This window comes from Monodon monoceros, unplaced genomic scaffold, assembly GCF_005190385.1.
Source record: "Monodon monoceros isolate NGI ecotype Baffin Bay Population unplaced genomic scaffold, NGI_Narwhal_1 Super_Scaffold_13, whole genome shotgun sequence".
In the NCBI taxonomy this organism is placed as follows: Eukaryota; Metazoa; Chordata; class Mammalia; order Artiodactyla; family Monodontidae; genus Monodon; species Monodon monoceros.
Genome location: NW_021703769.1, coordinates 25500819 through 25641376, shown reverse-complemented (window position 1 = coordinate 25641376; position 140558 = coordinate 25500819). Strand labels below are relative to the sequence as shown.

At 48.3% G+C, this 140558-nt stretch overlaps 5 protein-coding genes across 17 annotated transcripts in view; 3 read left to right on the top strand and 2 right to left on the bottom strand.

Annotated features, from left to right (window-relative positions):
• Window positions 1–4672, bottom strand: part of COMMD7 (COMM domain containing 7) — a 19775-nt gene extending 15103 nt beyond the window's left edge. Inside the window, exon 1 of one of the 2 annotated variants that reach the window (XM_029220646.1) lies at window positions 4404–4672. In XM_029220646.1, the coding sequence (XP_029076479.1) occupies window positions 4404–4487 (84 nt within the window). In that variant the 5' untranslated portion in view covers window positions 4488–4672. The remainder of the gene's footprint in view (window positions 1–4403) is intronic. The other variant, XM_029220647.1, reaches the window with a different exon arrangement.
• A 17493-nt stretch (window positions 4673–22165) lies between these two features.
• Window positions 22166–60260, top strand: DNMT3B (DNA methyltransferase 3 beta). 9 transcript variants are annotated; one of them, XM_029220601.1, is made up of 22 exons: window positions 22166–22326; window positions 35932–36094; window positions 37022–37083; window positions 38572–38679; window positions 39815–39940; window positions 40588–40797; window positions 42153–42311; window positions 44582–44689; window positions 45588–45732; window positions 47608–47733; window positions 47869–47913; window positions 49329–49408; window positions 49711–49823; window positions 50186–50369; window positions 50909–50993; window positions 51918–52063; window positions 52393–52483; window positions 52804–52952; window positions 53786–53871; window positions 56418–56487; window positions 57227–57345; window positions 58708–60260. In XM_029220601.1, exons 2-22 carry the CDS (start codon window positions 35938–35940, stop codon window positions 58847–58849), a joined length of 2511 nt encoding a protein of 836 aa, XP_029076434.1. In that variant the 5' UTR covers window positions 22166–22326; window positions 35932–35937; the 3' UTR covers window positions 58850–60260. The 9 variants fall into 9 exon arrangements, with proteins under 9 accessions (XP_029076434.1, XP_029076429.1, XP_029076428.1 ...); XM_029220596.1 differs by having other exon boundaries at window positions 22188–22326; window positions 35932–36112; XM_029220595.1 differs by lacking the exon at window positions 22166–22326 and adding an exon at window positions 22500–22618.
• On the top strand, window positions 53827–100245 carry MAPRE1 (microtubule associated protein RP/EB family member 1). Of its 4 annotated transcripts, none has more exons than XM_029220604.1 (7): window positions 53827–53871; window positions 70370–70493; window positions 81012–81157; window positions 82859–83066; window positions 86956–87077; window positions 91648–91800; window positions 93453–100245. In XM_029220604.1, the coding sequence occupies exons 2-7, from the start codon at window positions 70373–70375 to the stop codon at window positions 93507–93509; spliced, it is 807 nt and encodes a 268-aa protein (XP_029076437.1). In that variant the 5' UTR covers window positions 53827–53871; window positions 70370–70372; the 3' UTR covers window positions 93510–100245. The 4 variants fall into 4 exon arrangements, with proteins under 4 accessions (XP_029076437.1, XP_029076435.1, XP_029076438.1 ...); XM_029220602.1 differs by lacking the exon at window positions 53827–53871 and adding an exon at window positions 65354–65420; XM_029220605.1 differs by lacking the exon at window positions 53827–53871 and adding an exon at window positions 65379–65386.
• A 6816-nt stretch (window positions 100246–107061) lies between these two features.
• EFCAB8 (EF-hand calcium binding domain 8) lies at window positions 107062–138706 on the top strand. Its single transcript, XM_029220810.1, is given in 18 exon segments — window positions 107062–107071; window positions 107603–107758; window positions 114024–114142; window positions 116319–116422; window positions 118869–119004; window positions 121709–121814; window positions 122035–122119; window positions 122654–122778; window positions 124774–124847; window positions 126855–126985; window positions 130664–130731; window positions 131057–131205; window positions 132567–132704; window positions 134094–134207; window positions 135362–135589; window positions 136356–136426; window positions 137256–137460; window positions 138659–138706. Coding segments are annotated over 18 exon segments (2067 nt in total).
• A 1637-nt stretch (window positions 138707–140343) lies between these two features.
• The window catches only part of SUN5 (Sad1 and UNC84 domain containing 5), a 20182-nt gene continuing 19967 nt past the window's right edge, over window positions 140344–140558 (bottom strand). The window contains exon 13 of the mRNA XM_029222054.1: window positions 140344–140517. Within this exon, the coding sequence (XP_029077887.1) occupies window positions 140386–140517 (132 nt within the window). The 3' untranslated portion in view covers window positions 140344–140385. The remainder of the gene's footprint in view (window positions 140518–140558) is intronic.

Here is a 140558-nt window from a genome sequence, read left to right as displayed (position 1 = left end):
CTAAGATCCTACAAACCTCGCGGTGCGGTAAAAAAGAAAAAAAGATATATTCTTAAAATGCATCCTAGGTCAAAAGGATATATGCATTTTTTATGTTGAGGTGTAGTTCAACATTATATAAGTTCCAGGTGTACAACACAGTAATTCATAATTTTTAAAGGTTAGATTCCATTTATAGTTTTTATAAAATATTGGCTATATTTCCTGTGTTGTACAATATATCCTTATAGCTTATTTATTTATTTATTTAATTTATTTTTATTTTTGGCTGTGTTGGGTCTTCATTGCTGTGCGCAGGCTTTCTCTAGTTGTGATGAGCGGAGGCCACTCTTCGTTGCGTTGCGCGGGCTTCTCATTGTCGTGGCTTCTCTTATTGCAGAGCACGGGCTCTAGGCGCGCAGGCTTCAGTAGTTGTGGCATGTGGGCTCAGTAGTTGTGGCTTGCGGGCTCTAGAGCTCAGGCTCAGTAGTTGTGGTGCACAGGCTCGAACCCGTGTCCCTTGCATTGGCAGGCAGATTCTTAACCACTGCGCCACCAGGGAAGCCCTTTATAGTTTATTAATTTTTTACATAAAGTTTGTACCTCTTAATCCCCTACCCCTATCTTGCCCCTCCCCCCTCCCCACTGGGAACCACTAGTTTATTCTCTAAGATATATGCATTTTAAATTCTGAGAAAATATTGCCAAATTGCCTTGCAAAGAAGTTGCACAGATTTACACTCCCACTACCCAATGGCATAGAGGTGTCTGCTTTCTCAAAACTTCATGGATATTCCATGGGAACACTTTAACCAATGCTGGTCCAGGGGCTGTTTTTCTGCAGTATTTGTGATATTGGGTATCAGCCTTGCCCAAATGCTGATATAGTGAAAACAAGAATAGTCAAGACTGGCTTGAGAATGTGTCCTCAAACTGTGTTTTCCTCTATTTCTTTCATTTTTATTTTATTTTATTTATTTTTTTGCTGCAGATCTGTGGAACTGTCAGATCTTTGGCAAACCGTGTTTGCTATGCCACCTGGGGCCTTTTAAAAAATGGGGTGATTGAGAAGGCCTCCAGTTGCTTTTCCATTTCCAGGCCTCAGCCTAGCACTCAGGCTCGGGCTCCTTGTGTGGTCTCATCCCTGCCTCTCAAGAGGGGCCTCAAGCTACTGTGGTCTGTAGGCTGTTACCGACCCCCATCCCTATCTCCACTCTTCCAAAACCTCCTTATCCTCAAAGCCCTGCCAAGATACCAGGACACTCCCAACAAGAAAGGGACCTACCCAAATTCTTAAGTTCTGAGGCTCCCTCTTGGAACCTCACCTGGGGGCACTTAGAATTTTCAATCTTGATAAGGAACACAAACCTGTCTTAACAGAGAAGGTTCCTCCTCCAGCTTTGTATGGTAAACTGCACCTTAATTATTGTAAGTGCACAGTAAGTATTTGTTGAATAAATCTTCCCTAAACACTTTCCCCATTCTTTGCCTTTGTACCTGCATAGCTGTCTCTCCTTGGAATGCTCACCTGCTCATGAATATCCATGAAATCAAAATCTTAACTACTCTTACCAGTTAAACATATGAAAAGATTCTCAAGATCATTCCAGATGAGAAATGCAAATCAGCAAAACAAGGAGATACCAATTTTTCACTTATCAGATCTTCAAACTAATAGTCTGATGACACCAGTGTTGGTGAAAGTAACAGACATGCTTGCACACTGTTGAGAAGATAAACTGGGGCAACCTTTCTGGACTGTAACTTAGCAAAATCCATATCTACTTTTTTAAACAATCAGATCCTTTGACCTAGTAATTCCACTGCAAGAAGTATACCCTTCAGAGATGTTCTAAAAAGTAAACCCAGACACACACAAAGCAGTTTGTTGACAGCATTGTTCTTAAAAGTAAAAAACTGAAAGCAACTTACGTGTCTATTAATAGGGGACCGGTTAAATTATGTTAGATCTGTTTCAAGGAATATCACACTCCCTTTTGTGTAAAAAAAAGTTTTGAAAGGATACCCATACATACGATGGCAGATTGCAGACTTGTTTTTCTATAAAGATACATGAGAAACTATCAAAATGATTTCTATTTCCAGAGAAATAGGTGTTTTTTAATTTTATACCTTTGAATACTGTCTGAATTTTCTGTGTGTGTTGCTAGGTGAGAGACTGTAGACCATTTGTTTTCTTCTTTATATTTTTCTGAATATCCTCTCATAACCACTCTAACAGTGATTTTTTTTTTTTTTAGTGATTACGTTACCTAGGACTGTCCACGGCATCAGAGAGCACATGCAGATCCACTCAGTGCTGTACCATGTCTCCATTTTCTGACCTGCCCCAGCAGATCACAACTTCCCCAGCACAAGAGGCCTCATTCATCAACCTTTATAAATCTCACTGGGTTTAGTGGCTATTTGGTGCACAGTAGGCATTCAGATAAATACCCACCGAATAAGCAATAAATGGTGATGCCAGCATTAATACAATGATTCTTTTTCTCCTTGAGGCCTGGGCCTCCGACTTCAGAGTAAGTTCAGCTAACAGAGTGGCTACTCAGAGAAGTTTGATCACCCAAGTAAAGGGGGAAAAATGGCCCAAAGGACTCTGATAAGTTGCTCATCAGGAAAAAGCTTTCTGTATTAAAAACAAAGGTAAAGGTTTAAAGTGCGTTTCAAGGTTAGAAAATGAGTCCAGCTCTGACCTTAAAGGAGGTGGATTATCTTTAGAATACCAAGTTGGAGGTAACCTTAGAGATCATACAATCCAGAAGCTTTAAAAAAAGTTTTTTAGCAGCAGAATCTTTTTTATTCTCCAAATGGAAGTCTTTCAGAAAGCCCCAATACATAAACAAGTAAAAGCTAAACTACCTGATTGGGGAGATCACCTACAAAGCTCTATTCTAGTGTGTTTAATTCCCCAGGATCTGAAGTCAGGTGTCCGGTCCTGAATTCCTGGCTCCACCACTTCCTGGCTGACTGCCCTTAAACAGGTCAATTGATTTCCCTGAACCATCTTTTTTATCTGTGAAATGGGAATGGTAATAGTACCTGACTCCTAGGGTGGTTGCAAGAACTCGGTGACTTAATACACATAAAAGCACTTAGAACTGGGCTGTAAAATACAGTGGCTGCCAGCCATGTGTGGCTACTGAGCACTTGAAAAAGGTTTGCTCAGTGTGGCTCAGTGTGGCTACTGAGCACTTGAAAAAGGTAATTTCAGATGCGCTTTAAAGTACACACTAGAATCAGAAACCTCAGTACCAAAAAGTGAAATATCTCACTGATATACTTTATGTGGGTTACACATTGAAATGATAATATTCTGATATAGTGGATTACAGAAAACACATTATATTCATTTCCTGTTTCTTTTGAATTTTTAAATGTGGCTGCTAGAAAATGTAAAAGTAGACCTGAGGCTTGCAGTTCATTTTTCTTGGACACTGAAGCCGTAGAACACGACTGGCATTACAATTAGTGTTACTTCATGAGAAAACAATAAGTTGTGAGGATGCTGAGATGAAAGACAGGGGCCCCACCTCCTGGGAAGTTACAACCCAGTGGGGGAAATAAATGCACCTTTGCTGTGGTGGTGAGAAGTGACATTTTAACTTGCTTAATTTGTCTGACTTAGTGGTATGAAAGGGGCATCCCAACCAGCACAGGAGCAGGAAGACGTCAAGGTTGACTGGAGGGCACCTGCAGCCTGAATAGTGAGAAAAAGCCTTTGCCAGCTCCACTACCATCAAGGACCCGCCCTCTACTGTGTAGGGTACATGGTTTCTTTCCTTGGGGACTACCAGTATCTCCCTTAATTGGGGCGGATGGGAGTGGCGACGAGGACAGGATGTCATCGCTTGCCCACAGAGCCATTCTGGCCTGGCCATTACCTACACACACATCCCACCCCCTGATGACCTGCCCCCACTCCAGGCTCCTTCAGCCTCCTCGAGATGCTAAGACCCCCCTGGCTAAGTCTCCCTAAGATCCCCGGCCTTCCTACAAAATGTCTCAGTCCCTCGCCTGGCCCACCAAATTCCACGGCTCCCCCAAACTCCATCAGCCTCCCAAGGCCCTTAGTCTGTTACTTCGGTTCTCCCAACTCCCTTCGGCCTCATCAAGACTCCCCTCAGCCCCACTTCCAGGACCCTGCAAACTCTCCTGGTTCCCAGGACCCTCAGAAGTCCCCCAGTCCCATTTCTGGGTCCCCGAGATCCTCCTGGGATCCCTCAGCTTGGCCTTAGGCCTCCCGAGATCTTTCGGCCCTCAAAACTGGCCTGAGACCCCAATTCCCCTCAGCCCCTCCCCGAATCCCCCCCTACCGCCACAACGCACAGCGGGCGGCTGCGGCCTAAACCGCCATCCCCTCCGGGGCCCCCGCCCGGATCCCGCGCCGCGGTCGCCCGGCCCACCTGCGCGCCCAGCTGGTTCAGCTGCTGCATGTCGCCGCCCACGGCCTCGGGCACGGGGTCCTGCGTGCAGTGCAGGCGGCCCATGGCGTCCGCTCGGCGCCGCAGACCCCCAGCTCCCGCGCCTCCTCGGACTTCCTCCTTCACGCCGCCGGCCTCGCCGCGCTTCCGCAGCCGCACTTTCGCCACGGGCCGCCGCCGCCGCCGCCGAGCTCCTCTCGGACCGGTTCCGGGTGCGCTCTCACGAGCCGCTGACGCGCGCGGACCCCGGGTGGGGCGGGGCAGGGGCGCCCTCGCGGAGCCCTGGATACCCGCGACCGCTATGCCCCGTCCAGGGCGCTGAGCAGCCAGCGGTGAAACGCGGGATTCCCTGCGTGATCTCCCCCGGGGCTCAGAGGTTGGCCTCTCGGAACCGGCTTCACTATCCGTAAAATGATCCCGGGGGTGGCGCTTTAAGTGCGCTCACCCTCTTAAAATGTTTAGAAGATAGCCTGGCACACTGGAGGTCCTCAACCAATGGCTAGCTGCTATCATTAACATCGTTACTATGCATCAGAATATATTTAGGGCATGCCTCCTAGATGCCAGGCACTGGGGATAGAAAAGTGAACAGGCAGGCCAAGTGTCTCTGGGAGAGCTTGGGTCAGAGCAGAGCAATGAAAGCTCAAACTTGGGCTTGCACCAGCATCATCTGGAGGGCATGCCAATTTCTGGGCCCCACCCCCAGAGTCTCTGATTAGAAAAGCCTGGGATGGAAGCTGAGAATTTTGCATTTCCAACAACTTCCCAAAGACCAGAGTTGGAGAAACTCTGGAGTGAAGGAAACACTGACCCAAAGAAGTGCAAGGAGTGTGATAGTGCCAGGCAGGAAGGTGGTCAGGTTGGTGGGGGAGATTATTGAGACAGTGATAATCACTGCAGCCCCTGAAACACGTTAACCCCCATGCTCTCTTCCCAAGGACCCCTTGCAGCCCGAGATAAGTATTAATTACCCTGATCCCCACTGGACAGATGAGAAAACCAAGACATGCTCCTTGGAATCTAAGACCTGAGCCCTGCAAGCCCCAAAGCATCTTCACCTACCCCTGAGCCCAGCCTTGAGGGTAGGGAGAGGGTTCCTAGATACCTGGGGTGGGGGAGTGTGGGGAGGATTGGCTGGCTTTCTCCACCAGGCTTTTTTCTCTACGCTTTCCTAAAAATCCCTTCGGAAAGGGTATGAACAAATTCCTTCATACATTCATTCAACAGATAATCCTGAGTACCACCTGTGGGGCAGTTGCCCTGACAGGTGCTGGGACACCACAGTGACAAAACCAGATGCAGATGGGAGAAGTCAGAGTTTAGTCAGGGAGGTAGACACACACATGTGAAAAATCACGCGTGGGTGAAATTATGAAATGATGCCAAAAAGTACAAAGTGCTTTGAGAATGCATACAGGGCACCTGTCCAAGTCCAAGGTACCTGGAAGAAAGTAAACCTTCGGGTGACTGACAGACAGGGACTGAACTCAGACCCCCTGACTCACTGTCCAGGAATTTAATTTAAAAATAGTTTTAACCTATTAAAAAAGATCCCTATCAGGGACTTATATTTCTTCATATCTTTAAGTATTAAATCAACTTTGTTCAGGTATAAATTATATACAGTGAAATGCACCCATTTTAAGTGTGTTTATTTTTAACTTAAAAAAAATAATAACTTTGAGGAAACCACTGGATTTCCTTCATTTCTGCTCCCACAGTGACTGGTGCTGAGGCACTCAATAGATATGTGTGGAATTGAATGTGACAGAAAATAGAGGAAGGGAAAGAAATTCACTTGAAACTGCAGCCCAACACCGCAGTAGGACAGTAACTGTATTGTTTTCCAGTCTTTTTCCACATCACAGATCATTGGGGCCGCTGTGATTTGTTTGGTTTTTACATATTCAGGGCTCTCCCACTTTGCCAAGCTATTTATTTATTTATTATTTACTTATTTATTTTTCTGCCAAGCTATTTAATCTCTGGTACTCAAAGTGTGGTCCTTGGACCAGCAGCATGGACATTACCCAGGAGGTTGGAGGAAATGCAGACTCCCAGACTTACCCTAGACCAGCACTTTAAACAAGATCCCCGGGTGATTCATGATCACATTCAAGTCTGAGGTACAAATAATCACCGTTTTAAAATGCCTACCACATGCTGGGCTTTATTTTATGCACCCAAAGACACCCTGTGTATAATGTTAATACTTTGCATTGTCTACCTCTTGTCTCTCATATTATTTCTATTTTAATGTTTATCACATTGTGTTTTTGTTGTCATTTACACGTGTCTCCTCTGCTTACTAATTATGTTGTCTTGGGCAAATTACTAACCTTTCTGTGCTTCCATTTCTTTTTTCATTTGTAAAAATGGAGACAATAATACAACCTACTAGAAAAGATGAAATGAGATAATGCTTGTAAAACACTTAGCACAGCAACTGGCCCACGCTAAGTGCTCAATAAATGCTTGTTACTAATAGTATTCCAATTTTTCAATCTTATAAAAAGAAGATGGCAATAAGAACCCTGGTACACAATTCATTTTCCACATCTGATTATTTCTTTAGGAGAAATTCCTAGAAGGGTTAAGGGATATCATGTTCTGACTTTCAGGGTTCAAAATAGCACTAGGATGAGAAACTTTCAAGTTAGGGAGAGACTAGACCATGATTGATCTGAGAACACCCAGAAAATTAGCATTTCAGCCTGAACAGGAACCCGGTGGCAGGTTCATTTCCCTGATGAGGACCCTGCTCTCCTAACCCACATTCCTCAGCCCTGAGAAGAATTCCAAGTCCTCTAAGAGAAACTTCAAAGTCTCACACAACAGCATTCTTGGTTTCAATTATAAATGCTACAAAAACCTCATCATAAAATGCGGCATAATATTCTACTAAGCAAGAATATAATAATGCTCATAAGGAATCCCCATTGGTTGCCTATTCAGGTCTTTACAGTTTTTCAATTTTATTATTAAGAAGTTGGCAACTAGCAAGGACAGTAGATAAAAATTATCTTTCCAATGTTGTCCTTCACAATCCACTCTCAGATAGAAAGCAGTGGTGATTACTGTTAATGAGATAACTTTGTAGCAGGAAATGCAGACCTGGGGCCAAGCCTCCTTCTAGAGAACCCCCGCCCCCAGCAGCTCCCATTTCAGCCTTAATGAGGGACCTTGCTCCCTTCATTCACTTTAAAATGTCCCTGCAGAGGGCAAAGGAGGCCCCCTCCCCCAACCCCTGCAAGTGAAAGGAGTTCATTAAGAAGTCCTTTCTCAGGCTGGAGGATTCCCACTGGGAATTTCACCAAGGGGCTAGGTTCTCCCTGGGAGAATTGTTGACACTTCAGGCTCTGAAATGCCAAAGGGCATCTTTTAAAAAATTAAACTTTTAATGCTGAGACAATTGTAGATTTACACTTACACTTTTAAGAAATCATACAGAGAGGCGCCTGTACCCTTTTCCCAGTTTCTCTCTGTGCACAGATCCCATCTTGCAAAGCTAGAGTGCAATCTCCCAACCAGGATATTGACTTTGATACAGAGATACAGAACATCTCCATCACCACTGGGATCCTGCATTTTAGCAGGAGGGACAAACTCCAGATACTCTTTCTACCAAAAACTAGGGGGAAAAGTACTGTGGATATTTTTATGTTTCCATTTGTGATTATCCTCATCATACCTTCAATATTATCTCCTTTATTATAAAAGATAACAAAAGCCACAAAATTACAGTTAGCCTAGACTCTTCAAAACACCTATGTCATGAAAGTCATTAACAAAGGAAGGCTAAGGAATTTTTCCAGGTTAAAAGAAACTGAAAGGATAAGGTGACCACGTAAATGTAATGTGTGATCCTAGATGGAGGCAAACAATTGCTATAAAAGATACTATCGGCACAGCAATGTGAATATCCTTAACACTACTGAACTGTACACCGTACACTTAGGCAAAGGGAATTCCCTGGCTGTCTAGTGGTTAGGACTCCGCACTTTCACTGCCTAGGGCCCGGATTCAATCCCTGGTTGGGGAAATAAGATCCCACAAGCTGTACAGCATGGCAAAAAAAAAATGAAAGGAAGGAAGGAAGGAAGAAAGAAAGAAAGAAAGAAAGAAAGAAAGGGCTAAGATGGTAAATTTTATGTGATATATATATTTTTTAACCACAATTTTAAAAAAAGACATTATTGGGACAATTGATGAAATTTGAACATGACTTTAGATTGGATATAATATTGTATCAATGTTTAATTTCCTGAATTTTATCATTGTACTTGATTTATGTAAGAGAATGTCTTTTTTCTTAAGAAATATATGCTGAACATATAAGGTAAAGAGGGATAAAATGGTTCAAGAAAAAAATGAGGAGGGGGTAGTGCAAATACGGCCAATGTTAACAATTGGTAACTCTGGGTAAAGAATATACAGGGATTCTTTGTATTATTCTTGCAACTCTTTTGTAAATTTTGATTTATTTGCAGAATACATTTTAAAGGTTTTCTTTTAAAAAGTTAAATGATCTTTGTTCCCATCCTATGATGAGAGAAATGATTTTCTATTTTAACTCATATATCTTTGAGTGCTCACTCTGAGAGAGGTGCCTGACATTTATATGCATTTTCTTCCTTAATCCTCTCAGTAACTCCACCAGGAGGTCATAACTCATCCTTGTTTTTATAGAAGGGGGGATGGGCTTAGAGAGGAAAGGTGCTAATCAAGGTCACTTGCTGGTTAGGGGCAGGACTGAGGTCGGAACCTCCCAAATGTGCTCTCAGGATCACTCCGGAATGGCCTATTAGACTTCTTTCTCCATGTTATTTATTTATTTATTTTGAACCATGGACTCATATATACACTGTTTACACTATTTAGCATCTTGCCTTTTCACTTAGAAGCATGTCTTGTAGCTCTCTCCACATCAGCAGTTATAGACTTGCTATTTCCTTTTCAATAGCTGTATAGTCTGGATGAATTCTATCTGATTTAACCAGGCCCCTATTGATGCACACTGAGGGTTTTCCCATGCTCGCACTGTTACAAACAATGTTAGAGGAAACATTCCTCCCTGTACAGACACTTGCACTCTTATGAATGGAGTTGCTGGCCTTAGAATGGAATTGCTGGGTCAGTACCTTTTTCTCTCTCTTTTTTTTTTTGGCCACGCCACGGGGCTTGCGGGATCTTAGATCACTGACCAGGGATCAAACTCGGACCCTGGCAGTGAAAGCGCCGAATCCTAATCCACCGGACCGCCAGGGAATTCTCCCTGGGTCAGTACCTTTCATCTGGGGAGGATTTGCTTAACGCCCAAGAAGATTTGAAGTCAGCTTTGTGGAGACATTTGTCCGTTCATGGGACACGTCTTTATTGAACACTTATTATGCACCCATCATCGTGCTAGATGCCGGTACAGAGCAGTGAACTAGAGACAAAAACTCCTCTGTTGGGAGGCTGTTAAGGGCAGAGGAAATGAGATGCTTAAAATAGGAAGATTAAAAAAAAAGAAAGATAGTAAATCAGGACCGGGTCGGAAGCAAATTCACCAACACATGGGGCAGTGGAGAGATTACTGATTAGTTTTCAAATTGGCTCTGAGCTTGTTTGCAGCCAGGGGAAAGGAGTCAATTCCACTTTTAGTTTTTAATCCTTATACATGTAAATGAATGTAAACAATCCTCTATTGTTAGACTCCTAGGACAGTTCCTATTCTCTGATTTTTGTATGGGATGTGGTGATGTACTAGCTTGTCTGTTCAAAAATATTTCTCCAGATCTCAAGATTTTTCCTTGAGACAAATTTGAGAAGTGGAATTCCTGGGGTAAAGTTTAAGATCTGTTTAAGATCCTTGGCCTAAGCTCCAATGGACATTTACACCGTCCCCTCTAGAAATTTGCTTTTTAAAGGGCCCTTTGGCAGTTCCTAGTTTTGAGGGTGGGGGTGATAATGCCTCCACCTTTTGGGAATCTCACCCCTTATTTCAAATTCAAGGTGGGATTCACTTTGCCTGAGAAAATGAGGGCTTGGATCCCTATTGTCTGCTTTGTTTTTCTCCTCAGGACTATTATAAAGTGAATGCCTGCTCTGGGCCCTGATTTAGGACTGCAATGCAAATTGCTGCTGGGTGTTTGTGAACACAACCTGGGTGTAACCTTGGAGGAGTTCCCCGGGGGAACTTTCTCTTCTAGACCATTTTGATTATCTGAAGGCTGGAGGAGTCCATTGACTCCTTCAGACAGCAGATACTTATTGAGCACCTACTATGTGCCAGGCCCTGTGCTAGGTGCCGGGGACACAACAGTGAACAAGACAGGCTACTGTTCCACCCCTGTGCAGCTCCCAATCTGATGGAGGAGATGCGCCGTATCTGAAGAGTCACTCAAAGACATTACAAAGCGATAAATGGTACGAAGAGAGTGGGGGCTTGTGAGCAGGTTCAGTGGGGGTAGGGGTAGAGGAAGCCAGGCATGAGTAGAGCTGAGAGATGAATGGAGGTTAAGCCGATCGTCAGGCCTTGAACATATGAACTAAACAACCCAGGGGGAAAGCCCTGGGGTCTTAAGCATGTCACCCAGCCTTCTCCCACTACTCCCCAGGTCAGCACAACTCACAGTCATTTTCCAAAGCCCAGCCCGCAGGCAGAGTTATTGGCATGCTGTGTATATGGACTTCCTGCAGCTTGGAGGGAGAGGGCCTGCCCAGAAGAGATCAGGCAAGGTCTGGACATGGGGGAATCCATCCCCTCTATGCTTATCCTGAAACAAAAGAGGAGGCGGAGTCCAGATGCAGAGCAAACTCAGGAAGTAGAATCCTTCCTTTCCAGTCCCTCAGCAGCAATAACAGTTGTTATTATTACTACATATCAGGCACTGTGTTAAACACTTTCCACATGGCTTCTTGTTTAACCCTCAATAAACTTCTGAAGCAGAGATCAGCAGGGCCAGGGAACTTGAGTGGCCTGCCCGAGGTCACACAGGTGTCTGAAGCCAGTGCCCTAAGCCACAGGACCTCTCCCTCTTCAACCTGTGGGCAGTACTCTATAACAGGCGTCCATGTACCATCTCACTTCCACAATGAGGAAAACATTGGGACCTCCGCCCTTTTTTTTTTTTTTTTTAATAAATCTATTTATTTATTTATTTTTGGCTGCATTGGGTCTTTGTTGTTGCACGCGGGCTTTCTCTTGTTTCGGTGCATGGGCTTCACATTGCGGTGGCTTCTCTTGTTGTGGAGCATGGGCTCTAGGTGAGCGGGCTTCAGTAGTTGTGGCTCACTGGCTCAGTAGTTGTGGCATGCGGTCTCTGGAGGGCAGGCTCAGTAGGTGTGGTGCATGGGCTTAGTTGCTCCGTGGCATGTGGGATCTTCCTGGACCAGGGCTCGAACCCGTGTCCCCTGCATTGGCAGGCTGATTCTTAACCACTGCACCACCAGGGAAGTCCCGGGACCCCTTTTAAGGGAGGAGTCCAAGCCTTAGACATTTTTTTAAGGAGAAGGAAAAAAAAATACTACCTGTACACTCACATATTTTTTTTCTCCGTATTTTAGTGGGACATAGAGGTATGTCCCAAACCCCTGTTCCTGACTTAACCAAGAAATATTTCCTGAGCACGTACTAGGAGCTAGGCCCTGTTCTAGGTGCATCAGGAACAAAATATAGCAGTAGTCAAGCAGACAAATAAGCTGTCCCTCATGGAGCTTACACCCTAGTCGGGTAGACAGACAATAATAAGTAGGTGAATACATAGCAGATTGGATGATGGCAGGTGGAAGGGAGGTGCGGAGTGCTTGTGGAGGAAGGTGGAGGTTTGCTCTGTTAATGGTGGCAGTGAAGGAAGGCATCTTTAATAAAGTGACATTTGAGCAAAGACCTGAAAAAAAATGAAAAAATAAGCCACGCAACTGTCTGGGGGAAGAATTCCAGGCATGGGGAGAGAAACTGCAAAGGCCCTGAGGTCAGAGTATGCTTGGTGTGTTCCAGGAAAGCCATGAGGCCAGTGTGGTGAGAGCTGCGAGGACGATGCAAGGTGAAGTCAAGGTTGGATTGGGTCAAGATCATGGGGGCCCTTGTGGGCCATCAGAAGCACTTTGGTTTTTGCCCTGAGATGGGGAGTCATGGGAGAGCTTTGAACAGAGACGGAGGGTGGTCTGCCCTAAGTGTTGCAGAGACCCTTCTGGCTGCTTCAGAGGAGAGCACAGGGGGCAAGTTGGGAGCCAGGAGCCTAGGAAGGAGCCTGGTGTAGTCTTCTAGTGAGGAGGACGGTAGCTTGCTAGCTTGTACCAAGGTGGTGGCAATGCAAGAATGGTGAGGGTCAGGTTTTGGATCTGATTTGAGGGAAGAACTGTCAGATTTCCTGCTACATCCAGTGTGGAAGCATGAGACAAAGTAGGCAAGAATGACACTAAAGTTTTTGGCCCCATTCCACGCTCTACCATCTGCCTTCAGTGGAGGAAGCAAGTGCCCAGAGAGGGGAAGACCCTTGCACGAGGTCACTCGGTGGGTTAATGGGAGACTAAGACCAGAGCCCCAGGCTGCCGACCTTCTTACCCCACCTCAGGAGTCAAGCCTGAGCTTCCAAACATAAGGGGAAGCCCCGGGGTACTTGCTGGTCTGTCTGAGAGTGGGAGAAAGATAATAATGAGTCAGAGCACCTACTGTGGGTAAATAGGGTCCTCGCTCTCAGGGAGCTCAAGGCCTAAATATGTGTATCCCAGAGAATGAGCAGTTAATTGTTTATTGGAACTCAGAGAAGGAATGGAACTCATCTGGCCAGGAAGAAATAAATTCCTTTAGGCATTGGAGAGGAGGTAGGATATTTTTTTCTCCCACTAAAATACGGAGAAAAAAAATATGTGAGTGTACAGGTAGTATTTTTTTTTCCTTCTCCTTAAAAAAATATAAAGCTCGAAGGGACACCAGAGAACTTTCTCGGGTGATGGTGATGTTCTATATCTTGATAGGGGTTTGGGTTACACAGGCGTGTGTGTATATGTGCGTGTGTGTGTGAAGGTTTAACAAAGGTACATCTAAGATTTGTGTGTACCTTTGTATGTAAAATTTACCTTGAAGACAAAAAAACTGTAAACAAACATTAAACTTTAGTCATATGCATGTTGAAATGTCTAAAGGGAAGTGTATTGATGTCTGCAATTTACTTTGAAATGTTTCAAAAAATAAGATGGATGGATGGATGAATAAATGGATAGATGTGTAACTTGGGTGGTGGGTATAAGAGTGTTCCTCATAATTTCTTTCAACTTTGCTGAATGTTTTCATAATAAAATGTTGGAAAATTATAAAAATAATTAATTGTTATATAGTCATCTGGGACAATTTAACAGTAACTCTTAAAACTGAAAATATCTGGGAGTTCCCTGGTGGCCTAGCAGTTAGGATTCTGGGCTTTCACTGCTGGGGCCCAGGTTCAGTCCCTGGTTGAAGAACTGAGGTCCTGCAAGCAGTGCAGCTCAGCCAAAAAAAAAAAAAAAAAAATTGTAATGGATTATAATGGGGAAAAGCTGCAAACGCACTCATTGTCCACTAACAGGATAAACTGTTAAATAACTTGCAGTTCATTCATACTGTGGAATTCTGTGAAACAGTTTCAAAAGAATGACAAAGAGTCATAAGTGCTGACATAGCCATTTTCCCTTGGGTTGACCAAGGAAAGGGCAAAATGTGATACACACACAACATAACATGGCCTTCACCCTACCTCCGGGACTTTGGTTTTTGCTCTGAGGGCAACCTGTGTGCGAGTTCTAAGCAGAGGCTTGAGGGTAGTGGGGTAGGGACTAACGCTTTGTAACTCAACAGGACCCCTAGGCATCTGTCTGGTAGTAGCAAACAAATGGGAACTTCAGCTGGCAACCCCGGAACCTGGACAGTGGATGGGGGAGGACGGACATCTCCTGGAGGCCCCAGAATGCAGCTGGAATGGGCACTAAGGCCTGGAACTTGCAAACAGTGAACATGGCCTTGTTCCTTGGCACCTGTATTCCCTGTCCCCATCACTACTACCGTCTCAGTTGACGTTTCTTCAGGGAGGACTCGAGGCTGAAGTCTGTGCTGCTGTGTGTAAGGACGTATGTGAGGCTGTACATCATCCCCTTCAATCCTCACCAGCCCCTGTTTTATAGACGGAGGGAGTGAAGCTCAGACAGGTAAGCTCGTCAGGCCAGGTAACAAGCGGCCGAAACAAGACTTTTACAAAGAGCTTCCTAACACTAGAAACCTATCAACTGTGGATGAATCAAAATCAATGTTACCTCATTTCATGATCATCACAAAACTTGGAGTGGCCGTGGGGCACTCTCTAAAGAGTAAGGCACCGGATCTGTTTTTCTTTTTTTTTTAAAGATTTATCTATTTCATTTTTATTTTTGGCTGCATCAGGTCTTAGTTGAGGCTTGCAGGCTCTCTGGTCGTGGTGCGTGGGTTTAGTTGCTCCACGGCATGTGGGATCCTAGTTCCCCGACCAGGGATCGAACCCGTGTCCTTGCATTGTAAGGCGAATTCTTTACCACTGGACCACCGGGGAAGTCCCCCGATCTGTTTTAAGGCTCAGGATGGAGAAAGCCATCAGTGGTTTAGGCCTGGGCTCCCAGTCAAAAGCCACAAAGACCAATTACGGACAATTCTGCGGGAGTTTCTTTTCACAAGGGCCACTATGAGGGGTGTGTTTCAGGGCAGTGGACAGTAGGGCTACGTTTCCTAAATCACATCTATACCTTTTAAAAATCATCATCTTGGGTAATTCAGAGGAGGCAAGTTAGGAGTAATGTTACCATTGCTACTACTACTACTAATGAATAACTTGAACATTCATTCATTTGATGTCTGGCGAAATGGGGATAAAATGTTATCTGGATCCAAAGACTATTGCAGAATGAAGGGAAGTAAAAATTAAAATTTTTATTGAAGTATAGTTGATTTACAGTGTTGTATTAGTTTTAGGTGTACAGCAAAGTGAGTCAGTTATACATATACCCACTCTTTGTTTTTTTTTAGATTCTTTTCCCATGTAGGCCATTACAGAGTATTGAGTGGAGTTCCCTGTGCTATACAGCAGGTTCTTATTAAGTTATCTATTTTACATATAGTAGTGTGTATATGTCAGTCCCAATCTCCCAGTTTATCCCTCCCCTACCAAGGGAAGGCTTTCTTGCTTTCTGCTAGCTCCCACTGTGCCAGACACCATGCAAAATGCTTCATTCATATATGATCACATTACTAACCTGCCTGCTGAAAACCTTCCAATGACACCGCATGACCTGGCCCTGCTTTCTTCACCAGATTCCAGCCTCCTCTCCACTGCTCCAGCCACGTGGGCATCCCCTCAGTTCCTTGTGTGGACCAGGTTCCCTGTGCTCTAGGACATTAGCAAGCGCTGGTCTCACTCCCCCAAACACTTTCCTCTCCTGTAGCCTCCTAACTGCTGTGTTCCCTCAGATCGCTGCTTGGCCACCACTTTCCCAGGGCGGTTTTCTCAGGCCCCGTCACTGAAAATCCTTCCTCTTATTATACCCTGTGCCTGTCTTCTTAGCATTTAACACAACTGTAATCTCATAATTTCTCATGAGATAAATTTAATTAATGTCTGTTTCTCTTACTCACTCAATTGTAAGCTCCAGGAGGGCAGGACCAGGAAGGAGTCTGTTTTTGTTCTCTGTTTTATCCCCAGTCCTACTACAATAGATTCAATAAATATCCACACCCCTCCTCCTCCAAGGCATCCTATTCAGTGAGGGTAACAAGGAAAGAATTTCTAAGCTGGCTTTGCAGGGGATGGAGAGGGTGGGCTGTCAGGACAAGGAGGCAGGGTATCCCCCACTTCTTATCCCAACCCCCATCCCCACTCCAGGGCACTTCCCTTTTTTGGAGGAGGACAAGGAGGGAGAGAAGGGAGATGTCAGCAGCAAAGCCGCAGGATATTTTCCTGGCTCAGAAGATGGGGCAGATTCACCTCCCCAGGCAAAGGAAAGTCCTGGAGCTGTGCATTGAGCAAAGGGCTCTAGGACCTAAGGAGACTCAGGATCCAACCTCCTGCCAACCAGCGACTTGCTGTGTAACCTTGGGCAAGTTACTGCTTCTTTCTGAGCCTCATTTTCCTAAGTAAAGGGCCTCCTACTCAGTAATAAGAATACTAACAATAGCTAATATTTAAGGAGCACTTACCAGGCACCGTGCTAAGCCTTTTATGGGGTAGCAAAGTGGTTAAGACCATAGCTTGGCATTTAATACGAGTTTGCAACACACTTCCTGGAAGTATGACTTTGGACAATCGCTCTACCTGTGAACCTCAGTTTCCCCATGTGTAAAATGCAGATACCACTCCTTCCTACTTCATAAGACTGCTATGAAACTCCATGTGTAATACGTGTAAAACCCCCAGCTCAGCGTCTGGCACCCGGTTATTTTCTCGATACAATAGCTACTGTTAATGTGATTATTTATTTATTTATTATTTTTTTTGCCACACCACGCGGCTTGTGGGATCTTAGTTCCCCGACCAGGGATTGAGTCCAGGCCCTTGGCAGTGAAAGCGCACAGCCCTAACCACTGAACCGCTAGGGAACTCCCCCTAAGACGCTTATTTAATAATTATTATTATAAAGAATAATACCTGGCCAGATGCTGTGTACTCATCTAAGCAGGTATATTTAAAGCAACTATTTCAATGGCCCATTTGGGGATTTAAAAAAGCAGAAAAGAATTCCTTCCATCGTCAACTGGGGCAGAAAGGAGTCTGGGTGTTCCTGTTGAAAATGAAAGGTGAGGAACCCACTTTGCAAATGAACGTGGCCTATAATGACACTGCAATTAAGACTGAGTACCTTACAATGGGGTTCTTTCACATACATGGGCTCTGCGAATCCCTGCAGTCACTCCGGGAAGTAGGCATCACTATTATTATTATTATTCCAATTAGAAGGGGAAGACGACAGAGGATCAAACTCCTTAGCATAGTATACGTGGAGTGGGGGGGGTCACAGGTAGTGGGGGTAGAGCCAGGAGTCTAGTCCCTGAGCTGCCACCAACCAGCTGTGGCTCAGACAAACCGCCTCACCGTGCAGAGCCTCAGTCTCCTTGACTGTAAAATGGAGCTCGTTATGCTAGACATGGCTTGTTGAGGTGAACTGGGCAGGCCTCAGCAGCTGGAAACCTAAGGGACAGGGTTATGTCCCTGAGAAGGCAGGGAGAATGCTCATCTCTGCACCTGCCGTGAGCTGGGACGGACAGGAGCGCGGTGAAATAAGTACTCGTTACCAATAACAATGTATTTTTTTAACTTAACAAGCACTTTTATGGTGGTTTCCATGTGCCAGGCACTGTTCAAAATGCCTCACATTTATTTTTTCTTTTTAAAAAAATTTTTTGGCTGCATTGGGTCTTCATAGCTGCGCGCGGGCTTTCTTTAGTTGCGAGGAGGGGGGGTACTCTTATTTGCGGCGGGCTTCTCATTGTGGTGGCTTCTGTTGTTGCGGAGCATGGGCTCTAGGCGTGCGGGCTCAGTAGTTGTGACATGTGGGCTCAGTAGTTGGCCTCACATGTATTAACTCATATAATTCTCACAACAACCCTACAACGTGGTACTATTACTACCTTCATTTTACAGGTGAAGAAATTGAGGCACAGAGAGGTGAAGTCACTTGCTCATAAAAATACTGACCATATATGGAGAAGTTAACTGCTCATCAGGCACTTTTCAAGTGTTATTAAAAACCTGTAGCTGCTCTAAAAGCTGAAAAGACGATGGTATAATTCTATACAAATATAATATTTAATCATAACACAGGCAAAAGTCCATCAATGTGTTGATTTATTAGCACGAGGGCATCAAGGATGTCTGTATGTATGTGTTTTTTCTTTTTAATGCTAATCTTTTTGGGGGGAGATAATCTTTTTATTTGAGATAATCTCTAATTTACAGAGGAGTTGTAAGACTAGCACAAGGAGCTAGCTCATGAATGTCTTTTTAACCAGATTCTCCATTTGCTTACATTTTTGCCCCATTTGCTTTCCATTCTCCCTCTCCCATATACATGCATATTATTGTTTCTGAACCATAGAAGGGCAAATTGGTGACATTGTGCCCCTTTATGCCTCAATACTTTCATGTTTACTTCCTAAGAGCAAGAACATGCTCTTGTCTATGGTTTTTTGACGACAGAGCAAATGTCCTTTAAGCACAGAATTTTTGTCATTTCCTTAATAAATATTGATTGCCATCACATCATGACTGTGATCTGTTACAATAAATTTTTAAGTAAGCACTGTTGCACCTGTATGCAACCAGAGGAAAATATGAAATCTAGAAAAAAAAAGTTTGTGTGCATGTAGTAACATCTATATATATTTTTTAAATATCAAAAAGCAAAATCTTGGGGGTCTGGGGGAATAAAAAGCAAAATCTTTCTTAAAAATATTTCACTGGGGACCAAAGCCTTGTCTGCCTAACTGGGTAATCCAGTATCAATGTGTTCATTTAAATGCATTCAATGGTCCCAGCAGCAATCCCCTGAAGTCTTCTCTCTCTGTGGCTGCGGAAAACTGAGGTTCGGAGAGACCAAGTGACATTCATCAGATTCACATGATCTTAGAGGCTGGATTCAAATCACAGTATCTGATGAAAGGTCCCCCTCTTGGACATGGGGCCAGTCCCTCTGAGAATGGATGCTGGGGGTGAGGGTGTGGTGTGGGAGATGTATATGGCACACCCTACCACAGAGACAGTGTGAAGAGCACTGGACAGAGAGTTGGGGGACCTGGGTGCCAACCCAGCCCATGCTGTGACTCCACATTCACACGGCCAAGGCAGACCCACTGTGCTCCCCTCCAAATCCACAGTCTGCAAGCCCTCCTCATTTAGGTAAATATACCACCCTTCGCGCTGGTGCTCAGGCTAAAACCCCAGGGGTCATCCTTGATGTCACTCTTCCCTTTACCCACTGGAGCCAGCAATACCACTTGGCTCATCCTCTACAATCTATCCCAAATCCAGTCACTTCTCTCCACCTCCTCTGCTCCCACCACCATCCATAGTCTTCCAGATCAGGCACCAGACTTCTCCCCATCCACCTCCCTACTCAGGTCTGTTTGAAACATCTGAGTCAGAACATGGCTCACATGGTGACATCCCCGCCATGGCTTGCCAGGTCTCACAGGACATGGCCACCCTGTTATTTTTTCCCTCCTTACTTCCTGTGCTCTGGCCACACTGGCCCCCTGCCTGTCCCTCCCACATGCCAGGCTGGATCCTGACCTGGGTCTTCCCCTGGCTGTCTTTCCAGTCTCCATTTTACAATATCTTCTTCCCAGATTTATCCACACCCGACTTTCTCTTGTTTGTTTATTTGTGTTTCTTGCCTGACACTCCCTAACCAGCGTGTAAGCTCTGAAGCTTCCTGTCTGAATTCCTAGCCAGGTAGCTGCCACATAGCAGATGCTCAATCAGAGTCAGGCTGCATGGCTGACTCGCTTTGCACAAGCCCTTCTCTTCTGTGGGCCTCAGTCCCCTCATCTGAAATGGGGTCCCCAATTCTCCTTGCCCTGGCTCCTCGTGGAGTGGCTGAGAGGCTCAAATGAGGTGGTAAATATGACCAAGGAACTTTGCAAACTATAACGTCCTGTGCCATGGGGAAACATGCCATTTTTCTTTCACCTCCTTTCCAAATGACAGGACAGAGAACATTTGCTTATTCAGACCTTATATGTTTTTCTTCCTGGAGTTAGGTGGTCTGCTGTCCCTAGAAATGCCTGCCATGTCCCCCCAAACCCTACTCTTTGGCATCTTAACTACACCTTCCAGGCATTCCTGGTGGTACACAGACATCCTTTGCCATGTGGCAGGTCTTAGCTTATGGATCAGAAAACAGAGACCCAGCAGCCCTCTCCACAGGCCCACGAACTTCATATAATTTCTTTCCTCTGAAGACTTACCACAGATGGTGGGCACAAGCCACAGGCCCTCTTGAGAGATCTTCTTCCTGCACCAACTGACTGGAACCCAATTTTGGATGTTTGTGCCAGAAGGTCAAGGAGTTCCTGCCACTCATTCACATGAGGCTTTCCTGGTTGCTGAGCCCATTTCACTTTCGAATCTCCTTAGCCTCTCTCTGGGTTCCTAGGTAGAACAAGATCCAGTAAGTTTAGAAACGTTTGCCGCTTCCAGAGAATTTACCATTTACTTATTTGCAAATACCTGGTAAGAGACGAAGGGAAAAAGCTGTGGTTTTCGGAGCCCAGGAGTCAGGAAACCCGTGTTCATTCATTCAACAAACTTGTATTGAACTCCTCCTTGTAGGCACTAGAAACAGAGCTTGGAACAGGACAGACAGATGCGGTTTCTGCCCTCATGGAGTAGAGTTCACAGTGTGTGTGTGTGTGTGTGTGTGTGTGTGTGTGTGTGTGTGTAAAACAAGAATAAGAAAGATGTAAACAAGGAAATATGCAAAGCAATTTCAAATGGCTATACGTGCTACAAAGCGAATGAAATAGGAGTGAAGGAGGGGAGACTGTTCAGGCAGGTTGGTCAGAAAAATCTTTCCAGAAGGTGACATTTTGGGAGAAAACTGAATGGTGCAGAGATCTGGGCAAAGAACATCCAGAAACATGCTTGATGTATTTGAGGAAGAGCAAGGAGGTGAGATTAGATGAAGTGAGGGAGGGGCGAGGCTAGGAGCCGCCTGGGAAGGCAGGCTGGAGCCTGCTCACCTAGGGTCTTTGTGGGCCATCTTGTCATCATTCATTTGTTCTTTCATTCATTCAACGTTTATTCAGCATCTAACTGTGTGCTGAGACACACTGAGACCTTGCCCTCACAGTCTCATACCTGGAGACACACAATATGCAGGTAAACAAATAAATACTGTCAGCGTAAATACCAGGTATGAGAAATATCAGGAAGTGCTGTTTTCCAATAGTTCAATGCCCCTTTAAGGGCAGAGGCCGTCGAGACCTCTAACAGACTGGGGCTTCTCCTTCGGGTGATGCCAGCTGTACCCCAGAACCCAGCCAGGGACCTGTCTTCGCTCCTCTGCTCTCCCTCCCCTCCCCTCAAGATGGCCGACAAAGGGCCAGCGGGGTAGGAGGGAGGGAGGAAGGACTAGTCCGAGGGTCCAGAGCGGGGTGACTGACCCGCGGGGACACCGCAGGGCCCAGGTGGCACTGTGGCTGGCATGGGGGTAAAGGGGAGACCCGGCTGCTGTGTGACTCCGGTGGGGGCTCTTCCTTCTCTGGGCCCCCACATCCAGACCTGCGCGTCTGTGTCCGTGGTCGGAGTGGGGGGCGGGGAAGACGGGCCCTGGGAGGAGTCTTGAGGGTTGGGGGACGTCTGCGGGGTCCCCTTGAAGACCTGTTATCCCGGGGGTGATTTAACCTGCCGGGGGGCCGGGAGGCGGCGCCTGTGGAGGAGGAGCGGAGGGGTGGCTCCGGAGTGATTTCAAATTTCCCTCGTCCCCGCCCCCCGCCCTCCGCGCCCGAGGTCCGGCTCTGAGTGGCTGCGGCGGGGGCGCCCCCGGGCGGGGGCGGGGCGAGTATCGGGCCGGGGTTACAAGGGGACTCGGCACCGCCCCCTCCCCACCCACTCCAGCTGCCCGGTCCTGCCCGCGCCGCTTCCTCGCAGCAGCCGCCCCCCCCCCGGCCCGGCGGCCGCAGCCCGCGTGGACGCCCCGAGCGCCCCCCGACGGACGCCACCGGCCCACCGGCAGGCGGGCGAGCGGGCGGCCGCCGCGCCCGGCCGGCAGCGCGGGGGTTAAGTGGCCAAGTAAACGTAGCTCGGCGATCGGCGCCGGAGATTCGCTAGCCGAGCGCCCTGCGCGGCCGCCCGCCGGCCTCCCGCCAGCCTGTCCGGATCCGCGGCTCGACCGCGGAGCCGCGCCCGAGCCAGGCTCTCGGCAGGTGAGCGGCCCGTGGCCCCGGGGAGGCTCGCCAGCCCGAGGATTCCGTGGGCTGGTGGGGGAGGGCATAGCGGCGGGGTCCCGGGACTGCAGGGAGGGAATCCCGTTCCGGGACCTCCTGGGGAGGCGGCTCCCATCCGGCTGGAGACCAGGCATGCTTTGGGAGGAGAAGTCCCTGATCCTACTTGGGGGAAACGGGCAAGGAGGATAAAATGGGCGGGGAGCATGTGTCTTACAGCGATACGAGTGGAAGGGATACTTGCTGTGTTCCCGAGACGCAGAGGAGCAAAGAGGTTCGTCCCCAGGGAGGGCGATGGGCGGCCTTCCTGGGGTCTACAGCCGAGGGGAGGAGGTCTCCCATTGGAGAGAAGTGGAGTTAATGGGGAGGGGTATTCTTACCTGGCCTCGGCTTGAGAGGGAGCCTCCTTGGGGAGGGGCACGGAATAGAAGAGAGTTCGGCCAAGGAGGTGAGCGTCCGTCCTTTATGACTTGTACCTGGGGGTTCTTCTGAGGGACTTTTTTTTTTTTTCTTTTTCTTTTCCGTCCCAGGGCTAGGAGAGAGCTTGTGGATGGGTGCGGGCGAACAGGTGGGCCGGGGTGTGCGCGCTTCTCGGGGGCGTGTGCCAGAGGGGCGGGCTCGCGGGGTACTCCCTAGATGAGCTACGGAGAGCGAGGCGCTGCGGGGCTGCCGGGATGCCCTCGGGAGAGGCTGCCTTCTCCCTGTGCACACCTGGCCCGGGAGGCGCCGGTCCGGGGCGGCGCTTCCCTGCCCCGGCCACGCTGCCTGCCCTGGGGGCTCACTTTCTATTTTCCCCTCTTCCAGAGTCAGGCTGGTCCCACTTCCCAGACTTGCAAACTGAGCCTGAAAACTTCCAGCAGTACCTCCGTGCCCGTGTGATTGTTCGGCGAGGGAGGGTGGGTGTTGAGCCCCACTTCACAGGGGAGAAAGTGGAAATTGGGAAAGAGCCGGCCGACTTAGCAAGTTAGCAACAGAGAGTTGCTCTTGGGCCTGGGTTTTCCCCGTTGGAGTCACGCACCTGTGGCAGGGAAGGGCTGCAGGAGTTCTGGGCCCAGCCCCAGGCCTGGGCCTCCACTTGGCCTCCTTCCCTTATCTGGGCTGAAAGAGGCTGGCTGGGCCGTTGTGCTTCCCCATCCCCTCAAGCTGAGATGTGTATGAATTAAAGAGAATTAAGGACAAGACTATGATTTCTGACTTTCCGCCTCCTGACTTCTGGATGCTGTGAGTTTTGGTGAACTGGTGGTAACTGTTTTGGGGATCCCTGGTGGGGCCCTTGCTTCCAGGGCCCAGGACGCCGACCTGCCTCTGCCCTCCGCCTCCAGGACTGCTGTGACTTCTTGCACCCCAGCCATTGGAATCCCCAGGTGCAGACTTAATTCTTCCAGCGTTGAGATGACGCTGCCTATTTTATAGGGCTGGCATACAGTAATCACTCAATAAAGGCTTGGCATCATTATCTAGTGTGTGGTCTAAGCAGGCTGCCCTCTTCTAGGGGAATGCATAGGTCTTTGGCATGTGTTTAAATCTGTCCCTGTAAATCTGTTGCCCTGTGTTCCTTAGTTATTACATCTGTGAAATAGGAACAATCGTGCTGATAACCCCAATTTGTGTAAGAGCGAAACTAGTTTTTACATGATTTAACCTCTAACCCTCAGTGTTTCCTCAGATGTCTGACAGGGGTAATAGCCCCTATCACGTTAGGCTTGGGTTAGGACTCAATGCGATAGTGCTTGGCATATAGCAGGTGGTGAATGTTGACATTGTACTAATTAACCGCTAGCCCCTCTTTTTAGGGTGGCCATTAATGAGAATTGGGGATGAAAGGAGGCACCTCCACTGGCCCCTCCTTTCCTGCCTTCCTCCACCAAGGTATTCCTCTGAGCTGTGAAAGCTTTTCCAAATCATTGTCTTCAATTTGGGAGTTGGCAGGAAGGAGTGCCTTTGTTCCTTTTTGAAAGGAACATGTTTTTGTTTTATGGGTTGGGGCCATTTTTACACCCCCGCCCAAGTTTGGGGCCTACCTTGAAGGTGTAGAGCTAAGTGAGATCCTTTCCCTTTCCCCATTGGGGTGGAGAAGGCTGAGACAAAGGGCCCAGGGCTGGGGCTGGCTGCATCCCGCTCCTTAAAGCCATAAGCAATACCTCCACCCCTTGCAATGTTGGCTACGAGGGGAGGAGGGTATCTGGGAGCTGCAGGGGGCGAAGGGGAGGAGCAAGGGAGGTGGGGCTGGGAGAAGCTGCTTCCCCTCCTTCCTCTCCTCCAGCCACGTGGGGCCTGCAACCCAGAGGGGCCTGTCGCGCTTTCTTACTGCAGCCCCAAGCTTCCTGATTGGGGGGTGGGGGGTGGTTTGGGGCAAGTTCTCCTTCCCAGAAAACTTGCCGTGGGACTGACTTCTTTGTCTCAGACCAGCACTCCTGCCAGCTGTCCCACCTCCAGGCTCAGATACTTGGAAATTTCACCTGAGATGGTCCTCACTAAATCTGAAACTCCTCTTGGTCCAACAGCATAGCAAGTGCCTCCACCTCAGCCTTTGAGAGGTACAGGATCTCAGGTTAGGCACACTCTTGGTGTTGAGTGAGTTTTAAAATCATGAATTTAGGGTGATTTTTCAGTTTCATGATGGACCAGGGCTGGAGGACTACAGAATTCCTCGTGTGGTCGGCACCCTCTTTGTAAAGTGATGGGCTGATGTTCTCACTGGGCCGAAAATCTGCAGCTGATAGAACTCTTCGGCAGCTTGGTGGTTAGTGCTTTCCAGAACTTTCATATCTGCCAGTATCCCAGGACAAGAGTTTGTCCTTCCAGAAGGGAACAAGCCCAGTCCAGGTGTTCAGATGTGTCTGGCTGTGGCTGGAGGGAAGTGGCCTGGTAAATGCAGAGGGAGCCCACACATGGGGCTGCCGTGCTGGATTACCTTTCTGTGTAGTGGGTACAAGTACACACACACCCAGTAGAGTTGGTAGGAGGACGAAATGGAATCCAGGGACCTTTTAGCTTAGCAAGCCTTAGGGTGCTCTTTCACAAAATGAGTTAGGTGGGGGCCCTAAGTATTGTAAAAAGCCTGTTGTGCTCTAGGTCATGTTAGTCATTGGAGTCAGTATACTCATAGGGCCTGGGCTTTGGAATCAAATCTGGATTGGTATTCCTGTTCACTCAGTTTATAAGCTGGTGGTGAGCCCCAGTTGCTCCATCTGTAAAATAGGGATGCGTTGTTGGCCAGTTCCAGGGGATGTTGAAGTCAGTTGAGATGCTATAGATTAAAAAGTGCACATACTGAGGATTCAATAAATGTCGTATTATGTGGTAAATACTGAAATATTAGCAAGTGGTCATTATTTACGTCTTGAGAGAAACAATCCTGGTTAGCATTCCTGAGATTTTCCTCAGAATAAGCAAAAAGTGAGGAGGACCTGTTTTGTGTAGGGAATTGGAATATTTCAAAAAATGACTTTTATTGTGTTAGATACAAATGAAAATCAAATGTACCATCTTCAGATGCCAAGAAAAAAACGGGTCACGGCCTATAATCTCACAGTCCCAACGTAATGAATGTTTTGCTTTCATTGGGGGAGAGGGTCCTCAATTTCTTCTAGAAGTGGAGAAAAGCGTAGAGGACCAGCAGCCCTTCCTTAGTGAAGGGATGAGAACGCAAGGAAAGTACAGAGTGGTGAGGAAAGGTGCTCAATTGGGGAAGGTGCCCACTGTGGTCACCTTTGGGGCCGGCTTCCCAAGCAAATGGAATTAGCCATTGAAAGATTATGATGAGCGGGAAGTTAGAAGTGCATTTTCAGAAACGACTGATAATTGATGGGTGTGAGGGATCCGTGGGGAAATGTTCTTGACTAACAAATTTCCTTTTGGGGACAGTTTGATGCTGACCAGGTGTGTGGGAGGAGGAGATAACGGGAGAAGTGGGCCCAGCAGCTTTGGGGACTCTTCTCCTGAAGTTGAGGGAATAAATTCCCTTGAGCCATTATATGCCTTGTTTTTTTCTACTCTTTCTATAACTCTTATTTATCAGATGTGGTGCCTCCTGGCCTGGTAGAATTTTGGCCATTTGTGTTTAAGTTCTGCTTTCTGGTGCCCTCAGCTTTTATGTTTTGAAGGGTTCTTGTCCTACAAATTCCATTTGTAATGATGTCTTCATCTTGTTTTTTGGACACATCCCTTATCTCCCTGAGAATCTTTGTTTAGCTTTCAGTGCTCCCTCCAATGTTTCTGAGTATGTCTTTTTGTTTGTTTTCACCGTTTTCATTTCTCATATTTAAGTTTTGAAACTTATCTCCATATTTGAGAGAGACCGAAATTATCTGTGGGACTTAAACTGGAGGGTTTCTTTGTGGGATAGGGACTTGAACATGTCTTTGGGTCTCCCAAAATCTGAAGGAAGTTCTCTGATATATTGGTTTGTCTTATTCCCTGGAGCAGAGGAATCTTTAGTGCCCTGCCCAAGAGAGATGTACAGGCCTGGCTGTGAGAGAAAGGTACCGGGGAGTTCACAGTTTGGTGTTAATCTCTCCCCCTGATCAGGTCTCCTGTGTTGCAGCCCGGGTGGAGAAGTGGTTGCCTACCTGTTTCTTTTCCATCCCTCCCTGCAGCCCCACCTTCTGAGGTTAACTGGGCTTCCTAAGCAGCATTTATTTCCCACTGCGTTTGCTTCCTGTAGCAAATGGTGGCATGCTGGGGCCAGAGCCAGGGCCTTCCATTGCACTTCAGCTCCTGGGAAGGGATGATGCCTTCTTGGTCAGTGTTCCCATTCCTCAGCACAGTGCTGGGGCCCCTGACGTCCTGGCTCCATGAATGTGTGCTGTGTAACTTGAGTAAAGCAACAAAAGCTGGCCTCAGTCAAGCCTGAGTGTCCTGTAGCTGCGGCACTGAAACCCAGAGGGGACACCGCAGGTGAGCAGGAGACCTCACCTGGGACACGGTGAGAAATGCAGTGGTAGGCGAGATGCCTGAACAGGCAGGTGCTGTCCGCAGGGATTTTATGGGTTGTTCTGGGTTATATGGGAGGCAGGATGATAGGATTTGGAAAATTCTGAGCAAATGTACATAGAGGTGTGGGTGAAATCTTGTCCTCTGTAGTGTAAGAGAAGAACAGGTTTTGGGGGTGAGCCTACCTTGTTGTTATCTCCACTGTCCCCTGGCCCTCCCTACCCCCCAATTCCTAACCTCAACCCCATGAGGGCAGGGGCTGGCTGGCCCTTGCCTGCCTTTGATGCTCCTGCTGAATGAACATGGTTCCTGAAGCATAGCAGGAACTCCTACCTGAATGGATAAAGAGTGGCCTTTTCCAGGGTCCTGATCTGCCCTAGGATGTTATGTGTGTTGGGCTGGAAGCACAGTACAGAGTAACTGCTCAATATTAAAATTGTCGCCCTTACCTAAGGCCACACGGCTAGCAGGGAGTGGACTCTGCATTGAAATGCTGTGAAATTTCTGAGCCCTTTGCCTCCTCCACCTGGCTTAGACCCACAGAGCTGGCAGGATAGGATGCAGTTGGGTTAAGATGCTCTGGAGTTACCTGTCTGCTGACTGCTTTGTCTGCAGGCCTGATTCACCACTGCATTGAGATGGGCGGGCCCAAACCCCTACTAGGTAATTGTGGCTGGTTTTTCCAAAAGCCGTTTATGTGAGATATCATGGGCTTTTATAAAAAAGCCAATTTAGTATGCAATTCCATTTTAACCTCATATAGTTACAACTTCTTTTCTTGTGAAAAAGGACCTTTTTTTTTTTTTTTTTGCCTCGCTGTGTGGCTTGCAGGATCTTGGTTCCCCAACCAGGGATTGAACCCGGGCCCCCACAGTGAAAGCCCCGAGTCCTAACCACTGGACCGCCAGGGAATTCCCAGGATGGGAACTTTTAAGATCTACTCTCAACAACTTTCAAAGATACAGTACAATTTTGTTAACCACAGCCACCGTGCTGTATGTTACATCCCATAGTAACATACATAGGGACTTAGTTACATACATAGTAACATACATAGGGACATAACATAGGGACTTAGTTATAACTGGAAGTTCATACCTTTTCATCACTTTCCCTACTTCCCTCATACATTGTACCTAGTTTTTCTTTTTTGTCTTTTTTAAAAATAAGTAATGCTCAAGGACTAATTTTCTTTTTTTTTTTTTTTAAACATCTTTATTGGGGTATAATTGCTTTACAATGGTGTATTAGTTTCTGCTTTATAACAAAGTGAATCAGTTATACATATACATATGTTCCCATATGTCTTCCCTCTTGCGTCTCCCTCCCTCCCACTCTCCCTATCCCACCCCTCCAGGCTGTCACAAAGCACCGAGCTAATATCCCTGTGCCTTGCGGCTGCTTCCCCCTAGCTATCTACCTTACTACGTTTGTTAGTGTGTATATGTCCATGACTCTCTCTCGCCCTGTCAAAGCTCACCCTTCCCCCTCCCCATATCCTCAAGTCCGTTCTCCAGTAGGTCTGCGTCTTTATTCCTGAAGGACTAATTTTCTGATTAATCTGTAAGTCCTCTCACGGAAGCAACTAGGAATGATGTCTAACGTGCATGCTAAGCTCCCTAGAAAAGAAATCTAAGGGCCAGAAGAGGGAACTAGAAACAAGAAAACCCAAACTGGGGCTTCCCTGGTGGCGCAGTGGTTGAGAGTCCGCCTGCCAATGCAGGGGACACGGGTTCGTGCCCCGGTCCGGGAGGATCCCACATGCCACGGAGTGGCTAGGCCCGTGAGCCATGGCCGCTGAGCCTGCGCGTCCGGAGCCTGTGCTCTGCAACGGGAGAGGCCACAACAGTGAGAGGCCCGTGTACAGCAAAAAAAAAAGAAAAGAAAACCCAAACTAAGGGATGTTCAAGACCTTTAAGGAGAAAATCAATGAAACTTCTCAATAAGGTTGGCAGGCTTGTCCTAGTAGGTATGAGCATTTATTATAAAGCTACCACGATTAAAAGAAGTTGCAAGGGGTAAATACCAAAAAGAGAAGTGAACCTAGAGACATCCCATTTATATAAAGGAACTTTATAAAAGAGGTGGAGTTGGGACATACTAGTTATATGTATCTGGCTTTCCTTACAGGGAAAATTGAGATCCCTACCTCAAACCATATACAAATAACTTCAGGTTAGCTAAACTTGAACATTTTCGAAGGAAAAAATGTTTCTTGGACAGTGACATTTTAAAGTTGACTTTCTGATTGTGAAAGTAACATGGGGATATGGTTGTCCGTTCCCCCACAAGCTACCTTCCTGAGATACCTAACTTTTTACAGTTAGAGGAAAAATGCTGGAGGAACTTTGCTTAATGTACACGGTAATGAATTAACAAATGGGATTGTATTGGGGCAGACTTTCACTTTACATGGCTTCATCTAGCAACAGTTGCCCCATTCTTTGCTTCTCAGTGGCCTCCCCGGTGTGGCTGCATATAATTTAGTCAGTCTCCTATTGATCATTTGTTTGCAGCTTTTGCTACAGCAAAGAAAGGCAGTGCCAATCCTGCCCACAGGTTTTGGTGAGAGCTTTGCGCTGAGTCAATTCCTCGCAGTAGAATCCTGTGTAACAGGATGCAGACACTTGGCGTGTGAGATCATACAGTCAGATTGCCATTTTCAAGGCTGAATCAATATCCCCATGGCATTGGTATGTGGATGGGCTGAGATTTAAGGCATAGGCTGAAGCAACGGGTGCAGCCTGCTGTGAGGGGCAGAACTGAGGGGGTAGCTTTTCAGAATAGTGATCTCCTTTCTTCCCTTACCCCTTGGGAAGAGGGCAGAGGGCGCTTTGGCTCTGGTTTTGCCAAGGAGGACAAGGTCACAGGAGTGGGCATGGCGGTTCCCAGAATCCTCTGCCTCTCATCATGCCCCACCTGTCATTCTGGGTGACCTGTGGCTTCCTTGTCCACATCTGCACGTCCTTCCTAGGGCTTCCCAAATAACTTGTAGGGGAAGGGGGCTGTTTGCTTGCATTTTGTTTACATAGGGTAAAAAGTTTGACTCCAAACTCCAGTTTAAGCTGCCATAACTTTCGGATCTTTCTGTACGTTCCTAGGTTTTCCTGTGAATTATCTAAAAGGTAATGATATATGATTTTACCACAATCCATTGGCAAACATCCAGGTATTTGTTAGTATTTTGCTATTAATGAGCAATGCTGCAAGGAACATCCTCATAGTCAACTTTTTTACTTGTCCAATTTGACCCCTGCTGGGATCAATTCTTATGATGATTCTGATAAATATGCCAAGGACCAGCTATCACTGTACAATGACAGTGGTGCATGTAGCCATGACCCAGAGGCACTGAGCAATTCTCCAGACTTCGGAATCATCGTGGATGAAGGGATGCTTCCCTTTGTGAGGCAGAACTGGGATGTCTGGCAAGACAGCACACGAGAAAGCGTAATCTCCAGGGGTTTTTTGTTGTTGTTGTTTTTTCTCTTTTTTTGCAGTACGCGGGCCTCTCACTGTTGTGGCCTCTCCCGTTGCGGAGCACAGGCTCCGGACGCGCAGGCTCAGCAGCCATGGCTCACGGGCCCAGCCGCTCCACGGCATGGGGGATCTTCCCAGACTGGGGCACGAACCCGTGTCCCCTGCATCGGCAGGCGGACTCTCAACCACTGCGCCACCAGGGAAGCCCAATCTCCAGGTTTTAAGGTTTTGTCATCTACTTTGGGATCTGTAGCACCAATCACCTAGGAATTAGGTGGCGTCACTTCATTTCACAGACTATAAAACTGGGGCTTGAGGAAGACAGGACTTTTTCTTCCCGCTTTCCTGTGAATCTGATCTCTTAGGAATTTAGTGGAGATCCCTGATCAGGCAAAGGCACTGAACTGGGACCCTGTGCTCTGTGTGCAGCCAGGTGGGCAGCCTATTTCTGGCCTCCTTGACTTGGTACTGTCCCTGCTGCCTGGCTGCCTCCCTCTCCACTCACCTGGGTGAGCTGTCCCTCCTGGGCTTACCTTTTATAACTATGCTTACTGCATCGTTTTAAGATGTCTTTAAGATCTGACTTCTGGACTAAGGCCTCAATCTCCATCACTTAGTCACTCTGGAAGCCTCAGCAAGGAATCTGCTGATCTGTTTCCTCTGAGCTTGTTTACGCATCTGAAAAATGGGGATCATAAGAGTAGCTCTTTTTGTGAGGTACATATTGATTGCTCCATCTCAGCTATTTCTGGGGAACAGCTAAGAAAGGCTTGAGTAGTTCAAGGGCAGGAGGCAGGAGTCAAGATATCCCTCCCACAGGCTGAGAAGGAGTTTGGTTTTTTTTTTTTTTGAGAAGGAATTTTTTAAACAGGGGAGGTGGGATTATCTTTCAGCCTCTCCCTTTTTACTTCACCAAATCTCTAAGCCCTGGGTGGACTAACCATGGGTAGGGATGCCCAAGTGGCCTCCCCGCTTCCACCACTTCACCATCGTGCCCACCTTCCCCCACTTCCTGCACTGTGAGTTTAATTAATGCAATTAACATTTACAAGGTGCCAGTGAAATAGTTCTGCTGCTGGTGCCAGCCTGGAAGAAGTGAGTGACATCACTTCTCAGCTTTATAGCTGGGTTGGGGAGTCCCTGAGCCTCCTCCCTGAGTCTAATTAGGGGTGCCACCCACCCTTCTGTCTGCCACATTGCATTTGGATACGTCTGACCTGGTTCAGTCGGGACACAAGCACCCTGCACTAATGAGGCAGGGCCTTGCAGGGGAGCCTTGTTGGTGAGCCCACCCGGCACTGCTGCCCACCCCCAAGTCACGTGCTGGACCCCAGCCTCTGGGAAAGGGTCAGAGTTCACCTGCATCACGAGGACGGACCACTACCTCCTGTGAAGGTGAACGCTCAGCTGGTGTATCATGTCCCTCAGCCATAGGGCTCCCGTAGCCCCTGGAGTAGATGGTGCATTGTTCATAACTTGTCTCAGGCACAGCAGTTACAGGCACGTGCCCAGGACTGCCTGGACATGAGTTTGGTGCTTCCACTTTGCTGGGTGACTTAATTCATCTGAGCCTGTTGACAGCCGGTTGATGAGAGGACTTGCCTCAGGATGGGGTAGGGGTTAGAGGTTTGTGCTGCCTTTAGCTTACAGTAGGGGCCTGGGAACTGTTAGAACAGCCAAGCGGCAAGGCTGTCCTGAAGCTGGTATGTGAGTCCCTCTGAAAAATCCCTTAGGAAGGCGCCACCTCTGTCAGGGAGGTAGTCCGGCCAGTTTATCCTCCAGCGCTGGAACCATCAGTCTAGATGAAGCAGCTAACTTGTGTTGGCCATGCTATCTGGGAAATGCCAATTCTGACTCATTACAAGCCAAACAGCTTCATGAGGGAGATTTGTATCTACCATTAGAAACCAATGGCCGGTGCTAATTTCTTCCTGTTGCCAAGAGCATGTAGCTAAAATTCGTGTGTTCTTATTTAATTTCCCTGGACTCTTTGAGCACCTTTAAACAAATCTCACTGGTCAAGTATATGTTATGTTGCCTAACCTCAGTTTGCCCATCTGTTATACAGGGATAATAATATGTACCTCATGTAAGGATTGCATGAACTAATACAGGTAAAGCACAAAAAGGTGCCTGGCATATAGTAGTAAACGCTGAAAAAAATGATCAGGTGAGAGGATTTGTATATCTACACGGAGAGGGCCAGATCATCACTTTTTGAAGCAGAGACCTATGAGAGAACCCTTCCTGGCTTTTGAACTGCGGTTTTTGAAACCTGAGTATGTGATAGGGAGAGATGGGGAGGGCTTCCAGGCCCAGGCCCAGTAGCAGCACACGCCTGGAGCTGGATCTCTTTGACCTTGTGTGTAACCTGGACGGGAGAGAAACCGAGCTGGGCATCTTTCAATCATGCCGGTTCTGGACGCTGGTGCGTGTGGTGAAGCTAATGTCATTGCAAATCCAGGGTAATGAAAACTACAGGGAAGGAATTTTTAATGAAATCACACTGAATTATGCCACTAGAAGTAATTATTTTACACGCCCAGCTCACCCCAGGGCACCCAGGTAGCTGGTGACACAGCTGGTTGGTTTCCTTTCCTGAGTCTTCCTCCAGTGCCCATGTGTTTGGTTCTAGGGGCAGGATTTTTCCTGAATGTTGAGATCTGGCTTTGGGAAGGAGCTCTGCTCACTTGTCCATCCCTCTTGGCAGGCTGGTGGACAAGTTAGCACTGCTGAGGCCCTGGGGAAGCCTGAGGGTGGTTAGTCATAGTTAATCATTGTCAGCTCCAGGCTGCAGGCCCCAAATGCGCCTGTCTAAGAGGGAGACTCCCATTGATCCAGTTGGGGGCTGTCTGAGGGAATCCTGGGTCCCAGATGAGAGAGAAGTCTTGTCCCTTGATTTCAGCCTCTGACCTGATACCAGCTCCTCACTTGAAGCCCTGTCTGCCCCTCCCCCCTCTACAGAGCTCCCCTTGGACCCTCCTGGTATCTTGTACCCCATGGCCCAGCCTCCCACCCCCTGCCAGGCCACCCAAGTTATTTAGTTCACTGGTTTGGCCTGAGGCGAAACGCTGGAAATTAATCATTACTTTGAACCACACTCCAGCAGTTTTCCTGGGATACTGGCCACTTGGACTCACAGGAACTGGCCATAGGTCAGACAACCTGTTCTTCCGGGTCAGGGCTTGAGAGTGAAAGGGGCCTACAAGTAGCTGGGTCAGGTGCTCTTCCTTTTCCCTGGGGCTGGTGAGAGTCCTTAACATGGGTTGAGAGAAAACACCAGGAACTGTGAACCTGCATACATACCCTGGACCACATGGGGTGGTTAAACTATATCAGTGTATACATTTGTGACCCAGGCAGTGTTTCTTTTCTTTTCTTTTCTTTTTTTTTTTTTTTTGCCGCTCCGAGTGGCTTGCGGGATCTTAGTTCCCCCACAAGGGATCGAACCCAGGGTCCTGCAGTGAAAGCGCTGAGTCCTGACCACTGGACTGCCAGGGAATTCCCAAGGCAGTGTTTCTTTAACGTGCATATTGATCACCCAGGGATCCTGTGAAAATGTTGATCATGATTTAGTAGGTGCGTGATATTCTGCAGTTCTAACCAGCTCCGGGGTGGTTCCCTGGTCCTTGGTCCATATGGGGACTAGCAGAGGTCTAGTTGTCCCACACCCACACCTGGGGGATGGACCGGTGCAGAAGACTGAATTGAGAACCCACGTGACATCGCAAATCCTCAGTGGGACACTGCAGGCCTCATCAGTGAGCCCCACAGCGCCCCCTGGTGGGTATGGTGCCAGTGTCACCACTGCAGCTTGCAGCCTAGACGGTATTTCTGGAAGGTACCCTGGAGGCTAGCTTGGTCATCAGGCACCATGTGGTGAGTCTCCAAGATGGGGAATAGGGGCTGGCAGTGATCAGGCCCCATAGGCAGCCGGTTGCTGGGGAAACTTTTCCCAAGCAGGGGTCCAGGACAGGACAGTGTGGCACCAAATACTGGAGCTGTTTGGGGGAAACAAAGGAACGGGAGCCTGGGGGCCTCACCCTTCCGATTACATGTGGTTTCTTAAAAAAATTTTATTTTATATTGGAGTATAGTTGATTAACAATGTTTCAGGTCTATTACTGTGATTTTTTGACTTTGGAGACTAATCAGGTCTGTGTGTCAGTTTTCCTTTTCTATAAAATGGGCCCACAGTCACATTAGGAGGAATAAATGAGAGCAAGGTGCAGGTTCTTGAGGCCAACATGTCCCAGGCAGTGGGCCAGGTCGCAGGTCACACAGCCCTCCAACGCATCCCTGAAGACCTGGCCCATCCCTGAAGACCTGGCCCATCCCTGAAGACCTGGCCCAAGCTGGTCGTAGCTGAATTAGCCTAGTGATGTTGCGGATACCAGGGTGGGCAGCAGTGGGGAGGCAAAGGCCCAGAGGTGGGGTGTGGCTGGAGCAGATGGGGAGCATGCCCCTTGTTAAATGCCCCAGTCCTTCCTGCTGTGTCTCCTCCATCCCTTCCCTTCTTGGGAACTTGGGACTCTGAGCCCCAGCTGGTAAGGGAGGAGGAGAGTGAGCGACAGGCCAGCAGACCAATGGGCCCCTGAGGTTGGGGTGGGGCGGGGCTTGTGCTGCCATGGAGAGGAGAGAAGCTGTTCTGTGGGGGAGGAGGGGGCGGGTGGGAAGAGGACCTGGAGATTGAGGGGAAGGGAGAGAGCAAACAAAGGGGTCAGGAGGGAAAATAATGCACTGGCTTCCTGAGGCCCTGCAGAGGCTGGGCAGGGAGAGAGGGCCAGGGGCAGAGGGGACCAAGGCTGGCGGCAGGCAGGCCGGGGCAGGCGGGCCCTAGATGGCATTGTTTGAAGTGGCCGGCTAATTGCACAGAGCAGCCTGAGCCTCATACCACGGCCCAGCCCCCTCCTCTGTCTTGGGTGCTGGCTTCTGAGCCTTCAGGTCGAGTGGCCACATGGAACCAAGTCCCGATCCTCCGAGTTTGGTGAGGGGGCCAGGCTATGGGGGGCAGCCTGGGCGGGGTCCTTGGGCGGGAGTATCACCCTGAGGACAAGTCATGGGGCCTCTCTTGGCCTGAGGACCTGGAGCCACTGGCGGGAGGTTTGGGGGCATGCTGCCCCCTTGTGCCCTTGCTTCCCTGCTACCCTCCTCATTCTGGCCCTCCTGCAGGAAACAATGAAGGGAGACACCAGACAGCTCAACGGAGAGGAGGACGCCAGCAGGAGGGAAGACTCCATCCTCACCAACGGGGGCTGCAGTGACCAGTCTTCCGACTCCAAGGACGCGCCCTCGCCCCCAATCCTGGAGGCTATCAGCAGCCCGGACATCAGAGGTGGCAGAGGTGGAAGAGGTGGCCTGGCCTGTGGGGAGGACGGGTGGGCAGGCACTGGGGACCACAGCTGGCACACGAGCCTCCGAGCAGACTCAAGGCAGGTTGTGGGGCAAGAGCCTCATACCACGGCTCTGGGGAAGCTCCAGGGAAGGGAAGAGGATGGAGGCAGAGCCCCTGGCCTCCCTATTTTCCAGTCACCTCAGCTGGTACTCTGAGCAAGTGACCCCAAGGCAATGACCCTTGTTCTTTTCCTGACACGGGGGTGGTTGCGGCGTAGATAGACTGAGGTTTTTCGCCCTTTTACAGGGGCACCCCTCTCCCCTAGCAGCTGGGCCTGTGATTTTTATGGGAAGAAATACACTCAGGCAGGGAGCGTCTAAGGCTTGCTGCCAATCCCACCCTCTCCTCCCTTCCCCTATGCTGCTCCCAGATCAGATCCCTTGGGATCCTCCCCACTGAGATTTTCTGGCCCAGCTGATTTGGAAACCCCTGTATTGTCCCATCCTGCAATTGAGAACTCCTCAAATTGTGCTGTCCAATAGCACTTTCCAGAGGGTGAAAGTGTTCTATTTCTGCATTGTTCACTATAACGGCCAGGAGCCACGTGTGAGCACTTAATGTGGCTGCGATGGCAGGCACTGGAATGCTCATTTAAGTGGAGTTAGTGACCACTGACTGGGCAGCACAGTTCTGGAAGGAACGTGTCAGGAGTACCATCAGTAGTGTTTTGGGTTCTATATCTCATGCAGGCCTTGGATCCTGTTGCCTTACTAATACATTGAGAGGACTGTGGGTCCCGAGGGGTTAGGAGTTAAGCCCTGAAGATGCCAGTGGGTTTAGGGAGACCCCAGGCCACAGCCCAGAGAAGAGACAGGACAGCCTGGCGGCTGCCCCTTCCTCAACAGACTTTGGTTCTTTCCTCCACAGGCCGCAGATCAAGCTCACGACTGTCTAAGAGGGAGGTCTCCAGCCTGCTAAGTTATACTCAGGTACCCGCTCCACTCTCACTTTTTGGGATTCGGGGGAATTCTCTTTGGTTTGTATCAAATAGGATAACTGAGGCCCACTTAAGTTGGTACCCAGTAAATACTTGTTGAGTGAGGAATTTGAACATTGCTAGGCACACAGAAGACTCCCGGCAACCTCACTTAGGATGCCTTCTGCTGCCGTGATTTGCCAAGTTTTTGAAATTATTTTTTTCTCAATCTGGATGATCAATTACATTGATAAATTCCTCCTGTAGCAAGCTGTCCTTTTATTCCTGGAATGAGACCAGCTTGCTCATGGTATGTTTTAAATTGGATGTACTTTAGCATCTATTCATGAGTAAAATGAATGTATGATTTATTTCTTGTAATAATATCTGTGTCCGGTTTGATAGCAAGGTTGTATGGCCATGTGGCCTCAAGGATTTTTTTTTTTTCACGTTGGAAAGAATTTGCCTGGCTTGTTTTAGTGGATTTGCAACAATCACTGAAATATCTTTTACCACTTGTTGCAATATCAGTGTTTCTGCTTGATTAGTTTTTTCCAAGTTATAGTTTTTCCATGTTTTTTTCACTCTTGACATTATTTACGCCTTCTGTTTTCCTATTAATCATATTAGTTTTGTCCATTCGGTTACTTTTTCAAAGAACCAGTGTCAGGCATTGGGACAAAGTCATGGACAAAAGTTGTGGACCAATGAAAACCTACCCTCATACAGCTTCTCTTATCCTCATGGAGGACAACAAGTGGGCACCCATATGATGAGGAATGAGAGCTGTGTGGGGAACTGGGAAGGGACAGTGCTGGATCAGAGGCTCAGAACAGCTGTTTTAGCCTCTGAGCACTTCCTCTGTGCCCTGCCTTGGACAAGGGTGCATTATTTGATTCTCATTATAAGCCTGTTGTTCCCTTATAAGGCAAGAACCATTATACCAATTTTCAAGAGAGGAACGGACCCACTAGAGGCCTTAGTTGGCAAGTGAAAGTCAAGTTCTTAACACTCCGGCAAGACCTCGAGCCACTCACCACTGCTCTGGTTCTCATGCTCAGTTTTTGCTGGGTTTGGTGTGCAGCATGGGACATGCACTTGACACAGGATTAGCACCATTTCTTCTTGGTCACTGTAGCAAGAAGCATCTTCCTTGAGCCTGTGATTTCTCCCAGACACTGTTAATTGTGGAGATTACGTCTCCCTAGGTCTCCCTGCTGCGCACAGCGAGCTAGTCTAACCGTGGTGTGGGCACGGAAGGCTTCACGACGCACTTTGCACTGACACCATTTCTTTGGCTTTCTAATTCCACCAAGGTTTCTCTTGAATTCATGATCATGTGGTAAGCCACTGCAAAATAGTTTTTGAACAAAATGAGGTTGAAAATCTTTTTAAGTCACTCAGACCAATATTATGATTGTTTTCTATATGATTGGCTCTTCATTTAAAAACTATTTTGGTTATATGACATCCTAAAATTCATAATGTTTCATTTGTAAAGGATCTGACGGGCGATGGAGATGGTGAAGGGGAAGATGGAGATGGCTCCGACACTCCAGTGATGCCAAAACTCTTCCGTGAAACCAGGACTCGGCCAGAAAGCCCAGCTGTAAGTGCCAGCCCTAAGCCAAGGCACTTCAACCACACATCAGCCTGCATTAAAAACCTTGTCCAGGATCTCCCTGGGGGAACTTTGTTTCTGTTTTTGTTTTTTGCGGTACGCGGACCTCTCACTGTTGTGGCCTCTCCCGTTGCGGAGCACAGGCTCCGGACACGCAGGCTCAGCAGCCATGGCTCATGGGCCCAGCCGCTCCACGGCATGTGGGATCTTCCCGGACCGGGGCACGAACCCGTGTCCCCTGCATCGGCAGGCGGACTCGCAACCACTGCGCCACCAGGGAAGCCCTCCCTGGGGGAACTTTGAACAAATGTTTTGAAATTGGAAAATGATAGCAAAGCTAATGAATTATCATTGTGATGGTTTTCACATGGCAGTTCTCTACTTTTTTGGGAAGCATTCTAAGAAGTGCCCAAGGGTGATAGTTTGCAGGTGGATGATTCAACTGCCCGTTACCTTTGGGAGTCGCTTCTGTAGGTGGATTCTGTGACTTGAAATCTGGAAATGGGAAGGTAATTACTGCTCATGGTCACCCAGCCTGTTAGAAAGCAGGCTGACACTTGGTGACCATGGCAGGTGCAGCTGATAATCTCACCCATGTGATGTGTATCATCCTGTTTTTTTACAGATGACAGAAGACGCCGGTAGTTTACTCAAGGTTAAACATTAACTCTTGTGTGCAGGATTTGAACACAGGTCTGCAACACCCAAGTTCATGCCATTTTTGAGAAGGAAGCATAAGGGCTTCTCATCCGTCTTGATGATCCAGTACCTTTGGGAGGAATGCAACAATAGTAATAATGCTTTTGGAAAAGAAAAGTGTTTGAGAGTAAACTTGGATTTTATTTTTCAATTCAATTTGCAGGTGCCAGTTTCAGCTGTGCCAGGCAGAGTGGGAACTGCTGTAGATTGTCGGGCAGCCCTGCTGGCCACCCTGATCCCTTATCCCACAAACTGGGGAGTTTCTGGGTGGGAAGTAACCAGTCCAGAATCCCTTCCTGCTAGACTACCTTGTTCACTTCTGTTGGCCTGAGGCTGCCTCTCAAGCCCAGTCCTCTGGGCCCTCTGTCTAAGACCCCAGCCTCCATTCACCAAAGGCCTCGTGCTTATCCTCTCTTGCTTCCAGGTCCGAACTCGAAATAACAACAGTACCTCCAGCCGGGAGAGGCACAGGCCCTCCCCACGTTCCACCCGAGGCCGGCAGGGCCGCAACCACGTGGACGAGTCCCCCGTGGAATTCTCAGCTACCAGGGTTGGTTCCCCGGACGCTCAGACCCCTGCCCCCAGTCTCTAACTGGAAGATCTGCCCCTCTCACCACACCACGGAAAGTGGCCGCTGTTATAACCTGCTTCCTTTCTTCACACTTACCACCCTTTCAGGGTCTTACCTTTCCTTTCTCTCCCGGGTGCTGGGTAAGCTCTTCCTAAGCCTGATGACTTCTCTCCTGGCCTGATCCCTGGATGGAACCGTGGTGGGAATGCAAGAATTCCCTGTTGACTGGGTTCTTACTCCTCCTCGGAAAAAGCTCAAACCACTGATACCAGAACTGTCTTGTCTCCTTAGTATCTTCAGTGACTCTCTTGAGGCAGCCCCATGGGTTACAGCAACTCTCGACTCCTGTTGCAAAGCTGGGCACCAGGGAGCCCTCTCTGAGCATCACTTGTTATCCTGACTTGGTCCTTGATTCTGTCCTTGCCCTTAAGGAAGTTGCTTTCTCTCGCCACTTAAGGGACACTTACTTGTTCCTGGAAAACCATCCGTGGTGGTCTCTGTTTCATTAACTTACATCTTCACTCTGCTTCACTTCTGCTTGCTTGGGAAGCCATTGGGGGTACCACTGGTCTCTGGTCACCCACCTGGTCTGCTGTGGCCCAAGCTGTGTGTCCTTTTGTCCACAGTCCCTGAGGCGGCGGACAGGGTCATCTGCAGGCGCGCCGTGGCTGTCCCCTGCCAGCCCCTACCTCACTATTGACCTCACAGATGATGAAGTGGTGCCCCAGAGCAGCAGTACGCCCTATGCCCGCCTGGCCCAGGACAGCCAGCAGGAGAGCATGGAGTCACCGCAGGTGGACGCAGAGGGCAGAGATGCAGACAGCACTGAGTATCAGGTACCACTTGGCAAGGGCTGAATGTAGGGAAAAGGGAACACTTACCCAGAGGTGACTTACTACGGTTCTTGTCACTTTTATCATAATATTTGAATTCACTCGCCAAGTACATTTTTCATATGCAACATGGTCCTTGCTGTATCCTTATCTCCTAGACATAACTCAAGCACCAGATTAGTTTACCATCGGATTACTGATTTTCTGAACATGACATCTTTGTACCTAGATATATATACCTTGTATATATAATTCATAATTCTGTTCATCATGTTTACGTATACAATTGTTGATCTGCTTCTTTCCCTTATTAGGAACTGGAGTTGCCTCACTTTCATGTCTATAATCCATTGTATAGTGTAATCCATCTAGGGTTGTTCATAATTAACCAGTTGAGCTTGTTGGTTTCACTCAGGCTTTGCTACATACGCGTGTGTATGTGTATGTACACATATCATGTAGAAATCCTTTTTTCCATGTACATGACTTCAGAGTAGATCTTTTTTTAAAAATTAATTTATGTTTGGCTGCATTGAGTCTTCACTGATGCATGGGGGCTTTCTCTAGTTGCAGCGAGCGGGGGTCACGCTTTGCTGTGGTGCACAGACTTCTCACTGTTGTGGCCCCTCCCGTTGCGGAGCTTGGGCTTGAGGCACGCAGGCGTCAGTAGTTGTGACATATGGGTTCAGTAGTTGTGGCTCGCGGGCTCTAGAGTGCAGGCTCAGCAGCTGTGGCGCATGGTCCCAGTTGCTCCGCAGCATGTAGGATCATCCTGGACCAGGGCTCGAACCCATGTCCCCTGCATTGGGAGGCGGACTCCCAACCACTGCACCACCAGGGAAGTCCCAGAGTAGATCTTATAGATACATTTTAATAACCTGCATGATTCCATGGGCATCTCACCTTTTATGGCAAGTTTTTATGTGCAAGCGGCCAAATTTTTTTTTTTTTTTTTTGCATTTTAACGGCTTTGTAATATCCCATTTGATGGCCTGTGGTGGGAATATCCAGGTTTTTTACTCTCTTACTTCCTGTGAGTTTTCAGTTAATATCTTTCCAGATACTAGGTTACATGTTACAGGTTACATATTATAGATCCAATATAAAAAACCCCACGTTCCTGTCAAACAAGCAAGCCTGCCCATGCTCTGCCCCTTATTTTCAAGCCATTCTCACTGAATTTTCAACCAGGAAGTGTTGGAGGTAGGGAATTTCCTGAGGAACTCTGCCTGCACTTGCAGGAAGCCCTGTGTTAGACTCCGAGGCAGTTGCCATCAGGGTCAGTGGGACCGGCAGGGTTTTTCCTTGGCCCAACTGGTCTGTCTCATTGCGATTCCTTCATGTGGTTTTTCTTGCAGGACGGGAAAGAGTTTGGAATAGGGGATCTCGTGTGGGGAAAGATCAAGGGTTTCTCCTGGTGGCCTGCCATGGTGGTGTCCTGGAAGGCCACCTCCAAGCGTCAGGCAATGTCTGGCATGCGGTGGGTTCAGTGGTTTGGCGATGGCAAGTTCTCCGAGGTGAGTCCAGGGCAGGGTGAGCTTTCATGAGCTTACAGACCCACAGTGTTTTCCTTCCCTTCCTTTTACATTTGCCTTTTAAGATAACGGCCTGCTTTCTGCAGATGGATGAGACTCTGTGACTCTGTGTGTCCAAAAGGAGGACAAAAACTTCCCTTGCTCGTTGGCTCACACAGGCCCAGAGCTCTGGATCCATGGCCACCTGGGCTCTGTTGGTCCATTTCTCTGAGGCACAGTCACCAGTATGAATTCTGAGGGGCAGGAGTGGCCACCTGGGAAGATACCCTCAAAGTATTCCAGTGGAGAAGCCTGGAAGAGACAGGAAGGGGTGTCTGACTCAGTCATTTAGTCCTAGGGGCAGAGTTATGGAAAAATTCTTTGAGTGGTGATTTCAGTGTTTCTTGATTATTGATATTAGCCATTTAAAGCTCACCTTTTGTGTGTATATATATATTTTTTAAATACTTTATTAAGATAAAAATTTGCTTACAGTACAGTGCATAGATCTCAAATGATCTATGATTCAATGAATTTTCTAAAATGTATGCACATATGTAAGCAATATCTCAACCCAAATATGGAACATTTCGACCTCTGCAGTACGTCCCCGTACATACCATCCCCACAGGTGACCGCTGTTCTGATTTCTATCACTATAGACTAGTTTGGATTATACACAAACTTATGTAGATAATATAATATATACTGTTTTGTGTCTGGCTTCTTTTCATGTACATATATTTTTGAAAGTTGTCCTGTTGTAAAACTCATCTTTCTTTTTTTTTTGTTTTTTGCGGTACGCGGGCCTCTCACCGCCGTGGCCTCTCCCGTTGCGGAGCACAGGCTCCGGACGCGCAGGCTCAGCGGCCATGGCTCACGGGCCCAGCCGCTCCGCGGCATGTGGGATCTTCCCGGACCGGGGCACGAACCCGTGTCCCCTGCATCGGCAGGCGGACCCTCAACCACTGCGCCACCAGGGAAGCCCAATACTCATCTTTCTTGATGAGTCTATGTTGGGGATGAATCAGGCTATTTTGATTCTTACACCTTTTTGAAGACACCTTCGTAGACCTCCAGGTTTTGATTAGAATGCGACAAACAATACTTTTCCTGTGATGTTGTCTTTAGCGCATCCCTCAACGTGTCCAGGGGTTAGGTGAGGAACTGCAGAACAAGTGGGCTGGGGTGGAGGCAGGTGTGGGAATGAAGGGCCAGCTAGTACATCTGTGGGACTTGGCCTCAAGTTGAGATTCTAGTTTTCCCATAAATTGGGCCATTTTCCGTTAACACATTGAAGTTCTCAAAGGGCAAGAATAATATGACCTGGAGTATCCCTCTTGGGGAGAGTCTGCATACAGAGGTCCTCCTTGGCCAGCAGAGGGAGCTGAAGGACGAATGTCCTGGGCCTGTGCTCTCCCTGAAGCATCTAATTGCAGGGCGATGATTTGTGTGCAATGAAATGAAAGAAAACATGGAGTGTTTGTAATTGCTTTGGCCCAGTGAGACATAAAATGTGCTTAGCAAGACTTAGCAAGACTGCGTCTGATGGTATTATTCAAGATGCTGTTATGTTAGCGTTATGGGATGGGATTGCAATATGGGGCCTGGTGCTTAGGCCGCTTGCTGTATTGAAGCAGTTTGGCATTGGGGTAGCACCTGCATTTCCATGCACAACTGTGTTGAATCCCAGTCCCTTCTCACCAGTAGTGGCAACACTCCTATGGGTGGTTGGGCTTAGAGATTGAGAGGGGAGCATGAGTGCCAGCACTGGGGAGAATGAAATATCACGTGTCTTGTCAGCTCCGAAACCTGAACGACCAGTTTCATCTCATAATTGGCAACCCAAGTGGTTCATGCATGGCCTGGGGACTTGGGGATGAGACTTGTAGAATATGGATCTTTAGCCCCAGTGGAATTCTTGTATTAACAATTCACGATTACTAAAAAGAGCGTAGTCTGTGCCAGGCACTGTTCTCTAAACACATCCATTAGCTCAATTAATAAAAGGCTAAAGTAAGTAGACAGTAAATAGTAATCACAGCTATTTGTCATGCTCACGAAGGAGGAAAGAACATGTGCAAAACCCCTAAAATTGGAGCATCCGTGGTGAATTTCAAGACTGAGGTGCAAGGGGGTCACACCAGGGATCATGAAAGTCATTTGCTCTGAAAATATCTGTGAACCTGATCCCCAGGAATAAGCTCATGAGAAACCCAGGGCACCCAAGACACAGGCTGTAGGTGAATGTTGATGATGGCTTTCTCTTCTAGATACCAGCAGATAAGTTGGTGGCCTTGGGGTTGTTCAGCCAGCACTTTAACCTGGCGACCTTCAATAAGCTGGTCTCTTACAGGAAGGCCATGTACCACGCTCTGGAGGTAACATGGTGGTGGGTGGCTAGGGCCTGGCCCCAAGAATGGGGTTAAAGCAAGAAACATACAGAAAGCCAACTCAGTGTGGCCAAGGATGGGTTGGAGGGGACTGGGGCAAGCAGGGAGGAAGGAGGTTGAAAGACAGTGGCCTGACAGGCGTGCTGGGAAGGGAAGGAAGGGATTTGAATCCGCCCATGATTTCCTAGTGCTACCCCAGCTCCCCGCTGGTCTCCGTCTGAATTGCCCACTGAATGAGGAAGGAGGAGCCCTGGGAAGTAGGAGGTGATATTCAAACCAGTGAGCAAGCTTTTCCAGAGCTTGTGGTTCAAGGCCAAGACTGGGTAGCTGCTGAGGGTCAGCTGCTTCCTCCCCTTGTCCGTGGGATCCGTCAGGCTCTGTCCTTCCTCTACCTTGACTTGCAACTGAAAAGATCAGTGTCCTCTGTCCAGCATTTATGAGACAAGCTCTGTGCTTAATTAGACATGTAAGTCCTGGTGCTTCTGAAATAGGACTTAACACCTCCACACCTTCATTAGGGAAATTAAACAAGAAACCTGGAGCTTTCTCAGAGGCCATGAGACGGTGCTGGCTGATGCTTCTCCTATAGCTAAAAGTGACACAGCTAATTCTGATCCTCTACCCTCGAGAGAGAGCTGACCACTCCAGTTCCCTACAGGGAAGAGATCATATTTGGTGCCTGTGTGGGGAGACTTAACGCTCCCCCCATGGCCTGTCCCTGCACAGGTCGTTCCTCGCTGTCACATACCACAGCTCAGGACAGCTGTCTGGCTATGAAAGGGCCCAGTGTAAAGGGGAATGCAGGCCCCAGCAAGGGGCATCCCTGGGTGGGGCCAGGCAAGCACCCGCCCCTCCTGTTCATCAGATTCTCTCTCTATCTCGGCAGAAAGCCAGGATGCGGGCTGGCAAAACCTTCCCCAGCAGCCCTGGAGACTCGCTGGAGGATCAGCTGAAGCCCATGTTGGAGTGGGCCCACGGGGGCTTTAAACCCACCGGGGTCGAGGGCCTCAAACCCAACAACAGGCAACCAGGTGGGAATGGCTCCCTGTGGCAGCACCCCTACTTCTGCTGGTGGGAGCACCCTGGGGAGATGCAGTCACCCCCCGCTGCCTCCCATCCCACCCTGGCTTTACAGCAGCCGGTCGGCCCTGGCTGGCTCCTTAGTTTAGTGAGTTTTTTCCAACAGCCTAGCCTTTTGTAGTTTCACTGGACACTTTCCTGCCAAAAGGTCAAATACACATAACCGGGATTGAATCCGTTCTTTGTTTTTTATTTACTTTTTAATTGTTTTACATCTTTATTGGAGTATAATTGCTTTACAATGTTGTGTTAGTTTCTGCTGTACAACAAAGTGAATCAGCTATATGTATACATATATCCCCATATCCCTTCCCTCTTGCGCCTCCCTGAGTCTGTTCTTAAAGCTTGAGTAAACAGAGTCAAGATGGAATCTTCACTAGCACCTTTTTTCAAAAGGAAAAAATAATTAAGCTCTGAATATTGGAGAAAACTTGGAATGCGTTTTTAAAAAACCCTACAAACACCCAAAATCTATAAGTCACCTCCATTCAGAAACGGGCATCATCTATCCTCACGTTGACCAGTATTGCATTTCCCCCATTACTAGGGATCTGTGGTTTCTTGTTGTCACTCTCCAGAAATCCAGGATTTGTCCTACAATCCTTATATTTAACGCAGTGTTTTCTGTTTTGTTTTGTCCCTCCCGCCAAAAGTGGTTAATAAGTCGAAGGTTCGTCGTGCAGGCAGTAGGAACTTAGAAGCAAAGAAACACGGTATTCCCTCCCCATCTTTTGACTATGCACTCTTTTCTCTGCACTTTCTTTCAATTTCTTTGCATACACAGTGGTCACTGGAAAAGAATCAAATCTGTTAAAAGTCAACCTGAGCTCTTACCCCTGCCCCTTCACTCCAACCCAACCTTCACAGCTGCCCTTTAGGGCAATATTTTTGGGTGTGCACGTCCTTCCAGCTCTTTCTGTACACTGGTTGGATTCCTGCTTTCCCTTTATTTCTCAATACTTATCGTATAAGCACTGTCAAATGTCATTTTCTCACTAAAGGGTCCTTATGATTTTTAACGGCTGTGTAATTTTCTCTCCTAGGGTCAGAGTCAAACTTAACCATGTCCCTTATGGATTATACTGTATAGGTTGAATAAAAATACAATGGAATTTATAGACATATAAACAGCAGCCACCTAATATAATTAAATGTTTTCTAGTAGCCACATTAAGAAGCTTAAAAAAAGAGTAAAATTAATATTCATCATACCCTTAATCTATTTCCAACATTGTAGCATTTCCAACAGTCAGTATAAAAAATTAAGATATTTTACATGACCTTTTAGTCCTATTTTCAATATCTCTTTGATGTGTCTTAGAACATCTCAATTTGGATGCTAAATTCTCATTAGAAATACTTGATGTCTATTTTCACAAATGTCCAACTTGTTCCAAATGAATTAGTTAATTGGATCAATTGCAGTTTTTAAATTCACATAGAAGTTAAATGTAAAATGCAACTCCTCATTCATACAAGTGACATTGCCAGTTCTCAGTAGCTACATGTGGCTATCAGCTCATTGGGGATCATAGACAGTGTCAGGGTTTCATCTATAGACTGAGCTGTGTCTAATTCTCTTTGTGCTGGGTCTAGAGCATGTATTTTGCAACTACAGCTGTTGAAGACCCTGTACGTGGGTTAGCTACGTGAGGAGTTTTAAATTACGTCCTCATGCAAATTTTCCATAGAGGGGCCTGAGACACCCAGGGTAGACTCATGTCATGGCCAGATGCAGCCGGCACCCAGGCATAGCAAGTAGGGTCCTGTTCTCCCAGCACCCTCCTCCCACCCAGCCATGGCTGCCTTCTCCTCACCTTTCACAGAGAACAAGACACGAAGACGCACAGCTGACGACTCCGCCACTTCTGACTACTGCCCCCCAGCCAAGCGCCTCAAGACAAATTGTTATAACAATGGCAAAGACCGAGGAGAGGAGGACCAGAGTCGAGGTGATTGTGGGGCGAGGAGGCTGGGGGACGGTCCATCCTCAAGTGGAGTGGGCAGGTAGTGACCACCCAGCAAGGGCGTAGATGATCAGTAAGAGGCTCCCCGACCTCATCTCACACCTTCTCTTTTCTAAACAGAGCAAATGGCTTCAGATGTTTCCAACAACAAGAGCAATCTCGAAGGTAAGGCCCTATCCCTGGTTGGCTTCCCTGCCTGGGTAGTGCTCCCAGCCTGTGCTCCAGGCCTGCTGGTCTGCCCGGTGGAGGTCCACCCCCCACTCTGCGTTGACCTCAGGTCGAGGCGTGGGCACCTTACTCAGATGCTACTTAGAATGAGTTACCTGATTTTCACTGAGGCTGATTCCTAAGATCAGCGAGCAGGAAGTGTGCCTGGGGACAGAATGGAAATGAGCATGCTTGGGCCAGGAGAGCCCAAAACCTGAAACCATGATCTATGGCCTCGTGAGCCCCCTGAACAAGCACTGCAACTGGCTTTGGGGTGAAAGGCAGACACACTTCACCACTGTCGCTCTCCAGCCAACTCTGGTTCTTTGCCCTGGCTGGGAATTCCGCTGGGATTGAAACTGCCCAGTACTCATCTAATGGAACTCGGAATGTGTGAGGACAGGTGTCTATTGCTTCCTCAGCCCGATGTCCTTTAGTCAACAAATGTTAAGTGGTTAGTCAGTGCTGGGTAGGAAAACAACAGAGCTGTTGACCCAGGGAGCCCCGATTGGAGCAGGCCCTTTTTTTTTGTGTGTGATACACGGGCCTCTCACTGTTGTGGCCTCTCCCGTTGTGGAGCACAGGCTCCGGACGCGCAGGCTCAGCGGCCATGGCTCACTGGCCCAGCCGCTCCACGGCATGTGGGATCTTCCCGGACCGGGGCACGAACCCGTGTCCCCTGCATCGGCAGGCGGACTCTCAACCACTGCGCCACCAGGGAAGCCTGGAGCAGGCCCTTTTGATTCTGGGAACCTGGACCCACGATCCTCCTATCCCCCAAGACTCCTTCATCTGTCTGCTTCCTGGCAGGGGGTGCTTGGTATTTATTTTGCAGGCCCGGTCCACCTGGTCAGTGATGTAGATCAGTAAGACCTGCTGATGTGAAGGGACAGGATAGCCTATAGTAAAGGGACCCGGGCTCTGAAATTACAGCCATGGCTCTGTGTAGGATTGGTCACGGGCAAGTCCTATCACGATGAGACAACAGGCAAACTGGCATCACCACAAATTCTCCAGAAGTCCCAGTCTGTAAAGAGTCTTCAAAGATTTTTCATACCAGACCCTCCAAGCTTGGCTCCTCTGCTGGCACAGCTGCTCCTTGTTCTGTTCTGTGGGCACCACCCTGCCCCCCCCCCCCATTTCTGGGTCAGACCTTTGCCTGTCTTGTGGGACCTACTGCTTGGAGCTGTCGATTTAGCCTCTCCATCTCTGGAACGGAGATGGCAACTTTGAAGCACAGTCAAAGGAACAAATGGTGAAGAATCTCTGGCATATTCCTAACGTGGAGTAAATAAGAACAACGAGACACAAGGCTTCAGCAGCTGATCTTGGGGCTGTCATTGCCACAAGCTGCATCCCTGTCTTTCTTACAGATAGCTGTTTGTCCTGTGGTAGGAAAAACCCTGTGTCCTTCCACCCTCTCTTTGAGGGTGGGCTCTGCCAGACATGCCGGGTAAGACCAATCCCCACCCTGGACTTTCCTGGCCCTTCCCTTCTTCTCAACTTCCCTGCACTTCCCTAGGATGAAGCACCTGCGTGTAGGCGGTCGGGAAGGCTCTAGTGGGGCCAACCGCCCCACCCTTCACTCCAAGGGGCGGTGCCCCGCAGACCCCAGCCAGCTGTCCCTGTAAAGAGCACCAGGCCACCCATGACCTGTTCTGTGGCTGCGTTCTAGGGCCTCCGCCAGTGAGCAAGCGAGCGGGGCCTGGAGGTCCCTGGTCTCCGATTTCACAGGCATTTCTCTCTGGCTGCCAGGACCGGTTCCTTGAGCTGTTCTACATGTACGACGACGACGGCTACCAGTCCTACTGCACCGTGTGCTGCGAGGGCCGCGAGCTGCTCCTTTGCAGCAACACGAGCTGCTGCCGGTGAGCACGGGGACTGGAGCCTCGCTGACCTGGGGACGGGGCCCGGAGTCAGTATTATATCTGTGGGAGCCTGTCCTTGAAGTCTCTATGTCCCTGAAGTAGAACTGGGATGTAGGGATGGGTTTAAGAAAGGCAGGGAGCGGGCTAGAGAAGGATCCCCAGAGCTGCCTGTGGACTGAGGGTGCCCAGGTTTCCAGGGAGAGGTTGCTGCTCCTCACACACAGGGCCTTCCCGCCCATGGGGAAGGGCAACTGGGGGCCCGCGAGGGTTTCAGCCAGCACAGGCCAGCTCCGTGGGGAGGGTGGGGTTCGCAGGAGAGCCGCCTGATGACGGGCACCCCTCCTCCCCGCTACCCGGCGTAGGTGCTTCTGCGTGGAGTGCCTGGAGGTGCTGGTGGGCCCAGGCACGGCGGCGGACGCCAAGCTGCAGGAGCCCTGGAGCTGCTACATGTGCCTGCCCCAGCGCTGCCATGGCATCCTGCGGCGCCGCAAGGACTGGAGTGTGCGCCTGCAGGCCTTCTTCACCAGCGACCCGGGGCTCGACTACGTAAGCCTGGCACCCGCCCCAGTCCGTGGAGTTCACAGAAACAAAGCTCCGCTGTACAGAGGAGCGTCTGAGCGCCTCAGACTGGAGCCCCGGCTAATTGTCCCGTGTGCACTTCCCAGGCAGCTCCAGTGTTCTTCCCTCCCCTCCTTCTTGGCTTGGCTTTTTCAAGGGCCTGCTGAAGAATAAGGATGGAACTGACCCAGCCTTAGTCTTAGTGGAACTGCAGAGGGGAGGGAAGCCTGTGACCTACTCCCAAGTCTTAGTGGGCATATATGGCTTTTCCTGGGCTGCAAGTTCATGGAGGAGCACGTGTCTTTTTGTGGGTGACTTTGCACCCGTGTCAGAGCCTCATCTGTTCCGTGTCTAAGGGTAGAAGGGCCATCTGTGCCAAAGCTCCCCAGGGCATCCCAGCGAAGAAAGGGCAGAGCTCAGGGCTTGTGTCCCTCAGAGGAAGGCCAGCCCTTCCTCCTCCCAGAGCTTGAGTCCCCCTCCCCATACCCACACCTTGACCTCCATGACCTCTTTATTTAACCTGGCAGGAAGCCCCCAAGTTATACCCTGCGATTCCCGCAAACCGAAGGCGACCCATTCGAGTCTTGTCCCTGTTTGACGGAATTGCGACAGGTGAGTTAGGAGTTCACCTGGGGATGCTCACCTGATCCAGGTGTCCGTTGTCAGTGTCAAGAAAGACCCCTGGGAAGTACCTGTTGGTCACCTGTTCTGAGAAATCCACTGGCTCCTTGTTTCTCTCCTCAAACCTCTCCACCATTTCACCCACCTGGTCTGCTTTTGGTCCTTTTTAAAGGCATGGATACTTTAGCCTCTGCATTTTATTTTTTATTATGTACAGGAATTTTGGAAAATTATTTTCCGTTCCATAAGCATAGATATATTGGGGATTATTAATTGGGCAACTCTTCTCCTAACATCTCTAATCTTGTACCCTCCCGTTTCCTCTAGGTTTCCCATGTATAGAATAAGCATAGCCGACATGCATGTTTGCCCCTGGGCACTTTGCCTGATTTAACTCATTTAATTGTCAGAACTGCCCTGTGATGCATTGTTAGGAACATTTCCCTTTTACTAGAGCAGGAAGCAGTGAGAATAAGTTGCTGTGCACTTAGCATCACTTGTACTTCTATTTGTTCACCAGTGTCCGCCTGCCTGAAACACTGACAGCTTTTAGAGTTTTTTTTTTCTCAGCATGGTTTTGGAGAAGATCCGCATTCATGTATCTGACTCTGCTGGGGTGGTAGATGGGGGGCCTTGGCTATGTGCCTGTCAGTTTTCATAAATGCTACCAGTGGGCTATACTAGTTATATATACATATTTTCTTCATGAAACTCCGCAGAGAGCCTGGGGGGCCCAGTGTGCAGTTAGGTAGGGTTAGACCCTGCCATCTGCAGGGGTCCACTTGAGGACTGCCATGGCCTTGCTGTGTCTGGTCTGAGTTCTGGAGATGGCTTAGAGTCACTGAAAGGAGGGCCCCTCGGCCGGACAACCCTGATGTCTTTTCTCTCCCCCTCGACACCCCCCCCCCCAAACAGGGTACTTGGTCCTCAAAGAATTGGGCATCAAAGTGGAGAAATATGTCGCCTCCGAAGTGTGTGAAGAGTCCATCGCCGTTGGAACTGTTAAGCATGAGGGCAATATCAAATATGTGAACGACGTCAGGAATATCACAAAGAAAAATGTGAGGGCAGCCCCCCTCTTCCTCCACTCCCTGAGTCCCCCACATCCTCACAGCCACGTTACCACCTTCTCCATGCCCGGGGTTGTGGCAGAAGAGAAGGTTTGGTTCCATCAAGCTGCAGTATTAAACCCGCAACTTGGAAATCATTCAGAATGATTTAGATCTTAGCGTATCCTGAGCATTTGGTTTTCTTGGGTCAAAAGTAGAGTTGGGAGACTGAAATCACCAAGCAAGACCTAGAAGTGGGTTTTCTTCTAGCTGGTTACCTGGAACCCAGGCTGTTCATCTCTTCATCCTCACCCCCATCCCGGACTGTTTTTCTCTTGCAGATTGAAGAATGGGGCCCCTTTGACTTGGTGATTGGTGGAAGCCCATGCAATGATCTCTCAAATGTGAACCCTGCCAGGAAAGGCCTGTATGGTGAGCATCCCTTCTTTCCCGTGGCCCCAAGAGACCCTGTGTCCCCTGAGTGCTGGTCCAGGAGGAGTGGGCTGAGAAGGAGCTGTTAGCTTCTGGCCAAACTTACCTGTTGTCTCTGTTCATGCCTCTTAGTGACTCCCCAGTCCCCAGAGATACAAATGAGTACTGCAGTGCTGATGCCTGTCATTGCAGAGGGTGGCAGGGAGCAGGGACAGTAAGGCATCAGCCTTAGCTAGTCATCGGGAACCCATTGGTCTCAGTATGGAGGGGTGAGGTGAATGGTTTGAACCTGGCTCTGCCGTTTTCTTTTGTGGGCTCAGAGGGCACAGGCCGGCTCTTCTTTGAGTTCTACCACCTGCTGAATTACACACGCCCCAAGGAGGGTGAAGACCGGCCTTTCTTCTGGATGTTTGAGAATGTGGTGGCCATGAAGGTTGGCGACAAGCGGGACATCTCTCGGTTCCTGGAGGTGAGGGGACCCGGGGTCTTGATTGTCAAGATAACATGAGCATGAAGGCCCTGCTGGCAATGGGGGTGTAGGGTATTTCCAGTGTTGGGAACGATTTCCGGGTTCCCCATGGCGGGCATGGCTAGGTCTGAGTAATGGAGTGGAGTCGGTTGGTTCTGTTTAGTACGTGGAGAACATTTGATGTCTCACCTCACCCCAAACCCACTGAAGTCAGATGATGAAACCATCACCTACTTTTGGAGGCATCATGAAGGAGATTTTTTACTCTAGAGAGTTTTTCTTTTTCTTCTCACCCTTGTTCCCAGAAGCTCTGCATTAGGGACCATGGGCAAGTTAATTATTTACCGTTTAATATGCATCAAGCATTGTAGTAAATACTTTATGTACATACTTATTCCCCCCAACGTTAGAGCTAAAGTTCTGCTAGTGAGGTTATAGAACTGGCTGGTCAGTTCCCTCATGCCCCGTGAACCTGACCAGTCAGTGGCAGAAGTCAGATTTTGCCAACACTGCACTTCCATAACAAGGACCTCAACCTGCTGGATTTCAATTTTGAGCTGCTTTTACCACTGTACACAGTACATTCTGTAATAACATGGCGTGCCCCAGGGGATACTTTCTCTTATAACCTGCCGGTCTGATCTGGTCTCTTTCCCCACCATTAATATGGGGGCACTAGCTATGTCCTTCAGTCAGATTCTTGAGGGGAATTAGCCTGTCCCTTGCCCGACAGGAACCATGCCTCCTCCACAGCCAGGGGACTGCCATGTCACCTGTCTGCCGCCTGAGTTCTGCCATGGGCTCCCAGCAGCTGCCCTTCTCTCTCCCTGCAGTGTAATCCTGTGATGATTGATGCCATCAAAGTGTCTGCTGCTCACAGAGCCCGGTACTTCTGGGGCAACCTGCCCGGGATGAACAGGTAACAAGGGGCTCCGAGTGGGGCAGGTAACAGCCAAGTTAAATATAACTAACGGTATGAGCCATTAACCATCGACTCTTATGAGGGAGACACATTGGAACCTTGTAGAAAGAGCTGGCTCTGCTGAGAAAAGGCCTCACCCTCTGCTTCAGACCAACCCCTTCAACCATAGGGTTATGGCTGAAGCCTGTTAGGCTGTACACCAAGTGCCTGAGAATCTCAGGCCAGGATTCCTCAGTACATTTATTTCTGCTCTGCCTAGGGACCTGGTGCTTAAAAGTGCCATGTGTTGGAGCAGGCTTCTTCCCAGCGAGGGATGCTGATGTTTCTACACCCCACCTCTCCTCCCAGTTACGGTCCATTAGGAAATGAACTTAACCTCCCTGCCCCTGAGATGAAGTGATCCCTGGACCAGGCCTGTGGTGACCAATCAGGTGGCAGAGCTGAGATAACAATTGGTTGCCCAAAGCCTGTCTCCCTTGGATTTTCTTGACTGAGATCTTTCCCCAACTTTTCATTAGTCCTTTCATGTTGAGAGCCACCAGGCAAGTGGCTTGGCTGAGGCTTAACTATCTCCTTTATGTGGCTTCACGGAGACCAACCTTCTAATTAAGATACCAAATGTGATGGTAATATAACTTGCAAATGAGTTAGCTTCAAAAAAATTCTTCTTTAAAAGGGAGTGTTGGAAACATAACTTTCAGACATTTAGCAAAGTGTGGACAGAGGTCAGAAGGTACCGGAATAGCTTGGGATTTCTGTTGGGTGTCTTATATTTTCATTATCAGCCCATCAGATGGTGCAATGTCCATGTGTGGAATGAACTCGGCTTATTCACTCCGTTCCTGAGCTGTCACCCTGCCAGACACTTCTGTCCCTGCTGCCAGTTCCGTGGTGACTAGATGTCAGTCTTGGCTCTCACAGAGCCAGTGAGGGAGGCGTAGAGAAGACAAATGATTTCAGGGTCAGGGTTGGAGGGGGCACTGGAAGAGTTGATGGGGAGGCTTCTCATCCCAGCAGGACTCAAAGTGATGGAGTGGAGACATGCAGTTGAGAGCAGAAGGGAGAGGATCAGGGAGGCCAGTGACGGGCGTTCGCAGAGCAGCCCGGAGAACAGTGTTCCAGGGGTGGGGAGTGGGTGTGGAGCGGGTGTGAGAGGAGGGCTGAGAACTCCGAAGTATGGGCCAAATTCTGTGAGGCTTGTAGTCATGGCAACACATATTTACTTTGACCCAGGAGTTCACGTGAGATTTTAAGCGGATGAGATGAGTTGTGTCTCTGGTTCTCAGGGTTTCTGGTGGAAGACTAGACTATCACGTGGTGAATGCAGAAGTGGGGAGGCAGCTGAGGTGTTGTTCAGAGGAGGAGGGCTCTGACTTTGATTACTGTGTTGTGCTCGAGAGGTACCATCCACATGCACTGAACACAATGAGAGCAGTGGCTCCAGGAGAGTGTCCTGTGGGATTACAGGGAGGGATCAGATTCTAGATAATGGGATTTGCTGAGCATTATCTGAGTTGGGATGAGAAGTGAACTGCTACAGGTGGGCTCTGCAGGATCCATGACTCAGCCAGCGTCAACCCCGGGTCACAGACCCAAATCCAGCCTTTAGACCAAACATCTTGGTTGTTAAGATTTCAGTCCTAGAATCAACAGAAGGTAGAGCAGGGCTGTGAGCCCTTAGCTCCCCTGGGTCCATGGAAGAGTTGGGAATGGAGAGAGGGTGAGGTCAGTGAGGCATTATTCTGTGTTCGATGGCCCCTCTTGCGGGCACCATATCCAATCTTACGTCTCATTTCTTTTTGGCCTTGGAGTTCCTTACACAGGGATGCTGTGGCATTCATCAACCCTGTGCATTCAGACCTTTTGCTGGTTTTCTGGTCTGGACCTGCTTAACCACTTCATTTTCTGAAGTTCTATCCATTCTCCTTCTCAAGCATCTGTTTTCCTCTCTCTGCTTTTGCAGGTTTCAGTGGTGACAGTTACAAGGGGGAATTAATTTTAGTCCTTTTGTGAACCACCTTTTGTCTTCACTTGGACCCATTATTAAAGCCTCCTGAGGCTGCACTCCAGCAATAAGCAACCAAGTCGTGGGTTTGATGTGCTAGTTGGAGTGAGCAGACCCACAAAGACCTAATCCAAGCTCCTGAGGCTCAGAGAGGTGGCAGAACTTGCTCAAGGTCATTCACTCAGCCAGTGAGCAGTGGGGCTGAGACTGAGGCATCTCCTGGCTCCTCCAACAATGTGCTTCCCCATCCTGCTCCCCTCAGTGAAGGAGCTTTGACTACTGTTAACATTTGAGAAGGAGGAGCATTCACTCCTGGACATTGGGCTCCCCGCCCCCCGGCCGCCATCAAGGGGCTAGTCTGTCCCTGGCTCAGCACACAGGCTCGTGCTCATGCCAGGGCCATTTTCATCATGTATTTGTAGCAAAGTTCACTGCCAGAGCACATTTTGCAGCTTGGGCTCTCACTCCCACCTTGGGAGGCACCTAGCCAAGGCCCCTTTCCAGGTGGTAGGAAGTAATGGGTTTTGGATGTTCTCAGGCCTGTGATAGCATCAAAGAATGATAAACTCGAGCTGCAGGACTGCCTGGAGTTCAATAGGACAGCAAAGGTAAGATGTGCTCTGTGCCCGGCCCACTGGGAAATGCACTTGGTGATCTCTAATCGGGACTTGACCTTGGTGTCCAATTTGTTCCTGCCCCTCCCCCCACGTGACTCCCTGGTGCTGGGCTTCTTTCCCCACATAATTGTTCTATCCTGTCTTCAAGTACAGTGTAGGAGAGGTTCTTGATAAACAAATCACTATGAGAAAAGGCAAGTAGACTTTCCGATTGTGAAGGCACACTCCACAGAGACTCAGCTCATCCTCCCAGTGAGAAATGAGTACACTTTTGCAGAAAAAAAAAAAAACCTACGGTTAAGTCATGGATAATTCTATTAAGATCTCCATAAACTTACTTTTCAATGTTTCCATTAAGCTAAGCTCCATTCATTCAAACCCTGGTTGACCATCCTCTACAGTCTGGGTGGACTTTCAATTTTGCTTAATCTTGCTTGATCAATAACTCTGTTTTCTTGGCCCCCATGTGATCTCATTTGTGGTCATTTGTTGTTTATCTCTTGTTCTCTCTGAGGCTGGTCCTTCCTGTTCATTAACTTCTTGGTGTTTGTGGGAAGCACAGAGTGTTCTTGTCCTTCCAACTTTCCTTTTCTCATTCCCTCTCAGAGCCCGGCCCTGACACTCTCTCTCTGCCACCCACCCCTCCCTCCTCCTTCCCTTACCTGCTTCTGAGCCTTGACCCAGAACCCTTCATTCTGTGCTCACTCCATGATGTCGTTTTGTTCTCCAGTTAAAGAAAGTACAGACAATAACCACCAAGTCGAACTCGATCAGACAGGGGAAAAACCAACTTTTCCCTGTTGTCATGAATGGCAAAGAAGATGTTTTGTGGTGCACTGAGCTAGAAAGGTGAGCAAGGCTGTACGTGGAAAGGGGAATCAAGCAGATAGAGAGAAAGGGGAAGAAAACATGGTTAAGGCCAGCAGTGCGAATGGGCAAGTGCTTGCCTTAATTCCACATGGTCTCAGTGACCTTCTATGTTAGCAGGGCTGGGAGTAACCTTTTCAGTTAGTGCTTATTTCCTAGCAGAAATGGCAAAAGGGTTGTGGTGGTGAGGAATCCAGAACATGAGGTTGTGAGACGGCACATCTGTCTATGTTGGCTGTGTTGCCCTGGCATTTGCCCGCCCCACCATGCTGGGACACTAGGATGGATGAGGATCCAGCTACAGGACACCCCGCCGACATGCCATTGCTCTTTCTCAGGATTCCTCCTGCCAAGTCGCTTGTTCTAAGGCTGATTCCTCCTTAGCCACAGTCTGTCTTCTCCCTTATCCATTTATTTGACTAAGTTGGTAGTGTGTCTATTTTGATTCAGGGAACCAGCTCTGAGATTTCATTTCTCCTGTTCTGTATTTAATTTTTTTTCTCTCACTCCTTTTGTTTTATTTTGTTATTGTGATTAGAATGTAGTAAGGGCTACGAGTATTCCTCTTTACATTTTTGGCTGTGTTTTGTGGTTATTTGATAAGAGTATTTACATTCCAGATATGTTAGTTCTACAACTGGATTTATTTCTTGGTTTAATTTGTGGTATTAGTTTGGAAACCTGGGAAAGAATGAGGTCCCGTGTATCTGTAGCCTCTTCCCAGACCTGTGGTAGAATTCCATTCAGGAGGCTGTTGGTATATTTGGTTGCCATCTACCATTAAGTCCAGCTTGGCCCTTGATCCAGCAGTTTGCTTTGAAGAAGGAAAGAACACGCAGGATGCTTCAGTTTCCTCACAGTAAATTATCTGAGCATCTGATTATTGGAAATAGGTCCATTATGTGAGTGTCCTTATTCCTTACTAAGGCAATTTGCCTAACTTCTGTCCTTGTGTGGTTTGAAGAGAGGTATGTTTCTGTCTGCTGGCTGGCCGGCCATCTTGGCATTCATTCATTTGAGAAAGGTCCACTGAGCACCATCTATGTGCCAGGAGCATCGTGCCAGTCAGTGTAGGGGCGTGCACAAGACAGGTGCCCTCAGAGAGGGACCATGCCCTCATGACAGTCATTTGTGCTGAAGAACTGGTGGGCCTGACCTCTGGGGCTCAAGAGAGGGCTCATGTGAAGGCCTGGTGGGCCTGGTGGAAGGGACGGGTCAAAGGGCAGGAAGAGCAGCGCCACGTTGGCTGCCGAGGCGAGGATCTCCCAGAGGCGTTAAGCACGCTGGAGGGGGCACATCTGACTCCCTGTGTTTTCACTCTGGTGCCCCCCTCCCCACCCCCAGGATCTTCGGCTTTCCCGTACACTACACAGATGTGTCCAACATGGGCCGTGTTGCCCGCCAGAAGCTGCTCGGGAGGTCCTGGAGTGTACCTGTCATCCGACACCTCTTCGCCCCCTTGAAGGACTACTTTGCCTGTGAATAGTACCCCAGGCACCAGGGCGTGTGGGCAGAGCCACGACCCAGGAGGTGCACCCAGGCTCTGCCCTTCCCAGCTCAGCTGTGTGGGGTCGGGCCGAGTATCTCGTCGGGAGCAGAGCTGCCTTGTCCCCTCCTGGCAGGGGGACCCCGAGGTGCCATCTCCTTGTGCACAATTCAGACCTGGCCGCTCGGAGTGGCCAAACACGGTGCTCATTTTGTCTTCTAAAATTTTAAAACTTGAAATAGGTAGTAAGATGGCTTTTTTTTCCCTCCTGGGTTTACCGCTCAGAGAAACGATGGCTAAGATACCAAAACCACAGTGCCGACAGCTCTCCGATACTCAGGTTAATGCTGAAAAATCACCCAAGACAGTTACTGCAAGACTTTAATTTTTTAAATGTCTGCAGCTCCTTGTTTCCAGGAGTGTGTGGCAGTAGACATGTAGCTAAGGGACCTTTTAAGGGCCTAGGATGGTTTCTTCTAGGGCTAGCAGAAGAGGACATGATGTCCATGTCTGTCTTGAATTTTCCCCGGCACGTTCCCCTGGCCTCAGTATAAAGGGCTGGGATCCGGGGCCCATTTAGAGTATTTTCCACAAGGATGGTGATTTCAGCCGGGATGACATCATCATCACTTTCAGGGCTATTTTTTTTCCCCATAAACCCAAGGGCAGGGCTACCCTTAGCTAAATCCCTCCCAGTGACTGCAATAGAACCCTCTGGAAGCTCAGGAAGGGGTGGGCTGGGTTATAAGCTGCCATGTATTGTGTAGACAGGTATGGCTTCTCACTGTCTTCCCCCCTTCCCCGTGTGAGGGGGGAGAAGGAGAAGGCTTAGGTAAGACGCCCCCCCCACCCGTCCCCCCACCCTCCAGACTACTACGCAGGCACAGGTCCCCAGATTAGAAGTATGACACCCCAATTCCTTAGGCTTCTCTAAACTCAGCAGTGACAGCCAGGGGCAGAAGCACATTCCTCGCACTTTCCCCTCATCTAAGAGACTGCAGGGGGAAAACTGCAATAAAAGCTCGACCCTCCCTCCAGAGATTTTAAAGTCCTTTTTTATTCCATGATAAATCGATAAATCGTTTTTAGGGGGAGTGGGAGGTCGGACAAGCTGCATTTCAGAAATGCTGTCGTAATGGTTTTTAACACCTTTTACTCTTCTTACTGGTGCTATTTTGTAGACTAAGGAACAGTGTTGACAGGTTTTGTGGGAGGTTTTTTATACACTTTTTTTTTTAAAACTCAGACATCTATTTTTGTTTTAACATTTTCATAATTTTTTTTTTTTTTGTAACTGGAGCCATGTAACAAAGTATGGGGAAAAATTGTGCCTTGTTTCAACAGTTTTGCTAATTTTTAGGCTGAAAGATGACAGATGCCTAGAGTTTACCTTATGTTGAATTAAAATCAGTATTTCTCTAACAGTCTGGTGTCCCTTTTGTTCTTTTGCAGGTCAGATGGGTGGGGTATGTGAGGGCCTGGTTAAAGTGGAAAGGTGGGTGGTCGCAGTAGGTCATTCATCAACAAGCCCAGTACATAAGTACCACGGTGACCCCCAAATCTAGTGCCATGGTCCCCAAACTCCAATGTATCAGCGTTCCCTGGAAGGCTTGTTCAGTGGAGATTTCTGGGCCCCATCCCCAGAGTCTGATTCATTAAGTCTGGAGTGGAGCCTGAGAATTCCATGCTTCTGGTCCAAGAACCAATCTCGGCTAGTGAATGGGTTTCTAAACCTTGGTTCCCCAAACAAATAACTGGAGTGCTTGAGTTCATTTAAAGCCTTGATGTCTGGAACAGCCATCTCCAGATTATTACAGCTCTTGGGTAGCTGGTCCAGATGACTCAAGAATCCCAGGGCTGATCCTCCAGTTCCTTGTCCCTCTGTAGGCTTTACCTGCACCCTGTTCCACTGCTCCCAAGTTGCCATATCACAGTTCAGCCACAGTCAGTGAGGGGACTTGTTGGGAGTGGCCCATGGTCCGAGATTTTAACATAGCTGCCAGTGGCCCCAGCTCTTTGGGTGGAATGTGTATCTTGCTTAAGCTTAACATTGCAACTCGCTTCAGTAGTTCCATCTTAAAGTTTACCTGGGGCCACCCAGCCAGGTGTCCCAAGCCCAGAGCCCATCATGCCATAATCCTCATATTTCACTATCTCTAACCACGGGTCAGGGCAAAGTAGCCGATTTCAATAGCTCTCCAGAGGTTAATATCGGTCAGCTGGTGCGTGCAGAGGGAGAATGGTGTGTAAATGGGATGCACATAGTGTATCAATTGAGCCTCAGTTGGACTTGGCACCTCTGAACTTGTTTCTTCACATAAGATAGGTTATAATCACGGCCACCTCCATGATTAGAGTTATGGGCCTTAATAAGGCCAAGTTCAGAAAGGGTCTGGTCCAGGGTTGGAGAATGAGAAAGCAGCTATTTTTTTAGGCACTTGCTGGGCTAGGACAGCTCAGGTGCAAGTTGCCATGGTGAGACGATTGTCAATTCGCAAGCCAAGCCAGGCTGGCGCTCTGCTCAGGTGTTCAGGCCCCAGGGGCCTTGGCTGCCCTATTAAGCCATCTTGTATACAGTGCTGCACCAAATGCCAGGACAGGATGAAGCAAAATAAACAGCCTCGGCCTCAAAACCCCAAGAGAGGAGATGAACTAGCTCTTCAGATGAGGGGCCCTTGGGTGTCCTGGCCTACCTGTGGGCAGGCTAGCGGGGAGACCTTGGTGGGGCTGCCGGGGCAGTTCTCCGTATTTTCTCAAGATGGGGGCCAGGTTTGGATAGCAGTGACCCCAGGTCTGGGGCCAAATGGAGAATGTAATGAAAATTCTGATCTTGGGGAAGTAGTTGGTTTGCACCACAAGTAGGCCTTTTCTGAAAGTCTTCCAGTTGCCTGGGGCTGTATCTGGGGTCTGGCATGTTGTATCACTTGGGCAGGTGACCCTTGGAATTTTTCATCTCTATAAAAGTGGGAATCATAAATCCTACCTACTTCCTAGGGCTGCTGTGAATGTTCAAGGCTGTGATCTGGGTAAATTGCTTTGCCTGGTATCTGGCACGTAGTAAGCCCTCACATGTATTGAATGGCATTGTGATAACGAAACCCATTAATCAATGCAGTGTTAATGACGGTGCTGGTAGTGATGGTAACATCCAATATTAATGTATTAAAGTCTTAAAAAGGAAGGACAGGTAGTATTCACCTAGGTGTTTCAAAGGAGCTGGGCTCAGATGCTAACTATAGCAACAGCAGCATCTGGCATTGAAACTGTGTCCATCACCCCCCTCCCCTCCATCATATTGGGGTCCCCGTGCTCCTTGTTAGGGAGAGTTGATGGGGGTGGCTTTGGCATCCGGCACCCCAGAGACCTGTGGAAGGGATCTTGCCTGGGGGTGCAGGGACTGACCTCTGGACAGTTTTTCCATGGCTGTTGGAGATGAGCACTAGATAGAGAGGGTGCCTCACTCTACCTCAGTCCCTCTGGTTTTCCAGCCAACTGCTTCTTGAGGGATTCTCTGTTCCAGGCCCGTGTTTCATCTTTGATTCCTCTCTGCAGCCAGACTGGATGCCTCTCCTGGCTTCACCCCCTCCTTATTTGTGACCTTGGATGTGCTCCATAGCCACTCTGTACCTCAGTTTATCCAGTGTAAAATGGAGATAATAACCTCATAAGGTTGACGTGTGGATCAAATGATTCAGTGTATGTGAAGCACGTGCAGAGTGCTTGTGGGTAGTGAGTGCTGAGTAAGTGGCGGCTGCTTTATTGTTTACTGTTAGAGAATCCTCCCAGCAACCCTGAAGTGAGGCAGTGATTATTGTGATCATAGGTGAGAGAACTGAGGCTCAGAAGTCTAACATACCCAAGGCCACACAGCCAGTGGCAAAGGAGGTGTAAGTTAGAATCTGTTCTGCGAATCCATCGGTCTCACCTGCATCTCTGTGTGTGTGTGTGTGTGTGTGTGTGTGTGTGTGTGTGTGTGTGTGTTTGGATCCTGAAATTACCTGCTGGCCTTTGCAGCCTATGGTACAATTTACCTTTCTTGCTTCCTTCCCTTCTTACTTTTTTCCAGCTTACCTTCCCTCCTTCCTTTCTGCCTTCTTTCCTTTCTTCCTTCTTTCTGTTTAACTTTATTACTGGAGTTGGGACTACTTACTCTGAGTCTTTGCATGCGCTGTTCTCTGCCTGGAACAGCCTTCTCCACTTTGCCAGACAGGTCCTCCAGTTCTCACCTCTTCCAGGAAGGCTCCTTTGCCTCCACTCTAGGCAGCATTAAGAGACATCCCCTAATCTGAGCCCTCCTTCCCTGTGGACAGATAGAAGAATCCATCTCAGCACAAAGCACTCTGTATTATCATTTCTTACTTTTGCAGTCCTCTCCTGCATGAGCTTGTGAGGTCCTCAAGGCAAATGAGACCTGACACCATTTTTTAGTTCAATAATCTTGTCATACATTTGGAAAACTCGGGTCTTGAAGTCATAGTGTTTTGGTTTTGTTTTCGTAGAGGAGACTCACAATTTCTATCTGGGAAAATGAGATTACCTCATACTTTAAAACGGTAGCTTAAAGACGCATAGTAAAGTCTCCCAACTTTCACCTGCTGGATGGAAGTTCTTTTTTCTGTTTACCCTCTGGCCTTTCTCAGTCAAAGCTTAATCTGACCCAGACAACCTTGGCTAATCGCCTCAGGGAGGAGGGTGGAGCCTGAGGAGATCACGTGACCCTCGCTCTTTGGGGAGCTGTCTCCTGGGAGGGTAGGTGAGTTTTATTTCAGAGGCCCTTGCTCAGAAACCTGTGATGTCCTGTGTCTCCAGAACCAGGTTCAAACTCTAGACTGGCACTTGAGGCTCTTCTTGACTTGGCTTTCATTCCCCACACCCATTCCTCCCTCACCCCAAATGGCTTTTAGGTACTGCTGACAACAATCAGTTGACAGTAATTGAACGTTGACATTAATCGAAAGGGACTTCGAAATCACTAACATTTATTGAACACACACTATGTGCTAGGAGTGGTCTAAGAACATTACACACATCATTTGATTCTAACTCCTAGCAGAGTCAGGATTTGAACCCAGGCCTGCTGGCTTTGCTACTTATGAAATTCACTGAAACTGTTGGAAACTTAATGTCCTTGTGTATAAGATGATAACACATTATATTGCCCAAATCACTTATGAATATCTTTACTCAATTATCCAGACTTCGTATCAATTCACTATAGTGCTAATATTACTACTACTGCTGTAATCATATGGTTACAGGGCTCTTTGCTGCATCCTCTTGTTTGTCTATTCCTACCCTTACTCTTGTGCTGGGTTAACGTCTCATATTTTAGGGCAACTATCAACTCTGGGAAGCCTTCCCATACTCCTCAGGTGAGGTCAGGTCTCATGCTGCACTCTTGGAGCACTGCATACCAGAGAGACTACCCAGCTGTATACTGGTGGTTAAAATATTGAAGTGCCTCCTGGCCAGTTGATAAATAGCTCCTGCCCCAGCTCCCCAACCTATTCTTCCCTGAACATCTCTCCAGGCCTCAGGGGAGGGAGAGACCCAGCCCAGAAGAGGCCTCCAGGACCCCACCTCTTGCAATGCAGGTGCCATCACTCCTGCCACAGCCTCCTCCTGCCTAACACTAAGTCTGGTTTGTAATTAAGTAGTGACGTGTAATTAGTTATGTGCTTTGCCTTCCCTGCTGGACTGGAAACTTTAAGAGCTCAGAGGCTATGTCTGGTTCTTGGTCATCACCAAAATCCTAGGGCCTGATTGATCAGGGAAAATACATATTTGTTGAACACAAGAATAAATGATATTTGGGCAAGGAAACCAGCTGGAAACCTGGATCAGTCTTTGTGATGCTGGGCAGTTGACCTCTCTGACACTCAGTTTCCTCTTCTGTAAAGTGGGTGTAATTCATTCTTTGAGCAAGTCTCTACTAAGAACCTATGTGTCAGGCTCTGGGACACGGTGGGAGCAGGACTGAGAAAAGCCTTCCTTCCGTGGAACTGACGGGAAGGCAGACAGTAAAGGCATAAACAAGATGTGACTATACTAAGAAAAGAACGGACGATGAGGTTGTAGGGTCACTCTAGATAGAATAGTCACAGAACGTGTCTCTGAGGTGACTTTTAAGTCCTTCCTCAAAGCCCGTATTGATTTATTTTTTATCCAATAACTCATTTTTGTAGAAATTCATTGTAAAACCAATTCTTTTGGCTACTGGGGGTGTAGAATTTGTAACTGGATCCCGCCTTCTAGGCGGAGTCACACCGGCACGAGGAGGGATCTCATTGGTTGCGGCAGACCACGCGGCTGCATTGCCCCGGCAGCCGGCGCCCCGCCCCTTGGGCACCCCAGCCGTCGATCAAGTGTCGGGCTCCGCCCCCAGTGCGCGGCTTAGTCCCTCTCTATAAAAGGAGCCGGCGGGCGATGACGAGCCTCTACGTCGGCGCGTAATGGGGGGGTGCGTGTGAGGTCATCGCGCGGGCGGGCGGGCGGGGTCAGGCGGTTTGAACGAGACGAAGACGGAACCGGAGCCGGGTACGGGCAGCGGACGCGGTCCAGCCGAGAGCCGGTGAGCCGGCTAGCGGGCACGGGGCGGCGGCCGGGGGCGTGCGGGCGGGCCTCGGGGCGGGTAGAGCGCCGGCGGGTTCTGCGAGCGGTGCTCGGGCCGCTCCCCTCAGCGGTGCCGTTCGGGCCGGGTGGGGGAAGGGCGGGGCCGTGACCCGGCGCGCGCGGGCCAGGCTGGGGGAAGCGCGCGGGCCAGGCTGGGGGGCGCGCGCTCTCCGCTCTGCCGGGGGGCGGGGCCTCGGGCCGGAAGTGGGGGCTGCTGCTCGGCGGCGTGGGGGCTTATGGGCTGCGGCCGAGGCGTGGAACACGGACGGCGGAGGCAGGAGGTTCCGGGGTGGCTGTGCCGGGTAGGGGGCCTGTGTAGTTGAAGTGGGTCCTGCTGGGAGCTCTGAGGACCCCCACTGTAGGAGACGGTGCTGCCTGATTAAGAGTTCGGGTTTTGGATTCATACCTGTATTGAATTCCCTGCTGTGCGATCTTGGGCAGGTGATTTAACCTCTCTGGGCCTCAGTTTTCTCATCCGTAAAACGGGGGACAAAGATACTACATGCAGAAAGCTCTCGTCGTGGTACATAGCAAAAAAGCAAAAAGCAGGCCAGCTCACTGGACTTCCTCCTTTCTTCATCGGTATTTGTTGAGCGTCCACTAGGTGCTAGGCACTGTGCTAAGCGCTGGCTATACACCCAGGAGCAGGAGGGCAAAGACTTGCTTTCTAGGAGTCTACATTTTGGTGGGAAGACAGGAAATGAGAAAATTAATACTTGGAAAAGATAATTTTATATGCTCACTGGGAAGATAATATAACAAGGTGACATGAACAGTGCTTTTTCAGTCCCTGCTTCACAGCTGACCTGGGGTGCTGCAGGGCAGAGCTTGGCCTCTCCTCCATTTTGGGAATGAGACTCCTGAGGCCCACTGAAGGAAGGTACACCAGCCCTGCCATCCACCTCTGTAATGGGGTGTCTCTAAGAGTAGTAATAATAGCTGTTTGCTAATTGGGCACTTGCTGTGTGCCAGGTGTTGTGTGGCATTATGTCATTTAATATTACACTGTCTCTAAGAGTTATTATCTTCAGTTTACAAATTAGGGGACCGAGGCTCTGAGAGATGATTTGCTTTATGGTGTCCAGCAAGTGGCTGAATCCACATCTGTGACTTTTTTTTTTTTTTGCGGTACGCGGTCCTCTCACTGTTGTGGCCTCTCCCGTTGCAGAGCACAGGCTCCGGACGCGCAGGCTCAGCGGCCACGGCTCACGGGCCCAGCCGCTCCGCGGCATGTGGGATCTTCCCAGACCGGGGCGCGAACCTGTGTCCCCTGCATCGGCAGGCGGACTCTCAACCACTGCACCACCAGGGAGACCCGCCTGTGATTCTTGAGTCCAGGCCCTTAACCTCTGTATTATGCTGCCTCCCTGAGGATCAGATCTAGAGGGCATGTTTTATCCAATGTGCCCTTTGCGGTGGTGTGTCAAAGTGTGTAGTGGTTTCTGGCACATAGGGAAGCTTAGGACACGCTGTGCTTTCACTCAGATTCTCATTTAATCCTCACCACCACCTTGTGAAGATATTGTTCATCTTTTACAGGTGAGCTCTTTGTGATCCGGAAAGGTGAAGTATTTAATTAGGGTCACATTGCTTTTTTTCTGGTGGCAGCTTCCTCCCCCTCTTTCCATAGGGCTCAGTATGGTGCCTTGAAAGTAATAGGTGCTCATCAGCCATCAGTGAATCAAAGTGGGTTTGGGGGCCTGCTAGGAGACCTGCTGAAGGAGAAGAGATACCTGGAGAGGCAAGGGGGAGCTTTTTTCAAGGCACTTGAAACATGGATCAAGGAGCCTTTTAAGGCGGTGAGGTTTACGTGATGGTCATGGGGTCTTCCACTGAGGCCAAGCAGTGGGATCCTTGTAGAGGAAGAGTGAGCTGTCACGAGCTGTAGCTGAGGCTCTGAGGATTGGGCTCTGTTTTGACTGCCTGGAAGAGCCAATTAAGTAGTTGAGTTAGTGGATGTTTACTGCACATCTACAGGGTGCCTAACCCCATGCATTTAGTGGCTGCAGTTTGCAGAGCACATGGGGCCAGGTATTAATGTACTGCTAATGAAAGAGTTTTGAGTTATATGATGATGAAAGGCCATTCATGTTTTCTGAGGTGGGGTGTGGTTAGGAGACACACGTGGCTTAACCAGCTGCTTACACTTTATGGCAGCACGACACACACATCACCCGATGTACGTATATATGAGTGTCGCCAAAATAGATTACAAGTGCTCAGCCTGGGACCGTGGTGGTTTTTGTTTGGATGTGTCTCACCTTGGTACCTGATAATAGCATTTTGCGCACAGTATGCATTTCATTTACTCATTCATTTGGGGATTTTAAACAGAGGAGACACTTGGTCTGATTTTTGATTCAGAAGATTCTCCCTGGCTGCTGTGTAAAAACAGTTTGAGTTAGAGACTAATTTGATGGCTGTTGTGGTGGATGGAGATGAGAGATGGTGGTGGCAAGTCTCAGGCACTGTTTTTGGTGCTGGAGATAGGAGGATGAGTGAGACAAGGTCCCTCCCCGCCCTGGCGCTTGTTTGTTTAATACGAAATAATTTTTTGTGCATTATCTCATTTAAACCTCACCTCACCCTTTTCAGATAGGTAGCATTAACTCACAAGATAACTGAGGTGTATTGAAGTTAAGTAACTTGCCCAAGGTTATACAACTAATGAGTGACAGCCTCACGTTCAAACCCAGGCTTCAGATACTCAGCTCTTGGTATGGAGCAAATTGCCTACTGGTCCAGATCTCATCCGGGAATGATTCAGAAATGAAGAGGTAATGACAGTTGCAGAGGTTTGAATGAAGTGCTGTGGGATTAATTTCCCAGTGGAGTTAGGAACTAAATTGTATTGGCTCCTTGTATAACATGGTTTTCTCATTTGAGTTTAAGTAATACTGTTGATAGTTTGCTTTCTGAAAAGAGTTTACACAGACACATTTTTCTCTCTCCTGCCAGCCTGAAAACAGGTAGCATTTACTGAGCCCGTTGTGTGCAAGTCAGTGTGCTGAGTGCTGCGGGGAATGGGGGAATGTGGGATGTGAGGGCACAGACCTGCCAAGTCATTTATCTCTCTAGACCGCAGTCACCTCTGTTCATAAAAAGGGGATTGGATGGGAGATCTTCATCTTCTGGCTCTCACATTCTGTAGCTGTGTGACTCGTGAGGCGTGCAGGAGACACGTGGGAAGTCTAGCTAGTCGCTAGGTGAAGGAATGAAGTGCCACAAGAGAGCATGGCGACCCATGGTGGTTCCAAATTTGCTCTGAGTTTTTTTCCTCCTGTTGGTCATATTGATGTCACATGAAACGAGGAAAATTTAAATGTCAAGATCATCTTGAAATTTAATATTTTATAGTCATGTGTCCTTATGGTAATTGCCCAGGGATTTCATTTAGATCTGGATACACCTCCCCTTATCTCATATTGCTTGAGTCTTCCCTTCCCACTGTCTGTTCTCCACCAGCTGCCAGGGTGATCTTTTTCTTTTCTTTTTTTCTTTTTTAGCCACACTGTGCCAGCGGGATCTTAGTTCCCCGACCAGGGATCGAAGCCGTGCCCCTGGCAGTGGAAGCGTGGCATCATAACCACTGGTCTGCCAGGGAAGTCCCAGGGTAATTTTTTCAAACTTAAACGAGAGTGTGATTCTACCCCACTTAAATCCCCACAATGGATTCCTTAACAGTTAAAGAATAAAATCTAAACTCCTCAGCACAGCCTGCAGTCCTAACAGGATCTGGCTTCTTCACTTCTTTTCCCACTTCTGTTCCTGCTATCCCTCTGCTCACTGGCCTGTAGGCACCCTTCTTCCACATCTTCGCGGGGCTGCCTCCTTCTGATTCTTAAGCTCAAACATCAACTCCGAGAGGCTTTCCCTGACCGCATTCCCCTCCACCCTCATTACGTAAATGGTTGCCTGAAACGACATTTGTGTATGTGGTCAGTGTCAGACTTATACTAGAAAGTGAGCTTCCTGTGGACAGGCAACTTGTCTTTCCTGCATATCTGTTTCCCCTAGAACAGTGCTTGGTAAACATTTTCAGTTAATGTGTTTCTCTGTGCTTGTTGTTTTGAATTGGAAAGCCTGGCGGAAAGGTGAGGGGCAGATTTTCTAGGGGAGGGGAAAGAATGTGGATGATGGGGCCGGGCAGACTTGGCTGCCAATTCCTAGGGCTTCTGTGCTGCACCTTTTTCCTTACCTGTAAAATGAGGAGAATAAAGTGAGCCTTGCAGTGAGTTGTTGGGTTAAGTGACAAGTGTCTGCTAAGCTCCTGGTGCTTAGTAGGCCCTCAGATGCCCTGTCTTCAGGAGGCCCAGCAGAGAATTGGTACTAAGGTCTTTTCACTGTGAGGTCATTGCCAACACCTTGTAGTACTTAGGTTATTGAAAAGGTTATTTACTTTTTTGATTATAAAAGTGGACATAGTCTTTAAAGAAAATTTGGAAAACTTTATAGTGGAAACTAAAGAGAAATTAATACAAAAGCCCACCATCTGAAGAAAACTGGTGTAAACATTTTGATATGTTAGTGGATAAACTTGGATTGACGTTTTCTAAGCAGAGAACATTTTTGCTTGTGCATCAGCCTCCCTTCATAAAACAATCATTCCTTTACTTAGTGTCTTTTGTAGCTTAAAATTTTATGCCAATCCCATTAAATTTTATGCCAGTCACGTTAAAACGGGGCCTGAATTTTAGGCTGGCTGATGTATTTCATTTCAGGTCATGTTTATTCATGGAATCCAGGCTTGTGGCCGGAATCCTAGTGTCTCTGGTTTGGCCTGTTGGGGAAGAAGGTGAGGCTTATAAATTGAGTGTCCCCACAGGTCTGCTCTGGTGACTCCAGGAAATGCTTGCTCCTTCTTGCTGCCCAATAACACGAGTCCTTCTCTTTTCCTCACATGTGTAGAAGATGGCAGTGAATGTGTACTCAACGTCGGTCACCAGTGATAACCTCAGTCGACATGACATGCTGGCCTGGATCAATGAGTCTCTGCAGTTGAATCTGACAAAGATTGAACAGTTGTGCTCAGGTAAGAGAAATCAGTAGGCCCCTTTTCCAGGAAAGTCTGCGGGTCCTTCAGGGATGCACAGGCCCGTATCTGATTGCAGAAGGTGCAGGTTCAGGTTCTGTGTTGGGGCTGCCCGGTTTCTTTCAGCTCTGCCCTGATTCCACTTCTGAGAGGAACTGTGCTTAAAAAGAGCATGCTCTGTTCTGGCCTGTGTGTCCACTGTCTCCTGCTGTAGAGGCTCCATTCTGAGGCCTGCAGCTTAGTCCCAGCTTCTCCATCTGCACTGGTGTGCATCCAAATTTGAAGTGACTTATTTAAGGACAATAATTACAATTGTTCTAGTTCTATATTAGTTTATCAGTGGTGTTTCTTTTTTTTTTTTAATTTATTATTTATTTTTGGTTGCATTGGGTCTTTGTTGCTGCGTGTGGGCTTTTCTCTAGTTGTGGCGAGTGGGTGCTACTCTTCGTTGTGGTGCGTGGGCTTCTCATTGCAGTGGCTTCTGTTGTTGCGGAGCACGGGGTCTAGGCGTGCAGGCTTCAGTAATTGTGGCACGTGGGCTCAGTAGTTGTGGCTCACGGGCTCTAGAGCACAGGCTCAGTAGTTGTGGTGCACGGGCTTAGTTGCTCCACTGCATGTGGGATCTTCCCGGACCAGGGCTCGAACCCATGTCCCCTGCATTGGCAGGCAGGTTCTTAACCACTGTGCCACCAGGGAAGCCCTCAGTGGCGTTTCTTATTCCCAAGTAGCACAAGCCCAAACTCAGGCAAGTTTGCCATTTCAGCCACAACTTTATTGACCTACTGTTTACTAAGAATCTGGCAGAGAGGTAATGATTTAAAACAAGAACAAAAACATGTTCTGTTTCTGTCTATACTAATTGTATAACCTTTAGAAAACTAGAGAGAAGAAAATAAAAAATGCCGGTGGTTTCATTTTGAGAAAGCCACTGTTTGGGTGTTTTCTGTGCACGTATATATTTGTATATATTCCAGCTTTTTTTCACTTAACATTAAATTGTGGATATTTTCTAGTGTTTTTCACTGTCTTGGAAATAATTACGTTTAATGGCTGTATACTATTTCTTTCTGTAGATATGGTGGAGTTGTTTAATATCTTCCCAATTTTTGGACATTTAGGTTATTTCCAACTTTTCTTTCTTTCTTCTTTTTTTAAAAAATAAATATTTATTTAGTTTTGGCTGAGTTGGGTCTTAGTTGCAGCACGCAGCATTTTTTTTTTATTAAGTTTTGTGAACTTTCAGATGATGGTAGAAGTGTACAGGCATACCTCGTTTTTTTGTTGTTTCTGTTTTGTTTTTAAATTTATTTACATTTATTTATTTAGCTGCGTCGAGTCTTAGTTGCAGCACGTGGGCTCTTTGCGACACACAGGCTTCTCTAGTTGCGGTGTGGGATCAGTAGTTGCGGCGCATGGGCTTAGTTGCCCAGTGGCATGTGGGATCTTAGTTCCCTGACCAGGGATCGAACCCTTGTCCCCTGCATTGGAAGGTGGATTCTTTTTGGTTTTTTTGGCTGCGTTGGGTCTTCATTGCTGCATGTGGGCTTTCACTAGTTGCGTCTAGCCGGTGCTACTCTTTGTTGTGGTGCGCGGGCTTCTTATTGTGGTGGCTTCTCTTGTTGCAGAGCACAGGCTCTAGGCGCGCGGGCTTCAGTAGTTGTGGCATGCGGTCTCAGTAGTTGTGGCACATGGGCTTAGTTGCTCTGCAGCATGTGAGATCTTCCTGGACCAGGGGTTGAACCCGTGTCATTGGCAGGTGGATTCTTTTTTCTCTCTTACATAAGTTGTTTTTTTTTTTGCGGTACGTGGGCCTCTCACTGTTGTGGCCTCTCCTGTTGCGGAGCACAGGCTCCGGACATGAAGGCTCAGCGGCCATGGCTCACGGGCCTAGCCGCTCTGTGACATGTGGGATCTTCCTGGACCGGAGCACGAACCCGTGTCCCCCGCATCGGCAGGCGGACTCTCAACCACTGTGCCACCAGGGAAGCCCTGGCAGGTGGATTCTTAACCACTACGCCACCAGAGAAGTCCCTGGAAGGCGGATTCTTAACTACTGGACCACCGGGGAAGTGCCCAGGGATCTTTAGTTGTGGCATGCGAACTCTTAGTTAGTTGTGGCATGTGGGATTTCGTTCCCTGACCAGGGCTCGAACCTGGGACCCCTGCATTGGGAGCGTGGAGTCTTAGCCACTGGACCACCAGGGAAATCCCTCCCCTGTGAGATTTAATCTCAGTTTTATAGATAGTCAGAGAGGCTAGATGTGAAGTTGTACAGTGAGACAGGGTTGCCCAGGAGCCATGCTTATTAAACATCAGTTGCTCTGTTAGTCTTAGGCACTGGCTGTTAGTCTTAGATCCGTGCTGCTTTCCCCCTGCTTTCTGTTAATTCCCTCAGTTTCACTGCCACATCCCCATTTGTTGGAGGCTTTTAAAGCACTTGTTTGCCTGGTGATTAATGGGGGGGATGAGGTCATCTTAGTTTTCTTTGGAGCCAGCTTTTTCACCAGCAGTTTCTCCCTAAAAATTACTTCTTTCTATTATAAATATACTCCAAGATGTATTTCACTTAGTTAATTCAAAAATGAGATCTCTTTTCACATGTAGATAAGTTGTATATGTGCTGATCTGGCTCCAGATTTGTCTCATTCAGACAGGGAGCTGTCATGAGTAGTCAGGACTTGGCATGAAGAGACTTCAGTCTGCACTGAGCCATGTGACTTTGGACGAGCCCCATAACTTTAAAAAAAAAATTATTTTATTCTTACTTATTTATTTTTATTTCTTGGCTGCTCCGTGCAGCATGTGGGATCTTAATTCCCCAACCAGAGATTAAACCCACACCCCCTGCATTGGAAGCACGGAGTCTTAACCACTGGACCACCAGGGAAGTCCCAAGTCCCATAATGTTCTGGTTCCTCATCTATAAACTGGGGTAGTAGGATCTGGTTCACCTTTTGCACTGTTGTGAGGCTCACCTGTAAAAATAGCTCTCAGATACTGATTCTGCACCAGACCCTTGAGGTGAACCTAGATCTCTCAAGGGGCAGGACACATTCTCGTTTTACACAGGAGGAGACTGCACGGGGCACAGCTTAGACGTTATAGAGCCTGATTTTGAACCCAGGATCTTTCTGACCACACAGCCTATACTCTTTCTGCTGTATACATGCTGTGTCTTTTAAAAGAAGCATTTGGAGGAGAGTTGAACAAATGTAAATTACATATTATCAATTATAGTGATATTGTCTCATTAAAAATCTGAAGAGTTTCAACTTTGCCTGCTGCCTGCCATTTTTCTTATCCTAGATAAAGGGCTTTTCCCCAGTAGAACGTGCAGAATACTTCTTTTTTTTTTTTCTTTGAAAATTTATTTATTTATTTATTTTTGGCTGCGTCGGGTCTTCGTTGCTGCGCTCAGCCTTTCTTGTTGCAGCGAGTGGGAGCTACTCTTCATTGCGTTGAGTGGGCTTCTCATTGTAGTGGCTTCTCTTGTTGTGGAGCACGGGCTCTAGGCTTGCGGGCTTCAGTAGTTGTGGCACGTGGGCTCAGTAGTTGTGGCTCATGGGCTGTAGAGCACAGGCTCAGTAGTTGTGGTGCACGGGCTTAGTTGCTCTGTGGCATGTGGGTTCTTCTCAGACCAGGGCTCGAACCCGTGTGCCCTGCGTTGGCAGGTGGATTCTTAACCAGCAGGGAAGTCCCAGTGCAGAATAATTATGCACGTGATTTATAAACAAACTTCTGTTCACAGCTAGTTCACCTCTTGAGAGCCATGTGGGACTTTTCTCAGAGTATGTAGAAGGTTGTGTTGTGTTTCACATTGACGTTTAGGAAATGGGGTCTCAGCTTCCAGTATGAGACCAAACAGGATGAGCCGCAGACACCGTGTCCTTGAAAAAGGTCTGCTGCCTGAGGATTGGAGTCAGAGAGGAAGTGAGGCTCCTCAGATTCTCGTGTTTACTGAGGCCCGAGGAGAATCCGAGTGACGTTTAACACTGGAGCCTGGTCCCTCCTGATCTTACCTCTGATGAGCAGGGGGTCATGCAGATCAGAATTCTCTACCAAGCCCAAGCTTTGAAAGGTAGGAATAGGTTTTTCCCTTGAGAGGGCAAAGCTCTGAGGTCGTACACTATTCATGTGCTGGCTGCCTGTGAAACGGCTGAGTTTTATCAGCATTGTGGGCTCCCTGCCTCCAACAGTGAAGTGAGCCATTGCTTAGCTCTTGTAGTGAGATAAGGTGAGGATGACTTTCAGTGATAGAGTGGCCGCTTGTTTCAGGATTCATTACATTCCGTAGTCTCTCTGTTTTGGAGAGTTAGTCAAGTATTTTGAAAAGATAGTCATCAAGGAAAAAACACTGATCACAGAGAAAGATTCTGATGGGATCGCTTGTGTCAGAAGGGGGATGCTGAAAAAAAAAAAGGAGTTCCCTGGTGGCCTAGTGGTTAAGATTCTAGGCTTTCACTGCCGTGGCCTGGGTTCAATCCCTGGTTGGGGAGCTGAGATCCTGCAAGCCAGGCAGTGTGGCCCCAAAGAAGGGGTGGGGGTGGGGGTGCCATTTGCTTTCCATTCCTCTCTTCCTTCCGATTCCAGTCCACGATCAGGCCCCTCTGCGCTTTTCCAAGGGCCCAGCATGGTGCTCTGAACATGTCAGGTGGCCCTCACTGAATGTTCTCAGATCCCCCTTCCTTGCCTTCTCCCCTCCATCCTGGCCTCCTTCACAGTTCTGTGCTGTACAGAGTAGAAGAGGTGTTTGGATGCTCCCAGGCAAAAGCTAGGTTTCCTTTTTTCTTAGCTCATTGTGGGGCCCTGCCGGCCCTCAAGCTGATGTAAAATAGCTTGTCAGTCTTGCTCCCAGAGCTGCTCTGAAGTGAGACCAAGAGCCTGACCAGGCCTCACCCATTTTGTTTTCTCCTCGAGTTGGCCCCCTTTTCCAGACACTCCATTTTGGGCCATAATTCCACCATTCTTCTAGTGTCGCAGGCCTGAGAATCATCTTTTTAGGCTAACTCACAAAATTCTCTGTGTCTTCTGCAGGGTCTTTTGCTGTAACCCCTTCTCAGTTTGCAGGCTGCTGCCATAGTGGCCTCCTAACAGGGCCCTACGTTCCCTGCAGGCTCCCCTCCCCCACTCTTCTTTTACTGTATCAGATGGTCTGCAGCCTTTCAAAGAGACCATTTTTTATTGTCACTTCTCTGCTCAAGGAAGTACCTCTTTGAATTATTTTGCCTAATTCTTCAGGTACTTCTTGGTGTTAATTAAAGCAAGAGACAAGAAACTTATTTCCTTCTGATTATAAGTAATTAGGTCTTCTTCATAGAAACATTAAGAAGAAAACCATAATCTGCTGTATTGTCACAAGTGATAGTTATTGTTATCTTTTAGCTGTATTTTTTCCCCCTAATTATGGTTTAATTTATTGAACTCTTACTATAGGCCAGGCACTTTCTAAAGTGCTTTACCTATATAACCTCTGTGTGGGGGGGTGGGGGGGGAGGTAAGGACTGTCATCACCATTTTATAGATAGAGAAACTGAGACAGAGAAGTTAAACAGCTTGCCCAAGGTTACTCATTTTAGCTGTACGTTCAGTATTTTCTATAATTTTAAAACATAATTGACATACTTTTTGAATAACTGAAAGTCTCAAATGGTTTAAAATTCAAAAGGAACAAAAACAGCAAAAAGTCTCCTGTGAAAAGTAAGCCCATCTACTAGCCACCCAGTTCCCCAACCCTGAAGTAACCAGTGTTATCAGCTGGGTGGCCTCCAGAGAGAGTGTATACAAGCAGAAACATCCATCTGTCTGTGTTTTGTGTGTGTGTTCTCTTCCCCCCTTTTACACAAGTGGTAGTGTTTAATTGCACTGAACACTCTGGAGAGTGTTCCATGTCCATGTAGCAGGTGCCACTTTCCTTTCTTTTATGGCTGTGTAGTGCCATAATTTCCTTGGATCAGTCCCCTATTAATGGACATTTAGTTTGTTTCCAGTCTATTGCTATTACAGACTGTTGCAGTAAGTAACAAATACAAGCACACAATGTTGTACGGTTTTGTTTCTTGCTTTTAAAATTAAAATAGGATTATGTTTCGCTTGTTAAGATGTCTCGAGGCTGACTTTTTTTTTTTTTTTTTTTTTTGCTGTACGCGGGCCTCTCACTGCTGTGGCCTCTCCTGTTGCGGAGCACAGGCTCCGGACACGCAGGCTCAGTGTCCATGGCTCACGGGCCCAGCCGCTCCGCGGCATGTGGGATCCTCCCGGACCGGGGCACGAACCCGCGTCCCCTGCAGCGGCAGGCAGACTCCCAGCCACTGCGCCACCAGAGAAGCCCGAGGTCGACTTTTAATGTCTGCATTAATGACTCCTCACAGCCTTCTATTTCCAAATTTTATTCATCCTTTAAGATGACTTAAGCCTCACCTACTTCCAAAAGCCTGAACACTTTTACATTTAATAGTGTTTCCTTTGTGTAAAACTTTGAGGACTCCTAATCTAGAGTTTTCTGATAGGAAGGCATTTATCCTTTTTTTTTTTGTTTGGCCGTGACGGAGCATGTGGGATCTTAATTCCCTGACCAGGGATCGAACCCATGCCCCCTGCACTGGAAGTGCAGAGTCCTAACCTCTGGACCGCCAGGGAAGTCCTGAAAGGCATCTATCCTGTGTAGAATATTGACTTCAGCTTTCATCTAATTCTCCAAGGAACCCTTGACCCAAAAGGGTTGAGAGCCAGTGCACTTGAGATATTGCAAGCTTTTGGAGAAGGGGCTGCATTGTGCCCTTGTGTGTCCTGTGCTTGTAGCACAGATCCTGGCAGCATGGGGCTGCAGTCAGCGGAGACTTGGTGGTTGGTGCCATGACACAGCTGGTCCAACCCGAAGTCTGTCTGCATTTTCCAGCCACAGATTTTACATAGACCTGTTCTCCTGCCCCAGATCATTGGGACAGCAGCCATGTAAGAGGGGTCCTCTTCTTTTTTTTTTTTTTTTTTTTTTAATTTATTTATTTTTGGCTGCATTGGGTCGTTGTTGCTGTACGTGGGCTTTCTCTAGTTGTGGCGAGCGGGGGCTACTTTTCGTTGAGGTGGATGAGCTTCTCATTGCGGTGGCTTCTCTTATTGCGGAACACAGGCTCTAGGCATGCAGGCTTCAGTAGTTGTGGCATGCGGGCTTCAGTAGTTGTGGCTCGCGGGCTCCAGAGCATAGGCTCAGTAGTTGTGGTGCACGGGCTTAGTTGCTCCGAGGCATGTGGGATCTTCCCAGACCAGGGATTGAACCCACGTCCCCTGCATTGGCAGGTGGATTCCCAAGCACTGCACCACCAAGGAAGACCTGAGGGGTCCCCTTCTTACCCTGCTTATGTTGCCAGCCTTTGTTATTAAGGCAGAGACTGGAAGGAAAGCCCCTTTTAACCTCTTCTGAAACAAGCTGAGACATCTACAGGCCAGGAGTTTTGAGCCCTTTTGTAGAAAAGCAGCTGACAGACTTCTTTGTAAAAAACATTTACCTTCTTTTTTTGTGTTTGATTATAAAATAATATTCATTGTAGTACATAATTAATATTTTAAAAATAGAATGTATTCAGTAGCAGTCCCCAGAGATGGCCACTGTTCAATCATTTTTGATGTAAAAAACAATAACTTTGTATGGTTTAATCTAATACATTGTGTTTTCTTTCTATTTTATAATATTTAATTTATTTATTTTTGGCTGCATCAGGTCTTAGTTGTGGCATGTGGAATCTTCGTTGAGACATGCGGCATCTTTCCTTGCATTGCGTGGGCGTCTCTCTAGTTGTGGCATGTGGGTTTTCTCTCTCTAGTTGTGGCACGCAGGCTCTCTCATTGAGGCACGCAAGCTTAGTAGTTGTGGCTAATGGGCTTAGTTGCCCCATGGCATGTGGGATCTTAGTTCCCTGAGCAGGGATTGAACCCACGTCCCCTGCATTGGAAGGTGGATTCTTTACCATTGGACCACCAGGGAAGTCTCCACATTGTGTTTTCTTCTAGTCTTTTTTTTTCTATGCATATATATTAAGATGGATCTTTTTACATATATGAAGACATTTTATAGATATGTTTTTGTATCTTGCTTTTTCTTGTAATATTAAATCTTGAGCTTTTCCCCCCACAATTAAAAAAAATGTGCTTTGAATGCTTGCATAATATTCTCTTAGGTGATGGTGTGCAAATTATGTAATTGATTACTCCTATTTTTGGACATATAGGTTGCTTCCATTTTTTACTCTTGTAAATAAAGTTACACAAGTTTCATGTGTAAATCTTTGCTGTATTTTTTAAAAATTGGTATTACTTTATTAAATTTTTTTTTTTTTTTTTTTTTTTTTGCTGCACTGGTGGCTTGTGAGATCTTAGTTCCCTGACCAGGGATTGAACCCAGGCCCTCGGCAGTGAAAGTGCAGAGTCCTAACCACTGGGCAGCCAGGCTATGATTTCTTAAAAAATCATTTCCTTAGGTTGGCTCCCCATGTGTTTATCAGCTGTTTACATTTTTTTGTGTGAATTGTCCAGTTGATTTGTCTATTTTTAGTGGGGTCTCAGTGTTTTTCTTTGTTAAATCTTTTTCAGTCAGAGTGTAGCAGCATGGTATACCTCTTTCTTCCTTGATTCAGGAAATGCTTCTTTATTCCAGGGTAGGGTGTTCTAATATGGTGTATAATGACATGGAAAAGAGCAATGGACCGGAAGTCAGGATACCTGGGGTCTGGTTCTAAGCTTGGTCTCTTGCCTCTGTAGTCTTTGGCCACAGTTTTTGGTCCTCAGTTTTTACATTTATAATGGCTATAAGGATTCTTCTATCACTAAAATAAAAACAACATTCTTCAAGCAGGTTTTTTCTGAGAAGCAGATGACTGCCGTTTTGAATGGAAAGTCCCACGAAGGGCCTGAGAATTTAGTAAATGCACATTATTTTGCTGGTTCAGAAAGAATATCTTTCATGTGTAAAGCAGTGCTGTGGGTGTAGATGCTTAATAGATTATCTTCTGTGTGTGTGTGTTTTAAGTTGATTTGTATGCATCAGGATCCAAACCAGATCTGTACATTGCAATTGGTAAATTATGACTTTTAAATCTCCTTTATTTTATTTATTTATTTTTTTTTAATTTATTTATTTACTTTACTTATTCATTTTTGGCTGCGTAGAGTCTTCATTGCTCTGAGCAGGCTTTAGCTAGTTGCGGCTAGCTGGGGCTACTCTTCGTTGCGGTGCGCGGGCTTCTCACTGCGGTGGCTTCTCTTGTTGCGGAGCACGGGCTCTAGGTGCGCGGGCTTCAGTAGTTGTGGTGCCTGGGCTTCAGTAATTGTGGCTCGTGGGCTCTAGAGTGCAGGCTCAGTAGTTGTGGCGCATGGGCTTAGTTGCTCTTGTGGCATGTGGGATCTTTCCGGACCAGGGATCGAACCTGTGTCCCCTGCATTGGCAGGCGGACTCCCAACCACTGCGCCACCAGGGAAGCCCAGTGCCTCCATTTTAAGAAGCATAAATATTGCTAATTCATTGCCTGGTACATAATTCCCACAGTATATTTCTGTTGGATGAGTAAATAGCCACCTCAAGAATCAGGCTTTCACTTTCTGGTGCTCCTTTCTACTAAGCATGTCACTCTGGTCATTGAAATGCTTCTGCTTTCTTTGTATCTTTCCAAAAATAATGATAATGGCACTGTTTATGCCAGATCTGGCAGGGAACCAATTTGGCCTGATGTAAAATAAGTTGAATATGCATATTAAGGCGGCCTCGTTCTGCAGAACACCTATTGCTTAGTCGCTGGATTTCTTGCCTCCTTTCCTGAAAGGGCAGTAAGTGCACATGAAGCCTGCCCTGTATTAGGAGAGTGTATTTTGGTAGGCATTAGAGAAGTAACATTCCTGGAAATATTAAGTGCCAGGAAAACACTTCTGGGGGTGGTGATGGATAAAAATGGGCAAGTGGATGAAGGAGTGAAATTGGGGAGCAAATGAGATGAAATATATGCAATAATTTCTTATAGTGGCCTTTAAAATTGAAAAAATTTAAATGGAGGAACACAAAAATGTCTTCAACTTTGTTTATAAAATAATAGGTAAGTTTATTTAGAGATGTAAAAAGCTCAGGGAGGCAAACATCTTAGAAAAAACTTTTTTTTTAAACCTGTGTCAGAGGATGGATCTTTGAAATACAGGGGAAATCCCTCCTCCCGCTGACATTCATTTTTCTTTGTAGTTGTCATTTTATTGTCATGCTGGTTTTCTTATAAAGAATAGTTTTAAAATTTCATGGGAACATTCCTCTTTTCATCATGGGGTTCCAGGTTGCAAGTGTGTTGTAGAACTTACCAGCTAAAACCACAGTCCTATTACCAATTTCGAAGTCAAGTGGTAATGAAGCTTTGGGGTTTTGTAGGTCCACTTCACAACTTTTAAAATTTAGTGGGTTAAGCAGGTTTGGGTAAATTTTCACTCCGCTGCTTTAATAGCTACTGCATTTAATGACCTAGTGTGTATTTTCTTCTGTTACTCATTCAGGGGCTGCCTACTGTCAGTTTATGGACATGCTGTTCCCTGGCTCCATTGCCTTGAAGAAAGTGAAATTCCAAGCTAAGCTAGAACACGAATACATCCAGAACTTCAAAATACTACAAGCAGGTTTTAAGAGGATGGGTGTTGACAAAGTAAGTAAACTTTATTCTTTCATTTAGGGTGTTTCTTAACTAGTGGTAATTACTAAGGATACAGATTCTGGGCCATGACTTTGGACATTTTTGTTTTTCTTTTCCCAGTTTATATGGTTATCTTTTCTCCAGTTAACAGAATTTACTGGGAGCAAAGTTTCCCTCTGCTCTCCTACCCCCGGTTCCCTTACGGTCTTCTTTCTTCATTATGAAGTTGGTAACTGTCTGAAAAATCAATCTGTAAATCTCTACCCATGATTTTTTTAAAAAATTTTATTGCTGTTTAATCTCTATTAGTCTGAGGTCTAACTCGTTTAATCTCTGAATTTACTTCTGTAAAGCATACCATATGGTAGAATAAGTAGCTCTAATAGAGAAGATTCTAGAAGTACTTGATTTTTATAGTAAAGTACAAAGAAGATGGCTGGCAGGTGCTGGAATGTTCCCTTTTGCTCCCAAGGTTATTTGAAGCTACCAGAAACACAGACCACCAGGCTTCATTAGGGTAAATAGCTTTGTTTTAGTAGATAACAGATTATTGCAAAATTAAGTAGTTTCCCCCCATTAGAAGGGCTTATCCTTTAAGCCATTTGGGGGGGGCATTTTTTTTAGTAAAGCTTGTAATCGTCCCCTGATTATCTTACTGCTGTATCTGGTTTTTATTTACTTTGAAATCAGTCTTATTTTTATTTTAGTTTTGTCTCTGTACAATATATAAAATACACATTTGTGTTGGAAGAATATCATTTAGTTATCAGGCATAGTTTAAACTAGGTGTAGCTTATTATATGCGGTAATTTTTCTTTTTATGGAATTTATTTTTTTGAATAAGGAAAATTTTTGAAGTATATAAGTTAGAATAGTGCAGTGATCTCCCATGTACCTCAGTGATTATCAACTCAGGGCCAATTTTGTTTCATGTATACCTCTACCCCTCCCCCTGTACTCGTGGATTATTTTGAAGTGAGTTACAGACATAACATTTTATTTGTAAATGTTTCAGTATCAGAGAAATTTTTAAAAAATTATTTGCTCAGATGGGTGGATATAGTTCAGATTGTAACTGGAATCCTTGAAGAGTTAAAAGATAATTAAGCTCTGGCCAGCAGTCCCACCATTTGAAGTAATACCTGATAACACAGTATTCTTGTACAATAAAAAACTTACAGGTCCTTTGAAGTATGTTTAATAGGACTGGAATTACTTGAAAAACATACCATTTTGTAGAAGTCTATCCCAGGACTGATTCCGTACGTTGACCTATTTTTAAGACAGAATTTTTTTTAGCACAGTTCATCGTGGATGCCTGTGGTTAGTTTGTGCTCTGGATTTCATACCTTGTGACAGGCACCGTGGCCGTGCAAGTTCCATGGGAGCTTTACTCTTTACAGTGGAATGACATATCTTAGGATGTGTTTGGATGTGTATATGTGACTTAATGTATGATACTTGTTTCTTTTGCATTTCTGATTTCTTTTGATGGACTTGGAGGGGGACTGGCTGTTGTTAAGTTCTCTGTGGAAGGCAAATTGAATGAAACTTGCTCTACAAACTTCCAGGGGCTTACTTAGCACTTAGTTCTTGCCTCTAAAATATTTTTTTCTCCTTTGGCAGAGCTTTATACTGATTTGATGGACATGTTTGATGCTCAACAGAAGCTTCTTCTTGCTTTGGGCTAAATAGTCTTTTGTTTCTCTGCAGATAATTCCTGTGGACAAATTAGTAAAAGGAAAGTTTCAGGACAATTTTGAATTCGTTCAGTGGTTCAAGAAGTTTTTTGATGCAAACTATGATGGGAAAGACTATGACCCTGTAGCTGCCAGACAAGGTCAAGAAACTGCAGTGGCCCCCTCCCTTGTTGCTCCAGCTCTGAACAAACCGAAGAAACCTCTCAGCTCTAGCAGTGCAGGTAAAACAAACGAACAAACAAACCAAAAAAACCCCAAAACCCCCCACACAAAAAATACCGTTTCCAAATACATTCATTCTTATAGTATTCAGTCAGAAGGGTTTGGGTAGCCGTAGGCTTAGGGAGCTTAAAGAGCATAAGCCCAGCCACATGGCCGAGGCATGGATTGTGGCATCAGGGCCCTGTGTTTGTTGTTAGATCTCTGGAGTCCTGTGTAATCACTTCACCTCTACCCTGCTGTTTCCTCCTCTGTAAAAGGGGAATTTCAGTACTTGCCCCTAGAGGGCTGTTCTTGAGGCCTGAATGAGTTACTGTATCGATTTGGCCAACACATTTTAGTTGGAATAGACGTCCCTCAGGTTAGCTCACGTAAAAGAGAGTTAGTTTGAACACAAGGGCATTTCATCTTAGAGCCCTCAGATGGGAAGTTGCAACCATACCTGAACTCCCAGGAACTGAAGGAGCTTTCTAGGTCTCTTGGGGACTGCTCTTGGCTCTGTGTCATTGTTCTGTCTGCAGACCAGCTTCCTGTGCTTACTCACGGCTTCTCTGCCGTCCCTAGAGTGCTAAGTTCCGTGCTGCCAGCAGAATCTAGGAGTCAGGGGGAGGCTGTTTTTAGACACTTTCTTTCAAAGTCTTGTCCTGGTAGGTTTCCCCAAATTGTTTGCAGTAGTACACTCACAGAACATATGCTTTGGGGCAGGGTGGATGTCCTGCAGGTGCTAACTCCTCTTCAGAAGGTGGCAAGAACGTTAGTTAAAGTCGTGTAGTGCCTTGAGAGGGGCTGATCCATCTGGTAGGTAGAGAGGGACATTGGGTACTTAGCAATTTTGATAGCTTTATTGAGCTCTGATTCACTTACCGTACAATTCACCCATTTAAAGTATACAATTGAATGGTTTTTAGTGCATTCATAGGTGTGCTCTACTATTGCCGTAATCAGTTTTAGAACATTTTCATTACCCCCCAGGAGAAACCTCATGTGTGCTTAATAGCAGCCACTTCCCATTTTCCCCCAACTCTCCTCGCTCCCTGCCAATCCTAGGCAACTACTAATCCACTCTCTGTCTATGGATTTACTTATTCTGAACATTTCTGAGTGGGATTATAGAATACATAGTCTTTTGTGTCTGGCTTCTTTCATTTAGCATAATGTTTTCAAGGTTCATCCGTATTGTATCATATATCAGTACTCCATTCCTTTTTTTTTTTTTTTTTTTTCCATTCCTTTTTATGGCTAAATAACATTCTATTGTATGGTTGTAGCACATTTTATTTATTCATCAGTTGATGGTGATTTGAGTTCTTTTCAGTTTTTAGCTTTTACGAACAATGCTGCTATGACCATTCATATATCATATACAAGTTTCTGTGTGGGCGTATGTTTTCTCTTGGGGTATATATCCAAGAGTATATACTCTTTTTTTTAAAAAAATTTTTTTAACGTCTTTATTGGAGTATAATTGCTTTACAATGGTGTGTTTCTGCTTTATAACAAAGTGAATCAGCTATAAATATAGATATATCCCCATATCTCCTCCCTTCCTATCCCACCTCTCTAGGTGGTCACAAAGCACCGAGCTGATCTCCCTGTGCTATGCGGTTGCATCCCACTAGCTATCTATTTCACATTTGGTAGTATGTATAAGTCCATGCCACTGTCCCACTTCGTCCCAGCTTATCCTTCCCCCTCCCCGTGTCTTCAAGTCCATTCTCTACGTCTGTGTGTTTTTTCCTGTCCTGCCCCTAGGTTCTTCAGAACCATTTTTTTTTTCTTTAGATTCCATATATATGTGTTAGCATACAGTATTTGTTTTTCTCTTTCTGACTTCACTCTGTAGGACAGACTCTAGGTCCATCCACCTCACTACAAATAACTCAATATCGTTTCTTTTTATGGCTGAGTAATATTCCATTGTATATTTGTGCCACATCTTCTTTATCCATTCACCTGTCAGTGGACACTTAGGTTGCTTCCATGTCCTGGCTATTGTAAATAGAGCTGCAATGAACATTGTGGTACATGACTCTTTTTTTTTTTTTTTTTTTTTTTTGCGGTACGTGGGCCTCTCGCTGTTGTGGACTCTCCCGTTGTGGAGCACAGGCTCCAGACGTGCAGGCTCAGCGGCCATGGCTCACGGGCCTAGCCGCTCCATGGCATGTGGGATCTTCCTGGACCGGGGCACAAACCTGTGTCCCATGCATTGGCAGGCGGACTCTCAACCACTGTGCCACCAGGGAAGCCCCATGACTCTTTTTAAATTATGGTTTTCTCAGTGTATATGCCCAGTAGTGGGATTGCTGGGTCATATGGTAGTTCTGTTTTTAGTTTTTTAAGGAACATCCATACTGTTCTCCATAGTGGCTGTATCATTTTACACTCCCAGCAACAGTGCAAGATTCCCTTTTCTCCACACCCTCTCCAGCGTTTATTGTTTGTAGATATTCTGATGATGGCCATTCTGACTGGTGTGAGGTGATACCTCATTGTAGTTTTGATTTGCATTTCTCTAATGATGTTGAGCGTTCTTTCATTTGTTTGTTGTCAATCTGTATCTCTTCTTTAGAGAAATGTCTGTTTAGGTCTTCTGCCCATTTTTGGATTGGATTGTTTGTTTTTTTGATACCGAGCTGCATGAGCTGCTTGTAAATTTTGGAGATTAATCCTTTGTCAGTTGCTTCATTTGCAAATATTTTCTCCCATTCTGAGGGTTGTCTCCAAGAATATATACTCTTGGAGCAGAATTCTTGGGTCATATGGTAACTCTGTGTTTAACCTTTGACAGAACTACCTGACGGTTTTCCAAAGTGACTGAATCATTTTATTTTCCCATCAGCAGAGTATATGAGGGTTCAGATTTCTCCAAATATTGAGTACTTTTATTCTTTAGCTTCTTAGAATGAGGAACTGCATAGATAACCCTGTGCATTTCATGTTTCAGATGAAAAAAACAGGCATGTGGAGACTTGCATTAAGTATTTAGTCTTCAGGTTAAACATATGCTAGAGATCCTCCAGCGGAAATGCCTGTTACTGTGGGTGAAAGGCCTGATGGTTATTGAACAGTTTGGGATGTCAGGAAAATGAGATATTTTTAAGCCTGGCATAATGTACAAGCTTTACAAAATACATGCTGAATGAATAAAATCATGAATGATAAATTTACCTTGAGGTAGCCCATTCTTGATTATTCTTAATTATTTTAACTTGTAGATAGATTGGCTCCTTGTCGCTTTTTCCTCGTCTTTGTCTGCTTTGGCCATTCATACTGAGAGAAATCTTTAAGTACTGGTCAGTGTACTGCTTTTCTCTCCTAACCCTTCTAAACACCTTTTAAAAGGGAAGCAGGATGGGGTTTTGAAGTCATTAGTGGTCAAAGCAGGCTCTACCCCCTCATCTTCCCAATCCAAGGAGCCTGAGGTTCTGAGTTAGGAGGCACCTTACTTTCCAGATGGGGAATTGTGGGCACCCCACGACAGCTGGGATTGTGAGCTTCTGGCCTGAAGTTTTCCTTTGCTCCATAAAGCTGCCCTGTCTGTGGATGTGGTTGGAGCTGGGTTAAGGTAGATCATCTGTATGTACCAGGATGACTTTGCCTCTTTCAGATGATAGTCCTGTCCACCCCAGCGGAGAAAAGGCCACGCCAAAGGACTTATTCCCAGCACGAAAGATCGTGGCTAAAATTGGTACTTAAATGTGCTGCCAGGATGAAAAACCACTTTGGGCAAACATGGGGTGCAGTCTTGCATGCTGGGCTCTCTCTGTTGGGTCTCCTCACTGCATAGCTGTGGAGGGCAGTTGGTCACAGCCTCCTTTTGTTGTCTGGTGGGTTCTTTTTTGTCTTGAAATTTCTCCTCTTAAAAAAAAAAAACAACTCTGCTCCTCTCAGCTCCACAGAGGCCCATTGCAACACACAGAACTACTGCAACCCCTAAGGCTGGCCCGGGCGTGGTGCGGAAGAATCCTGGTGTGGGGAACGGGGATGACGAAGCAGCCGAATTGATGCAGCAGGTAGGCACCTCTTGTGTCCAAGACAGGAGCCACCTTGGGGGAAAGGTGCTTGCTGCCCTGACCAGGGAGGCTTGTCCGTGTTCTTGTGGGAAGACCTGCCTTGTGTGCATACCAAAGCAGTCTTCATGACACGTGTGAGCACTTTGGAGCTGGTGGGCACTGCGAGCCTGGAGGTGACGATGGAAGAGAGAGGGACCCGGCATTTTTGAGCGCTGTTACATCTATTTCTGTTAGAAACCCATGTCTGTTTGGAAACCTGCCCATACGATGGAACCCTGTTGAAAGTCTTTGGAACGCTGTCAGGGTTCTGTGGGATTCGGAGAATGTCTCCTGAATTTTGGCTCTGACAAAAGATAGATTTCCCTTCTAAATGATAATTTAAAAAAAGATTCCACAGTCTCTCTGCTGAAATCCTGGGCCACTAGAGTATCAAGTTGAGAGTGGAACTGGTATGCAAAGCCTATTGCTTTTCTGTTCTTAATAGGTCGATGATTTGAAACGTCTTCAGGATTAAATATCCTGAAGGTACTTGGGAGAGGTCTCTGTAGATCAGAACAAATTTTAGACTTTTAGATATTTTCTCACTAATTCTTATAGTTTTATTTGTTTGTTTGCTTTTGGATGATTCTCTTGATTAATTCCAGATTTAAAATCAAGGATGCTCTGTGATTCCTGTGACTTCGGGATTGAACCCTTTTACTTTCCTTTTAAAAGCCAAGTCCTAAAGCCTGGAGGAAATGGCCTCACTTTAATCCAGAAGCTCTTGTGACCCAGATCATACTTCTAGGAAATCAGGACACAAAAGCCTGCTCAAAGATCACATTTGGTTTTTTCCATTCTTTGATTTGTGTGTGCCTCGTGGTCACAGGTGCCTTGGGAGCATGGAAGTGACTGGGTCACCATCCCCATTGTTGTGGCAGCCTCAAGCACCCTGTGGGCACTGTCACTGTGAGTGCATAAGTCCTGGAGAATAAGGAGCCTTCCCTGTAACTGTTGGTGTCCAGGCACAGGTGTACACAGGAAGCAGTCTCAGTGAGAAATAGGGTAAAGAGGTGTCATTGCCGAGGCCTGGCAGCCAGCACTGGGTTGGCCTTGTGCTCTCCAGGAGAAGATGCAGTGGGTTCCATGGGACTGCTGTTCAACTGGTGTCCGGTGTGAGGGAGCAGTGACTTTTTGGGTTGCGTAGATTTGGGGCGCATCCTGGCTCTGCCACTTAACTTCTACTTGGGGCAAGTCAGTTAACCTCTCCGAATTCACTGCCTCGTATGCAATGGGGCTAATACTTTGGTCACGGTAGTTGAGCGGATTTCATGAGCTGATGTTTTGCCAAGTACCTGGAAGGGCGTTTGGGATAAATGGGGTAAATGGCAGTGGATGAAAGACAGTTGTGATTGTCATGGTTCTTGTCTATGGGCTTGATAGAGTGAAATAGGTTCTGAAGTATGTTTTAAAAGTTCATAGGAGTTAGATTTTTTTTGGTGAAACACACAACTGTTAATAGCAAAAACAAAACTACCATTTTTAGAGTGTGAGCGCCAGTGCTCTTCTAAGCATTTTCTTTCATTTTTGCAGCAGCTGTGTGAAGTGTTACAGAGGACAGTGCGGCTTGGAGAGGTTAAATAGCCCGAGTTGAGGTTTAGACCCAGCTCACAGCCAGCTGGTCCAGCCCTGCCTCAGAACTGATTTGTTTGGCCTGAACAGGGTTTTGATTTTTATTATTATTTTTTTTAATATGAAGGATTTTAGATTCTTTCCAGGTTGCCAAAGTCCTGAGCACACCCTGTTACTGACTCCCATGGCCCATTTACATGATGTCTCTAACCCTGAAAGTATTTGAAGTGGTGACCCTTGATAAAGGTGTGGAGGTCTGGGGGACACGACTGATGTGGGGAAAGTAGAGCCACATGGGCTTGGTGGGCTAAGAGGAGAATGGTTTATTCTACATAAATTACCTTGTGGTGTTCATAAACTTTGGGAGATCTGCAGTGATTCCACACTGTTAAGTCATCCTGGAGAAATGTTCTTTTAGTTGATTTTAGCCCAAAGCACTGATGTTCAGTAGAAATAGAATGTAAACCAGAAATGTGAGGCACATACAGAACTTCAAGTTTTCTGGTAGCCACATTGAAAAGAGTAACAAGAAACAGGTTAGATTAATTCAAATAACACATTACCCCATGTATCTAAAATATTAGCATTCTGACATGTGATCATTACAAATAATTATCAGTGAGATGTTTTACATTTGAACATTGTACTAAGTCTTTGTAATCCAGTGTGTGTTTGATCTTTACAGCCTGTCTCAATTGCACTGGCCACATTTCAAGGGCTCAAAACACCACATGTGGCTCATAGCTACCTTATTGGCCAGTGCAGGCCCAAAGCGTTCTCCTTGGGCTTCTTAGGTTACAGCTGTTACTTAACTATAAGAGAGGGTTCTAAGAGTGACGCTGATTACTAGCCACAGATTTTTAATAACCTTATAAATAAGCAGTTAGAGGAGTGCCAAGTGAAAGCTGATGACTTAGTCTACGCGTGTTGTTTCTTGTGGATTCATAGTTATTGAGTGATGTCAAGGAGGGCTGCTGCTTTGGCCTTGTGGGTGGGACCTATCCGGCTGGGTTCTGGTGCCCTTGCTGATTTGTAGGCCAGAGAAGTGTTCAGTGGGTTTGTGAGGGAGGCACTAGTGTAACGTGTGTGTGCAGATGGACTCCAAGCCACCATGCCTCGTGAAGCTGTTTTGACTTCCCTTTCCTTCTCTTGTGACTAGAAGGCCTCTTTCCTGGCTCGTGGACCTTGGGCTGAAGATCCAAGGCAGCTTCCACTACTGGGGATAGTCTGCTCTTGCCCTTTTGTCCCCTTCTTGTACTCGCTCCACTTTGGGAGTGACTGATAGTTTAAGGAAAGGCAACAAATAGCAGTTAAAGCAGGGGTGGGGAGGGTGGGGGCAGATGGATGATTTCGTTTTGCCGGTGACTAGGTGGTGTTAGTACTTTATTGAAACTTTCAATTATTTTTATTTTTACTTATTAAAAAAATTTTTTTTTTTATTATTTTTTGGCCGTGCGGAATGTGGGATCTTAGTTCCCCCACCAGGGATCGAACCCATGCCCCCTGCATTGGAAGCGCGGAGTTTTAACCACTGGACTGCCAGGGAAATCCTTTCAGTTATTTTTAAAAGTGATTTCTGTGGTTGCTAAAGGAATAGTGAGAGGGTGTCTAGAACCTTGATTCTAGTTTGGTCTTTTCAGGCCTTTGATGTTGAACATTGAAATTAAGTCTTTGACAGAATGGTCCTGGTGGTTCGAGTCACCTGCTTCTGGATCATCTCTGGATGCTTCTCAACTGCAGGTTACGAAGGGACAGGATTTGATCCTTTCGGTTGGGTCTGGCTTCTTCATCAGGGAAGCTGGATAAGCTGTTTCCTTGTTTTTGCAGCTAGAAGTTCAGAAGGTAGACTAGATTTCACTGGTGTTTCTGGCTCTCAGAATTCCCTGCTACCCAAATTGTTCTCAGCAGCTGCACCTTTGGTTCCCTGGCTCGGCCTTCCACGGGGCCCTAGCCTGTAAGGCCTGTGAGGATTTTATGCTGCACCCTATGCCATGTATTTTGCATTCAGTGAGAGTTAAATTGAATTCACATTGTAGATTTGAGTATACTGGAACGAAGACATACTGTGCTTAAAATACACAAAGGGCTGTGAGAGTTGTTACGACTTCTATTACTTGTGGCTGGATAGAGTCCTGGCACAAGCACTGAGATTTATTTCTTCATTGCCCCTTTGTGGAAATTAGAGTCCATCAGTGGGGCCCCTGGAGGATCCTGCAGCACAAGTGGTGTGAGCTGACAAGATGCTCAGGGGAGCTAGCGGTGGAATGTGGTGGGGTCTGCTCCCTGCCTCTGCTGTCTTCTCTCCCTTTTGAAACTCTCTTGGGAGAGAGAGTGATGCAGGGACCCTCTCATCAGAGGATGCTTTTCTCTTGAGTCATGGATCGCCCCCTAGCCCCACCATATTGGGGGGAGAAAGAACCATTGAGTTTCCATACCCAGGCCTGCCTCAGTGCTAGCTGTCTTTGGCTAGTATTAGTCATCTTTAGATCGTTTTCCCCTCCTGGCTTATCATTTCTACCCTGCTCCCTTGGACCAGACCCTCTCTTACCATTGACTTCAACTTGCAGAAAGACCTGAACTTGATTGACCAAGTGCCCTGGTAAGGACTCAGTATATGATGGGCAGCCACTCTGCTGGGCCAGGTTGTGGATTCTGCTTCTGTATTTGTCTCAGGCTCCCATGGGTTTTTCTCTTTGATCTTGTCTTAGTCCCTGAGAAGTTCCTGCATGTTCCATGATATAGCCTGTCCTTTCCTGGGAATTGTTATAGTCAGGGTGCCATGAACAAGCCCATGTTATTTATCTGGGGCTGAAGAAAATTGACATTAAACTAAAGTGGGGTTTTGTCCTTGTTAGAGAGTTTGATGAAAACCCACATCTCCTTTTGGGTTAGAAGCTTATCTGATGTGCTGTTGGTGCATGAATGACAGGTGTCTAACCCTTTCTAATGTTTTGTGCAGGTCAACGTATTGAAACTTACCGTCGAAGACTTGGAGAAAGAGAGAGATTTCTACTTTGGAAAGCTAAGGAACATTGAATTGATTTGCCAGGAGAACGAGGGGGAAAACAACCCTGTATTGCAGAGGATTGTGGACATTCTCTATGCCACAGATGTACGTGTTGACATGAGGATATTTTCTTGCCATTTTGCCACCTAAGAGAAGATAGAAATATCTTTTCTGGTTGGTTTCGGCAAACTCGGTACTGATGCTTGCTGTGTTTCAGCATAACATTCATCAAAAGACTTCATCTTTTGACCCTTAAAGTCAGCCAGAGAGAGCACCTCTGCCCAGCTTCAGCCTCTGCCTTGAGGTCTGTGAGCCTTTGAGGCAGGCATAGGACACTCAGGTGGCTGGCTGCCCTGCTTCTGTAGTTTGTGACCACTGATAGGTCATGAGTGCCACAAGGTGCTCTTAACCCCGCTATCCCCACTCCACCCCTTTTAGCTTGGACCCCTCAGCCTGAGGTGCTGCCTTCTTTTTAATAGGGCCCTAGGCGTGCCCTGGAGAACCAGGCACATGACCCCTATTTGATGTCTGCTGCCCACAGCTGTCAGAGTGTACCTTTTTCCTCCCAACCTGGAGTGTATCTGGTTCCTATTTCCCCAAAGTGCTTTGTGGTCAAGTTTCTTGGGATCCATGTGTATTACAGAGCCAAATCTGCTGATATTAATCGTGCTGTGTTAGCTGAGCAAGGAAAACTGATTTTCCCTAGATTTAGGATTTGACATCTTGCTGTGTCCACTGTTTAATGGCTGCAATTATTTATAATTCTTCTGCATGCCTAGCAAGGTCTTCAGGATCAAACTACAGTATATGTCTACGTGTTTCGTAGTATGTGGCAGTATACAAATATAAGGCAGCATTAATGCTGTTACTAACAGTGTGCTCTAAACATATCAAGTGAATTTGGGGGGATTAAGACAGATGACTGAAAAATTGATAATTTGTTCAATAAATCCTTATTTCGGGCTTGCTCTGTGCCAGATAATACAAACAAAGGGGTTGAAGATATAGGTGTCCTCGATCTAGTCTGAGTATTATTTTAGTAGAGTCATAGCTTAAGTAAATTTAGCCATAGATATTTAGTTAAAAAAAAGATGGGGGTTGAAGGGGAAGTCTAAATTCTTATGGCATTGTGGCCATTAGCACATGCCAGATGCCCTGGAGTAAGTTTGAGGTGGGAGCCATGGGTGTGATGTTTTCCCATGCTTTTGATGTTGGCTCAGCCTTGCAGCTATTATGTGTGTTGTGGGTGTTTTGGGTAAACAGAACACCCACAACACCTGCAGTAGCATGTGTGCATGGTTCCTAAGTGCAGGCAAAAGAATGAATGAAGGAAAAGCTGGCTGTATGGACAGTTTATTGAGAGGAGATGGTATGGCACCATTATGGTGACTTCAGGGATTTTTGAGGGTAAATTTTCTTAAACAACTTTATTGACATAATGAACTGCACATATTTAAGTACAACTTGATGTGTGAGATCATCACCATAATCAAGACAGTGTACACATCCATCACCCCTGAAAGATTGAGAGTAAATTTGTGCTCAGTTTTTGCCTTTTGTGGGATGTGATTCCACTGCCTAACTAATAAAATAGTGGTCAGTTGGCCTTGTGCCATTAAATGCCAAGTGTGTGGTAAAGACAGGACGAACCGTTGTCTTTGAGAGACTTTAAATATGAGGAAAGTGAACCCACAGTAGAAACTGATCTTTCATTCAGCGTTGAGTAATAGCTTTCCCCTCTCATTTTCCCATTTCAGGAAGGCTTCGTGATACCTGATGAAGGGGGCCCGCAGGAGGAACAAGAAGAGTATTAACAGCCTGGACCAGCTGAGCATCATCCGAATTCTTCACTCCAAATCATGTGCTTAACTGTAAAATATTCCCTTTTATTATTCTTAGAGGACTCACTGGTTTCTTTTCATAAGCAAAAAGTACCTCTTCTTAAAGTGCACTTTGCAGAAGTTTCACTCCTTTTCCAATAAGTTCGAGTTAGGAGCTTTTACCTTGTAGCAGAGCAGTATTAACATCTAGTTGGTTCACCCAGGGAACAAAGAGGCTGACCATGGGGCTCACTGTGTGGATGCTGGTAGCACTGATGGCTGGAGAAGGGGGAGACCTCAGTAGAGAAGTGTAAAGACTGGTTTGAATTTTAAGCTAATGTGAAATCTTGACAGAGAACGTTTTAATAAATAAATGCCTTAAGAGTATTTAAAAGATGCTTCCATATTTCAAAATGTAAAATGTAACATGACAGGAGCTTCTGTGTGTTTGACATTGTGTCTGGGAAGGAAGGGCCAGAACCTGGAACCTTTGGGACCTGCTGTTCCCAGCCCTCACGGGGCTGCCTGATCCTCATAGGCCCAGACCTTGGCCCAAAAGGAAAGTTTGAAAAGTTGCTTTGTAAAGCCATTTAGTGTCCTTGACCAGTTGCATCCCTGATAAGAAGCAAGAGGCATTGTTGCCTGGATGAATAGAGGGGTGTGTTTCAGCCCTGAGACGTGTTGAGTCGAAGAGCTTGATTTTCATAGAACATTTCTCTGGTGATTTTTCCAGTTATCCCTGATATTTCTGTGTACTGTGTTTTGTTGTTGTTTTGTTTTTTTTTTTTGAAATGAGGTGTGTCCAGTTTTTAAATCTAACAACTACTTTTGGGGACTTGCCCGCATCTCTGGGATTTGAATGGGGGTTGTGTCCCGTTTTACTGTCTTTTAAGTTTACATTTAACGTGTTTCTCTTCTCTGCTCCCCTTGCCCACTGGGGACTCCTCTTTGGCTCCTTGAAGTTTGCTGCTTAGAGTGGAAGTTCAGCAGGCAGGTGATCGTGCTGCAAGTTCTTTCTGGACCTCTGGCAAAGGGAGTGATCAGTGAAGGAAGGCCACTGCTACCTTGGGATCTGCAAGGCTGGGTGTTTTCGGTACCTGCTGTCCACAGCCCTCCACTGTTATCGGAGTACTTTGCCAGTGCACTAATCTCTTCGGAGATAAAAATGTTAGCGTGTTACTAAATGTTAATTTTCTTTTGCAGAAAATACAGTACCATGTCTGAGTTAATTATTAATATTTAAAATATTTCATTCCTTAACTCCCTCATTTGCTTTGCCCACAGCCTATTCAGTTCCTTTGTTCGGCAGAATTCTGCAAAATGTGTTACCCACTACTGAGATTGTTCTGCCCCTGATGTATTTGTATTGATTTGTTTCTGGTGGTAGCTTGTCCTAAAATGTGTGTAGCAAGCAGGTATTTTATGATAAAATTGTTGTGTAGTGCATGCTCTGTGTGGAATTCAGAGGAAAACCCAGATTCAGTGATTAACAATGCCAAAAAATGCAAGTAAGTAGCCATTGTTCAAATAACAGTGGTGCTATTTCTCTTTTGTGGCCTTTTAGACTTTTGTTGCCCTAAAATTCCATTTTATTGGGAACCCATTTTCCACCTGGTCTGTCTTGACAGGGTTTTTTGCTACTTTAAACAGTTTCTAAATAAAATTCTGTATTTCAAGAGTGTCATGTCTTCTGAAATTTGTCTTGCCCTGGGTATATTATTTTAGGTTCAAATGATAAGGTACCCACGCTTCCTTCTTAAATTAGGACTGATCTTTTGAAATCCTTCACTGTTTTTTTTTTTTTTTTTTCAAATGTGCTTATTTGTAAGGCTGTTTCTTTTTTCTCCATTCACAGTACATTTCTCAGCCTCCTGCTGTTTCACACTCTCATGTTACTGTGAGAGGTCTTTCAGAAGTCCAGGGCTTGGCCTAGCTACTGTGAAACCTTTTCAGGCTGTTTCCTCCAGAGGTATATAGGACAGAGCTTGGTGGATACCATGGGGCAATACTTTTTTTTCCTGAAAGTATGTTTCAAAGGCAGTGAACACAGTCAATCTGTAACCTGAAGTCATCACCATTTTTCTTCCCTTTTAAAATTCTGTGCTTTAAGAAACGAGTTCAGAAGGCGACGTGCTGCCATTTTCAGTATAAAAGAAAGTTAAATGGTCAGAAGGTAGTTTTCTATATGATCTTTAGGGTACCCACCACAATTATGGATGCTCTGTAAACCCAACTTGATGATTTTGACTAGGGTTACACCCACGTTACTTCCTGTAGAAGTTAACGGTATGAAACCTTCCTTAAAATGTTACACATCTTCAAGAAGGAATTGGAAACCACATGTGTTTGTAATTTACAAGAGGATACCTCCAGGAGTGCATGGAGTTTGCGAAGATAATTTTGGGTAATGTCAGCTGAGACGTTACCTTGGGAAGAGTGAAGCTGTTAACTGTGTGTATCTCTGACCTAGTAAGTCCATTGGCCTGACTCTTTAGGCTGAGGCACACAGTCTTCTCATGTGACTAATTCAGGTTAGGTCACTGGTGCGGTGAACTTGAATAAGCTGCTTGGTTTGCTTGGCAGGTCCTGTGTTGCATGCAGTATAGGTAAACAGATGGTGGATTTAGGATTCACTCGTGCTGGTGGTCCTCAGACTGATGGGCTTCAGAATCCCCTGTAGAACTTGATTGACATTCATTTCTAAAGTCCAATCCCAGAAATTCTGAGTCAGGAGATTAGAAACCTGCATTTTACTGTATACCTCAGGTGGCTGGGGCTTAATGTAGTCCTCAGACCTGTACTTTTTGGCCTAACGTTTATGTCTGCAAGTTCAAGTCTAATTCTGGCAGGGGGGATATCAGATTGGAGTCCTTGTAGGTCCCTCCTAGCTTTGTGACTTTTGAGCTAATTGATCCCTTTTCTTGTTCTGACCTGCTAAACAGGGATGATGGTGTTGGCTGCAGTGCCTCGCTCACTGGGTGCTTGTTGAGATGTGAATGAGCTGAGAAACAAAAGGTGACCACAGCGTTAGGAAGCCCTGCATGGGTTCTTGATCCAGTCTGAAATTGTTTATAGATCAGAAAAGCTTAGGGCACAATTCAGGAGGGTGATCCTTAAGATAGACTTGGAGTATTTTGTAAAGTAAGTAACAAGTTCTTCTAATGTTTCTTTTTCAGCTTGCGGGGATTGGTGAGTCCAGCTCCCTTTAATTTTCAGACTATGATTTTCATCCTGTTTTTCCCCCAGGTGAAATCGTGTTCTAAACACACCTTTCCCCTTTTTCTTTTAAATGAAGATTCATTGATTCCGTAATTGATTCATTGATTTAAAGATAGGTATTTCTTCAGGGTTTACTCTCTAGAATATAATATGGTGTTGGAAAGGAAGCAGTTTTCTTTTGCTATGGCCAAAATGAGTCTAGGGAAGCTTTTCTTTAAGGATTGTTTTATGAGATTTGGTACGAGGAGCTCCTTTTGTGATGTTTACCATAGTTCACCATAGTCTACAAACAAAACCTAGGCTTTAAGCCTGATGAGCCTAATCAGATTAATTTGCTAGTATGTGGGTGACCCAAATCTGACTGCTGTCAACAGAGTGGAAGTAATTGCTTTGCAAGCTGAACCTGAGCCTTCGGTTAGTGTTCATGAATCACCAGTCATTTTGCTGGCCTGGCACTGTTGCTGTTGTTTTAAAATTAAGGAGTATGTCGTACTTTTGAATTCATACATTCCAGTTATAAAATTTTAAAACCCAATGAGTTCATATTTATTTCTTACACTTGCAGCTTTTTTCTCAGTTTTCATATGTGACAGTATAAATGAGTATGCAGAGCCCTTGTCGGAAAGAAAGCCCACAGAGGAATTCTGTGCTTTTACATTGAACTTGACTATGCTTAGAACCATTATCCCAGATGCCTTCAGCCAGATTGTTATGCAGGTATAATTTGTGAAGGTCTCTTTCCCTTTTGGCTTAATCTGAGTTGGAAAGCAGTGTTATTACCTTAGCCTGGAGCACAGAGCTTTCTGTTGAGGTTGTGGTCAGGTTGCCTCATTAATTTCCTTGTCTAGGTAAGCAAGTCCAGCCCTACACACACACATTTAAAGTAACCTATATTTCTTTTGTATTGGATGCTCTGATGTTCTGAATTGTAAAATGATAGTAGCCTTCACAGACATGTTTCTGCAGGTAGGGAGAGGCAAATCTTTGTCTTGTGATCATTTGAAAAGCAAAGCAAGTTAGCCATCGAAGCCTAGAACTTTGAATGGTATCAAGAGGTAGATTTAGAATTACGAAGTGATCTGTTAGCAGTTTGGAATTCTGTAGGATGTCTTACCTTAAAAGTTAAAAATGTTTTTCCTTAACTTTTTCCTGGTTTACTTTGAATATTTTTCGCAGTCTGTAGGAATTGGTGAGGATAGGCTTGATGTAGGTATGAGGAAAAGGAGGAAGAGCAGTTTATTCCATTTGCTGATGTCTTTAATTTTTAGTTTTCGTGGGAGAATGAGATTTGGGAAGCTGTAGTGAGATTCAGTCCATCGGGGTAGGTCTTAACAAAGCTGGCTTTGTGGCTCTTACTAGTTTCCAGCGGGGACAAAGATGAGTTTCTAAGATTCAGCTTTCATGGATGATTCACAAATTGCAGTTTAGAATATTAAAGTTAAGCCAAGGTCAGGCATGCAAGTGGGTAGACTGAATATATAAAGGGAGTGTGTGGCTGGAGCCCTTCTCCAAAATGAACAAGGGAGAAGGGCTGTGATCAGGAGGCCAAGGATCAGGACCAGGGTCCTTCCCCAGGCCCTGCATCCTTGGTCTGCAGAGCATGGCTTTTCACTGGCTCAGTGAAGAGATGAGCGAGGATGGTTTCCCTAGGAACCTTTCTGAGCCAGGAAAAGTTACTTAGGTCTGTAAAAGCCAGTAGGATACCAGAGCCAGAAAGAGTGGGAGAGTGCCCAGTTCCAGCAAGGAACTCTGGAGACCAGTTTTCAACAGTTGAGAAAGTTTTGGTTCGGAGACGAGCACAATGTTTCTCAGCATCAACTACATACGTTTTGCATGTGGAGTTTTGAAAAAATTTGCACTGACAATGAAATGGTTTGTAAAGTGTACATCCTTTCGTATTTTAATAAAAGTTTTGACTCTAAAAGAAGAGATTTTGACAGATGAAGTAAAAAGTGGCTCAACACATGTGTTTGGCTTTTTTTCCCACAGGCTGCAAGCTGCAGGGAGAGCTTTGCTAATACATCCATCCCTGAACCACCATTTAGTGCAAGAATCTAAATATATCGCACCCAGGATCTGTCACCGTTTATCCTAGGCTAAGCTTGAGTGACCTTCAGATTTCTTTCCTGTCTTGCTTCACAGTTGTTTCATCACGTTCATATTTATATTTCTCCGATTGGGCCCATTTATATATTTTGGAGTAGTTCTAGTGATTTTTTAAGATCCAGCATACCTCAGGGTCATCTGGATTTTAGCATTCTAAAGGTTTCTAACCTGATATTGCCTTTTTTTTTTGTATTTTATATGTTTTTTTACAAAATAATGTGAATTAAACGTGTAATTATATATGACTGCTGGTTTTACTTTGAAATTTTAAACCCTACTAGGAAGAATGGAATAACCTGTTTTTTACAGGTAGCTGTAGGCTAATCGCAGCTTGCCCCAGTGTGTGCGCCTCCCTCCCTAGTAATTTTAAAGGCTGAGAGAAGAAACAATAATTCAACGTTGAATGAAATAAAAATTATTTTTAGAAATTTCCTAAGAATTTGTAACTCTCTGACTTAATTTTTTTTCTTTCTTTTTTGGGGAGGAGATGGGTAATTAGGTACTGAGCCACCCCAAGAATCTGCTGTTTTTCTTGAATCATGGTATTTTGAAATCTTTGGTATGTGAATCCTGAGTACTCTTTGGCAGTGTGGTAGGAAGAGCATTGTTTTAAATGTCACGTGAGTTGAGTTGTTAGTCTCAACTAAAGGTGTGATCTTGACATTAATCCTCAGGGTCCCCTCCAGTTCCAATGGTCGTTGGCTTCTGTCTTGTTTATTCGATTTTGAAAAGGAAAAAGCCTATCTTCTTAGCTATCAAGTGGCACCTTAAAATCTTCAATAAATTTTATAAAGCTGAGAAGAATAATTGCAGCTTTACTGAAGAGTAATTCACACATATAAATTGTATGTTAGGTTACAATTTTTGACGTTTTAAACCCCGCAGTGGTAAAGCTGGCGAGGACAGAGTTGGCACTGCTGCTGAGTGGAGTGGAGCTGCCTTCCCTGGAGCAGTGACTGTGACCTTGAAGCCTTCCGGCAGCATTCCATCTTCGCTTTTAGGGAGCAGAGTAGAATCTCCTTAGGATCGGCAAGCGATGCCTGAACTAGTCTCAAGTAGGACTTTGAACTTTTTTCCAGAATTATTTTGTGCAGAGGTTTATCTACGAGATTTTTTTCTTCTTAAACACCTTCCCTCCTGCTTCTTGAGTTAATAAACTGGAATTATTGATGATCACGATTTTATTCGTTTTAGATGTGGGTTTTCTGAACTTTTCCTTATCTAAGAAGTGGAATGAATGCATCTTACTATTTCCCCTTTGTTCTCATGTTTCTTCTTTGGGAAGGAAAGTTACATTTATTGTGATAGAATTTAGCATATTTTGGCCCATGTAAAAATGTTGATAAACGCAGGGGCTGCTGTAAGTAGAAATGATAACATTGGATTGGAAAATGAAAGCCCCAAACCAAAAGACAGGGGGGAATAGTCAAATTGGCCTTGTCTCTGTTTTTTTTTGTTGTTGTTGTTATTTTTTAAATAAACCCTTCTAGTTTATTAATACCTAGTTTAATAAAACTCTGATTTAAAGACCTGCATCTTTTATGACATTTCATTTCATGGAACGTCTTTTGTCTCCACGGTTGATGAAATGGGAGCAGAAATTTTTTCCCTATGTGGGTGTTCTCTTTGTGGTGAAGATATGGGGAGGGGTCTTGGCTTGGTGAACAGTTAACATTTTGGTAACATCTAGGTCATCGTGAAATGTGATTCAGCTGGGTATCTTTAAGTCTGGAATTCATGTCTCTGGTTGAATTCTGCCCAAGAGATTTGCCTTTGGCCAGCTCATGCTGCTGAATTGTGCCAGGGGCAAGATTGAACAGTGCTGTATCAAGTCCAGGCCTGCCATGAAGTCTGGGTTTATAGGACTCCCATCTTACACACAGTGCTCTTGTAGTCTTCCTCTTTTCAAAGAGTTGCAGCTCACGCATCTTATGTTGAGAGAGCTGCTGTGCCTTCCACTGTCCTCCAACTTTGGGGGCTAGTTGGCCTTTTGGTTTTGGTGAACGCTGCTTTATCATTAAGCTCCCAGGCATTTTCCACAGTTTCCATGAGTTGTGGGCGCTCTGTGCTGTATTTGTCCTATGGGCCGTTCTCCACTCATACTTGTCCTGGCTTTGTGTGCTGTAGCTCCTCCTGTCACTGTCTGCTGTAAGTTCAACTTCATCCGTAAAAAGAATGTCTCAGATTAGATGAAACATGGCTGTGTGGTTATGGTTTGTGGGATGGATTCTGCTGTTCCGTTTTGTGTTCTGCATATGGAATTCTATCTCATTTTCCTGGTTCTAAGTGTGGCCAGCTGACCCTGCAGTCAGGTTGAGGCCCTCGGAGTTCACAGAGACTTCATAGAGGAGCTACTTTGGACTTGGGGACAGCTGTCAAGATGTCTCTGTCGAGAAGGAAGTTGAAAACCAATAAGCCTCTGTCAAAGATAGCCAGCAGTGTTAACTGGGGAGAGCAAATTGGGTCAGGGTGAGTGAGGGTTTGGGGTTAAAGTCATCTCCAAAAGATTGGACACCTGGGCCCTAAAATCCATTTGCCTGAGATTAAAGGCCGAACAGGAGAGCTGAGCCTGTCTGAGCTAGATTTCCAGGACAGCTTTAACTGCATTTGGCCTTAAGTCATCTGCCCCTGTAAATTCTTACAAACGAATTACTTAGCAAACCAGTTTTTCTCCCATCCTCCGCCTGCTTCCCTAGTGGCAGTTCTAAGCTCTCACCCCTGTTTCCAGGTTTGTACCGAACCCCACACCCTGGCCCCCTTCCCCTCAGAGGAGGTTTCCTCTGATCTTACCTGCTCTCATTCCAGATAGATATTTAACTCTACAGCTGCATCTTCTCTTCCTTCCAGTATCAGAGGACTAGTACTTCTCTTCGCTTCTTACTCTTGTGCTTTGCTCTTGGGTGTCTCTGTTGCCCTCAACCAATATTTTTTCCCCTTTGTGGCCTCAGTCCACGAACATACAGAGCTCCTCCCTTTCTCATAAAACTTGTAGTTTTAAAATAATTATTGTAGTTTTAAATAAATTAATTATTGTAGTTTTAAATAAAATAATTATTGTAGTTTTAAAATAATTATTTATAAAATAATAAAAAGATTTAAATAGTTGTGAGAATAGTATAAAGAACTCCCCTTTGCCCAGACTGACTAATATGGTGAACATTTTGCCGCATTTGCTTTATCATCGTATGCATTTGTTGAACCATCTGGGAATAAATTACAGATATTGTGTCCCTTTACCTTTAAATACCCAAGTGCGTATTTCCTAAGACCAAGGATGTTCTATTGTATAACCACAGAACAGTTGTCAAAAGCAGGAAACAACATTAATTCAATATTATCTAAGAACGTAGCCATGTTTAAATTTTGCCGATGGTCCTAATAAAGGCCCTTAGACCTTTTCCCCACCCAGTCTAGCATCCAGTTCAGAATCACGCATTGCCTTTGGTTGTTAGCTCTCTCAGTCACCTTCAATCTGGAACAGTTCCTTAGGCTTTGTTCTTCATGACACAGATTTTAAGAGTAAAACCCAGTCACTTTGTAGAATGTCCTGCAGTTTGGGGTTGTCAGGTTACGTATGTTTGTGGAGGGTACCGCGGAAGTGGTGATCTTGAGACCAGCGCGGCAGGAGGCAGGGCCTTCGGCTCCCTCATCAGTGATGTTAACTTTAATCACATGTTAACCAGGACTTCAAAGCAAAACAAAGTATACTTGATTTCTGTACACAGAGCAGTGCTTTGCTGCTTACTATCATTGTGGTGATACACGTGCCTCGTGTTAGTGCACCTTTTTGTATTCCTTTGTTCTTGGCCTACCTTTTTTTGCCACATTGGCCCCCAACTCCCCATAATCCACATGTACTCATAATTTTGTATGTACTGACAGTACAGTACCCCCTTAGACCCAGGCAAGAAGGGCCTCTGCCCCGGGCTGAGCTTTAGGGCATCCCACTCTGTCCCTCCTCTGGCCATGTCCTGCTCCACCAGATGAGGTAGGTTCAAGGGGCTAAGCGGATGGCCACTCAGGCCCCACCGGTGTGCTGCCCGCTCCCCCCACCCCCCGCCCCCTGCTCTAAGTACTGGAATTCCCCACCCAAATCACTTCGAAGCTGATTCCAGAGTCTTTGTAGGCCTATTCCCCAGAGCGTCATTTTTGAGGGCAGCCTTGCCAAGGCTTGCAGTGACCATGGAGCAGTGGAAGCATGGGGGAGATGCAGCCTGGGTGTATGGGATGGGGTGTCCGTCCACATGCCACCATCCACAAACCCCCTCAGCGGGATGGAGAGGACATGGGGTTGGGCAGAGGGCTTGGAGGCCACACTGCCAAATTCTGTCAGTGAGCTGAGGAATTCAAGAGTTCTAAATTTGAACCTGGCCTTCCAGCTTGTTATGAAAGTGTATTTGTGAAGGTAGAATAGAATGTATTTTATTTAGCAGTGTAATAATTTATAAACCTTTTAAATAACTAGACTTGCTATGTGGACCAATATTTGTTCTTTTGCTCTTGGCCCCATAATTATTAAGGGTAGTCCCACTTACAGATGTGTGTATGTGTACACACGTACTTTTATGTATAAGCATGTACCTGTTTGTCATTCTTTTATAAATATTGGCATCATTCTGTGCACTCTTTTTGTATCTCATGGAAATCCCTCCTAGTTGCCTGCCGAAGGTCAGATTCATCCTTTTGATTCCTTGGGTAACGTCCTGAGTGCAGGTGTACTGATTTATTCAGCCATTCCTCTACTGATAGTCATTCACTTTATTTTTTGCTGCTCTGAACGATGTTGCAGCAACGACTTTTTTTTTTTGCTGCACTGCATGGCTTGCAGTATCTTAGTTCCCCGACCAGGGATCGAGCCCGGGCCCCAGCAGTACAAGTGCCAAGTCCTAACCACTGGACCGCCAGGGAATTCCCAGCAACCACTCTTGTCCAGCGGTCTTTCACAGATGAGTAAATTGCTACCCACCATTCACTCCCTTGAAATAAATCTTAAAGATTGGTATGAACCTTTTTTGAATTAAAAAAGAAATAGAGAAATGCATGATTTTGGACTATAGAAATTCTCTGTAATCTCACCTGCCAGAAATAACTGACATTACATTTGGAGTTCATTTTTCCAGGCTCTCTTTCCATGCAGGTGGCAACATATACAGGTATATATTCTGAACAGAAATGGACCTATGAATACACCTCTGCAACTTTCTCACTGGTGATCTTTCATCGCCCGTGTTCAGTGGCCTTCATTTCTTATCATCTTGGCTCACTCTGGAGCATCCCAATCTTCCTGGTTGACTCATCCTGTCTTTTGTGTGTTTCCCCTCCTCTCTCTATGCCCTAAATGTAGCCACTCAAGTTTCAGTCCCCATATTTCTAGGTATTTGTTTTTTATTTCTAATTGGACAGCCCAGCATCACATGCATTAAGCCACTTTCCCTCATTGCTCCCTTTTCTGGAAATGTTTCTGGCATTTCCCTCAGTTACCCTGGTTCCTAGCTTCCAAGTCTCCTTTCCTTCGGCTCTTCTCTCTCCTTTGGTCCTTATAGCTGAGCTGTCGCCAAGACACGGTTAGGTTAGGACACCATGGGCCAGTCTTCCTCCTCCTCTCTCCCTCCATCTTATGCGGATGAGTTTTCATAGTTGCCTTCATGGAAGTTTCCATGCCATCCCAGAGTGCCCTCTTGCTTCCTGCTGGTGACACTTGCTGATGAGGTGGGTTGACACTCCAGTAATCCTGACACAATGCTGTCTTCCATCATCTGTGGAGGTGCCACTGACCCAGTGGAAATGTGCCCTTTGTATTCTCATAGCAGAGCTCCATGGAATGGACCCCTCCTCCACACTCACACCTGACCCCGTGCTGCGTGAGGAGAAGTCCTGCCTCCAGGGGCACTGAGGGCGGGTGGGTGCACACAGTGGAGAGTCAGGGGCCCATCTTGCCCCACCTTTGGTGCATGTGTTTGACCCTTTGGAAATGTGCTTGCCCCAGACCTTATTTCCCGAATCTGTGAATTATAGTTGGACCCCCACATGGCCTCCTAAGCCTTTTCTAATTCTGAAGAAAGGGTGACTCCCTTTAGGAAGCCTCTGGCATTAAGCCAGGAGTATAGTAACTTGAGAAGCCTCGGGGCCCCAGGACAACTCTTTCCCATCAGAGGAAAGAAGGCTCACAGGTATAATAAGCTCTAGAAAAACTCCCTGTTTTAGGATCCCCTATGAGAAGAGGGGTGCTCATCAAATACGGGCTGGGGATCCATGGGCACAGGGCAGCCATCCTCTCCCTTGACCTTGACTTTTTTCCCACCCTCCTGTGTCTCAGCTAGGTCAGCCTCCCACATGGTCCTTACAAAGACTGGAGTTAAAGCAACTATGATTCCCTATTCTAGGTCAAGACCAATGTCTTCTGAGGACTTCAGAGAGAGCTCTTTATCTCAAAAGGTAAGAAAGCCATCAGAATTGATAACGGGAGGGGGTGTTCCAGAGCCACCAGACATCACTCATGGGCATCCAAGTCTGTCGGTTATCAGGTTATCAGCCTCTGCACGGGGAGTTGCAAGCTGAGATATTTACAAAGTAACAAGTCTACTGCAGTAGGCTGGTTTTCCCTTTTAAAGCATTGTGTGGGCCAAATGCAATAAAACCGAGGCCACCAATTTGCAGCCTCTACATGGACTGTACTTAATTTTGTCCAGCTAAGTTGTGATAATGGTGGGGTGGGCTGTACAAAGTATTATGAAGCCAGATGAGTATTTAGTGTCCATTATGTGCTTGGGGCTGGGGAAAATAGAATTAGTATAGATTAAACCAAGATAATTTTAAAATGCCCTGGCCTTCAAAGAGCTCACTATGAGATGGGGAGTAATAACAGGAGTTCTCATTGATTGTGTAATACAATTTGTTGGGGCTTCGCACGTGTTCAGGTGTCATTTTATCTCACCACAACCCTTCAAGGTGGGTACTGGGGAGAGATTTTGCAGGTAAGGAAACTGATGGCTCCGAGAAGTGATGTGATATGCCCATGATAAATTAGCTGGGAGCAGGCAGCCAGGCAGAATTCTAGCCCAGAGAGCTCTGGGACTCTACAGCCGTGTGCTTCCCATCACACCTTGCTGTCACACATATGGATAGACATGCACAGGTGTCAAGCATGCATGGCAGGTAGGAGCAAAGAGTTTGGAAGCACAGAGGTGGCAATGATGACTCTCACCTGAAAGTTATTGAAAAGCTCCTTGGAGGAGGTGTCATTTGAGCCAGAGTTTGAAGCATGGGTAGGAGTTCATCTCTGGGGATGATGGTCTTTGTTGCATAGAGGGAAAGACGTGAGGAGAAGTGGAATGCTATCTGTGTGTGTGGGTGGTGGAGAGCAGTTGGCGTGCCTGGACCATGGTGTGTGCGTTACAACTAGAAAGACAGGTCAGGGCTACATTGCAAAGGGCTTTGAGTGCCACACTCAGGAGTTGGGGATGATGGGAGTAGCCTGGAAAGTGTCAGCTGGGGTCGAGTCATGATCAGATTTGCCTTCCAGAAAGATAATTGGTGCGAGTGTTTTGGGAGGTGGATTTGAAGGGAAGACCAAATTCTGGTCCCAGTTGGGGAAGGCCATTGTACTTGTCCCAGCAAAAGGCTAGGGTTTAGGGTGGGGCAGGGATGTGGGAGAGGAGGGTTTAGATATAGGAGATGGATCATAGTAAGAATCAATAGGAAGGACAGTAAGAATGCAAGGGAGGCAGAGGGAAGAACCAAAGATGGTGGTGGGATTTCTAACCTCGGGGCCTGCGTGGCCGGTGAGAGCATTAACTAGCTCATCTGTTGGGCTCCATGAAGGCAGGTCTCCACTCTGTTCGATGGTGTGTCCACAGTGCCTGGCACTCAAAGAATGTGCCTAGACCCTGAGGGAATGAGGGAAAGCTCACAGTTTGAGGGGCACTGCGTTTGGTGCGGCTGGGGCGGGGAGAGTGAGTAGTCCAAACTCCACCTTGTCTTTTGACTTTCTGAACCGAAGTCTTCTTCACTGCCCAAGGCCCAAAGCAGTGCATTTCAGTGGGCAACACCCAATGGTTATCACATAGTCCACACCTGGAGTCTTTTGGGGGAGGTGGCCTTTGATGACCTGAGTCTTCAGGAACCTGCAACACTCTGCTAAGGGTCAAAATGAGTCACGTGTAGGGGCGGCAGAGGGGAAGCTTTGTTGAGGGCTGGGGGGATGGGGAAGGCTGGGTGGAGAATGCGGGAAGGTGAGCAGGAGGTGGCGGAAGCCAAGAGCCCCCGATGGAGGGGACTGCGTGAGCTTGGCTGTCGTGCACAGGTGATCTGACCTGATCCAGGGTGTCTGGGCTGGTCAGCACAGAATCACATTGGCTGGAGAAGATGGAGCTGGATTCCTTGGGGTCTTGAGTTCTGACCACTGAAGATTTGAAACTATATAGTTACTCAGCTGAAGCACCTTGTCGAGTCCTGTGGTGTGTGAGGTGGGACCTTGGCTGTGTCTGCTAACCTCGCTGAGCCTCAGTCGTGGCATCTGTAAAAGGGGAACAGTAGTTAACTCCCCAGAGTCAGGAGAAGCGGTCTAGATCTTCCTTGGGCTTCCTAGGCCTAAAAGTGGTTAAAGACTTAACTTGTTTGCATCAGTAAGTAACACACCACAACACTACCTACCCCAAAGTTGTGCTCTTTCAATAAGATGTGCTGAAACTGTTCAGCTCAGGAAATCACCCCTCTCAGGGCCTGGTTCCTGTAGTCATCTGTGTTCCAGGTGTCCTCTGCAGGTGGGTCCCAGAAGAGCAAGGAGGTTCTCAGCTCCCCGACACCATCCGTCTCCCTTAGCCAGACATCCGACTTCCAACACGAGTCTCAGCTGTTCACTGAGCCACACCTGGCCCAGATGGAGAAAACCTTTCAAGATGAGGTCGACTTGACTGGAGGTGAGGCTACATCATGGGCTCAGCCTCTGGCTTCTGCACAGGGAGGGACCCAGGACCTGGTGTAGGTGAAGGGTGCAGACTTGACAAGCGTTTTTATATCCAGTATCTCCTTTAAAACTTTTCATTGTTATACTGTGTGGGTATTGTAAGCCTACTAGAGGCTATTTGGGACCGAGGAAAAAAATACCCCTAATCCAAACACTTGGGTAACCCCTATCAGCATTTCAGTATGTTTTCTTCCAAACAGTTTCATATGTATGCTTCATTTTCTATTGCTGTGTAGCAATATTCCCACAAAATTAGTGGCTTAAACCAGTACATGTTTATTATCTCACCATTTCAGTTGGTCAGGAGTCTGGGCACAGCTTAGCTGGCTTCCCTGCTCAGGGTCTCACTAGGCTGCAGCCAAGGTGTCAACTGGGGTTGCAGTATCATCTGGGGCTTGACTGGGAAGGATCCACTTTTTTTTTTTTTTTTTTTTTTTGCTGCGTCGGGTCTTAGTTGCAGCAGGCAGGCCCTTCGTTGTGGCGCACGGGCTCCAGAGCGCATGGGCTCTGTAGTTTGCAGCACGTGGGCTCTCCAGCTGAGGCACAAGGGCTCAGTAGTTGCAGTGCATGGGCTCAGTTGCCCTTTGGCATGTGGGATCTTAGTTCCCCGACCAGGGATTGAACCCGCGTCCACTGCATTGGAAGGCGGATTCTTAACCACTGGACCACCAGGGAAGTCCCGGAGGGATCCACTTCTAAGTTCACCAGGTTGTTGGCAGAATTCATCTCCTTGAAGCTGCAGGACTGAGGGCTCTTGTTTCTTCCTGGCTATTGAAGGGCCACTGTTTTCAGCTCCTAGAGCCGCCCAGTTCCTGGCCCTGTGGGACTCACCAATACGGCTGATTTCAAGACTCAAGTCAGGCAGGAAGATAGCAACTCCAGCACGATGTGTGCTACAATCTCATAATCATGCACACACAGTCCCGTATATCCTGTCACCTTTGCCGTATTCTGTTGGTCAGGAGCAAGTCACAGGTTCTGCCACACTCAAAGGGAAGGGATCACAGGAGGGCATGAACGCCAGGAGGTGGCCATCTGGGGCCACCGTCAGCCTCTCTGCCCCAGATGGCTATGTGTGTTTTCGCATGTCTGTAATTGTACTTTATGTAATTTCAGACCCTTCTTTTTCTCTTAATGTTAATTCCTTAAGGGTTTTTCATACTTTATGTGGTTTTCTGGATCATCATTAGCAGTGAATGCAAGTGCTCTACTGGTTGACTAAGCCATTTCCCTAAATGAAACATTTAGCTTTTACTGAGTTTAAATAACATTGTGAAGAACATCCTTTGTGCATCGAACTTTTTTTCTCTTTAGAGCTTGATTTATGCCCTTGGGAAGATACACATAAAGTTAAATTATTATTCCTATTGGAATACTTAAAGTCATCTTTATTTCTGTCCACTAGACTCTGAGCGCCAGTGCTGGGGCCATGTCTGCTTGCCCCATCAATTTGAGGTTTACAGCCACACCGTGTTTTGGCAGGAAAGGGTAACAAATGGTCAGTTTAAAAAGAGCAAAGTGAGGTGGGGGAGGGATAATTTGTGTCTGACCTGAAGCTGAGATTGTCCCTAATCAGAGTTCTTCGGGTGTCAGTATTTGGTGGCCAGGAGGTGCCACCACTGTGTCTTAGAGGACCGGACAGCCCCAGCTTTAGCTACAGTTTTTATTCTGTTTGTCTTTTGTTTTGAACAGGTGATATAGGCACACAGTTCAAAATTCAAAAGGTGCCATTATCTCTCCCTCTTTTCGAAGCAGGCCACCATGCAGTATTTTTACAATGCTGCATTACAAACGTTTTCCAAAAAAAAAAAAAATTCAGAAGGCACTTTTCTCATGATACCTTTTCTTGGTATACAGAGAAAATGTCTCCCTGGGTCAGACTGTGCTGCTCCGTCCAGCATGCAGTCCCTGCAGGCGTTACTGCCTTCCGTTTCCTGTAACCTTCAGAAGCACACAGTGCCTGTAGTTGCTTCCCCCTCCTTTTCATATACACTACTGTCTACACTGCTCTACTCCTTGCTTTTTTTTCCTCCAGCTTTATTAAGGTATAATTGACAAATAAAATTGTAATGTATTTAAAGTGTGCAAAGTGATGATTTGATATCCATATACATTGTGAAGGATCTGCACAATTGTCTACTCCTTGCTTTTTTAAAAAGTAATTTTTATCTAGTTTCCCTTCTTGAATATGTCTTGACCTAATATGTCTTGAAATCTTTTCCTATCAGTGTAAAAAGAGCTTCCTCATTTTAAAAAACAAAACAGAAAACTGGCCGTGGTTTTAAATGGAGGAAGGGAAAATTCACTCTTAGCTGATGGAGGGTAAAGGAAAATAGGACCCTTTTTCAGAAGCCTTTAAAAGAGGTGAATTCTGAGCATGGGCTTGAAACCGTTTCTCGGGAGCCCTGGCCATTTGTGCTTGCCTCGGAGGGAAGAGGGGAGATACATGGTTCTCTTCCCTGTTCTGCAAGTTCCCTTTTTGGGCTGCAGTGGTTTTGCTGGTCTTGAAAGTGTCCACGTACCCCTGGCCCACTGCCCAGTGGGGCCTGCCTGGGGGAGGCTGCAGGCTGCTCAGGGCTTGTAGGAGAACCACCGGGCTAGGGGGCCCTGCAGCTCGGCCTGCAGGCAGGGGGAGCTTACCTTCTGCTCAGGTGCTCCTGGGTGGACATGGGTGGCACACAGTCTGAGTGCCACCCACCCTTTATGCCAACAGATATTTTACCAAGCTCTGCCGGGCCTTATGGTTTATATAGGCCTCTGCTGGATTTTATTCAGTTCTCCCAGAAGCCCTGCAGCAGGGGTCCTGACTGTCCACGGGAGGCACCTGGGGGCTCTGCGCAGACAGGCATCAACCACAGGCCCCGACAGAGTGGCCAGTCCTGTGGCACCAAAGCCTGTGCCTTCTCGGGCACCCCCACCGTGTGGAGCACCTCAGACGCTAAAATAGATGAAAGAAGGCCCCTTCAGTGAGAGCAGGGCTGTGAGTCCAGTGTGCAGCAGCATCCTGTCCTCCATGATCTGTGTGCTGAGAAGGGCAGGCATGCGCTCTGGACAAGCATGGGGAACAGGTACTTATTTCCCCTGGAGGGCAGAGTGGAGGCTAGGAAACAACATTTTTCTTTTCATTTCTTTCTTTTCTTTTTTTCAATTGAAGTATAGTTAATTTGCAGTGTTGTGTTAGTTTCAGGTATACAGCAAAGTGATTCAGTTACACATATATATTATTTTTCAGGTTCTTTCCCATGTAAGTTATTATGAAACAACATTTTTCTTAAGCATTTTTAATTTAGCATTTATTTTTTTAAATGCTTATAAGTATATAAAAAACAGAGATAAATAATCCATTACCCTACCTCTTGGCATTACAAAGAAAGGAAGAGAAAGGGGCGGGGAGCTGGGGGCACTTGGCACTGGAAGAGTACATGGGTAGAAAGTTCAGACAACACAGAGAGGTGTGGGTGCAGCGGGAGCCTCTCCCCCTGCCTCCACCCCTGACTCCTGCCCCACTGTGTTCAGAGGAGGTCATCCTTGACCTGCCTGGAGAGGTGAAGTGGAAGTTTCCCAGGAGAGGGGAACAGGGAGGGTCAAGGCAGGGGCCTGGCATAGGAGAGGTGTTGCTGGGCTAGAGGGCGAGCGCGGCATCCTGGAGCAAGGCTGGGGGGCCAGGTGGCCCTGGGGGGCTGGTGGGTGCCCTCGGGTCACAGGGCCCTGAACTCCGGCAGTGGGGCTGATGGGGAGGTGGCACATCTAGACCTGTTTGAGAAAGGTAAGTGTCATGGTGGCTAGGAGGTCGGGCTGGATGTGGAGCCTGGGGGGGTTGTTGAAAGAGCTCATCGTGTGATGGCCACACATGGGGTCCTGGAGATTATAACAGAGAGGAGAAAGTCTTCTGGTTTCAAATCCCCGCTGCACCTCTGTGTGTCCTTGGGCAAATCCCGCACCTCTTGTGCCTCTTGTGTGCTCATCTGTAAGATGGGGAGAATGACAGTGCACCATTCCAGGACCACAGGACTCACCCCTCAGGTGTTCTTCTTGGGTGACTGGGTGGAGGTGATGCCGTTAGCAGAGATGGTAAACACAGGAAGTGGGAGCAAGTTTCGGGATAAAGATAAGAAATTGGATTTTAAACATGCTGAGTTGAAAGGGCCGGGGGGACACTTGGAAATATTCAGGGACATGGAGAGAAATTCTCTCCTGAGATGTAGAGATGGGTGAATAGATGAGGTCGTTCAAGGAGAGTGTCCAGCAGAAAAGAAAGGGACAGTGATGGGAAGAGCTGAGGCACGTGACGAGCGACAGGACAGAGCAGGTGACGGAGCCTGGGGGAGTCGCAGCAGCCCGGGGAGGCGAGAGTGGCTGGTGCTTGGCCGCCAGAAGGGAGGAGGCCCCGAGGGTGGGGTTCGAGGTCACCGGGGCTAAGAGGAGTGAGCTGGCAGGAGTCAGGGAGCCACCCAGAAAGTCCCTCCTGCCTGATCCTAGGGAATGTAGGGGCCCCCTCCGCAGGGACATATTTTCACTTTTGTGCTTCGAGAGCTGTTAGTGAACCATTTGGTGTGAGGGGTGAGCACTTCCTTTTAGCCGTGATGAGCAGGGGACCTGACTGGCTCCCACAGTGTACATTTCTTTTCCAGGACACCTTTGTGTCTATTCTCTTGTTATACTCAAATTTTTTTCAGTAAACTTTTTAAGAAGGATATTAAAATAATACAGCAGTGGACAATATATACAAGTTCTTAAACACCAATGAAAGGGACTCTCCCTGTAGTGTTGTCAAGAGGGGTTTGTTCATTAAACCTGCACAAAGGCCCTTTGACTGCCAGCTCTTTCCCGAGGGGACAGCTCTGTGCTCGGGGACTGTCCCCTGACATCCATCTGATACACGGAGGGGCTGTTACATGTCACTCAAATGTGTTAAGGCTCTTGGCTGTCGCTTCAGATCAGCAGGATGGCTCCTTCTTTAAGCAGGGCAGCTTTTGTTCAGGCTTTCATTTGTTCCTCAGTTTAGCAGTAAATGTTGCTGTAGTGCTGTGCTGGGTGTTGTATGAGGAGCGTGGAATAGGGTGAGAGCGTGACCCCAGATTGCTGGGGATGGTCTGGGTGCCACCACTCACCAGCCGTGTGACCTTGGGCACATGATCCCAACTCTCTGTGCCACAGTTTCCTCCCAGCACCCCCCCCGCCCCCGCCCCCACCCGCCACCATCAGGTGATCAGTAAGAATAAACGCAGATGGTAGTGGTCCCCAGTCATCGTCATCACGTCCCAGTGCCAACAGAAACACTCAGGGAACAAACATGTGTTGCGTGCTGAGGACCCAGTCAGAGAGGGGACAGGCTCAGCCCTGCACTGTCCGAGCTCATGTCCAGGCTGGTAAGGAGGAAGGTTTGGGGGGAAGTAGGAGCCAGGCATGGGGCTGGGCCGCCCCCTTCGAGAGTCCCTGGGAAAGGCTTCCCTGTGGAGGAACCAGACGGTGCAAAGGCCTTGAGGTGGCAGGGTGAGAAATGGTGTGGGGACATGGTGGCTGGAGCAGAGAATGAAGGGGATGGTGGTGAGAGGTGAGGTCTGAGAGGAGCAGCCTTCAGGCCATGGCGAAAGTTCCAGATATTTGGAGGGGGTTCTAGAAGTTCTTTTTAAAGACTGTGATTCTTTTAAAAAAAATCTAGACAGGAGTAATTGATCCATTTGCAGACAGATACCCCTGTAGCCACAAAACCCAGCAGGGGAAGAAATTTTATCCCAGCCCCTCTGCCTCTCCCCTGCCCATCTTTCCCTCCAGCCCAAGTTTGTATTTTCATTGCCTCTAAAAGATGTGTTTCACCTCTTCCTCTGTAGCTTTGAATTTATTTATGTCCCTTTGTTGCCATTGTTTACTTATGTTTTTCTTCTTTCTGTATTTATTTATTTATTTTGGAGTTTTCATCAGTTTTCTTTGTCTCAATGCCTGGTCTGTCTGATTTGCTCAGAAATGGGATCTGATCTTTTTTAGTACCCACCCCCGTCACTGCCATGGGACCAACATGGTGCTTTCACGAGGCAGGTGTGCAGCCAGTATTTTTGGGTGATCGCATGTTGAACAGATGAGATGCAAAAGATGACCCGGCAATGTGATCCTCTGTGTGTTCCCCCTCAGCACCCAGACACCCAAGAACGCTGTGGCTGGTGATGGGGCCGAGGGACTTTTGGTGAAGTGGACGGTGTTCTTCCTTCTCTCTTTTGAAGCCCTGGACATGAAGACTTTCGTTAAGGCTGTGAAGAAGATTCTGAGCAATGCGTCCAACGAGATGATAGAGGCGCTGTTTTTGAAGGTGGACATGAACTGTAACGGCCTCACCTCCGCTGCTTCAGGTGGCTGAAGGGTGCAGTCCTTGGCTGGTCAGTGGGGCACGTGGAGGGCTGAAGAAGGGGGTAGACTCTGGGGGGCTTGCTGGATAGAGGAAACACTTGGAGTCTTTGAGGGGGCCCTCCCGAGACCCCTGTGAGCTGGGCTCACTGCAGCTTGTTCCCCTACCAGGGTACAGGAGGGTATGTGACAAATGCTAGTGACCCCTGCCCGAGACTGGCTGAGCACACAGCAGTGAGTGGCAAGGACCCCCGCCTGCCACGTGGCTCTCCTGCACACCAGCCTCCCATTTGGCTCAGGGGATTCCAGCCGGTGCCACAACCATCTCTTAGCCCTTTATGGTCACTCAGTGGCTGTTAAATCAAAAAATGTCAGGGTTGGGCTTCCCTGGTGGTGCAGTGGCTGAGTCCGCCTGCCGATGCAGGGCACACGGGTTCGTGCCCCGGTCCGGGAGGATCCCACGTGCCGCGGAGCGGCTAGGCCTGTGGGCCATGGCCGCTGAGCCTGCGCGTCCGGAGCCTGTGCTCCGCAGCGGGAGAGGCCACAGCAGTGAGAGGCCCGCGTACCGCAAAAAAAAAAAAAGTCAGGGTTTTAGAGCATATTAATAATAATGCTTTTTACCCCTGATTTTAAATGTTCTACAATGAGCATGTACAGCATTTAAGAATGCAAAAGAACACAGTAAAGTACAAAAAACCAGTCTGATGTATTGATGTAGCAGTGCTGACAACGATAACTAGCATTTACACCAGACATGGTGCTAAGCAGTTTATATATTATTATACTTAAACCTCACAGGAATCCTATGGGCAGGTGCTGGTAATGTACCTCCATTTGACAGATTGGGAAACTGAGGCAAGAGAGGAATAAATTGGGCCAGGGTTACAGAGCTAGTTAGCAGCCGGGCCAATCTTCAGACCCAGGGATTTTGCCTCAAGAGCCCATGTGTTAACAGCTCTGCCATACCTCCCCCTCAGCATAGATGTACATTCTTTTTTTTTTTTTTTTTTTTTTTTTTTTGCGGTACGCGGGCCTCTCACTGTTGTGGCCTCTCCCGTTGCGGAGCACAGGCTCCGGACGTGCAGGCTCAGCGGCCATGGCTCACGGGCCCAGTCGCTCCGCGGCATGTGGGATCTTCCCGGACTGGGGCACGAACCCGTGTCCCCTGCATTGGCAGGCGGACTCTCAACCACTGCGCCACCAGGGAAGCCCTACCTTCTGTCTCTTTATGTGTGTTTTTTGCTTTCATTTCTCTTAATACTCTATAATAAATATGTTTCCAGCACTCTGTCATCTACACAGTGATCTTTCTTCATAACTCCCTGTTTTTTTTAAAAAATTAATTAATTTATTTATTTTTGGCTGCTTTGGGTCTTCGTTGCTGCGCGCGGGCTTTCTCTAGTTGTGGGGAGCGGGGGCTACTCTTCCTTGCAGTGCATGGGCCTCTCATTGCGGTGGCTTCTCTTGTTGCGGAGCACGGGCTCTAGGCGCACCGGCTTCAGTAGTTGTGGCATGTGGGCTCAGTAGTTGTGGCTCACGGGCTCTAGAGCACAGGCTCAGTGGTTGTGGCGCACAGCCTTAGTTGCTCCGCGACATGTGGGATCTTCCCGGACCAGGGCTCGAACCCGTGTCCCCTGCATTGGCAGGCGGATTCTTAACCACTGTACTACCAGGGAAGTCCCCTGTCTCTTGTCATAGCTTCATATGGTGGCCCATTTCGGCCTTGGCCATATTTTCGTGAGACTGGTCAGTAGAGTCTAGATTTGCCCTCGTGGCCTGGCTTATGGGTCCTCCCCAGCTGTTGACTTCTTGATATATGAGCTGGGGCAACTCATCTATACTTATATGGGCCTTAGTCTTATTATCCATAAAGTGGGGTGAATAAAGAGACTCAGATGCAATGGCAAATGTGGAGCGATGTGAGGATTATCTAGGATTACAGAAACGCGTTGAGGGAGGCGCTGCTGTGCTGTCTTCACAAATGCACGCACAGAGGCCCTTTGCCGATCCAGATCCAAGAACAGCTCTGGTGCTTGGCTTCTTCCCTCGGCCAGAGCCTCGGGGGGCTCCCGGAGTCCCTTGGAAGGGGCTGGGAGAGACGGGCGAGTCACTGGAAGCCGGTGCTCAGCCAGTTTGGCCGACGCCCTCCCTGCTGGCGTTTCTTCCTGAGGCAGCAGGAGTACCTGGACTACGTGATGCGTGAGTTCAAGGGGAAGGAGAAGATGTTGAGGAGCCAGCGCTGCCTGCCCTTCCACCTTCCCATGAGGATCATACCCCTGTAAGGAGCCTCTCCCTGGGCTCCCTGGACTGAAGGGTGTGTCTGGACCAGGCTGGGGCCAGCCCCGCATCACCCCTTCCTAAGTCCCCATGCCTGTCTGTGGGGCCACTGTGGGCCTGGCACCACGCCTGCAGCTCGGTATTCTTTAGCTCGTTTCAGCCTCACAACCCCATAGGTGGGCTTGAGCAGCCCCTCATTGTGTCCCCATTTTTCAGACAAGGAAACTGAGGCTCAGAGAGGCCAAGTGACAGTGGTGGGGTTGCTCTGTTGGACCCTCCCTATCCGCAGCATAGATGCTGCTCCCACTTCCTGCTCTGGCTGGGGCTGAGCAGGTCTGTGGTTTCATCCACAGGGTACAGATGGCTCACATAGCGGGGACAGGGCTTTCCTTTGAGGCGACAGGAGTGAGAGCCATCGCAGGAGACTGCTCCTCAAGCCCGCACCAGGCCTCGGGAGCAGCCCCTGCATCACTCCTGGCACAAGTGGCTCCTGTCCCTCTGCCTTGATCTGTGCCTGACCCGCGGGCTCTCTCCTCCATGTGGCTCCTTCTCTCTCTGTGCCCTGGCCCTGTTTGCCCCCACCCCTCCAAACTCCCTAAGAACGAGGAACATTCTAGTGGATCCAGCCCGTGGGCCCAGGGCTTCCTGAGCTGGGCTGCTGCAGGCCTCTTGCTCTCCTCCCGGAGTCTGCCTTGGTTGGGGCACCAGATGCCCCGTGCAGGTGGCCGGGGCCCGGGAGCCAGGTCCTGTGGTAACAGGTGTGGTGGCCTCCATTTGTGGCCTGGTTATAACCAGAGGGGCTGTGGGTGAGTTTGTCTCCGGGGACCACACCCAGAGCAGGCCACGGAGAAGGCCACAAACTAGAAGGGTGTCTCTGCCCTCAACCAACCTGAAGTTTAATAGAGAAGATGGTGCGATGAAAACCACGGAAGGGTAACTTTGAAAACAATTTGGTCAAGAGTTAATTGAGGAATAGCCAATAAATATGAGTGATGACACACTTTGCAACTGTAAATTTCTACATGGAAACTTTGCTGGGTGTCGTCATACGTTTGCTGGTCTATTTCCTGGGACGTTTGATTCCCCAGGGTGATCCCAAGGGCCTGAAACAAGAAGCTTGTCCCTGTTTTCTCCTGTTTATTTGCTCAACCTCCTAACCTGGAGGGCATGTCCAGCTTGGTGGAGAAAATAGCCAAATAATATTTCATCACCATCAGGAAGGGGTAACTTTGCAAACTGGCTCACGTGGACTGAGCCTGGGCCAAGCTCACCCAGCACACCGTCTCATTGATCCCGTGGAGGTGCTGTCACTGTGGAGATGAGGAAGCCGAGACCTCAGGAGGGGACAGCTTCCTGGGGCACTCTTCACTTCAGAGCTCTCACCTCTTGGGTCTGTTCCCTACAGTCCCTTGGCCCTGACAGAGGAGGCAGAATTGGATGGGACGGCTAGAGAGGTGACTGAGAAAATTGGTCAGGCTCTGAGCAGAGCCGTGGGCTGAGGGCAAGAGAGAGGGGAGAGCCGTGTCCAGATAACGAGTCCCTGTCTCTCGTGCAGAGTCTGTAACACAGTAGAATTTCCCAGTGACATGGGTTATCCTTAAGTCACGGCTCAGCTCACGTCCATGGCAACGTGTGGAAAGGGCTCTGGCTGGAGTCGGAGTCGAGGTGCCTGGGTTCTAGTCCCAGGTCTGCTGGGAACCAGGACATAACTCCAGGCAGTTAGCCCCTGGCTTCCTGTAAGGTGAGGCAACATCACCTGCCCTGCTGGGGCCCAGAGGTGTGGGCACATCAAGTGGGAGAGAGTGTGCTGTGCTGTGTCTGGCCCTTTAATAGCCAGTGGGCTTAGCCAGCTTGGGGACAGGAAAGAAGCCACTGGAAGGTGGCGTTGAAGTTCGCTGTGAAGGCTGTTCAGTGGCTTCCTGCGAGGCCAGGCATGCCCCAGGAGCTATTAGCTATGCTCAGGGCATGATTTTGGAGATGAAGAGTTGGGTTCACAAGGCCCTGATTTCTCACTGTCCCTTTATCTACTTTTATCTCGTTCTTGGGCCCTATTCCCCCCTCCATCTCTAAGCACTAGAGTAGTTGCTGGAAACACTGTTATTTTGCAGTTTTCCTCACAAGCCCCACTCCACTCGCCTCCTGTGGGCTGTTTTTCCTGTGAAAGGACATCTGGCCCATCCCATCATGAGGAAGCTGACTGGCTATTTCATGGGATAAACTTACTGCTCTGGGAGGCCCGTGTCACCCCAGCATCCCATGTGGGTCTCCTTTCCTTCTGGCCACGGTTGTCAGCGGTGACAGTCCCCTTTGGAGGAGGGGCAGAGCCCACGTCTCACAGAAACTCACCCGAGTTTCTCGTGGTGCCTGTGAGGGAAGCTGTGTCCTTCCTCCTCTGTGCTCTTTGCTCTGGTTTGGTTTGGGCTCCTCTCTCTTATCACCTTCCGCAGGAATCATGGGTGTGAGATTGTGAAAGTGGAGTTCTTAGTCCAGCGGCTCAAGAAGATCGGGCATTTCCTGACTGTCAGCAAGGACGGGATCCTGCAGTTCTGGTCGGAGTCCTTCTCGCTGACCAGCTCCTTTAGGGTGAGTGGGGCCCACGTGGGTGGTTGGAAAGTCTCTGCCTTCATGCCCTGGACCCGAGTGGGCTCCTTCTCTGGACCCGTGGGCTAGACAGCCACACTTGCTCCTGGGAGCAGGTCCTGGCTTCCCCGTGGGACCATGAGCCTCGCATTTCTTTTCTGAAAGCAGGATTCCACCTGGATGTCCATTGCACTTAGATGTCCAACAGATAACCTAAACCCACTTTGTTCAAATTGAATGTCACTGTAGCCCTCCCTGCCCACCAGGCTTCCTCCTCCTGTGCCTCCAGGTCAGTGAATGGCATCGTCATCCACCAGGGTTCTCGTGTTGGAGATCAACCTCCTTTCCTTTCTCTGTCACACCCATTCCACCACCAAGTCCTGCTGGTTCAAATCCTCTGCTTGGACCAGGGAGGAAGTCGCAGTGACTGTGAACATGGGCTCCGGAGCCCAACTGCCAGACGTAGAGCTCTGACTGTACCACCCCCCAGCTCTGTGACCTTGGAAGTTACTATATTGCTCTCTGTGCGTCAGTTTCGTCATCTGTCAAGTGGGGTTAATAATAGTATCCCCTACAGGCAGGGTTGTTGGGAGGATTTAATGACATAATCCATGCCTGGTGCTGGGAGCAGGGCAAGGCACGCAGCAAGCACCCGATAAACATAAGCTGACATCGTCATTGTCATGGTCGTTTGTGCCGTCAGCTCCTGGCCAAGCGTGGTAAATAGTAAGATGCTCGGGGAAACCCCTGTGTGCTGGCTTTGCCGGGCTGGAGTCCTCCAGCAGATGAGGAGGGCCCAGCTCTGCAGAGAAGGCTGAGTGAGCATGCTCTGTGCCTGCAGAGTGTTTCCTAATTGCATCAGGGGTCATCCTTTGGGGCAGGAGGATTCTGTATCATCCCCCTGACCCTGGTTGCCAAGGGAGAGAACCAGGGTGTGTGGAGTTCTAGTGACTCTCTTGGGTGCACTTGGTAGCCTAGGATCAAAGGGGATTCTCACCTGTACTCCTGAGGCTGGCGTTTCTGGCACATTCCACCCTCTTTTTCTCTGTGTGCTTATCAGGGGGGCACATTATAGCCTGAGCTCCTGCTTGTGGCTACTACATGGTCACCTCAGCGCTCCTGAGGGCCAAAGCCTGGGAGGGCCAAAGAGGACAGGGGGAGGCTCCCCAAGAAGGCCCACAGACCTGGGCATCCTTCCCTGATGGGGTTCTTTGGCAAGTAGATGTTGGCAAGAGTGAGCCGCCAGGCACCATCCTCGAACACTCACTGCATGGCCATGGTTGTGCAGCTGGAAGGCCCTGGAGTCTGGGCTTCACTTACCAGCTGTGCAACCTTGGGCAAGTCTCTGAGTCTCCCCAGGGCTCTCAGTTTCTGGTGTGAACGCGGGTCTTGGGGGTGATGAGCATTACCATCACCTCCACTGTGTGTGGGTTAGACCCCAGCCCTGGGCCAGAGAGGGGCCTTGGGGGCCCTGGTGCATTGTTTTCCCTGCCCCAGCCGTTAGCTCAGGCCCTGCTCATGGTGCTCTGAGTGCTGATGGGACAGTTCAGAGCCCGCGTGGTGCTACTCAGGGAGTAAAGTACAAGTTCCGCCGCTGGCCACACCTCACTCATGGCCTGTCCTCTCCAACCCAGACCTGTCGGGCTGGCCCCCTCTTCCCTGGGTGTGGCAGCTCATTTCTGCTGACTTGCCTTGGCTTGTGGTGTCCCCTGCCTGGAGTGCTGGCTCCAATTCTGTCTGTGTAAGGGTCGTGTGAGGCTGGCACCGGGGTGGGTAGCACCCATGCTGGCCCAGCTCCTCCCAACGCCGGCAGCACATGGATGCTTTAGCTGTCACGGTTCCATTCGTTCCTCACAACCTGGCAGGACGGTTTCTCGTTAATAAGCCACTTTGACCAGGCAACACTGGCAGGTGGTAAACAAGATTTGGACAAAACAAACAAAACGAATACCAGTGTTATACGTCAATTACATCTCAATAAAAGTCAGAGAAAAAAGATTCAGGCAGAGAGGGGCAGGTCGTGGAAAAGTCGGTCTTCCTCTCTCAGACCCTGATTCCTCTCTCTGGAGGCAACTGCCGTGACCACTTTGGGGGTGCTTTTCCGTGGACAGCCTGTACATACACCGACCCCCTGCTCTTTAAATACACAAATGGTAGCACATTATAATGCTGCTCTTCACCTTGCTTTTTCACTAATAACAGGTCTTGGCAACTATTCTGCATTGTATGTACACAGCTCCCTCGTTCTTAATGTCTGGGCAGTGATCGGTGGTGTGGGTTTGTAAGGCGTCATTTCCAGGCAGACTCTGGCCGGTTGCTGTTGTAGCTGGGCAGCAGTGCCCGTTCCTGCTTACACTTCTCTGTGAGTACCTGCAAACACATCTGTAGATGCCTCTTGGAATGGACCCTGGGATCACGAACTATGCACATTTAACACTTGACGAGCTTGTCAAACTCCTTAAGGGGTTGTGAGGATGAGTGTTCTTCAAGCTCATTTCACAGATACGGAAACTGACTCAGAGAGGTCAGGGAGTTTATCCAAGACCCCACGGTTGGTAGTTGGTGGTAAGGCTGGGCTCCACACCAGGTCTGTGCCTGGCTCCAGGGCCTTGGGTGGCAGGAGAGGGTTTGCGGGGAGGCTGTGCTCCTGGCGTGCTCTCCCGGGGAGCCTCCCCAGCCCAGGTCTCTTCTGCTCTCCCTCTGGCAGCTTTACCAGATCCATCCGCTCCACAACCAGCAGATGTGGGTCATCGACATGGTGTGTCTGCACAACATGAACCTGGTTGCGATAGCGTTGACCGACCAGAAGATAGGTGAGTCCCCGAGGTTCCCCAGGCCGGTGCCTGGCCACTGGAAGCCATGCATTTGCACTTGGAGAGCCCTGTCACCCAGCCAACTGTGAGCATGAATTAGAGTCCCCTGGGAGTATTGCTGGGTGGTGAGTAGTGAGGCTTCTCCCTGTCACCAGAGACTCCTGAGACCTGGGACATGGGTTTGGGTTCATGTGTGCCTCCCCTTCTGTCTCTTCCCCAGATTTCTTTGATATCAGTAACCGTAAATATGTCCGGGCCTTCACCTTCATCGATCTGGACAGTTGCGTCCTGACCTTGAACTACTGGTGAGTCTCCTGGGAGACCGGGGCAGGGGCTTGGCAGCAGTGGGGCTGGGACCCCCAGAAAGCCTCTCTGGAAGCAGCACTGGAAAGATCCCCACCCTCTGTGCCTGTGTCCTCTTCCCGTCAAGCTGCTTCTCTCTTGGGTCCCCTTTCATGGTCACTCAGACCTCAGAGTTGTTGTCGGCCCCTCTTCCTTTCACCAAGTCAGCCATCAAACCCAGCCTGTCCCGCTGTGTCTCTGGGAACATCATGGTCCATCAGTAGGGTGACTTGACAAAGAGCAGCTGAAGGACCAGGGATTCATTTATTCTGGTTAAAAAAAAGTGCTGATTTCTCTTGGACCTGGTTCACCAACGGTCTGGATCTGGGCGGCTGGGCCCACGTTTGTCAGCTGTTGAGGTCAAGGCTGGAAAGTTGTGTGGGATCTGCCCTCGCTCCCAAAGTGGAGAAGGGCCTTGGAGGCCAGGGAGGGGCGGAGGGTTGCACTGGACACACCCAGCCGGCTCCGTGGCCTCTTCTGTCTCGTTCTTTTCCCAGGTCTGACTATCACAGGGCTGTGTTCTGCTATGGGGACACCAAAGGCAATGTCATCGTCTTCACCTCCAACGATGTGACCCATGGGCTGTTCAACCCCTGAATCCTCCCCAGGACCTCCAGATGGGGTAGCGGAGATGTGGGGAGTGGGGGGAGATGGTCCTGCCCTGGGAACTCCTTCCCCTCCCTGCTTCCCGGTTCGAGTCCCTGGGAAGGCGTTGCACCCACATGCTCAGCTCAGAGCTGCCTGTGGGAGATGGGGTGATGGCGTGACAGCGGGACACGGGACGGGGCTGGGGAGATGGGCAGTCTCTCTGGAGGTGGGAAGTTGTGCACGTGAGGGCCGGGGCGGAGGTGGGGGCGCTTCAGGACCCTCCTCATACCAGGAAGAAAGAACCTGTGGCAGCTATGTGACCCGCTCTGGGCCCTGGGGAGGTGGCGCTAGCTTCCTCCATGGCGTGAGGAGGGTTCTGCTCTCCTTGGCTGGGAGCTGCCTGTGGGTGGGTGTTGGGGTGGGGCGGAGAGGCTGCCCAGGAGACTGTGCTTCCTCGCAGCGCCTGGAGGAAGGCCCGACTCCGCACGAGCAGCGTGAATCAGCACAGGGACACTTGCGGAGCCCTTGGGTGCCGAGCGCTTTGGGCAGTCATCTCCTGCAGTTTCCGCCTGCTGCCAGGAGGGGCTGCTGTCGTCACAGCCTGTTAAGGGAGGAGGAGCAGGGGGTTTAGGGGGAGAAGCGCTTACACTGGCCCCACAGTGGCTAAGCATGGCTGAGATCTGAGGCAGGCAGTCTGCGCCAGAGCCTGCACTTGAACCACTTGCTAGGCTGTATCCCAAACCGACTGAATGCTGGAGGATGCTGTCTGGGGCTGCTCTGCCTAGGGGCACGAGATCCCGAGGCCTTGGGGCCTGGGGCTGTCGGGGACATATCTGAACTGGACCCTGCCCGGGATCGGGCCTTCGACCCGCAGTGTCAGACCTCCAGGCCGCTCCGCATCCACCGGGGCGGGGGGGGGGGGTCCCATCCCCCAGGGACACTGACTCCTCTCCATCCAGGACTCCAGAATGGCCACTTGGGCTTCTAGCCAGAGTTTCTGAGCAGGGGCTCCAGGGGCCCCCAGGCCTCAGTGACACCTCCTGCCCAGCTTGTTGGGGCAGCATCCGCCACTGGCCGGACAGAAGGTGGATCCTCCTGCCCTGGACGCAGCGGGGGGCTGGCACCCTGCTGTGTCCTGTCTCGTCTGCCTCTGCCCCTGGTGCCCGACCTGCCCTGACCCAACCCACCGTGGTTGCTCTGTGCCACCCTGGGAATTGGCACGGGAGGTGGTGGTCTTTGAGCCGAGTGGTGGGCAGGAAATTGGAGGGGATGCAGCTGAGGCTAGAGTGTTGGATGGGAGTCCTTCCGTGCCACATGCTGACTGAAGGCTGGGGACAAACAGGAAGGGGGGCCCAGCAGCATGCTGACTTGGGAGGGGCTGGACAGACCAGCTCTGTATGACCTAGATCCAGTTGCTTAACCTCTCTGTGCCTCAGTTCCCTTATTCAGATGGGGTAAGCACAGTCAGTTCATGGATTTGTTAGAAGGTGGAAGGAGAGAAAAGTGGGAGGGCAAGGCTGTGCTTACCGCTCTTGCTCCAGCCAGACACGCTTGCTTTACGACGCATGCGTGCAACTTCTCCTTCTTGGCACTTGTATTTGCCAGACAAGGGGGGGGGCATGTATTCAGTAGTTTGAAGCATGATGGCAAACTCCCAAATGATTATTTTCAGAATGAATAAGAGCCCAGGATCTCAGTTCATTCTCCACTCCAGCAGAGTCAGAGCTCCCTAATGGAGACTCAACCAGTTGGGGAGAGTGAGGAACCCCGAAATCTGGTTCCAGCTCTGCTAGGAGCTGGCAGGGGGACTCTGGGCAGCAGTGTTTATTGGCCCCAGTCTGTTTTCTGGGTGCCGAGTTCACCCCACTGAACTTACCAGGACACAGGGAGGCTTGAGTGAACGTTTGGATGGGAAAGCCTTTTGGGGTGCATGGGAGTTGCAAACCAACTCAAGGGGTCTTCTGAGGTCTTGCTTATTCTACAAACAAGGAGAGCTGGTGACATGGGCCTTGATTTTCTCCCCTATCAGATCACTGGACCAATGTTTCCACACAGAAGCTCTTAAATGAGAAGTCCCCTATGTATAGAAGTTACCAGCTGAGGGTAAGTGGGATCTTTCCTTGGCTGTAACCATGGTAATTAGCTGTACACAGGTAAAAAAACAAAAATGCAGCAGGTGGATCTGCCCTTCCGTCTCTGGCCTTGGGGCTTGATCTCTGGGGATGGGGTGGAGGCAGCTGCTGGATCCCGTCCACTCTTTGTGCAGAAGCCAAACCATCCCAGGTGTGACTGGTCTCTCTCACCGCCTTCATTGCTCAGGCACCAGTCTTCCTGGGTGGCTGCAGCGGCTTCTCGCCGTTTCCCCACATCCTTTCTCTATGCAGTGCTTTCTCCATTCAGCAGCCTCAGGAATCCTGAGCTAGAAATACAGTCATGTCACTCCTCTGCTCAAAATCCCCCAGTAGCTCTCTTGTCTTGCACAAAATCTCAAGTGCTCCCCACGACCATCAGGACACGAGCGGACCTGGCCCCTGGCTTGTTCCCAGTCTTGCTTTCTACCTTTCTCCTCCTTTCTCTGACACAGAGACGCCAGCAACCTGGCAGTTCTCTGAACACGAAGCCCTTTCCCACCTCAGGGCCTTGACACACGCCGTTCCTTCAGGCTGCTGTGCTCTCCCCCACATACTGTATGCCCCCCTCTACTTCCCTTGGGTCCCCAACCAGCCAGCCTGGAACAGCCCTGCTCCATCAGCCTCTGCCTTCACCCCTTCACCTGCAGTGCTTATAGGACTCTGACACCCATTACAGCGTGTGTTTTTTTCCCACATCTCCACGCGATTCTCTGACACGAGCTGGGTGTCCTACAATTCAACTCAATTCTGACACTGTCTACCCCAAGATAGCGTCAGATCCCGCAGTTTAAGGGTCCCACAAGACTGCCCTCCCCTTCAGATGCCAATCCCAAGTTCAGGTTGTTACCTGTGCTTCTGACCCACTGGCATTAATCAGAGGTTTTCACGACCCCCTCCTTGGGTTCGATTAATTTGCTGGAACAGTTCAGAACTCAGAGAAATGTTTTACTTTACTAGATCACTGGTTTATTAGAAAAGAATATAACTTAGGAACAGCCAGATGGAAGAGATGAGGATGGCAAGGTATGTGGAAGAGGCACGGAGCTTCCATGCCCTGTCCGGGTCTCCACTCTCCCTGCACCTCCACATGTTGTCCAGCCCAGAAGCTCTCAGAACCCCACCCTTTTGGGTTGTTATGGAGGCTTCATTACACAGGCATGATTGATTATGTCATTGGCCATTGGTGATCAAATCATCCTCCAGCCTTCACCACGACAGACACTTGGTGAAACAGCTCATGCAAAACCCAGCTCACCTCGCCTCCATTCTTGTCTCGGAGAGGAAAATCTCCAGATTGGGGGGCCAAGCACTGGGCCAGAACACGGAGCCTGTCCAGCCAGGCCATGCCCTTGACCTGTGGGTCCCAGCCTTTTTTTTTTTTCGCTACACCACGCGGCTTGCGGGATCTTAGTTCCCTGACCAGGGATCGAACCCGGGCCCTGGCAGTGGGAGCGCGGAGTCTTAACCACTGGACCGCCAGGGAAGTCCCAGTCTCGGGGAAGTCCCAATCTCACCCAACTTGTACCAGATAACATCCTCGCTTACTGCAAACCACTTCCCAACAAACACGGACAGCGGTGGGGCCGGGAAGCGCAGGCTCACCCATGGTGGGCGCCCTGTGGATGATAGCGACTGTGGACTAGGCGGACTTGGATCCATCCTCCCTCCCACCTTGGCATGGGGCCACAGACAGTGGTATTAGGATGGGCCAGACCTTGCCTGTCCTCTAACTTATAAGCGAGAGTTCACCTGACAGCAGATTTCAGTGCTTTTAACCTGTTCCACTGATAAATGGTGGCCACACACCCCTGATCACATGACCTGGGCTAGGACTGTGGGGCTGGAGCACTTTGTCAGAGCTGTGATAACTAGAGGGGCATAGACTTGGGGATCTCTTGGCCCCTCCAGCCCATCTGGTGGCTGGGCCTGGATGACCGTCCTTGGGTTGGGTCTCCCACCACCACTGCTCTCTTCCCAGGCTCTCCACCCCAACTGGTGTCAACAGGTCAAGTTTATCCCCCAGCTGAACCTGGTGGCTTCCTGTTCAGCCATCGACAAGTCCTCTCTGGTGCTGACCATATTGCCGCCCAAAGTCCCAGAGAGCCTCAAGTAAGGAGCACCTGTCTCCAGGCAGAGGTGGTGGGGCTGGGAGGGGGTGGGTGGTGACAGTGACTCCGGGACTCTGGCTTCACTTCAGCCACAGGTGGCCATCCCTCCTGAGAGGGGACCTGCCTCCGGGACAGTGGCATCTCCTGTGGGCAGTAATACTGTGTCCTGTGGATCATGCTGGGTCCAAGGAAGCACTGTGTGTCCTATGGGCCAACAGTGAGGTGTGGTGGTTAGAATATGGGCTCTGGAGTCTGTTTTTTTTTTAAATTGAGGTTGTCAGTTTTGAAAATTGACATATAACATTATATTAAGTTTATATTAAGACGTATAACATAACGATTTGATGTTTGTATATATTGTGAAATGATCACAAAGTCTAGTTAACATCTATCACCACACACAGTTGTGCATTTTTTTTCCCTGTGATAAGAACTTTTATGGAATCTGGTTTTAATCATTCTGGCATTGCCACCAGCAGCAAAAATATGAGGCCTCTGTTATCCACCAATTTATACACAAAACTCAGCACAGAAGCTAGCACATAGTGTAAGGATACAGTCAGAAAAATGTTTTCTGAATGAAGGAATGAATGTGAGTTGCTTCACCTCTGTGAGCCTCAGTTTTCTTGTCTGTAAAAGGGGGTGATAATAGCCCTTCACTTACCTCAGGGCTTACATGAGTGAGTGTTGTACGTAGCATGTGTTCACTAGTTGGCCACATTAATTCTTTGGAGATGGTTCTAATCTATTTCCTTCATTCTAGATTCCTCTACCCCAGGAGGCATCTTTTCATCTTCTGTCTTTTTTATTTTTTAAAATCAGCTGTTGGAAATCCCCTGGTGGTCCAGTGGTTAGGACTCTGCACTTTCACTGCTGGGCTCGAGGGTTCAATCCCTAGTCAGGGAACTAAGACCACGCATGATGAGTGGTGCGGCCAAAAAAAAAAAAAAAAAACTCAACTGTTAGTCACACAGGTATACGTACATATGTAAAAAATTCAAGCACTATAAATAAAGCCGGAATCCTGTGGGCTTTTCTCCCCATTCCCTTATCCAATCCCCAAGTCCTGGAACTAACTGCAGGTTGGAGGAGGGGAGTGTATGCCTGTGGCGGTGGGGAATCTTCTGTCTTGGTTTTTGTGCTTTGAGTGGGGCGGTGTGGTGGGATTTTGCTTGGAGCTGGTTTGCCGAGGTCCATCTCTCTGCCTTGGTGGGAGTATTACCTCATGTCTGTGATATGTCTTTCATTCAGCTTCTTGTTTTATTGGGTCTCAAGGGCAGGAGGCTATGACAGGCTCCTTGGTCTGCCTGCCACCTTCCCACTCCAGCCACACGGGGCCCCCTTGTGGCTCACACATGTTCCTGCCCCCAAGCCTTTGCATTGCTCCTCTCTGCCTGTTTTTTTGTTTTTTTGTTTTTTAAACATTTTTATTATGAAAGATTTTTAAACGCACAAAAGTAGAGAAATAGTATAATGCTTTAATATCACTAGTACTAGTCCAAGTTAATCTTTACCCAAGTGTCTCAAAAATATCTTTTTATGATTATTTGAAATCAGATATAGACAAGGCTCTAGGATGGTTCTGAGCTGAGGAATGGTGTGCTCTGGTGTGTGGGAGCATCCTTCTGGCTGCTCTACTGCAAGTGGAATGTACGTATGTGGGCAGGAGGGGAGATGGGGACGCCAGTGAGGATGCCATTGTAATAATTCAGACTACACGTGATGGTGGTCTGGAGTCTGCCTGGCGTGGAGACGGAGGGATTTGAGGTCTATTTTAGGGGTGGGTTGCAGAATATAGTTATACACATGAGCACACACCCCCTTCCTTCTTGTCTGTATGAAGTACACACACTGGCCAGCAGGTGGCACCATTGACTGCTGGCCGGTCTCTTGTTCTGGTGATGTCCTCTTGGGGCGTAGCCTCTGCAGGTGGGGCCTGGCACCGCCAACCCAAATTCTGCCTCTGGAGTGGCCTTGTAGACTTCTTCCCTGCGTCCCCTCTGACCCTCCAGTCCCTTCTCTGCACAGCAGCCATCTGTGCCATCTGGTCTCCTCCAGCCAGCCGTCCTGTCAAAGCCACCTGCTTATTTCCCTGCAGGACTTGCCATGATGTGTACATGTCCGTCTCCCTGTCCCTCTGTTCCTTTACTTGCGCAGGCTGTTTTCCTCTAGAAGAAAAGCTCCAGTGAAGGCAGGGGCATCCTGTCTGCGCCTCTGGTCATCCTGGAAGGGCATAGGAGCCAGGAAATCTTTGTTGAATAAATGGGTGAATCAGCCTGAAATGATTTCTAGTAATGTTTTGTGACTGTTCTTCCAGAACATTTCTCTGCACACATAAGCATGGAGAGAGACTTATCTGGTTTGACAATACAGGTATTTGATATGCTCTTCTTGAAGTTTTTTAAGGTTCTTTTTTCTTTTGGCCGCACCGTGCGTCATGCAGGATCTTAGTTCCCTGACTAGGGTTTTTTGGTGAAGTTTTGACTTTTAGAGGAATCCTTCTGGCTGTGGAGTGGGGAGCACAGGGGAGTGGGAGCAAGGCGGGAGGTTAAGAGGCCCTCCTGGGAGGCTGATGCAGAAACGAGGGGGCCCTGGGCTGTAGTGGGACGTGAACAAAGAGGATTTGGGGCCCAGATGAATAATGAGAGCGCAGGAGAGGGAGCCTCTAGGGTGATAACCAAGCTTAGTTCCCTGGGGAGTAGCAGAGGTGCAGTTCAGGGGCAAGTTCAGTGGAGAGCATGCTGCGTTAGAGGCCTTGGAGTTGAGTTTTGAAGGGAGAGTTTGAGTGGAAAGAGCTGGCGGGGCAGGATGTGTGGATGTGAGGGAATAGCACACGCAAGGCACAGAGCTCCCAGGGCTCTGGGGCCTGTGAGGGCTGTTGGGCCTGACCTTTCCCCTGATCTTCCCAGAAGCCCTGCCTGGATCCCCTGGCCCTCCTGAGCACCCCAACAGCCTCCTGGCTCCCCAACTCCCATCCCCCGGGCCTCCAGCCCTGCCACACCGTTTCCTGTCCTGGAGCTCTGGTTCCTGAGCCTACTGCCTCTCCCTGCCACGCCCACCCTGGGTCTGAACACTGACCCCCCCACCTTGCCAGCCATGGGACCTTGGGCAAGCTCCTTAATTTCCTTCTGTGTCCTCATCATGGCACAGGGCTCATGACAGTCTTCAGGGTTGTGTGAGGGGTCCAGGTGACTCACAAGACAGCACCCAGCACAGGGACCGGCACGTAGCAGGGACACTTTGTTCTCTACCCCTAGCCTTTGGGGGAGCCCCTTGCACCTTTTGGTCTGTGTCATGGGTGGGAGGACACCCGTCCCGGTATAGTGAAGGTGCAGATCGAGTTAAGTTTGCCCTTGGAGCGAGGCGAGCATGGTGCAGCTGTAGGAGTTGCTCCTGCTTGGGGCTGCTTTCACCTTCATGTGCAGGCGAGAGGTGGGCGTCTCCTCCAGGTACTGCTGGTTTCGGGCTGAGCGGGGGCTGCCGCTCTGCTGGCGGTGCTGGCCCTGCCTTGGGGGCAGGGTGAGCCCAGGGCAGGGTTCTGGGGGCTGCTCTCTCCTTGGGTGGAGACGTGGTGACTTCTCCCTGGCCTCCCGGCGGCCCTGCCTCTAGCTCCTCCACACCCCAGCCTCAGAGGCCCTCCGAGGCCTCCGGTCACAGCCTTCCCCCTGTGCTGCTGTAGGTTTTCAGTGCTGAATTTAAGAAAAGGGATTCTTTGCTTTGATTACTGCCCAGAAAAGAATGTCCTGGGTAAGTAACGTTTGTATCATGTGAGGCTGCTGGTCTGGCAGAACTAGGGTGAGGGCTGCTGGGGAGGTGGGGCCCATCAGAGCGGAGGCGGAGGCCCTGCAGCGTCTGCCGCCAGCCACTCTGGTCCCCGCCCCTGGGCACCTGGGGTGGAGTGGTGACAGGGGCTTGCTTGGCATGGTGGCAGAGGGGGCGGGACGAGAGGGGCAGAGGGATGGATCATAGCAACGCCCCCCATCTGCTGAGCCTGGCTGGAGTCCGAGGCCTGGCCCCAGGACAAGGTCCCCGCGCAGGCCCCCAGTGGCTGATACCCGGTTTTCAACTTCAGTGACTGGTGGCCATGACCCCCTCATCCACCTGTGGAACCCCTTCTTCTCGAAAAAGCCTGTGTGGCTGATGAAGGGGCATCAGACCTCGGTGACACACGTTCTCGTGAGCAGCAAGCACGGCAGCATCCTGAGCATCTCCAAGGACAAGGTGTCCGCGGGGAGCTCGGCCCTGGCGCCCGCCGCTGGCTCCTGTTCCCCAGCGGAGATGCTGGCCCGGGGACAGCGATCGAGCTCAGCCAGCCAGGGAGCTGGCTGGCAGTTGGCAGGAGCCTGAGGCCCAGGGCAATGGTGTGAGCTCCCTGTCCATGGTCCCACCCTGGCCTGAGGCCTAGAGTCAGGTACCTCAGGTGGCACCATGAAGGGGCCGTGGGTCTCTGACCACCCCCATAGGGTACTGAGCCCAGCTCTGAGCAGCCCACCAGAGTTGGGTAGGGCCCTTCCCTTTATGGGGTCTCAGTCTCCTCATCCAGAGAATGGGTGTTGAGTGGTTTAGAGAAGAGCTGCTGGTAAAAGAGCAGAGGAATGTCTGGCGCATAGTAGGTGTACAACAGATGTGAGCCTTTCCCTCTCCACAGACCCGAACTTGCTCCTCTCAGCTCTCCCAGTGACCACTGCTTGGCTGCCCTGGCTGCAGGGCCTGACCAGACCTTTTTCAAATGCCCGGGGTTCCCCTGATCAGGCCCGCTACTCTGCTCCTCTGAGCTATGGGTTTAGGGTCTCTCCCCACCTGCTGGGGGATGCAGGCCAATGGTTCCAGGTGCCCTCCTTCAGGGGACAAGTTTGTGTCTTCTGGGACTCAGTAGATCAGGAGCTGGCAGGGCCCTGGTTCACCAGGCCATGCTGCCCACACATCCCCACACTTGGTACTGTCTGGAATTCTCCTGGCAGTGCTGGGAACTGGGCATCGTCACCTCTGATGAAGGCTCCGAGGCTGGAGGGGTCGGGGACAGGAGTAGACTTGCCCAAACCTTCACGGGCAGCAATGGGCAGAGCCACGGTGTGGACGGCAGTCCGTGGACTCCAAGCCCATGCCGTGTCCAGCTTGCTGCCGATGCCCCGTGTGAGGAGTGTCCTGGAGGGACTTCCACGGGGCCCCTCTGGGGACACTTCCTCAACCTGGGAGGAACTCGAGGGGGACAGGTGAGCCTTTTGGGCAACGATGTTGGCAGCTCTTTCTGTGCCCTGCCTGGCTTTACTCGAGGGAGGCTGGGGTGGGAGCCAGTGAGGCTCTGCAGGGGCAATGCTGCCTTGTGAGGTCTTCATCCTCAGCCGATGAGCACTGGGGGAGGCTGGGCGGGGGGCGTGCCTCGGTTTCCTCATTTGAGCATAAGCACAGCGTCTGTCACAGGGCTGTGATCCATGGCAGTCACTTAGCGTGGTGGGTGTGTCTTGGAAGTGCTTGCACTGGGTGCCCTGGCCCCGCTCCCAGGAGAACCCCAAGGCCTCAGGTACCAGCTGCATCCCCGAGAACCCACTCTTGGCCTCTTTGCCTATTTCTCACCCCTGCAGAATATTCGCATGTGGGACATGCAGGACTACGAATGCCTCCAGTCCTTCTGCGGGAAGCATTTTGCCCTGGGACACTGCCCCATCACCAGCGCATACTTCCACAAGGATGACGACAGCCTCATCTGTAGCACCTACTCAGCGCTGCATGAGAGGGAGGTGGGACTGTGTCTGCACCCAGAGGGGAGGGGCTGCAGCCGCGTTCTGCAGTCCCATGGGACACCGAGGGGTGGTCACATCCCGTCCGTCCTGAGACTGCTTCGTGCCATGAGGACAAAGCTGCTAGACTCTGTGGCCTGGTCCTCAAAGCTCTCGTCTCCTGGGATTTCCTGGGGGACTGTTTCTAGGCCCTCAGTGGTCACCCTCTACGCTGCTGTCCTCCTGACCCGTGCATCCTCCAGACTCTCCTCAAAGCCTACCCTGAGGCCTGGGCTGGCTTAGAAGACCCCCGCCCGCCCCCACCGCTCCAAGCTCCCTTGCCTCCCCTTGATCACGGCCCTTATAACTCTGTCCTGTCGTGGTTACATGCCTGTCCCTCCTGCCAAATCGTGAAGCCCAGGAGGGCAGGGCCCACCCCCGAGCAGCCCCTCTGAAGGAGAGAGCTTGGAGGGACCTGGCATGAACACCGTCTATGAGCCATGACTTAGCTGGTGCCCATGTGAGGTCTGTCCTGACCCTGGAGGACAGGACAGCCTGGGAGAAGCACAAGGGGCTGACCATCCAGGGTGACAGGGGGACCTGTGACAAGATGGGAGCTGAGGGGACTGCAAGGACAATCAGCAGCCAGTAGAGGGGGAGTTTCTATCTAGAAAGGGAGGTGAGGGTGTCATTTGTGGTTGGGAGGAAGGGGAAGCCCCACTGAGACCTCCTTCCCTCTGTTGGCCAGGTGACACACACGCTGTCCTTGTGCCCTTGGCTGGCTCTCCCAGGTGGCAGGTTTTTCTTGAGAAGGGAGTTGGTGGGTTCCTTCGTCTCTGCTGAGTGTCAGACTGGCTGCCAGCGTTTGTTGAATTAAATAGACCTTTGAAGTTCATTTCAAATCATCACACATTATCAGCCCTCTGCTCTTTGTCAGGAGCAGAGAATATATTAATTAGGCACTGTTCCATCCCTCAAGGAACTTACGGGGTAGTAGGAGAACACATAATTTTAGTAGAAAATGCTGTGCGTTATGATGGAGATGTGTGCTAGGTGCGTCATCGAGCACAGAGAAAGGATCCTTAGCCTAGCCTGAGGCAGAGGTAGTCAGGGAAGGCTTCCTGGACGAGGGGACACCAGATTGAGGCTTTATGCTTTTCAGAAGTTATAAAAGGGACCTTGGACTTGGATTTTGATCTTGTGGGAACACGAGGCTTTGGGAGCCCTGATCTCAGGAAGTGGGGGCCGTGGAGTAGGGGTGAGCTATCAGCTGGCCTGTGTGTAGTTGAGGATATCTTGATGTCTCCGTTTACTGGAAGTTTCTCCCTGGGGCAGATCACTGAGGGCAGGCCCCTTCTGACTGCCCAACTGTCTGCCCCTCCTCACCTGTAGATTGGCATCCTAAAAGGGTGCCTGGAGACGCAGGGGCCTGGGAGAGCAGAGGAGAAGACCACGACTTACAGCACGCCCCTGTGCTCCATCCTCTACAGCAAGGTTTTCAAGCAGGTAAGTGGTCAGCAGCTCGTCTCTGAGGCCAGCAGGGGGTGGGGTGGGACAGGACGCTCATAGCTTGGGTGGTGGTGCAGGACAGTGGGAGGTGGGCGAGCAGCAACCCTGCAGAGGGGTCACCCCGGGTAAGATAGGAGCTCCACCACGTGGTCAGCGGGTCACCAAACTCCTGTGAGCCTGTGCGCCCCTGGCTACCGCCCCAGATCAGTTCTGGACAGGCAGCCTTCTTTATACAGTGTGAGATGGAACACAAGGTGTGAGCTGCTCTTCGAGGCTCCCTGGGTGGGTGTGGGTGCTGCTTCTGGGGGTCATTTCCAGGGAAGCCCTGGTTCAGCATTGTCCATCGTGGGAGGGGAGGGAGGCCCAGGCTGTGGACAGCCCCCTGGTCCTGAGTAGAGATCTCTGCATTGGGCAGGGCAACTGGGAACGTGGATTCTGAAGTGTGGGGACAGAAAGGGCTCCTGGGCCCTCTGACCACTGCCACTGGGACCCCTTTCCTGGCCCCACTGAGTCTGCTGCAGCATGGCCTTGGCTGCGCGAGGCCAGAGCTCACCTCTTTGGGTTTCCCTCTCATTCGGACCCCTGGCACCACCACCCCTCATACCTTAGGGCTCTTCAGTGCCTTCCAGCAGTTTCAAAAAAATCCCCCTTCCCCAGCTTTTCTAGATGTTCTCATCAGGAAGGTTGGTCTGAAGTAGGCTCACCTGTTACTGTTTCATTGTAATAGTTTTTGCCTTTGGTGGAATGATGTACCTTTACTCAACATTTCCCTACTCAGGGGACAGTTAGTGTATTTCCTGTTGTTTTTTTTTATCCCCCGTGATTAATGACTTTGCAGTAAATTTTTTTTCTGAATTAGAGATTATTTTCTCTGGATAGATTCTGATAAATGCCATTTCTGAGTTAAAGGGGATTTCACCAGACTGGTTCCTTCTGAAAAAACTGTGCCTGTTTGCACCGCCGTGGGCCTCAGGGCCGAGGAAAGCCTGTTTTCAAGAGTGGCTTATCCTGCAGCAGGAGGGCCCAGAGTGCCTGTCTTCTCGGTACACAGAGTGGCAGCGGAGCTACCCGCAGTCACGCCAGCTGGAGGCTGCCCTTGGGAGCGGGGGCCCTCTCCTCTCCAGGAGCCCTGGCTGTGTGCTCCCGCACAGGTGGTGAGCGGCTGCCTGAGCAGCATGGTGAGCATGTGGGAGGTCGTGACAGGCAAAAGGATGACGGAGTTCTCTGTGACTGGCGACCAGCACGTGGAGCTGACCGCCACGTCCCTGGATGAGTCAGAGGCGTGCCTGCTCACGGGTCTGCGTGATGGCACCATGAAGATGTGGAACTACAGTGTTGGTGAATGCCTGCTGACCTTCCCCAACCCGGACCAGATGGAGGTCAGTCTGGTCCATCAGCTGGGGCCTGGGGGCCCCTCACAGCTCCTGTGACCCTGGGACATGCTATTGTCCATGCCTCTCTGAAAGGTTGTGCACACAGACTGCCTGGCCTCGTGCCTGCCTGACCCTTTGTGTCCTTGTGCAAAAAATGAAGACAGGTAACAGGGCCTGTCCTTCATAGGTGTTCTACAAATGTTAGCTACTCTTGCTCTTTTGGTGTGTTAGCACTTCTTACCCTACCTCTTAGAGCTTTGGATGGCATTGCTAGCAGTGGGGTCACATGATTCAGAGCCACCCGTACCCCTGTTTGGGAAATGACTGCCAGGGTTATAGGGATGGTCTGTGGGTGTGGCAAAGTGCAAAGCCAGCAGTCCCACTTTGGGACTTGAGCCCATTAGTAACCCCTGTGACACAGTCCTTTAACCAACTCAGAAGGAGCACTTGGCCGAGAAGCCGGGGATTTAGAGGACTGGTCCAGATCCTATCACTCAGTCGTTTGACCTTAGCCAAGTCACTTGTCTGTTTCCCTGCTATCCCCCTGTAAGAGGGACATGGATACCTACCCAATCTGCCCCCTCCAAGTCCATCAAATGGATAATGGGATGTGAGAGCACTCTGAAAAAAATATGGTGGTATCACCTCTAGGGAATTCTCATCATTATGGGGAGTTTTGATTTCTTGCTTGGTATAATTAGGAAGACATTTGGGGCCTGGAGCCATTTCCTCTGAGGTACCTTAGAGTTCTGTCTGCTTTCAACCTCAACAGATTAGTGGGATCGTCCATATGAACAAAGTGTTCTACATGACCGGATGGAGTAAGAGAATCCCTTATTTCACGTGAGTAGCCAGGGTGCACGTGGGAGGTGAGGGCAGCTAACTGTTCTCTCCTGACTTCAGATGGGTTCCCCCATTCCTAGCTTTGCTGGTGGCTGGAACACCAAGCAGGAAATTAGTGCTGGGTGATGTCTGTTGCTTCACCCTCTCATCTGTCCATTTATTCATCACTCCAGGCAGCCGATATGTTCTAGGCTTTGTACTGGGTGCTGGGGACGGGTATAAACAAGCATACGGAGTCTTCATCCTCCTGGAGCTCCCAGGGGGAGGCAGACACTAATCAAATAACTTCATTTGTGATAGTCTGTTGAGTGCTATGGAAAAAAAAAAAAAAGTACAGGTTTCTGTGGGGAGGGGACAGAAATCTGATCTAGTCTCAGGGACCGTCAGAAAAGGGTCAGCTGAGGATGTCAGGGGTGGAGTGGGGTCTGAAGAGTGAGCAGGAGGGGTCTCAGTGAAGCAGTGAGGGGCTAGGGACAGGAGGGACGTTCCAGGCAGAGGGAAGAGCATGTGCAGGGTCCCTTCCTCTTCAGAGGGCTTTTCTAGGGCCATGGTTTCCCCTTCTTTCAACCTGAATCCTTACTGAGGTGTCTGAATGGGACAAATCTGTAAGATTAGTGTATATAAAGCCCCTAGGACCGGACCTTTATAGCAGGCACATAATAGGTGCTTAGTAAATGCAGTCAGCAGGGCAGAGCTTCATCCCTGATCTACACCTCCTCTGGAGTGTCCTCCTCTGGGTCAGCGCTCCAAATCCTAGAGGCCATGATGGTCTCCCAGGAGACCAGTAAGGCTGAGCTCTCAGCCCTTCTGCCTCTGGCCATGTGTGCAGGTTCCACAAGACCAAGCCGGTGCTCTTGTGCTAACGCTGGCAGACCTTCCACACGGAGGATGTCCTGAGCATGGCCATGTACCAGAACCAGTTCCTTGGGACCTCCTCCTACAATGGGAACATCCTCTTCTGGAACATCAGCATGTTCGGGCCCATCCTCCATTTCAACGCCTCTCAGAGCCCCTTGCCCTCACTGCCCAAGAGGGTAAGGTCAACAGAAACAAGCTGTCCTATTCTCTCTCAGCTGTAGGCCAGAACCACATAGGGCTTGGGGGTGGGTAGGGGACACCCTGGGAAGTGGAGGGAATGGTGGTGGCTTGTTCTGGAGGAGGTTGGGAGCTAGGGACGTAAGTGGTAGTTTTTATAATTATCCTCATTTGACAGATGAGGAAACTGAGGCACAGAGAGGTTAAGCATCTCGCCTAAGGTCACACAGCCAAGAAGTAATCGATCCAAATCCAGGCAGTCTGACTCCAGAGCCTGGTGGTGCTAGTTGTGTTCTTCCGAGATTACTGTCTCCTTGAAGGTGGCTCACTTCTGACCCATCACTGCTACAGCTTACTGCTCTGGTCTCACTGGGCTCTTGGTAGGACTTAGGAAGCCATACAGTCTCTGAATGACCATATCTTTGCAGATTAAAGCTGGAAGGGGCCTTCAGGGTCACCCTGTCCAGTAGTTTTCCAAACATGTTGTGGAGAGATGCTTGGAGGCTATTACAGCGGCTTCTCCAGAGCACTTCAGCTTTTTATCTATTTTACACTTTGGAGTTTCCCTTCAGATTAAAAACTACCTCAAAAATACTTGGAGGGCTTCCCTGGTGGCGCAGTGGTTGAGAGTCCACCTGCCGATGCAGGGGACCCGGGTTCGTGCCCCGGTCTGGGAAGATCCCACATGCCGCGGGGCAGCTGGGCCCGTGAGCCATGGCCGCTGAGCCTGCGCGTCCGGAGCCTGTGCTCCACAACGGGAGAGGCCACAACGGTGAGAGGCCCGCGTACCGCAAAAAAACAAATAAACAAAAAAAACATTCTTGTTAATAACGAGGCCGGTTCTCATAAAAACTATGGAAATAATGCCAAGTTGGATATGAATGGCTCCCAGGTCCACTGGTTGCTGGGAGGGGGCAGGGAGTGGCAGGAGGATGAGGTGACCCCTTGAAGCCACCCTGACCATGGAGACCATTAGAGGCAGGCCCTGGGACTGGGTGCTGGAGGGTTCCCAGGGGCTGGTGAGGAGCCTGCCTGATGGCCAGAGGGGTGGGTTCTGCTGCAGGACAAGGGCCTGTCCGGTGTGCTCCCCCAGGAGATAGTGTATTTCTGATTTATCCACCCTCCTAATGTCCAGCTGAACCCTTGCCAGTCTCTCCACCTGCCTCCCCCTGCCTGTATGGAGTCCCTCCCTTGCAGGTTCCATCCCTGTGCCCTTTGCGGCTTGAGCAGCCTGCCCCCTTCTAGCACAGCATCACCCCGTCCCCGAGTACTGGACCTCCTATCACCCGCCTGGGGCCAGAGGTTAACAGTGATCATTTACCTTGGTAATCATTTACCCATCATTTACACAGCACCTACTGTGTGCCATGCTCTGTGCTGAGAGCTCCATGGGTGGAACAGTGGTAGATACTCACAGTAGATACTGGCTTTAGCACTTCCGTAAGCTCTTATGTAAATACTAGAACAGGTGAGACTCAGCTATGACAAAGATTATGCACATAAAGAATGAGTGACTGATTGAGGGAACAGGAACAAAAAAATATTTACATCTGCATTTCTAATCGTATACAGTGATGACATGGAACACGCTATCAGAATTTATAGAATTTTCTTACAATGTTTCTAAAGTTTCCCAGAGTTTTTCCTTTACAGGATTTCAGATATTTTATAATTTTTTTTCAAGTTTTAAAATTGTGGTAAAATACATGTAACATAAAGCTTATCATCTTAACCTTTTTAAAGCGCACAGTTCAGTGGTATTAAATACGCTCATAATACTGTGTAACCCTCACCACCATCCATCTTCATAGTTCCTTCCATTTTGTAAAACTGAAATTCTGTACCCATTAAACACTAACTCCCCATTCTCCCCTCCCCCAGCCACTGGCAACCTGTCTACTTTCTGTCTCTATGAAGTTGACTAAGTATCTTATAGAAGTGGAATCATACTGTATTTGTCTTTTTGTGACTGGCTTATTTTATTTAGCATAATGTCCTCAAGGTTCATCCAAGTCATGGCATATTGTGGAATTTCCTTCCTTTTTAAGACTGAATAATATTCCATTATATGTATAGGCCACATTTTGTTTATCCATTCATCTGCTGATGAACACTGGGGTTGCTTCCAGCTGTTGTGCATAATGCTACTATGAACATGGGTGTACAAGTATCTCTTTGAGACCCTGCTTTCAGTTCTTTTGGGTAAATATCCAGAAGCAGGATTGCTGGGTCATATGGTGGTTCTATTTTTAATTTTTTGTGAACCGCCTTCCTGTTTTCCACAGTGGCTGTACACCCCTTCCCACTAATAGTGCACAACGCTTCCAGTTCCTCTGCCTCCTCATCCACACTTACTGTTTCTGGGTTTTTTGTTTTTTTTTTGCCGATAGCCATCCTAATGGGTGTGAAGTGGTATCTTATTGTAGTTTTGATTTGCATTTCCGTAATGATCAGTGATGCTGAAACACTCTTGTGATGGTCAAGTATGGGATTTCTCATCTCCCACATCATCTGATACAACAGCCATAATTCTGTCCCCATTGTACAGATGGAGAGACTGAGAGGGCTGGGTCTTGCCCAAGGTCACACTCAGGTCAGGGGCAGAGCTTGACTTGAAGCCAGGAAGCTGGGTCAGGTACGGGCATCAGACTGCCTGGGGTTGAATCCTAGTGCTGCCATTTGCTGGCTGTGACTTCTGGCAAGTCATTTTTTTTTTTGCTTGGAGACTTCATTGTCCCCATCTGTGAAATGGGGACTCATGGGACTGCTGTGAGGGTGCCTGGGTACCCAGCACATGATTGATAATTGCTAACTGAGCTTCAGACATCAAACCCTAGCCCACCCTCACTTTTCGGGGCCAGAGGACACTCAGACTTGGGCAGGGGCGTGAAGAATAAACTTTAATCTCTCTCGGGGTGGGGCCTCTAGTTAGGCTGCTCTCTGGGTGGGGTCACAGAGCCGTGCACACGCACTCGGTATAGGCAGGTGAAGCGTGGGTTCCCCCAGTTGCTTGATATCTTCACCTTGACTGCTCCAAAAGTCCTGGGAGGGTGGTTCTAGAAAAGAGTCACAGACGGGGGGCAGCTCGCCATAGGCC

Excerpts from the sequence above, each read along its gene's own strand:
- DNMT3B (XM_029220593.1), top strand. The coding sequence starts at position 22,538 with ATGGGCGGGGAGCATGTGTCTTACAGCGATACGAGTGGAAGGGATACT. Across the intron at positions 37,084-38,571 it reads GCCTGCTAAGTTATACTCAG|GATCTGACGGGCGATGGAGA; the intron begins GTACCCGCTCCA and ends TCATTTGTAAAG. Across the intron at positions 45,733-47,607 it reads ACCCAACAACAGGCAACCAG|AGAACAAGACACGAAGACGC; the intron begins GTGGGAATGGCT and ends CACCTTTCACAG.
- MAPRE1 (XM_029220604.1), top strand. The coding sequence starts at position 70,373 with ATGGCAGTGAATGTGTACTCAACGTCGGTCACCAGTGATAACCTCAGT. Across the intron at positions 81,158-82,858 it reads AGAGGATGGGTGTTGACAAA|ATAATTCCTGTGGACAAATT; the intron begins GTAAGTAAACTT and ends GTTTCTCTGCAG. Across the intron at positions 83,067-86,955 it reads TCTCAGCTCTAGCAGTGCAG|CTCCACAGAGGCCCATTGCA; the intron begins GTAAAACAAACG and ends TGCTCCTCTCAG.